Genomic DNA, 144179 nt, shown 5'->3' with positions numbered 1-144179 from the left:
GATGGTGCAGTAGAGATAAGGCCTCTCAGGGGTTATGAAAAATTGCTTAATATCAACGACAAAGCATGTCCCTCTGATATGAGATCTCTCATTTTGTTGCATGCTGACCTCCATTGATGAATGACATCTCTGACCTTTTCATTTTCCTTCTGCTTGAGGCCGCAGAGGTGACTGAGGATCAGGAGTGCCTCAGCATTGAATAAGAAGCGCTCAATAAACAAATTGACCACTTTGTCAAACCCTTCAGCACTATGGGGTTAATGTGCTCCAAATACCATTTTGCGGCGATATCCTCTAGACTGTGAGGAAAACAGAGGAATAAAGCTCGATTGTCCCTCCTGAACTTGAAACATTCTGCGAAGAAAAAAGCGAGATGTGCTTTTGGATCACCCGAACCATCAAATTTGATAAATTTTCTAGGGAGGTTATCAAGATTGTCATCCACATCCAATCCGTCATAGAAATCTTCACTTGTAAAGACTTTCTTGCCCTTGTCACGAGCTTGGAGGTCCTTGACCATCTTAACCACGTCTTTGAGTTGAGGTTGAGTAGGATCATCGACGAATTGATTCCTAGATCTGTAAGCTGACTCCTGTCCTTGGGTTGACCTTTCAAGTTTCTGTTGTATCTCACATTCCTCATCGGTACCACCCACTGACTCTGCTTCATCGAAAGTTTCCTCACGATGATTCTGCCTCTTTGGGATTTTCACATTCTTTTTAACTGTTCGGCCGCTACCCTTCTTCTTATTACGAATCTTTCCTAAACTGGTCTCTGTTTCTTCAGTCAGCATTTTCTTCATCATCTTCTGAAGTAACAGATACATCTGAGGGTCAATGTCACCGTTGCCCTATTGGCTTTTGTTTATAGCAGATCATGGAGAGGCCATTTCTTGCTCTGAGGTTGAAGAGTAATTGATATGCTGAACTGTTGCGGTTTTTCTGCCGGACTTTGTCTGAACCATATAAGAATGCAAGTACTTTCTGCAGGGCAAAACTGAGGGTTAGCTGCTGAAAATGGTTTTGAATAGGAAACATTTGCTAGATATCTGGTAGACAATTTGAAAGATGTCCCATTACTAGGAACTGAGTCATTGTTGGAGTCACGACAATTATGCTGCTATTCTTTGCAAAATAAACAACTGGAAATGCGTCTTGTTACCTAGGCGAGGTCATCAAACCATGATAGAATGAAAATAGAAGAAATTTTATTAAAGAAAACATGATTTAATAATAAACTTGACAGAGAGGAGGGAGACAAATAATTTTCCACCACTCTTGATAATCATTGGACACTCGAGGACCCGAGAAAAGAGTAAGATTGACAAAGGAATCCCAGCTATATCTGGCAGAATGGTATGCTCCGAACCACTGCGCTGATGCAAGATCGAACTCTAGCATGATCTCTGAAAGTAGGTGAGCTTTTACACGTTTCTGCTTCTGAGAAAACTGCCTGACGCAGCGCTCTGGATGGTAATATATGTAGAAGAATGAACCAAGTAGCCTGAACCGTTTGCCATACGCATAAATATATCTCGGAGGTGATTCCTGACGATCAAAGTAGTTCCACACGACCTCTTTCTCTTGGAGATTGTCAATCAAGAACCGATATTGTGCAACTGGAAGAAGCTTCTCGCCGTTATATCTGAATGAATTGGCTCTGGTTGGCACATGCCAAAGGAACCAGGACTGCAGGGCATAGGTACACTCCTCAACAAGAATTGATTCTCTAAGTGCGAAACGGGTTAACCCTCGATACAAAAAAGTGAGTGCGGCCATGGCTATGGAGAGGTGGCTAGTCTGTCGACTTCCCTACCTTCATAGAAGTTGAACTATCTTGATGTCCATATAATTTTGTCCATCTGAAAAGAGAGCCAATCCCACAGTGCATAGGACCATCGCATGCTGGATTCTCTCTTGAGCTGTTCGAGATAAGGAACTAACTTCCACAAATGCCCCATACATGTTCACATATTCACTTCCATTCTCCTCGATCAATGGCCAAGACTTATGTCTTGTCATGCGGGCTAAAGCGTCTCGAGGATCTAGACCCTTGACATTGATTAAGAACTGTTTTTCCAAGGGATGTCCTGGATGACCGGCTGGCTCGCGCAATCCCATAATTTCTGTAAACTCATCCATCAACAAAGTCATTTCTCCCCATGGGAATCAGAAAGTACAAGTGCACGGATTCAACCGCTTTGCTAGTACATATGGATTAAATTGTCATTGATTGTCTACTTTCCCATTGCGGATGCCAGTTCTAACCCACAATCGCTCAGATGGTCCAGAAACATACAAGAGAAGTTATTGAGTTATGAATAATACCACCGAAGAATGAATGATCTGGTGCTGAGAGTTCGATGTTCGGGAATACCTTGTCGCACCTTGTAGGAGATGTGACACTCAGAAAAGACCGAATCAAGTTGACCGGATGCCATCAGACTGGAGAACATGAAAAACTAGAATAAGACTTGGGAAAATACAAGGATTTTGAAAAAGATGCAGGCAGGATAAAAATAAAGCAGGAAATTCGAGATCCAGAAGAACAAAAGGATGAAAAATCACCTAGAGTTTTGAAGAAAATAGAGGAGAATTTGAAAAATCGTCCAGGGTTTTGAGAAAATACAAAGAAGAGTTTCATAAATTGAAAAATGAGGTACTTAAAAAATTGGAAAATAGGACAAAATAAGATGAAAAATAAATACATCACATCCTGCACAAACAATTATGCACATACAACATTCCCTAAGAAGCTGACTCTAAATGCATCAGTTTTGAAAGAGTTTTAGGACCCTAACCCTGACTCTAGGTTCAGATCTGTTGTGTCCAATCATGCTATGCCGATATAATCGAGCCGAGGCTCAATGTACGTGGCATAAGATCAATTTCTCTGATTCTAGGTTCATGTTTTCCAACATCCTTGAGCGCCTGTCGATATACGTTGGACTATGGTCCTTGTTATATGGCAGGGAGGTTTTAACCCAAATAGGTGGCCCAGTTGTGAGGCTTTGTCCCCAACTAAAATTCTTGAAGAAAACCCAGCAACGTGAAAACCGGGTAGTGATAGGTGGGGTGGTTTTTTGAAAAATAAGCACATGCAAGAAAATCAGAAGGCTCTAAAACCTAAAGAGATAGAGATTTTGAAAATTTTGAAGAAGCAAACATTGTTTTCATACAAATTCTAGATTAAGGAGTGTTGTATTAGACCTAGGTTTATGTGAGCATGAATAATTCTCCTCAATATGGTCCTACCAAACCATGCCTAGTCTACATGCAATCCATGGCAGCTGGGTTCAAGTCTAGGCTTCTAGGTTCACATGATAACAAAAAGTAAAAGCTGACATTCCATAGAACACAATTTTGACAATTTGAACTAAGTCAAGCACACAATTGATCAGGCAAAGACAGGTCCCATCACGATCGTCAAACCTGTTATCATCACAAAATTTTACTTTTGTAAGTCAAACTGACATTTGAAAAAGATTTTAAAAATAACTCACCTCCGTTTTTAAAATGCGAGACAATTTCAAGGAATGGGACTCGCTTGTCGGTACGAGGTTCAACCGTTCCTGACGCCTTTACCATGGATAATTGAACCAAGGATCAAAGTGTGCTTAGCTTTGCTCAACTTGTCTAAATCGTGTTCTATTTCCTAAATGCACAAAGAATCAGACATGTGCTATGCATTTTCTAAAAATGCAGACTGAAAACATGATGTTTGCTTTGAAAATTCTTGGAAAAGATAACACTTTGGAAATCGTGAGTCAGAGTTGGGAGACAGTTTATGAAGAAATGCAAGTGGTTTGTGAAAATTGATTTCTAAGAAATTTCAAATAGCTTTGGAAAAACTTGATTTCTCTGAATTCAAACTTTGAAATTAAAGATATTATGACTTGGAAAATCGTGATTTGAAGTTGAGAAATACTTGAAATACCATTTGAAAGCTCAGAGTTTTGAGAAAATCAATTTCTGAGTAAGACTTAGAAAATTTTGAGAAAATCGATTTCTTTGAACTAGAATTGAAATTTGCAATTTGAATGAATGAATATGGATTTGAAAGATAGTGTTTTGAAGAATTGAGAAAATCCTTTTGTATTTTTTGAGAAATGTAGTGCATTTTGAAGTTAGCCTAAGAGTGTAGGTTGAATGTGGCTAATACGAAGATCACAAATCTGGGCCTCATTCATATTCTGACTATAGCCATGAATACGAATTCCACCGAATTTATCAACTTCCTAAGAGCTTGTGCACGTGCCATTCATGTCAACCATGGTGAATTTGTAAAAATATGCATGAATTGGCAAGCATCAGATATTGACATTTACAGAATTAAACTATATGCAATGCATTATATTCTAAGCAGAAAATATAAATCTTATTCCAAATATTATATTTGATATTTACATTGAATTGAATAAAGGAAAATAAAGAAAAATCTTTTTCTTGAATGTTCTTGCAAAACTAGAAAAGCTTGTTATTGAAGACATGTCGGCTTTTCTAGATTTATCCAGCAATATCTAGAAATTGCTGGATTTATCTAGACATAAGCCTTTTTTTCATGATTTCCTGAGATAAACATAATGAAATATGAAATAAAATGGAAGAAATAATAAAGATAAAGAACTTTTAAATTTGGAATTTTGTGAAAAATGACAAAAATACCCTTGAAAACAAGACTATGGCCTTGAAATCAGGGTTTTCAGAAAGATATTTTGTAAAATACAAATTTTAAAATTTAAATGAGAATAAATCAAACACAAGATGATATGATATGATTGAAAATAAGAAAATCAACGTTAGGGATTTCGAAATTGAGGTCACATGACCAAATTACCTCTGATAGCAAGACTATGGCCGTGAAATCAGGGTTTTAAGAAAATATTTTGGTAAAAACTTGGGATTTATGGTTTAAATAAGGTCAAATAACAGATAAATTGAACATGAGGTGTCCTAGAATGATTCTAAATATGAAAAAACCCTAAAAACATGAATTTATACCCAAAAAATTAGAAATATCATGAAAATCATGATTTTGGCAGTGTTTCGGGATCCTACGGGCACCCTGGTTTGCAATTTAACTCATCCAAGCATAAAAAAAGATCCAAAATTCATAAAAATCGGTACTTGCACTTATTATTACCTTAAATTTAGATTGGAATCATAAAAAGATATTTTTTACATTGTTCCAATTCAAAAATTGCATTAAAATCCTAAAATATGCTATTTTTACCCGCGGGCACATGCTTGTCATGGTGTCAGACCCGAATCAGGGGTCAATTCACCATGGAAATCTATAAAATCTTATAAAGACATAAAAAAAAGATAAAAAAAAGAATCTCCTTTTTACAGATCGGAAAAATCATCTCTGGTTAGGTAGATATCATCCCGGCAATCTGTACTTGAATATAATGAATACAAAATAATCAAAATAGGCACTTTCGGTTTTAAATACAAAAAAAAAAAGAACAATACATCAAAAAATTCTGAGATTTTGGCAGTAAATCGTAGACATGTAAATAATGAACTTCTCTTTTTACAGATCATTAATCGGATCTCCAATTAGGGAGATACGATCAACACAAGTTGAATTAGGGTTTTAATAAATCATAACGAGTTCTAAAAAATGGATCTGACTTTCTGATAGAGACAAAATAATGAACAATGATATAAAAATACAATAAAATCACAATAAATAATAGGCATTAACATGAGACTGTTTCATTTTACGGATTGCAAATCAAACTTTGGATGAGAGAAATAATGCAATTCCAATTTACCTATGAATTTCAATAGTGATTTTAATGATTGGAAATCATGATTCGATCTTTTATTTTTCTGACAGAATTCTCTAATCCCAAAACCTCTAATTTTTTTACAGAGACCCAATAACATATTCATAAACCACATATAAAATTTTTAGCAAGTTTTAACAAAGATTTAAATACAGAACAACATGATTTCTACGATTCTAGAATCAAAATGCATGGAAATCTAAGAAACACTAAAGAAAATATGATTTAATAATTGAAAACAATAAAAATACCTAAACAGCAAAACAAAATTTATTTTACTGTTGAAACATATGCCATAAACAATAATATGACCAAAAAATAAACAAAACATAGGGAATCCATGGCTGAAATGACTTTTACCTTTGAAAACATGGATTTAATCCATTTAACCGATAAATCTCATGTTCCATTGGTTAAGAATATGAAAAGCAATAGTATAAACGATTCTAATAGATTAGAATCTCAAAAAACAGCACAAAACAAGGTTAGATCATCTTCTTTAGTCGACCTTGGGGTTCTTGGATGTGAATCCATGGTTAGAACCATGAAAGAGTGGGCGCCAATGGTGAAATCCATGTTTAAAACATGGAAAAACATTAACAAAAGCAAAAGATTTCATGGAAGTCTCACCTTGGAGCTGCAGCTGCAATGGAGGAAGGAGGAAGTGCGGGAGAGGAGAGAGAAGCTCCAAGATTCACCAAGGGGAAGAATAGGGGTCGACCCCCCTTGGGCTCTCTTTAAATAATTGTTTTTTTTAGGTTTTTTTCTAAAAGAAATGGACTTCTAAAGGAGGAGGCGATTTTGATATGTTATTACTATCCTACCCCTAACCCTAACTAACCTAATTAGCCTCTAATTAAACTCCTAACTAGACTAAAAGACTCCCCAATGTGGTGCCACTTAGCATTTTTTCATATTGGTTTTTTAAAACTTTAGTTTTAATACCTTTAAAAACAAATGGTTAAAGACCCTAAATAAAATGGATTTTCAAAATGGGTTTTGACTCCCCTAAACCTCTAAACTAAATAGGACACCGACTAACCCTAGTTTAACCCTGACCTTATCAGATGTGGCTCCACCCAGAGTGGGCCCCACTTGGAAAAAAAATGATCTTAAAGCTTGCAAATGAGAGGTTTTTCAAAAGATATTTAAAAATACACTTGGAATTGAAAGTCTTGAAATAGTACAGAGTTCTGACTAGGTCAGAACTTCTCCAGATATGGTGCCAACTGGGTGGGCCCCACATCAAAGTTTTGAAAAATTTGAAATAAAGACTGAAAATGGCTTTGAAAAGGGTTTAAAATCAACAGGTGAAGATCAAAGGTTTTGAAAACAGAGTTCTAAGCGAACTAAAACTCTGAATCAGAGTCTTGAACCAATTAGAACTCTGAGATTTTAGAATTTTGAAAGTCAAATGAAGAAGTTTTTGAAAGATTTTATTAGAACTGATAAAAACTAGTTGAAAAATGCAATCAGGGTTAGAGTCCTAACTCAATCGAAACTCCGAAATAGAGTCTTGAATCAACCAGGACTCTACAAAATGACCTGATTTTTGAAAAACAAATGGAAATAAATGAAAATGGAAGTGAAAACAAATTTCAGAATAGACTCCTAACTGGATTTGGACTCTTGGACAGAGTCCTGATCGAACTAAAACTCTAGATTTTTTTGGTATTTTCTGAAAAATAGATGAAAAAACTTGCGAAAACAGTGAAAATAATGACAAACAGTGAAATCAAAGTAGAGTTCTGATCTAACTGAGACTCTTGGGACAGGGTCCTAATTGAACTAGAACTCTTAGAATTTTGGATTTTCTGAGAAAACAAATGCGAGGATTTTGAAAAACAAGTGAAAATAAAATAGAATTGAAGTCTAGTTCAGAGTCCGGATCTGATTAGGACTCTGAAGAGGAGTCCTAATTTGACTAGAACTCTAAATTTTTATGGTTTTCTAAGAAGTAAATGGTGAGATTTAAACAAAGCTTTTGAAAACCAGTAAAAATGAAGTGAGAAAACAAACTTTGGATAGAGTCCTGATGCGATTAGGACTCTAGGACAGAGTCCTTATTCGATCAGGACTCTGAGATAAAATCTTAGAATTTTGAAATTTCATGATAAAGGTATAACAATTCTGATTTTTGAATAGATAAATAGAAAGATTTTTGAAAGATTCTCTCAAAATTGGAATCAGGGTTAGAGTCTTGATCTAACTGGGACTCTTTGAATAGAGTCCTGGTTCAACTAAAACTCTGAGTTTTGACTCATTTTGAAAGTTTTTTAAAACAAATTTGATTAAAAATAGGCAGAATACCAATGAAATATAGAGTCCGAGAAGGAGTCCTAATCTGGTTAGAACTCTAGAATTTTAGCTAAAATGGAAGATTTTGAAAGTCAAATGATTTTGAAAACAAGTGAAGAACATGAGTAATAGACGAAATCAAGATAGAGTCCTGATTCAATTAGAACTCTAAGCAAGAGTCTTAATTCGACTGGGACTCTAGAATTTTGGCAAAAAACAAAGGATTTTGATAAGTTTTCTCAAAAATAGGTAAAAAGGATAGTAAAAAATAGAGTTCTAATCCGACTAGGACTTTGAAAAAAGAGTCCTGATCCAACTAGGATTCTGGAAAAAGAGTCCTGATTGAACTGGGATTCTGAAATTTTGGTAAAAAATGACGAGAATGGGCAAGGAATATGACTACATCTGGTTTAAAAATAGAATGAAGTTTTGAAAAGATTCAAAAAGATGAAAATACAGAGTCCTGATTCAACTAGAACTCTGAAATTTTTGAGATTGTTGATAAATAAAGGAATCCAGATGCGACCCCACCTAACTCGGTCTCATCTAATAACTGAAATCGATTGAAATTGAGTTTTAAATGAATCCAGATTGTTTTTCGAGGAAAATGTTTCGAAACATAAGATTCTGGGGTTGGCAAATGGCAAAAATGTCGATTTAAAACCCAAAAATTGAAATTGATTTCGAAAGAAAGGTTTTTAAAACTTGAATCTGGATTTAATATTTTGAAAACGGGACTTCTGGATCTTGATAATAAGATGAAATGACATGTAATGCAATGAAATGATATGTTGAATGCATGCAATGATATGCAGTGATATATGAAATGTAAACACTGGATGTCGGTGAAAATTTGGGGTGTTTACACCTTTCCTTCTCTTCCTCATCCTGATTCTTCTTCCTTTGCCTTTCCTCTTCCTTCTTCATCATTTGCCTTTTCCTCTCCTTCTTCTCCTTCTTTTTCTTCAATTGCCTTTCCTTCTCTTCCTCCTTATCCTTATTCTTCCTTTACATTTCCCTCTCCTCATCCTCTTCCTTCTTCATTTGCCTTTTCTTCCTTTGTTTTTTTTTCTCTTCGTCATCCTTCTTCCTTAACTTTTCCTTCTTCTTCATCTTTAGTTCTTCCCCATCCTTCTTCCTTTTCTTTTCATTTTCAATATCTGATAGATTAGGCTCCGCTTTATAAAATTCAAACACTTTGTCCTTGTCTTTATCATTCTCAATCTTAATTATATTTTGGTACATTTCATAACGCTCATATATATCAGACTCGCAAGGGTTTTTTGTCTTACGAATTTTAGTCATTGCTAACCTACACAACACATAAATTTAACCACATCATTATATGTTACAACCGCCTCTCCAAGTATATATTATTATAAATTATCGCATTCGTTACACAATCACAAACATTACAAATCGTCACAATATTTGGCTTCATAAGTAAACATTATTGTAAGATTTAGCAAACTTAAGTACAAATCGAAGTAACTTCATAAATATATATCGCTACTACATTAAATGTATAAATCATTGCTGCTTCAAACATACAAATCACTACTGATTTAAATGTATAAATCGTTCATGCTTCAAACATACAAATCGTTGTAGAAATTGCACCCTTCATAAGTACATATTGTTGTAACGTTTGAGCTTCATAAGTAAACATCATTGTACGATTTAGCAAACTTAAGTATAAATTATGGTAACTTCATAAATCATAAATACACATCGCTACTGCTTCTAACATATAAATCGTTGCTGCATCGAACGTACAAATGACTACTGTATTAAATGTATAAATCATTGCTGCATTCAAACGTACAAATCATTGTAGAAATGTAGCATTTATAAGTACATATCGTTGTAATGTTTGGCCTTCATAAGAACAAATCATGCTAACTATTTTTCGACGCCCAAAAGGTGGATAGGTACAAATCGATTTGTTTCAGTATGAAAATAGGTGTTATTTAGCATGAATAGTACAACCAATTGTAAGATTTAACATTCAGATTTACAAATTGATTTGTTTACATAACAAAACCTTACACGAAACTCACCAAAACGACAGGAGTTTTGGTAATCCGATAGTAGAGGAGAAACACACAGAAGGTATATATTGTCGATGGTGGCAATGGTGCTCCCACTATGTAGACGACGACAAAGGTTGCTTCAGCGGCAGCAGATGACGACAAAGGGTGCTCCAACGACAAAGGGTGTTCCGACAGCAGCAAACGACGACAAAGAGTGTGTCGTCAAAAGGAGCTCCTTTTACAGCAGATGGTTCATCGTCAAAGGGTGATCCAACGATAGCATAGGAGTTTACTGCTTAGGATAAAAATGGAACGTTTGGACTTTAAAGAGTTAAGATCATCCTCCCTTTTTCTGGATGGAGGGCATTTTTGTCCTTTTTTTGAATCATCGTTTCATGGTGGAAATGGTGGGTAAGGGTACTTAAGTCTTTGCAACCTCACCAATGCTAAGTGATGCTGACACACACGGGGATACGAGCCCCACATGCTTATATACGTGGCGCTCATTCAAACCCTCGAACACGCACCTCGGGGGGGGAGGGGGGGAAGGAAGGGGGAACATATAACCTGCTTCAGATTTTTAGGAAAACTGAGAGTTGATACAAAGGCGTCCTCCCCTCCCCAGTCATATGTCGTTAGAGCTGATATAGAGGCGTCCTCCCCTACCCCTGTCGTTTGGTGTTGTACACGTCCCTCTCTCCTTGGAGACTTAGGTACCTGGTTTGCAGCATTTGGGCTGGGATCCCCATTGCCTACAGAGATTCAGAGGCACCCCACCTTTAAAAAGCACGATAGAGGGCTGTTGGAGTGATGAACAGTTTGTAGTGAACAGTTCACCCTTAGAGGGGGTTGAAGGAGACCCTCTTGCTGGCTTTGGTAGTCCTATTTGTAGTGAACAGTTCACCCTTAGAGGGGATGCAGGCCTACTTCTGAGACTAGTTTCTGCACGTCCAGATCTTACCACATACTGTAAGATTGGGGTTGTTCATGACAACAGGAAGTGCGCAAGTCATGCAGACTGCCCTTCGCCTAAAATTTAATGTGGTGCAAAACCCGCACCACCAGTCACCAGCCCTGCCTGTGGAGTTTTGGGCCCTACGAAAGAGCGTTTTCAGTACTTTGTAACCAAATCCAGACAGGTTCGGGTTTGATAAGGATAACGTTTATACGGTTGTGACTCCTACTGGTAATGGGATCTCAGAAACCAAATATGCAAAACACTTTTTGGATAACTCAAAAGAGGTTACAAGGCATCGGACTCAATCAGGAATAATATAGGCCAACTCCATATTTTTTATAGAGTTATCAAAAACGATAATCACAGACTTTTGTATTGTTATTTAGTTGTTCTGTTTTATTATCTAACTATGTAAGTCGATATTTTAGGATTGTGTATTCTCAAACATTGTAAAACTCTATTATGTCTATAAATATATACTTGGCGTCTCGGTGGATAAGAGAGGAAAATCCGAGTTTATCATCCTGTTCTTTTTCTCTTTCAGGGTTCATTCATCCCCCACTCTTTTTCAAAGAAAGGGGATTGAGTTGTGGCCTTGACCCCATTCACAACGAAAACCTTGAGAGGGATTCGTTTGATAAATCCAGCTACATCCACGAGAGAGAGCGCTCCGCTTCGCAACCAGGCCTGAAAAAGCTTTGAGAATTGAGAGCTCTCTGAAAAACTCCAAAGTTTAATTAATGCTAACGGGGATTTGTTTAGGTGCAGCATACCCCAGTCCTTCATGGCTTTACGTACGCTTGCAAGGTTTCAGTTGTTTACTCCCCTATGATACGAGGGCGAGATATTCCAAATTGGTTGGACCGCGTCCTCGATCGTCAGCTGGAAGGAATAGGTCAAAAGTTTCCTTCGGCAAAGCCTGCTATGTGATTCCTGCTTTCACAAAATGCTGTGGCTGTTTGATGAAGAAGAATGGGAATTGCAAAGAACTCCCCACTCCACATTTGTCCAGCACCATCCGGATGAAGGCAATTACCTCGTGAGGTTCCAGTGACTTACTGTCAACACAGTCTTTCAATATCCTTGCCAGGATCAGGATGGGGTGTATATCGAAAGAGCCTTCATCAGTTCTACGGTCCCAAATCTGTAGTCTGCTAGCCAGATGCTTCAAACACGCCTTGTTTACCATGCACTCACTCATGCTTCCAATGTGCCAAACAGTGCTCTGCTCGGCAATGGGAGCTCGCAGTTTCCTCTCCTCCTCATTCTCTCCTATCCAAAGGGACCTTCTCGTTGTTCCGTGGAATTAGGAGATCACATCCATGCATCCATACTTATATTTATGGAAAATGCAAGGTTATTCTTACAATACAGTGGTACACATTTTTTTTGTATGGATCTATCCACCAAATTGGAGATCTAACTGTACATATGAGTTTAGCATGGTTTATTAACTATGTTGAAGGATTTATAATGTCTAATAAACATCACAAAATCTTATTTTTTAGACATAGTTCATAGTTCATGAAAATAGTGATCTAGAAATGGCATAAAACATTATATTCCAGTGAACTTTAATACATGGAAATGGAAATAGTAAATAGAACATGTAAAACATTATCCAATGATTATATTTTGCATTTGGAGCTTAGATCTATATAAATCAAGACTACCGCTAAAGGTCACCAAAACACACAAAAAAAACAATCGGGCAGGCACACAAGGTGTCCGACTATTAGGCATTCATCAATACGCCCAATCATATATATATATATATATATATATATATATATATATATATATATATATATATATATATAGGTAAATATTGGCTACTATAAAGAACTAATGAATAGAAATCACTGTTTTCTTAAAAAAAATCAGTTTTTTGTAGATTAAAAGTTACTGATGTGATCTACATGGATTTTTAATAGACAACTTGTTTTGAATTATGTGATTATGACAAGTATAATTAGGTTTTTAAAGGAATCCAAAAATCAATGGCCCAAAATGTTTCAAAATTTTATAACCCAAAAGATCACATTTTTACATTAGAAAAGCATGATCCAAGGCTTGATCCTAAGTAAACAAACCATGTCGAACACATCTATGTGGTGATACCACTTGCACCTATAATTTCTAGATTATTAGTCTCTTACCTTCATTAGTAACAAATATTTTTTCCCTAGTGCAAAATGAAACATGCTAATAGATTTTTGGTATTTTTTTTTTTTAAATTTTGACCCCATAGATGTGTTCATCATGATTGATTTACTAGAAAATGAAAATTGGATCATGCATTTTGGATGGAAAAAATGGTATTTGATCCTTAAAAATTTATGAAAATTGTATGTCATTGATTTTGAAAACCTTAAAAAAACCTATTCATGCATTGGAATAAAAAACTCAAAGAAGTGATTCCTATGAAAACAATCATATAGATCACATCTGTACAGTCAGAATTTCGAAAAAACACCAAAAATCTAATAGCATGATTCATTTAGCAGCGTGCCTATTTTATAGGTTTTCATCTCTCTCTCTCTCTCTCTCTCTCTCTCTCTCTCTCTCTCTATATATATATATATATATATATATATATATATATATATATATATATATATACACACACACACACACACACAATTGGGCCTATTGATGGATGCTAAATCGTCGGACAAAGCATCAAACGCACTGGCGTATCCAATTGTTTTTTTTTGTGTTTCGGTGACCATTAGTGGCAGTCTTGACTGGAGAATGACGGAAAGAGTCCCGCACAATCTGTATGTTTATGAAGGTGCAGCTCAACTCATCTATAAGAGAATCCAAAAGTTTAGGACTCAATAATCTGCTCTGGGAATCGAGTCTATGGCCAAGTCTTCATTTTTTTCTCTCGTTTAGCAAGCAAGCTGGCTTAACTATGACTATATCATTAGATTCCACAAATTTCAAAACATATTGAACTAAGAAATGGCACCATTCGTTATAAATTCAAGAAATCTACTATTTATTTCAGAGGAACTATGCCATGTTTGGCCTATTCAATAAGCTGGCGTCTGTGATCTCTCTCTCATGGTGGACCGTTTTGTTGCCCTTTTCTAGGGCTTCGATTTTGCTCTGACTCTCTAACTCTGGCATAAACTCCATTTCTGGCGTCTCCTCTATCTGCATCTCTCTCTCTCTCTCTCTCTCTCTCTGCTTAAATACACAACTCCAACCCTAAATTTCAATCCTTTTCTTTTTGTGCCTTCTTTTGGATTTCAGTTTTTGATCAATCGATTTCATTATGGTCTTCTACATAGGATTTGTTAGGTTTCATTCTGGGTTTTGGAATGGTCTTATACGTAAGTATGAAACGCTAAATGGATAAGGTAATGTAATTCATTTCAGTTTGACAAGGGACTATTAACAGAGTTAAACTGAGTGCTCGGCTAAACTGAAGTCCTACAGATAATAACACAAAACAGACAGACCCAGCTTGATTCAACAAAGAAATAAAATTTCTTAAGCAGAACTTAAACACGTCGATTTTATGGAGAAATTTCAATCAAGCAACAGATTCAAATTGATTTATAATAAGAAACCAATTTGATTTAGTAGCCTTCAAAACAGGTTTCTAAACATAGGAAATTACTCTATTTTCAGCAGGTAAGAACAACAGAAACTAATCTATTTCAACAGGCTCAATTACAGAACTTAAACTGATCCAGCATGTTACACAGACAATTCAAACATAAAATTAATCTGTTTTCTTTCAAGCACATAACCATGATTATGCAGGGTTCTGATTTAACTCAAACAAAGTGTTGAAGATAAGCCTACGATCACGACGTGATCATGTTGGATGGTGCCAATTCCATATATGTCGCCAGATTCTGCATGATCACCCCTTCATTTGTTGCGCTAAAGCCATATCCCTTATCGGCTGATCTCCAACTATGTAGCAGGTTGTTATGATATTACTGATTATCAAGAATATCTGCCATCATTATCATTATCTTAGCTCCTTACGTGCTATGTAGGACAAAATGAGTCTATATCGCTCAACCACTAATGACATAGACATCATCAAGAAGCATGTTGAGGAAGACAAAGTGTTCAAGACCCTTGCCCGACTCAAACAAAACTATGACAACATGAAGAGCCAGATCCTCATGTTCAGGGAGTTACCTCAGTTTAATGAATTTTGCTCCATCATTCAACGTGAGAAAACTTGTCGAAAAGTCATGAGAGTCAATCCCAGGTTCTCTATCAAAAACCACAAGAAAGCTATTTTTTCTAGCAATTCTAGGGAGAGCTCGACCAACCCCATATTCGAACATGAAGAGAATGAGCACCCACGTGGCCGAGTGAGACCTTGTTGTAGTCATTGCAAAAAGCTTGGCCATGTAAAGGATAAATGTTGGGACCTTCATAGTCGCTCTAGAGAGCAAAATCCATACACCTAACTACAAGGGTTCAGAAGCGAGAACCACCATCAACGACCTCATACAACTCCTACAACAAATCAACAAAACCAAACTAGCAGCAATTCTTGAAGATCAAAAAAAGGAAGCTATAAGTAACATGTCCGTGCTAAGTTTCAAACCCATCAATTCCATGTAGGTCATTGACACTAATGCCACTGACCACATGACTGGCAAGGTCAATCTATTGACAAATCTCCGATTGGCCAACAAAGGCCCTATTAGCATCACTAACGGATCTTAGATCCCTGTCTAAAACATTGGTGATGTATCTCTCCTTAATGACTCAGGCCTCTCAGAAGCATTATATATTCCCTGTTTTCCTTCTATCCTCATGTCCGTTAGAAAAATACCAAAAAGTCATAACTATATTGCGATTTTTTCCTCTAAGCATGTAGTTTTTGAGGACCTAAACACAAAAAGGTGATTGGCAGAGGACACACAACAAATGGACTCTACTTTCTCAACGAGGAAAGCCATGCACACATTACTCACAAAACAACTGACATGGATAGAAAGTGGCACTCTAGACTCAGACATCCTTCTCACATCATCTTAAAAAGGATATTTCTCGACTTCCCAATATCTTAAAAGTCATGTGATGCATGTCAATACTCCAAACAAACCAGGATTCTCTTTTCTTTATTTGAAATAAAAAACAATGAGAATTTTTTCCATATTCATTCTAATGTATGAGGACTAGCCACCATTGAATCATACTCTGGCTTTATAACCTTCACTGATGATCGTTCACATGCCACCTATTTATATTTGCTCAAACACAATGATGAAGTCTTTAACACTTATATGGAATTCAAGAATATGGTTGAGTGACCCAATTCAGTGCCAAGATCAAAATCTTTTGTTCGAATAATAGAACGAAGTATGTCAACACCAAGTTTATCGAACACCTCACTAGTCGTGGCATCACCCACCAAACCAGTTGCATCAGCACACCCTAACAAAATGGTGTTGCCGAGGGCAAAAATAGAACTCTCTTGAACATAGCCAAGGCTTTCATGTTCCACATGAATGTCCTCAAGAGCTTCTTTGCAGATGCTATATCCATTGCCTGATATGTTTCCAACTGTCTACCCAGCCAAGTCATCAACTACATGATCCCCATGGAAATGATTAGGGGGAAAGAGTCCATCCCTGTCACACTTACAGGTTTTTGGGTGTAAGTGCTTTGTTCACCTACAACAGTGGCATAGGGACAAACTTGAAAGAAGGGTGACTAAGTAAATATTCCTGGGATACTCTTTCGCAAAGAACAGATACAAGTGCTATGACCCTTTGAAGAAGAGATTTTTCTTCTCCCGCGATGTTGAGTTCTTCGAAGAAGAGCCTTACTACCAAAACAAGGACTCACCCATGTTTGATGATGAACTCCAGGGAAGACCACCCATTGCATGTCACTACCCCAGTCTTATCTGCTATAGATGTCAGAGATGACTCCCTCATCAATACTGTTGATAATGCCTTATCCGAACATCCCAATGCTACCGAAGCCTCAACCAGTGCGGGCACGCAGATGCCTGTAGAGAGCCCTGCTAAGCAAGTTGTCATGCCACAAATATTTGGCAGAACCACAAAATATTCCAATAGATTGAGAGATTTTTATACCTACTTTTCCTCCAAATCCATCGATCACCCTATCGCGAGGCATATATCATTCAACAACTTCTCAAGTTCCTACCTCTCACACCTCTACAATATGTACTCCAATACCAAACCATCTACATTCAGTGAAGCCAATTCCCTAGAAGTATGGAGAGCTATCATGGACGAAGAACTTACAACCCTAAAAAAGAATGAGACATGGGAAGTAGTCCCCCTTCCTCTAGACAAAAGACAAGTGGGATGTTGATTGACTTATAAAATCAAATATCGTAGCGACGGAATGATAGAACGGTACAAGGTGAGACTTATCGCAAAAGGGTACACCCAGGTGGAGGGGACCGACTATCATGAGACATTTGCCTCAGTTGCCAAAATGAATTTCATCAGGATCCTTTTGTCAGTCGCTGCCAATCAAAGATGGCCTCAATATCAACTTGATGTCAAGAATGCTTTTTTATATGGAGACCTCTAGTAAGAAATATACATGGAACTACCTCTAGGGCAACCCAATATGGGCAACAAGAGCCTTGCTTGCCAACTAAAAAAAGCCTTGTACGGTCTCAAACAGTCATCCCGTGCATGGTTCGCCAAACTTAGTGATGGCCTCACACAGTTTGGTTTTCATAGAAGCTCATCCGAGTACTCCATGTTTAGCAAAAAGAGCACCACAAGCACAATCTTTATCCTCATCTACATGGATGATATCATTGTAATAGGGAATGACCCCAGGTTAATCAACAATGTGAAGGACCACCTACGTCAAAAATTTAAAATAAAAATCTGAAAAAACTTTGCTACTTTCTTGGTATAGAGGTCACCCAGTCTGATAAGAGAATATTCTTGTGTCAAAGAAAATATGCTATGAATTTACTCAAAGAAGCCGACATGCTGAAAATGAAGCCCATCAATACACTGATCAACCAAAACCACAAGGTGACCAAGAATGAGGGAGAACTCATACGTGACATCGACAACTTTCAAAGACTCGTTGGATGCCTAATCTACCTCACGATTATGAGACCCGACATTACATACGTGGTCAACCTCATCAGCCAATTCATGCATGAATCAAGGATCCCTCACCTGGTCATCGCCCACATGATCTTAAGATACATCAAGTCCTCTTCAAACAAATGAATCCTCATACATAGGTGTGGTCATACCAAAATTATAGGATATTCAGATGTCGATTGGGCAGGAGATCCAAATGACAGAAGGTCCACATCAGGGTACTGCACGTTCGTGGAAGAAAATTTAGTTACATGGAGAAGCAAAAAATAAAACATTATGGCCAGATCTAATGTGGAAGCCGAGTACAGGGCAATGGCCTCCGTATTCTGTGAGTTGATATGGATTAAAGCTCTCCTATGTGACATGGGTTTTTTGGACACTGAGCTCATAGAATTAAAGTGCGACAATCAAGCAACCATCCATATTAGGGCAAACCCAGTTTTTCATGAGTGGACAAAGCATATCGAAGTTGATTGTCATTCTGTGAGAGAGAAGATTCACGTAGGGACCATTTCCACCCCACACGTCAAGAGTGTCGATCAGTTGGCTGACATTCTCACCAAAGCCATCGGTAGTGATAAGCTTCAAGACATTGGAACCAAGTTAGGACTAGTCAACATCGAGTCCTGACTTGAGGGGGAGTGTTGAAGACAAGCCTACGACCATGACGTGATCACACCACATTATCATATCGTGATCCTTTGGAGTTGGACGGTGCCAATTCCACATATGTCACTAGATTCTGCATGATCGCCCCCTCATTTGTTGCGCTACAGCCGTATCCCTTATCAGCTCATCTCCAACTATGTAGCCAATTGTTATGATATTGTTGATTATCCTTATAAGAATATCAACCATCATTATCGTTACCCCCTCACACCTATATATATGTGGTGTGCTCTGATGCTGTAATCAACACAAGAATAATATTTTATCATATTCTCTCCCATGGATGTAGGCTTAATGTTGAACCATGTTATATTCTGTTTCTTTTCTCTTCCCTTTAATCCCTCTCATTTTATCACAAAGCCAGCATGAAACATAAAATTGAAGATCAATTTGAGTTCATAAAACTCAATCATAAAAATTTCAATACTAGATTCATTCAAATATTCTTTTCCATATGAGAATCGGGTACACGACTTTTGCACACACGTTACGGGGAAATAGAAAAAAAAAATAGGATTGAGACACAAAGGGAGAGTGAATCTAGATTCTTATCTCCCACAAAATCACTTGATGGCCAAACTGCGATCCCCACACCACATCATGCAAATCCTGTTAAGAATTTTGTATCGTCCAGACTACCGGTGGTCTGTATTAAAAATTTTGTATCGTCAAAACTAGGGGTTTGTATTATCTATCCAGAAGTTCTGTAGCATCTGAAGACTACCAATTTATTAAAAGTTTTGTAGCATCCGGAGACTATCGATTTATCAAGGCCTCATGCAAAGTCATTAGTCATATAGAATTCAAGATTAACGAGTAGTCTTGCATTGTATTTTTTGTTATAAATACCTTGTGTATGCTAAAGCCAATTGTATCAAGCATCAAGTTGTTCCATAATATCTATGGTTTCTCTATTTCTGCTTCTCTTCTTTTAGTGTGTCAAACTTCACATGGTATTAGAGTGACACCACTAAGGTTGAGATTTTGTTATCACATCAATGGCACATGAAGGAGGAAGTTCAAAGGATATGTCTTTTAGGACAGAATCAGGTCAGGATACTTCTAGTCCCTTCTTCATTCATTACTTTGATAATCCCAACAACGTCTTGGTTTCTCATTAGTTGATCGAAGATAACTATGGCACTCAGAGTAGAGCCATGATGATGACTCTTAGTGCTAAAAATAAACTTGGTTTTATTGATGATTCTATCACCAAACCTGGAGAAGGAATGGTTGATCACCCGTCTTGGTTTCACTGCAATAACATGATACTATCATGGATTCTAAATTCGGTAAGTAAGGATATTGCTGACAATGTTATTTATTCATCCACTGCCCACGAGGTGTGGAGAGATATACACGAAAGGTACACTCAAAGCCTGGCACCACAGATCTATTAGATCCAAAGTTCTATTTGTCACCTGCAACAAGAAACAATGTCAGTTTCTACTTATTTTACCAAAATAAAATCTTTATGAGATGGATTTAGTTCATATTCTCAAGTACCAACATGCAAATGTGGCTCAATAAAAATGTTTTCTGACCAAATACAAAGGAAAATGATTATTCAATTCTTGATGGGGTTTAATGATTCCTATAATGCTATTAGAGGACAAATCATCTTGCTTGAACCCTTGCCCAACGTGACTAAAGTATATGCACTGGTGTTCCAAGAAGAAAAACAACATGAAGCAAGGTTCACGATGTCGGTTAATGGTCAATCAAGTACGGCCTTAGCCATGCCATATAGTAATACCACCAGTCGTGAACCATCAAATGGGGTCAGACGAGAATTGGCAGCCCAATTTTAGAAATTCAGAAACAACTGTCAAAATCGACTCGTGTGTCGCCATTGCAATGGAGTTGGTTACTTCAAAGAAAAATGTTTCAAGCTGATAGGTTATCCTCCAAGCCATCAGCTTTATGACCCAAATTTTAAACCTAGCACTGTTGCAACGATCTTTAGGCTACTTCAACCGATAAACATAGCGTTACTGGTAAGGGTGATGGGTTAAGTAATGTTGCTTCCACATTCACTATAGAAGAGTATTATAAACTCTTGTCACTTATAAAAAACCAGTCCACATCGATCAACTTTGCAGGTATGACTTTTCCATTCACGGTTTCTTTTAATCAAGTATGGGTTATTGACTCTGGTGCCAGTCAACATATGGGAACCGAGTTCCTTGATTTTCATAATCTTGCTTTATATAATAAACTTGTTTCATTACCTAATGGTAAACATATTTGTGTGTCACATCAAGGTTTAATTTTTCTTCCCCAGTTTAGCATGAATCATGTTATTTGTATTTCTTTATTCAAAATGAATTTACTATAAGTAAGTCAATTGACTAAATCTCTAAATTGCTCAATAACTTTCTATCCTAATTCTTATGTTATTAAGTACATGAAATCAAAGATGATGATTGGACAAGGTGAAGAAAGAAATGGGTTGTACTTCCTACAACCAAACATTAATTTTCAAGCTTGCCTTACCACCGGAACCAATCATGAACTATGGCATAGACGATTCAGACATCCTTCATCTTCAAGAATGAAATTAGTAAAGTCACATTTAGATTTAGCTTTTGACCTTGATGATTCTTATTTTTGTGATACTTGTCATAAAGCCAAACAAACCAGATTGAAATTTTCCTTAAGTGAAATCAATACAGAAAGTGCTTTTGATATGATTCACTGTGATATATAGGGACCTTATTCGAAGTCCACCTTGTCCAGTGCACATTATTTTTTAAGTATGGTGGACGATTTTACCAGAACAACCTGGATTTTTTTATGAGGCACAAGTATGAAACTTTTACCCTTATAAAAGATTTTTTTAGCCATGTCAAGACACAATTTCGTAAACAAATCAAGGCCCTTTGTTTCGATAATGGGTCAGAATTTTTTTTGAATGAGATAAAAGTTTTTTTTCAAAAATAATGATGTAGTATATCAATATAATTGTGTTTACACTCCTCAATAAAACAATGTGATCTTATACATAATCCTCTTCACTATCGTCGTCTAGTTGGACGATTGATATATTTAAGTATCACACGACCAGACATACAATTCGCAGTACATGTTCTGAGTTGGTTCATGCAGCAACCTAAACTCTCATATTTTCAAGCTGCTCTTCGAGTGGTTCGATATTTGAAGTCACAACCCGGACAAGGTATATTATTGCAAAGCAATAATTCTCTTCATCTTACTGCGTTTTGTGACTTAGATTGGGCAGCCTCCCCTCAAACGCAACACTCTGTAATTGGGTATTGCATATTTTTGGGGCCTACTCCTATCTCTTAGAAAACAAAGAAATAAACCACGATTTCTTGTTCGTCGGCTGAATCAGAGTACCGTGCTATGGCAAATGCTATGTGTGAGGTTGTCTGGCTTAAATTATTGTTGAATGATTTATGTGTTGTGCACACACAACCAATCACTGTATTTTACTATAATCAAGCGGCCTTACATATTGCCGCAAATCCGGTATATCCTGAACACACCAAACATATTGACATTGATTGTCATGTGGTGTGCAAAAAGTTGGCTCAAGGCATTATTCAGACTTGCTATGTTCATAGTCAAAATCAAATAGCAGACCTTTTCACCAAGGCATTGGGGAAGGAAGCTTTTGTTCATCTTCTCAACAAACTAAGTGTGTGTAATCTCTATGCACCGGTTTGAGGGGGAGTGTTAAGAATTCTGTATCATCCAGACTACCGGTGGTCTATATTAAGAATTTTGTATCATCAAGAATTTTGTATCGTCAAAACTAGTGGTTTGTATTATCTATCAAGAAGTTCTGTAGCATCTGAAGACTACCGATTTATCAAGGCCTCGTGCAGAGTCATTAGTCGTATAGAATTTAAGATAAATGAGTAGTCTTGCTTTGTATTTTTTGTTATAAATACCTTGTGTATATGTTGAAGCCATGTTCAATAATATCTACGGTTTCTCTATTTCTTCCTCTCCTCTTAGTGTGTCGAACTTCACAGATTCCAACTTAGAGCTGGTCGATCCGATCGTTTTCTTGCTAGCCGTTCAACAAGGCAGCACAAGGAGGTTAGAAGAAATTGATGGTGAAGGTTTTCTCACTCACGACAACTCTCAAGGGGGTTTCATATTCAAATGAGAAGTTGTTCAACCACGTTTTGGTTGTTTGGGATTTTATGAAAGGGAAATGGAGGCACTTGTTGGGGAAGATGAAGGGTGGATAGACGTTGGAAAGGAAAGGAGACGGATGGAGAGCCATTTGGCAGCAACCCCAGCCAAAAAAAAGGTGAGTGGTGAAGGGTGGGCTGTGGGGTAAAGAGAAGGAAGGAGAGGAAACGGATTCGGCAAAAGAATAGGGAAAAGAGAGAGAGGGAACTGGGCCCTCTCTTCGAGCTCACCCCGATGCGCTGCATCAGTCTTGATTGTGTTCTTCCAAAGTATAGCTTATACTGCATATACCAACAAAACAAGCTAAGAATTTGAACACGGCTGCTTCAATCAATACCCAGAAGGCTTAAACCTGGTTCTGAAACTATGCTGTGATATTGAGTGTGGGTCAAAGTCTGATTGAACCTATCATAGATGTACGTACGTAGACTCTGCTATGAAAATGGACAACATCACCCAGACACGTAAACTACTAGCTTTTTACATTTTTAAATTGAAAACTTGTGGATCTTAATTGAAACTTGTGTGTGCATGCCCCGGGTCGGATATGACATTTTATAATCTGCTTCAAATCCATATACTGCTCAAACCTTGTGGTTCTGACCCAAATAGCTAGCAAAATTTAAAGGTTTTACTAGGTCAGTGTTTGTCGGACCCCGTTTTGAAATGGATCCAAAAAATTGACCCAGACCTGACCCAATTTTATATATTGATTCAGTTCTGATTATGCGACATGACAGAAATTGCAGACCTGTGTGGTTAACATATTTAGGTATAGAGGGATCTGGTATTAAACAGACTTGTTTTTTTAATTGAGTATAAAAGTTAGACCCAAACTTGATTCAGGTTTGCTTGTCACGAAAAGTGGCCGTTTCGGCAGAAACGCATCGATGTGCGTGCATTTCCGTGTGGTCCACAGTGACAAAACAAACTTAGAAAATGCAATCCACATGGAAAAGGGGGTCGTTTTCAATGCTGGACCCCCCTTTTCTGTGGAAATTGCATTCCCATGGGTGGGGGTCCGATTCTGTTTCCGCGAAAGAGGTGCCGCGGCTTCCTCTTTAGGAACATGCAAACGGACCCATAAGGTGCATTTGATTATCTTGAATCTCAAATCCAAGGTGATCCAAGGTCTTAGGATCTCTAATACATGGATCTCTTACGCTTCCTTCCCCCGGAACCACTCGGGCCAGAACTAGGGATGGCAGTGGACCGGGGTGGGGTCGGGGGACAAGGTCTCCACCCCCATCTTGTCTCAAAATCCGGACCTTCATCCCCACACAGGTTTGGATTTTAACCTCCATCCCTGCCTCCATTCCCGTTTCATGTCCTCCATCCCCTGTCCAGACGGGGCGAGGCGGGGTAGAGCCTCATTTCCTTTCGATCCATTGCCATCCCTAGCCAGAACTCATGTATTTTGGAGATAACAGGATTGAGGACCTGAAATCCTCTGTTTGCCAAACTAAGCTTCTGATGTGAGACTCATGCCAGATTTGACAGTTGGATATGAGATCTGAGGCAATTTAGGTTCCCCCTTAATTTCTCAATTCTAATCATATCATACTTATGGGGCCATCTCAATTGACATGTGAACCTTTATTGTAATCATCAACGATAGAATGAGACAAATTGATTATCATTTTGGCCCACCATATGTGTAAATGCCACCAGGTTCATGCGTCCAGCGTATGCATGGTGAAAGGTGTCAACACCTTTCATAATTGAATTCTTCCCACCAAAGATATAAAATTGATTCTAGCATGACAAATGGAAATAGAAAAAGGAAGGCACCCAATTAACTATGCAGATTGGACCGATCTGGTCTGATTAGCATATGAAGATGGATATTGTTTACGAAATTTCATACCAAACCAGGGTCCAACCAAAACTCCAATTAAGCTCTGAAAAATTTCAATGTGAAAAACATAAAAAAAAAAGCATTTTACCGAGTGTGGATCAAGTCTGGTTTACGAGGCATAACACCTTAGTGACTGCCCCACTGTGAAAAAAGGGATGCCCCCTATTAAAATGGGGGGCCAGTGTACTGTCCCACCCTAAAGTGTTCGGCCTTGAACACAGAACCATGCCATGGTTACGAGGTTCTACTATGCCTTGTCTGTTGTATGCTATTGCTTCTCTTGTGGTGGAATTTGGGACACTTTTGTGACCAAATCCTTGTACCTGTGATATTTGTGCTTTTGTTATAATGATATTATGTAGTTCTGTTCTTTCATTGGAGAGAGAGAGAGAGAGAGAGAGAGAGAGAGCTGAAAGTAATTCAACATTATCACTCATGAAGATCAACAAAATGTTGAACCCATGAACTGAACAAGAGCAAAAGCCAAAACAAATAAAGAAAGCAGAAGAGAAAAGAACATCAGACAGATAAAACGGGCTCACGCCGGAGCCGTTTGCCCAGATTGCGACAAAAGAGAGGGAGCGGAAGATCACTAAGATGCATGCACAAGATCGCATAAACATCTACCACGATTTTATGCACTAGGTTTTGAATGTTAATCGGAATTTGACGAAAATGAGCATCGTTTCGCGCCATCCAAACAAACCACCAAGAAGTAAGAAACCACGTCCACCAAATGAACCTCCACCTCTTGCTGCGCCTAATACAAATCGCTCACAAGATCAGATCTAGCGCAAAGGACTCCTCCTTAACAAACACTTTTGGATGCATCCAGGTCCTGGTAAAGAGATCCACAAATATTGGGCAAGACCAGAACAAGTGAAATGTAGATTCTTCTGCAGCTTGACAAAGCACGCATCAACTCGGGAGCTGAATGCCCCACTTCTTTAAATTACTGTGAGTTTGGATTTTATCGTGCAAAATTAACCAAGTCAGGACTCGAGAACGGGGAGAAGGACTCTTCGCCCAAAGCACATCCTCGGGCAACCAATCAGCCCCCGGGGGGAGCAACAATCTATAGACATTTTTTGTGAGGAACTCTCCGCTTGGCGCCAGCGCCCACTGCAACCACTGACCAAGATTTTCAAAGTCCTCAAAATGGTCTCTAAAGCAGGCTAAAGCACTCAACCATGATTTACGTAAGTGCAAGAGCGCCAAACGCCGGGTTTCCAGACGAACCGGGATAAGAACAGGAGCCCCATATTTAGCAAGAAGCAAACTAGCACAAGGGTTATCCGGTTGGTGGGCCAACCAACATTGCTTGGCGACAAGAACAATGCTTCTCAGTCTGGGCGCAAGAATGCCTAAACCAGCCATACGCCGAGGTAAGACCACCGAACGCCAACCAATCAAGTGACGCTTACCCTTGAGTTGACACCCAAACCATAGAAAACCTGCCAGCAAGCGTGTCAGCTCCTTCTCTACTCCCACAGGCATCACAAACATAGACATGAAAAATTCTGGAATAGTTGAAAGAACATGTCTGACTAAGGTTAGACAGCCAACGATGGAGAGATAAGACGACCGCCACGAAAGCAATTTGCGCTTCACTTTTTGAAGCGTCGGAGCCCAAGCAGTAGAAGAGACGTGCTTCACTTGTAACGACAAACCCATGTATATAATAGGCAAGTCAGAAATAGTGCAATTAAAAATTCTCTTTCCAGCTGCAAGCATATTGGCATTAACATTGAACATGGTAATAGAGCATTTGGTCTCATTTAGAGAAATCTCAGATAGGGAGAGAAAGAAGTGAATGATAAGTTTGAAATTGAACATTTGCACGACAAAAAAATGATCATATCATCAGCATAAGTAAGAATATGACCCTAGAAGTCGAAAACCTGCAAAGGATCAATGAAACACGATACAGCAGCCCGCTTAAGCAAGACCACAAAACCCTTAACAACTGCATTGAACAACAAAGGCGATAGGGGGCACCCTTGTCGCAAACCCCGCTCCAGCTTGAACCGGTCTCCTCTAACACCATTGATATTTAACATGGCCTGGGCATTTGAGACCAGCTCCCTCACCCAACCAGAAAGATATATATATATATATATATATATATATATATATATATATATATATATATATATATATATATATATATAGAGAGAGAGAGAGAGAGAGAGGCTTAATTCTCGACCCCATTAATAGGAAAATAACCAATTAGTTAAGTCCACATTCTAGGATGAATGAATCATTCTCCCGAGTTGCAGAGGACCTAGGGAGAAGGTGCTGATCCCTCCATCCCAAGTTGACTCCCATTGGGTTTGTGGTTGCCTTAACTAGTGGGCTCTATAAGAGCTTGGGTGATGGTGAGCCCACTCAGGGTTTACCTTGCAGGGTGTGGTTCCATTAAGTGACCAGTTCTTGGTGAGGGTTTCTCCTCATCAAAAAATATAATGAATGAAGAATTATAGGATAAAATTCAGAATCCATATGGGTATATTTGGATGGGAGTTACTCGACTATTGTCGGCATGAAACACCTCCCATATGTAATCATGCATTTTAATTTTTCGTACTACTCTCACATAGAGTTCGGTTACTTTGGCATGAGACGGGCTGGATATGATAGGGTCAGGTTCAGACCTTAGCAATAAGTGTCATATAAACATTAGAAATAGAGATCTGAAGTGTGTCTATTTAATTTTTTAGAATAATTTACAGAAAGCTGCTTAACTGATCAACCAATTATAAAAGCTGTATAAATTGCTCATAAGCTTAACGCGGGTTTTTGTAATTGTGGTGTAACCTAATTTTTTTAGACTAATTTATATGACCTTAGCAATACGTGTCATATAAACATTAGAAATCGAGATCTGAAGTGTCTCTATCTAATTTTTTAGACTAATTTACAAAAAACTGCTTAACTGATCAACCAATTATAATAGCTGTATAAATAGCTCATAAGCTAACGCGGGTTTTTGTAATTGTGGTGTAACAAAGTTTTGTATATCAAAATGCAGATTCAAATTGACACCGATTTTAACCCATTGCAGTGATAGTGACACATAACATCTTTGATGCAACTTTAACTCCACGAATATATTCAAAGAATTTTGTGAGGGAGGATCAGGTGCAATTTGATTGCACACTTAACAGATGCACTTGATCACCACCCATTTTTTAAATACAATCTGTCAGCTGTATGGCCCAAAGCAGATGGTGGGTGATTAGGTGCAGCAGTACACTTAAAGTGTACAATCACATTGCACCTGAACTATATTCCAGTTTTGCTGTCATGAAAAAATACACTACCACAAGGCAAAATTTCATTCATCTCCACAAACTGCAGCTGGCAACAAAGCATTTCCTGCAAATCACCCTGCAAATGCCTAGCCACATACTATATATGCATTCAAGGTTCCACACTATTCGACACTGCACGTTGAAATAATAATTTGATAGAAACTTGAGCATAGAAAAGAGGTTGACATGATAGAAAACATGGTGCGGACTGTGTGCCATGATTGTTGGACAATGTCATCATCATTGCTGTTGTCAAGCACTGTCTCATCTACATGGGGTCAGCAATGATTCCCTGGGATTTAGCAATTGTTCTTGATATGTAGTTGCAGCCTGTCATAAATCCTGCTTCTAATTCCACTTTTAGTGGATGTAGAAAGTGGTGTAATAGACAATGTACCATTTACCAACTTGTCCCATGGAACAGTTAAATGCTAGCCATGGGGTATCCTAGGTGTAGGATGCATGCATTTGGCACCCCTAATTAAGCAATAGTTGCTATCAAAACTACTGAAGACACTATAAGAGGATGGAAAACATGTTTTATGAGAAATGATTTTTGAAACAAAAAAGCTGCATTTCTGAAACGTTTGAAAAACACCAAAAATGTTGTGGAAAATGCATTTTCCATACTATGAGAAACATGTTTTCTATATTTGGGAAACGAGTTTCTTTTTTCGGGAAATGGGTTTCTCTTTTGTAGAATGCTGGTTTCTCGTGTTTGCTTTTCTTCAGTTTGTGATGTTATTAAGGTACATTTTCTTTATAGACATTTCTCATTTGTTTCCCTGTTGTTTTTCAATTAGTTCTCTTGTTCATTTTCCGATTCGTTTTACTGCTTATTTTCCTTTTCCCATTTTCACGTGTGCTTAAAAAACCAAGTTGTTTTCCGTATCTATTTTCCTTTTTAGAATCTTTTGGTTGCTATCCCCATTTCACACATTATGCAAATGGATACACTGAATGAGATGTATTGGTGCCTATTTCATTGTGGAATTTCAATGAACTTTATCATGTGGCTCTTGAGGAACGTGCCAAACTCATACAGTTAGGAGCCCAGCTTTGCATGTGCAGCTCCACCATTCTTACAGCTATCAATCAATGGTGATTTGGACAGTAGCACTGTTCGACCATGAATTAATGTGTTGTCCTTGTATATGTTCATGCATCTTGGGATTCTTAAACTGGTTTGGATCATTGTTAGCAAAACTCTGTATAGCCCAATATCAGGGCATTTTTAACATTTCAAATAGTTGAATTTGATTTTGATTTTGAGCATAAAATACAACTATATATAAAGATGTTAGCTTTCAAACGCCATAAACCATTGATCAAATGGATTTAAAAATTTGAAGTTATAAGGATTTTCCCACAGGGTGTTGAAATGGGTCCATGGTTTTTTACTCAAATCTGATACAAGTCCAATGGATTTGCACCGGTGCTAAGCACCGACAACCATCCCTTCAATCTGGACCCGATCTGGATCTAGATCTAATGGATATGCGCCTGTTCTAAGCAATGACGCTCATCCCCTGGGTCTGGACTCAATTTGGATCCATTGTTTACCTTAACTAGATCCAAATCTAACAGATCAACGTCAATACTGATCCATCCCTTGGGTTTGGACCCAATTTGAATCCATTTTTTACCTGATCCATATCCAGATTCAAAGGATCTATGCCAGTTCTCAACACTGGTGTATATCCCTTTGAATTTGGACAGGATCTGATCCAGATCCGAGTTAGATTTGCACCAGTGTTGAGCACTCGCACACACATACTTGTTGAAGAAGCTATATATTAGTCAACTTGGTGTGCCTATTATTTGGTGTGATATTTTGGTGGCAACATATTTAGTTGATAATCATGTTTTTCATGCTCGAACCAAGCACATAGAAAAAAATTATCATTTTATTAGAGAAAATGTTAACAATAATGCGCTATAGGTGAAATTTATTTCTTCGAAGGAGCATCTTGCAAATATTCTCACAAAACCTCTTCCATGACCACAATTTAATTCTATCAAAGACAAGCTCAAACCCGTAGATAAAGAGATGGGCTAGAGAGAGAGTATTAAGAAGGTTGCACATTTTGGATGTAATACCTAAAAAATTTTAAAGGTTTAATAAATTCTTTTATTTTGATGTGTGATTTTTGAAGTGAGCTTGAACCCCATCGAATTTGAATGATATTCGAGGTCCAAAAGCTTGATCAAAGTGAGATAAGGATTTGAATCCTCTGTTAGTTCTAGATATTGATCTAGATCCATGCTCAAATAATGAATGGATCCTTTAAACAAATATAGATATTATCCAAGTAGATATTTTTAATCAATATGGATATTTTTAGCAGATATGGATATTTATTAGTAACCATATTTTAGGGATATACTGGTAATTATTAAAAATATTTAGAGGTAAAATAGTATTTTTTTACCCCAAGGTATAATTAAGAAAATACTAAAAATATTGAAAGGAAAAATGGTAAAAATAGATGAGATTTATGAAATTAATAAATTAAATAAAAAAACTATCAAATTTAATGTTTTTGTTGCTTGTTTTACAAAACTAAATCCCCAAAACTAGGGGCTTGGGACTTGGTTTTGTAGGAGGCTCTCAAAAGAAAGATACCCAGGGGGTGTGGGACCCATTTGGGTAGGCTATAAATACCCCCCCACCCCACCTACTTTCTCTCTCACCTAAGTCACCTCTCTCCTTCTCTCTCTACCATTCTCTCTCCTCTATCTCTGCTTTTCCCTCTCTCTAAAAATCCCCAACCTCTCTCCAGAATTTTTAGATGTAGACCTAATTATTTTTAGTTCTAAATTGTAGAAATCCTATTAGGTCCCCTTTGTTACCTATGGTTTCAAAAAAATTAGGAGTTTTGGCAGTTCAAAATTTGCAATTAGACCTTGGCCAACAAAAGTTCTATCTGATTCAACAACTATTTTGAGGTAGCACTCTGAAAGTTCTGCCAAAAATTTGGTAAAAACAAGTATATACTCTTTCTTGAATCTTTAGGATCTCTTTTATGCATTACATTGCAGTAATTATGCCAAAAATTTGCTCTCATTATGCCCTCATATAGGGGAGGTTTTGTTAAAATCTTTGCAAACAATTTTAAAATTTTGAACTATTATTGGAGAGGTTCTGTTGATTTTTTTTAAATATTTTTTAAACTACTATAGTGGTGGTTCGGTCAAATTTTTAATAAATATTTTAGTAATTTTAAGCTGCTATAGAGGGAGTTCTGTCAAAAATTTCAGAAACCCCTTTAAGATATTAGAGCTATTACTGTTAAAAATTTTAGAAGGATTTTTAAATTTTTGAATTTTTATAGAGGAGATTTCCTGGAGTTTTGAATTGATACAGAGGAAGTTATGTCAAAATGATCTTTGGATTTTAGAATTAATATAAAGAAAGATCCTCGAAATTCTAAATTTATATAGATAAAGTTCTGTCAAAGTGATTATTAGAATTTCAAATTAATATAGGACATGTATGATTTAAAATTCAAAAGATTTATAAACATTATTGCTTAAAAATAAAGTAGGTATTATCCCAAAAATTTTGAAAAATTTAATTTGAAATAAGAATAGGCTTTGCCCAAATTTTTAGAAAACCTCAAATTTTTGGCATCCCAAAAATGAGGTAGATATCGCCTATCATTTTAGAATATCCCAAAATATAGAAAAAAATTCTCAGAATAATTGGTATGAATTATTCTGAATTTTTGAAATCATAAACAGTGAGGCAGAATAAAAAATATTGTCATGTTTGAGCTTAGAGAGCTCAAATTGAATTTAAATGAATAAATTCTATTTTTGAAAATTAAGTTTTGTATCGCATGATTTGGTTAAGATATGAGTGATAACTTATGACTTTGAAATTGTTTAGAGATCCATTCGTAATTAAATGATTGAAAATACATAATGTGATACGTTAAATTATGTAGATGTAAATGTTACATCATTCGTAAAAATTATTTATGAAAATCAAATGTGATTAAAAGATTTTAAATGAATATTATAATACAAAATGTTTCTAAAATGAAATAATGTTTTGTGATATGAATTCATGATATTTATGTTAAATTTTAATTTTGGGCAACTATTGCATATTGATGCAATTGAATAGCATGAAAAGTTTTATAGGTATTGACCCAAAAGAGTAAATTATTGTAAAAAAATGAACATGAAGCACAAAAGATGCTTTGTAATTTAAAATTATGCTAATTGTAGTGATTTCTACATATTGATGTATTTTGAATAAGCTTAAAAAGTTTTATGGATATTGCATAAATGATGCACTGAATTGTGTGGATGTGAATGTTGCATCTTTTATGATAGTCATTTTTTAAATGCACAATGTGATGCATAAATGTTTGAGAAGGTGAAATTATGCTTCATTTGTGAATCCATGCTATTTAAATTGTAAACATGTGGATTTTGAAAATGCATATTGATATATAAGGATTTTAAAAATGTATATTGATGCATGCTTATATTAACCCAAAAGTGCAACTAATTGTGATATTTGACCATGCTGCATTAATTAAAAAATGTAGCATGCATTGAGAGATTGTTCTTTATAAGATAAGAAAAGTTCTACTAAAATATTCAGAGCTTGTCACAAGAAAAGATTCTAGATGATTGAGTTGGTCAAATGTGAACTGACGTAAGCACCAATCTTGTGGGTTTCCAGTATTCGCTATCAGGGTGTTATATCCAAGAGCGAGTACTCCGATAGGAAAAAGGCTATTCATATGCAAATAGTCTTGGGAGTAGAGATGGCAGTGGACCGGGGGAAAGTGGGGCCCCGCCCCGCCTCGCCCCGTTTGGACCGGGGATGAAGGGTATGAAACGGGGATGGAGGCGGGGACGAAGGTTAAAATCCATCCCCGTCTGGGGGTGGAGGAGGGGATGGACGTGCACTTTTCCCCGCCCCGCCCCGTCCCCGCCATGATCCCCGCCTCATCCCCGCCCAACCCCGGCCCGACCACTTTTCCCCGCAATATCCCCACCTCGCCCCGCCTCATCCCCGTTTGAACCGGGGATGGAGGACATGAAACGGGGATGAAGGCGAAGGTGGAGGATAAAATCCATCCCCGTCAGGGAGGCGGGGCGGGGGTGGAGGATAAAATTTTGAGGCAGGGCGGGGGTGGAGACCTTGTCCCCCGCCCCGCCCCGCCCCACTGCCATCCCTACTTGGGAGGATATAAACCCAAGACTAGACAACCTGGAGTTTTTTAGTAGTCTCTATGAAGGATGATCCTCAACACCAGGTGGTCTGAACATTGAAAGGATAAATAAGATCATATCCCTCAACCACACGTAATTAAGGGAACAGACTCGACTGGCAGAGTTGGACAGTCCAACTATGTACATATGTATTAACAATGCACTATGATATTCCACTGGAGTGATTCCTTGATGATAGAATTACAGACACTTGATGCAGGCACAAGGACAAATATAAAAAAAATGAAATGTTTGAATATATATATCTTGGGAAGTGGAGGGTGATTGCTTGTAGTTTCGATCGAGTTAGTGGTGCCTCGATATATTTTATCAGGATGGTCATTTAATTTGTTTATGATGTTTACAAGCATGTCATTTAATTCAAAATCAATTTAAGATTGAAAGATAAGAATATAGTTCATACATATATGATAAAAAAGTAAATTTATAATTAATTGTTTGTTTAAATTGATTGTTGTATTTATTTGTTCTCTGATTTCTTTTTGCCAGTTATTCTCTTTCCTTTTCTTCTGATATTTCAATTATAAAGAATGTGAGATGTAAGCAGTTCTTTCTAATTGTTATATTATAAAAGATTATGAGATGCAAGCAATTCATTATGATCATTATAATTAGTTAGATGTGTTTTTGTTGACGAGATTGCGAATGAATGCATAGTTCAGTAATAATTATGAAATGATATACAAAAATAAAAATGAGAATATGTATAAATAAATGCTTAGTATATTGTGATTGTGAAAAGACTTAGAATTAAGATATGTCCAATTCATGTATGTGATGTTATCTATAAGAATTGGGACATAATTTGCCCATACTAGAGACCTGATAGAGGTCTACTAGTACATATTTTGAAATTAAGTTATGTCACTTGTTTTTATTATTTGAAGTCAAATGTGAGTATGCATTAATGAATGCATAGTTCGTTTCTAATTATGGGATGTTATATAATTGAGATGTATCTTATTGATGTGTGTTATTTGATGTCACATATGAGAGGTGTGACATATTTTTTTATGTAATTTTGTATATACTAGAAACCTGATAGAGGTCTACTACTATGTACTTTGACATTAAGTTGTTTCACTTGTTTTTTAATAATAAAAATTCAGGTTCACAAAAATGAACGGTCGGATGTTATAGTACATGAGGACTCAATTGATATTTTGGTATAGATTAGGTTAATTTGAATTGTCTTTAAGTCTTTGTGTTTTTGGCTTGTATAAACTCTGATATTCATTCAATTGAACGAAATGTTTTTGAAATGATTATTGTGGTTTACTTTTTAGTATGCGATGTGCTCGAAGATCAGAACAGTTTTCTATTTTTAAATAACTTTTGCTGTGTTGAAAAAAAATTTGGAAGTAAAAATTTAAAGTCTCTGAATCTTTGGGGTGTTACATTGGACACTTGACTTCTAGAAAACTTATTAATAAGGAAAAGGAAGTTCAAAACAATTCCTACCAAAGGACTCTAGTTGGCTTGACGTCGAAGAATCCTGAAGTTAGAAAGTCCTTGTGCTAAGAATTCTTATAAACTAGAAAGAGAATCCTTCTTAACGAAGGAGTATCCTATTTCTGAAATTGTACTTGAACCAACAAATCTGTGTCCTGCATTTTGATTGTGTCTGTGTTGAACCAAATTTTATTTATTTGAACTAGGGTTTCCCATTATTAACTAGAAAAGGAGTCAAGCTTGTAAAATATATTCTATTGTTCATATAGACTTTAGCTATATTCTAAATGTTCTTCCCCCATTTCATTATTGCGAATATGCCGATTCAGGCTGATTCGTATCGTATCTGCCTAAAGTCGATTTGCAACGAGATGATTCAACCTTCAGCAGATTTTTAGTATTTTAAAATTTCAGTTTTCTTTTTACAATGTTATATTATTTTAATAATCCTTTCTTATTAATGATTTTTTATATTGAAAAGGTAAAAATTGCAGATTCAGCTTGATTCGCTTCATAATCCGAATGAGCTGATTCTCTGAATCGTTTTGAAAATTGATTCAGGCCCAATACAGATACTGACAACATTGCTTCTTCCAGTAAAGAAATTAGGATCTGGAAGTGGAGCACGAATTACCAGCTTAAAAAGATCCGTCTTCTGAAAGTATAAATTTCTAACCTTTTCCTTCAATTCCTCTTTTTTTTGGAAGAACAATAATGAATTTGTATTAAAAATGGAAAGAATTTACATACAGAAAACCAATGAGTGATGAGATATCACGCATAGGAGAAACAGTAAGCATGAACCAGAGTAACATGCTCATTAACGGGCGACCTGATGACGGACAGCAAAATCCATTCCCGTTTTTTCAATTCCTATTTGAAGTCACTAAATTTTATGAATAAACGCAAGGGAGTTTGAACAATACAAACACCACATCAAATATTTCCAACAGTTTCGTTTATGCTGATGGTCATGAGCTTGAAAGACCCCACAGTCTGGGAAAATTAGATAGACAACTTAATTGTGCTTTTTGGTGTAATGTTTCAGTATGAACTCTGGCCTCACGTTGTATATGTGCTGGTTATCATTTTATTTGGATCAGTAACCAAATGATAAAAGTAACTTTAGCTTCAACATTATCATGTAACATTGTTCATCACTACAATGAATAACCACTACAATATCTCTCCCTCTTCCCCATCACACAACCGCAACACCCCCCGGGTGTTCCTCTACATGTGCGATTAACTGGCAGGTATGCTCTGTGTTGCTTCAATTTCCGTTACACCGTATGCACTTTAGTTCACTCTAAAGTGCCCACTAGAGAGACCTCAAACTCCCTCAAAAGAAGCCTTCCTTTCACAAAATGGACACCAAGAACTTGAATTTGTCATCCCTGCAGACATGCCATTGTGTTTGATTGAAAATCTAAGGGACATGTTCATTACATGATCTCTCTCTCTCGATATATATATATATATATATATATGGTAAATATTTACTGCAGTTGTTTATACATGCAATCTAGTAGAAATCATCATTTTTTCAACTTTGTAAATTTTTTTTGTGTGGATCTAACCTTGCAGATGTAACCTAGATAATTTGTTTAATTAGCAGAAAATAGGCTTTCTTTTTTGAAGAATAGCAGGAACTAGGTTTTGAATCGTGTGTTTAAAACATGTAAGCAGGTTTTTCAATGGCTTCCAAAATCAAAGGCCCACAATGTCAAAATTTCATGAACCAAAATATCATATTTTTATGTCGAGAAAATATGATCTAAGATGCATTTACTAGCAAACGGAACATGTTGAACACATCTATGATGTCAGACATTTGTTTGTACAATCTACTTGATAAATGTAAATTATTATTATTATTATTATTATTATTATTTGCAAAACCAACCTTGTAGATATGATCTATATGGCTCGTTTAGCGGGGATCAGCAGTCGGATTGCCTGATTCTGATGTGTGCGCAGGCATTTCCAGAAAGTCTAAAATCCATGACCATAAGCATACCAAAATCCCAACTCATTGGATCATGCTCTTTCTTGGAAGAAACACAACCCAAGGATTGATTCCAAACAAATTGACCATATTAAATACATCTAAGATGTCAGATTGAGTAAAATTATTCACAATCATGATTCTCAATTAGATTGTATATATATGCATATATTTATAGCAAATATATTCCCATATCCACACACACACACACACACACACACACACACATATATATATATATATATATATATATATATATATATATATATATATATATATATATATATATATATATATATATATATATATATATATATATATATATTCAACATTGTTGCAAAACAAAATCCAGCCAGTTTTCAGATCACAATATCCAGAATATGGTGAAGTTTTGTTGTCATTCTTCACATGCATATTTCTCACTCTGGCTACATTTTTTTTGATAGGCAGGTTGGTGGATAACCCACATGAGATTAGAAGCCAATACCCTTTAATTATAATAGTGCAATGCGACCTACACATCCAGCTATCTCATCCAACCCTTAGTTTATGCTTGTATAGCACAGAAAAGGTGACTTTTGTGCGTCAATGCAAATGCAGGTGGGAAAAGGTGCTCCTGGCTAAACACTACTGAAATCCTCATTAACTAACCTCCGGTTTCAATGAAAACAAGATAGATGGTAGGGGTCTTTGCGTTACGTTGAACATTAGCTCATAACATGAATATTTTCATAGGTTTTGGGCGTCGTTCATCTTGACAATGAATGCTAACAGTCCAAGGTTCCTTGGACTTGATCTGCTCTCATTTCATTTTATGCTGCTGCTTTTTTTTAAATGATAAACCGGAGAAAACCTTGTTTCCGTGCCAAGGGGTGTCCACTTGTTCTGTCTGAAGATTAGTTTCGAATTTTCCGATTACCTTTTGGTGTAACTAGCTTCAAAGAAAGCCCTCTCTCTCTCTCTCTCTCTCTCTCTCAAATTTGTTTGTGTATGTATGTATGGCCTGTTGAGCTGCCTGGCAAAAAATGCAGATAAAGCATTCTATATGCAGGCTTGTGCACACACACGCACACACAGTTACCTTGACAGTGCTGCATTGAGAAGAAATTGCAGAACTATTCGAGTGAAATTCGCTCTCTAAATCTCCTCCGCTATCAGTTTGTTGCCTTGTGCTCTTCATTCGAGAAGAAGAACCATCACTCTCCAACCCACGAACTCTCGCTCCCTCTTCATCACCCACACCTTGGTTACCACTGCTACGTGATTCATAACATTCATTACCAAATATGTTGTCATCATCAGCATGATGGCCATAAACATCACCAATAACACCATCATCTTCCCTGCCAGGATTGTGTATGTTCCTGTAGCCACCACTAGAAGCATCACTAGCCAAAGAACCATTGTCCTCATCATCAAAATAATCATGATCACCACCACCACCACCACCATCATCATCATCATCATTACCATCATCATGGTGGTCATCTGCATGCTCATGAAGGCCTAGAGACTCGCATAAGAGGCTGGTCCATCCGGACTCCTCACCACCTTCTTCATGTATGGTGGAAGGATCCATTAATGGTAGAGAACGAAGATATCCAATACTAAGATATCAGTTAAATAGAAAAAATGATTGCATGAGCCCAATCAATTCTCTGGATTTCTATTGGATGGGAATTCTGAATAAAGTTATTCATTTTCTGTCTTTAATTTGCCGAATAATATCTCAATCGGACTTTGTGATTTGGGGGATGAACGTGTGTGTCAGCTTCAATGTGTGGACAAGGGGGTCCCACGATCTGTCAAGGTCGCCGTGCTGTCCTCTGATGCAAAATAGCAAAACTGCCCAACGTGGTTGTGTGCTCGGGGCCAAACACTATATAAGTGTTGGTCCTTTTTAGGAGGAAGGCAGTACACTGGCCCCGTCTTTAATAAAGGGAGCGCCCTTTTTTTTAAAGGGGCCAGCCATTACGTGGCTCCCCCTAAAGTGTTCTGCCCCGGCCCATTGGGATGGCAGGTGAAGGCCTTGTCCGCCCCGATCCACTGCTATCCCTACCCCAAGGATCTGCTTCTTCTTAACAATTTATGCAACTATACATACCATAAGAAATCACATTATGCACATCTCTTTATTTTGGTCTGTAGTCACGACCAGGCTCTGGGATGTATCTCGGCAAACCCAAATCTTCAGATAATATAGGTTGTATTGAACCACTAAAGGGTTGCCCATGTGGCCAGAGGATGGTTGGGAAGGCATTAAGACGAAGACACCGAATCAAACCCCGCTGGGCGTTTCTATAGCTTTCGAAGGTAGACCACGTGGCACAGGGCGGTCATGAGCCCCCACCCAGGATTTGCCTCGTTGGAGGATTGGTCCATTAAGTGGCCCGGTTTTCAGCGAGGGTTCCTCGCCATCAGAAAAAAAAAAAATAGGTTGTATTGATGAATCTTGAGAAAATCTCAGCACTGGGTAATTTGAAAAATAAAAAAAATGACAGATATAAGAAAAGAATATTTTTAGATAATAAAGTTTTTGTAGAAATGTAAATAAAAGTTACAAAGATAACTGAAACAAAAAAATTATTCAAAATATAGAAGAGAAATATGAAAGTAAAAGTGACTGAGAATATCACGATCGAATTCAATTTTGTAAATCTCACGATATTTGAGCTTTTAAATAGGTTTCTCACTAAAAAGATTTATATAGGTAGTAGTTGTGAAATACTACCGATATTTGTGACTATGGTCACAAATATGGCTGATATTTTGATAATATTTTTCTTTTATTTGGTTTTCTTTTTAAAGAAAATAATTCATTAGAAGCATAAGAAATGAGCCTTACAGGTGACAAGAATAGAGAGAAATTAAAAAACAGAGAAGAATAAAGCAAAAACATAAAGCGACTACAAACTACCAATATGCTTTGATCCGACCCATTTCAAGTCTAACCCTGGCCACTTCAGATGCAGTCGTTCTCTTAATTCACCTTTAATTTTTCTGCTGAACCACACAGAGTGAACAATGTGAATCCTTGAAAGTTCTGTTATTTCTCTTAAGCCAAACACACCTCCAAAGGATGAGTAACCAACATCTCCACACAAATTTTCATCTACCACCTCTGACGATTAGCAGCTCAGCCACAAGCAGAACACAAAGTGATGAGACCTCATTTCAGGCCATGTGAAGGTCTTCCCACATGGCTGTATACGACTAAAGAACAGAGCAATCCTAAAAAAGGTGAAGAGTTGATTCTTCTGTCGCTACACAAAGACAACACCTTCCAGGAAATTGAATCCCCCTTCACTTCAGATTGGAGTATGTAGGAATTCTATATAATAAAATCAACCGTCCCGTGAAAGAAGCTCTGATGGGAAACCCATGGCCCCATAACGATTTCTTCGGCAACCAATTCATTAATGACGCACATAGTGACTTGTAGCAGGAACAAACCAAATTGATCACTCTCCAGAGGTTGTGAGAAATTATCCAAAATAATTGTAAGGGCATTTTTCTCTGTAACTGGTTCGACCATACGGTTCTCCATCGATGAATGAAATCCACTGCACCCTCATCTTTTTCTGCTTTTTGTCATAAAAAAGGTTTATAGTGGGGAGTGTTTCAATAATATATCTGAACCGATCAACAAATGCTGTGCCCAGTTCCTTAAAGGTCTTGATCTTTTATAGCAGGGTATCAACCTCCAAGCTGCGTGGAAGCCATCTTATCATGAACCTATCATTCTCAATGTATTTTGAGCATTCATTTATAAACACTCTCATATGAGAATAAACATTTTAGGTCCCGTTGAATTTGAAAAACTTTTTGGGTACCTCTACTAGCTCTTTTGCACCCTTTTGGTCTCTGGGAATTGAACTCCTTCTTGGCATCCTGGCTCTTGATTTTGAAAGTTGGTTGTTTGATTGAATTCTGCATTTCTATCATTTGATGGTTTTGTTCCAAGATTTTTACCAGTTCTGTCACTTCATGAATTTTCTTTTCTAAGACCTCGACCTTCTTTTCTTCTGCCTGCTCTCCTTCACTTTCATGAGAAGCTTCCTCTTTTCCTTTTTCAAATTTCTTCTCATCTTTTCTAGGAGGGTCTTCTTCTCTTCATTTCTTTTCTTTTCACATACCCTTCCCAAGGTTCTGGAGCGTTCTTTCCTCCTGAAACATACTCTTGCTCAGACTTAGAAGTAGTATCTGCATAACTGGTTTGTCTTCTAGAAATTTATTTTCTTCCATGGTTCTTCACCCTTTTCGGAACCTCATCCTCTTCTGAAGAGTAATCCTGTTATTTCTTTGTTTTCTTTGTTTTCCTTTTTTTCATACTCCCTTTTATATCTCAGGTATTTTTCCTCAGTTCTTTTTTAAAGGCAACAATCTTCATCTAAAGATAGGTCCCTTTATTTCTTCAACCTTCTTAGAATTTCTTGGTATTTTTCTTCCCGATCGGATTTTGAGTAATGCTTTTCTTTTCTCGGCTAGTATTCTTCCTCACTGCAGATGAATCCAAGTAAACCTTGTATTTCCTTGTCTTTCCTTTATAGGTGTCTTTTCTTGATGTAGCACTTATCCTCTCATAGTGCCTGGTGCCTCTCCTAGATCTGTCTTAGTTTCCTTGTGTTGGGTTGGGTACGGGGTCCGCCCATGATGGGCGAGATCCGAACCCGGCCCACCATTTAAGGAGGGGACGGTTTTGGAAACCGACTCTCCCCTTTTTTTTCTGAGTCTCTCTCTCTCATTTGAAAATACAAGAAAAAAAAAGAAAAACGTAAAAAAATAAGAAAAAGAGGGAAACAGAGTGAGAGAGAGGGGCTGTGCACGTTGGCTGTGAATGTGCACAGTGGAAGAAAGAAGAAGAAGACAGTGATATTAGTGAATCGGTGGGCATTTGGTCTGTGGATCATCGTCCTCTCCAAGTGAGAGCACGCATCCGTTGAGCAAAAGCGAGCATCAACGATCGGGGTTTTTCCGTTATTTTTGTTTCATCAAAAAAGTATGTAACAATTTCTTCATTGGTATCAGAGCATCGAGGTTATTTGATGCCGTTTTGCTTGCGGTTTGCTGTTTCATGGCCGGAATGGAAGACGTTCATTGTGGACGTTTGAAAATAGGGCATCATATAAAAAAAAAAAATTATTGACTGTGTTGGCATAGAACCGTCTGGTGTTGATGCCCGGACCTGAACAAGTTCTTTATTTAATTTGCCGGCCCCGCTGTAGAGCGACCGCGATGTTTGGTCGGCACTGGCCCTGCGGCTCGGATGGCGGTCTGGTCTCCAGCCAGGCGTTTTGCTTTCTGCAACTAGGTTGCAGATCTGGGCTGCAGCCAGCCCTATTGCGGAGCAGGCCTGACCATGGGCCAGACCATGCGGCATAGGCCGCAGGTCTGACCAGGTCATGCAGCGGTGCTGCTCGCATTTTTTACTCCCTGCCTGCGGCATAGGCCGCAAGCTCTGTCTAACCTGACTCAGCCCTGCGGCATTGGCCGTAGGCTCCCTTGTTTCCATCCTGCGGCATAGGCCGCCGATTTCTTGTTATTCAGCCTGACCCGATTCTGCAGCTTGAGCTACATGCTTGATTGCTCCCAGCCCTGCGGGTTCAAGCCAGTCTGTCCCTGCCTTGCGGCATAGGCCGCAGACCGAGTTCCTGGCACTGCGGCACAGTCTGCGGAAATTTAAATTTTTTTTTTTGCTGAATCTTAAAAGGGCCAGGGTTCATGTGGGTCGAGACATTTTAGCAAATGGTTGGAGCCACGGATGAGCCAGGCATTCATGAATTTATTTTATTATATAGTTTATTCATGAATGTGTATGAATATGATATAATCGTATTGATTATGAGATGTATTTTTTTAAGTACTTTGGAAGTACTTACTCTATGTGTTAATTTTTTTTAAACAGTCATAATGCAGTTTAGGTAAATATAATTATCTTAGGGAAAGTGGGAGATGATTGTGAACGTAGTGAGCTTTCGATTCCACGCCCTGTGAAAATTATATGTTATCTAATCGTGTGATTATGACTGCATATAGATGTGCTAATGATTAGATCATAACATGCTTGAATAACATTTTTTGTGCATTGTTTTACTCTTATCTAAAAGGACATGGCTGCACCAAGTAAATCAATAATGGACTTGGCACGAATTGAAAAACTGAATGGTGATAATTATGATATATGGCATAGAAAGATTCAGTTTACACTGGAGGAGGCTGAGGCCTTGGAGGCTCTCAACCATACTGTGGAACGACCTGAAATTGGTACTGGGGCACAATCTCGTAAGGATATGGAAACCTATTCGAAATGGAAGCGCATGAATACTGTTGCGCGTGTCACCATGCTATGTTCTATGCAGGATGACATCATGTGCCAATTTGAGCATTATAAGACTGCTCAACAGATGTGGATGGCCCTTAAAGATAAGTTTGGAGGAACATCAGCCACAAAACTAAGGAGGCTGACCATCAGGTTCGATTCATACAGAAAGTCCCCTCAGCACACTATGAGTCAGCATCTCAGGGAGATGGCAAACATGATTAGAGAACTCAATAGTGCAGGGCATACCCTTACAAATGAACAACAGGTCCAGGCTGTGATTCGCTCTCTGCCACACAGTTGGGAACATATGAAAATTAATATGACTCATAACGAAAGTATTAAGACTTTCGATGATATCGCCCGTCATGTAGAGCTGGAAAATGATCGCCTTGAAGTGACTCAACAATCTGGCATGAGGGCATATGTGGCAGAAAGTTCGAAAAAGCAAAAATCTTTTAAGAAGAAATTCTATGGACCAAGAAGGTTCAAGAAGGGTAATAAGAAGGGACAAGACAAAGAGCAAGAAAAGAAGCCTTATCAGCGCTCTGGGAAGCGTGGGAGCAAGAAAAATAAGGCAAATGCAAAATGCTTTAAGTGTGGCAATTTGGGTCACTATGCTCGTGAATGTCATGAGCAGGAGAAGGTATATTTTCTTATGACTCCTGTTTTTTGTGCAAATGTTTGTAGTTGTGCACTGATTATTGAATCTAATCCTATGTGGATTGTAGACTCAGGAGCCACTGATCATGTGACCAAAGACCGCACAAACTTCGTCGAATATAGGAAGATGCCATTTGGTTCGAAGTGGTTGTTCTTGGGGAATAACACTAGAACAGAAGTCAAAGGAATCAGGACTTGCAAATTGGATTTGCAAGGAAGACGATCTCTATTATTATATGATGTTTTGCATGTTCCAGAGATTCGACGAAATTTGATTTCAGTTTCTGCTTTGTCTATGTTAAACTATAAACTTGTGTTTGGGGATGTCAATGTTGACATCATTTGTGGACAAACTTTAGTTGCTTCTGGTTTCTTGATGAATGGTTTTTATGTGTTGGACACAGAACTTATTAATTTGAATGTTAATGATGAATGTTTTTCACTTGTTTCAACTGCTAATAATATGGATGTGGATGTATCTGTATGGCATGCTCGGCTTGGACATATAGGGCAAAAGAGAATGGATAGGCTCGCACGAGAGGGTCTTTTGGGATCTCATGCGAAGATTGAAATGCCTATATGTGAGCATTGTCTTGCTGGAAAAGCAACTTGATTACCTTTTGGAAAGGCAATTAGAGCAACCTAACCTCTTCAATTAATTCATTCAGATATATGTGGGCCAATGAATGTGGCAACGAGGCATGGAGCTTCATATTTCATCACTTTTATTGATGATTATACACGATTTAGCCATGTGTATTTAATTACGCATAAATCTGAAGTATTGGATTGCTTTAGATCTTTTATGAACATCGTAGAGAATCAACTTGATCGTAGGATCAAGGCTTTGAGAACAGATCGTGGACGTGAATATCTATCCGAACAATTCAAGTAATTGTGTGATGATAAAGGGATAGATAGACAATTAACTACTCCTCGAACTCCGCAACAAAATGGTGTTGCAGAAAGGAGGAATAGGACCCTCTTAGAGATGGTCAGGTCCATGATGGCGCAGACAAGTTTACCTATTTCTTTTTGGGGTGATTGCTTATTAACTGTCGTTCATGTATTAAATCGTGTACCATCTAAATCTATTTCTTCAACTCCCTATGAATTGTGGAAAGGCAGAAAGCCAGAATTGGCTTATCTCAGGCCCTGGGGGTCTGCTGCATATGTCCATAATCTTTCCCATCAATATGTAAAATTGGGTCCTAGGGGAAAGAAGTGTATCTTTATAAGATACTGTGAACATTCAAAAGGATATGTATTCTTAGGAGAGAATATTGATGGAAGTATTTCTGAAATAGATTCTAGAGATGTCACATTTATTGAAAGTGAATTTCCTAAAAGGGGAGAGATAGAGTGTCACTTCCAGTTCTATGAATTGGATGATGAAGATCAATCTAAAGAGATTGATCATCATGTTTTAGAAACACAAGAGGATGTGTCTATACCACTATTAGATAGTGGGAGTAACACTCAAGTGAATATTGATTTTGATGAAGATCTGACAACTCGAAAGAGTCTGAGGAAGAGAATTCCTCGTCGGAGATTCCAAATCGAAGGGGAAGCCTTTGTGGTTTTGCCCCAAGATGATAATATACCTAAGAGTGTTAGAGATGCTCTATCTTGTCCTAAAAGGAATGAATGGCACAAGGCAATGGAAGAGGAAATAAAATCCATGGCATCCAACGAGGTCTGGGATCTTGTTAATCTTCCAAAAGGAAGAAAACCTATTGGGAGCAAATGGGTTCTCAATATTAAAAGAAATGTTGATGGATCTATCGAGCGATATAAAGCTCGTTTGGTTGCTAAAGGATACACACAGATGGCAGGGATAGACTATGATGAAACATTCTCACCTGTGGTCAAATTGACCTCTATTCGCCTTTTGTTAGCCATAGTGTCACATATGGATTTAGAATTACATCAGATGGACGTTAAAACTGCATTCCTTAATGGAAAACTGGATGAAGAAATATATATGGAACAACCCGAGGGGTTTGTTACTGCTGGTTTTGAGCGCAAAGTGTGCAAGCTCAAATGATTCATTTATGGATTAAAGCAGTCATCCAGACAGTGGTATTTAAGGTTTCATGAAACTATCATGAGCAATAACTTTGCTATGATTGATGAGGACCACTGTGTTTATCTTAAGCGTCAAGGTCCAAAATTTGTGATTCTAACTCTATATGTGGATGATATTTTATTGGCTAGTAATCATTTGGAGTTTCTAAAAACCATTAAAGAATGGTTGTCCATTCATTTTGAAATGAAAGACATGGGTGAAGCATGCTTTATGCTGGGCATAGAGATAAAAAGAGATCGTTCAAAAAGACTTCTTTCTCTTTCACAAGAGTCATATATAAAGAAGGTCTTAGAACGATTTCATATGCAAGATTGTAAACCCATAGATACTCCTGTTGCAAAAGGGAATGATTTAAGTCTTAAGATGTGTCCAAAGGAATCTAAAGAAATAGAAACTATGTCCAAAGTCCCTTACTCCAGTGCAGTAGGCAGCCTTATGTACCTTATGATGTGCACCCGACCTGACATATGTTATGCAGTAGGGTTGGTGAGTAGATATCAAGTTAATCCAGGACAAGCCCATTGGAAGGTTGTCAAGAGGATTATGAGATATCTTAAAGGCACATCGGATTCAGTTCTTTGTTACCATGGTGGTAACATGCGTGTGGTAAGCTATACTGACGCAGATTGGGGTGGGGACCCTGATGAGCGTAAGTCTACGTCTGGCTATGTGTTCTTGATGAACAATGGTGCTATATCTTGGTGTAGCAAGAAGCAGACGTGTGTAGCCTTGTCCACAATGGAAGCTGAATTTGTTGCAGGATCGTTCGCAGTGCAGGAATGTGTTTGGTTAAGGAGATTCATCAAACATTTGGGACTCTCTTCTGAAGCAAAACTGCCAGTGACTTTATTCTGTGATATTCAAGCGGCAATTGCGTTTGCTAAGGATCCCAAGTTTCACAATAGAACCAAACATATTGATACGAGATGCAAGTATATGCGCGATATTGTATCTAAAGGCAAGGTTGCCTTGGCATATGTTAATACACAAGATATGGTGGCAGATCCCTTTACTAAGCCAATCTATGGGGATTCTTATGTTAAACATGTAAAATCTATGGGTATTTGTAAGATTTGATATGCTAATGTTATTCATATTTTCTATCTATGATCATTGTATAGCATGTTGCACATCTATATGAGTATGCTACCAGGTTTGAGATAAATCTTCTCACACGGATTTATCGCCTCAGACGCTGCTTGTGGGCGGGCTGAGATGAGATGTAACAAAATCCAGGATCGGATTTTGGGGATATTATATGATAATAACTCAAAAGAGTGGGAGTACAATGAGTTATGATATCCGCCATATATACATATATGAGATACATCGCCCTAACCGGGTTAGGATGAGGTCTTGTGTATATTTAACTATATGGAGAGACCGACCTTGATATCTAAATATCAAGGGTAACCTGGTTGACCAGATCTGAGGACTTGGATAGACATTGCATGGGAATGTGCATCCTGAAGGACTCAAGTTAGTTTCTCGGGGAGGAACTGAACTAGTAAAAAAATCTGTACGGCAAAGAATTTATGGTGTATGCATACACTCACTGGAATGAGAAAGTCTTGCCGTAATACGTGAGTCATACCACGTATGTCACACCATGACTATAAGTCGACCACAAAAGGAAATGAAGAATGATCCCTGCTTCTTCATTGTGTGAGTCCTTAATATATATATATATATATATTTTGATGTCCTTATTGACTTTTAACCTTATTTTAAGAAGAAAGATGAGTGTTGCTACTTTAGCATGTTGCTTAAGACCATGTATGATTCGGTCTAAAAGAACATGTCTGGGAAAGCAACTTATCTTGATTCAAAGAATAAGAGTTGGAAAGGAAGATCATTTGACATTTTTTTAGATTATGCCCATGTTAAAAGCTAGCTTATTTTACTGTATCCTGGGGATGTTTGGGTTTATGATGAAACATGTGGCATAATGGAAGGCCTTGACTAGCATAGCTTAGCACTATAATATGTGCAGAGGGATTCAGGATGCTAGAATATGAAAAATGTATTTGATCTAGGACACTGTGAGCTTCTTACTTGGCTTGTGCATGTATACCTTGTGTTATCTTATTGTTTACAGGTTTAGACTATTATGTTACACTAACCGGTACATAATATGTCTCCACTCTCTAAGCTCACGGGTCGCACATTCCATTTGCCAGTATGAATACCTGATGTTATTCACCATATGAACACGTTTGGTGTTCTTTCTTCTTAAATCTCTTCCCATCATGTGCGAGTGGGAGAATGTTGGGTTGGGTACCGGGTTCGCCCATGATGGGCGAGATCCGAACCCGGCCCACCATTTAAGGAGGGGACGGTTTTGGAAATCGACTCTCCCTTTTTTTTCTGAGTCTCTCTCTCTCTCATTTGAAAATACAAGAAAAAAAAAAGAAAAGCGTAAAAAAAGAAGAAAAAGAGGGAAACAGAGTGAGAGAGAGGGGCTGTGCACGTTGGCTGTGAATGTGCACAGTGGAAGAAAGAAGAAGAAGACAGTGATATTAGTGAATCGGTGGGCATTTGGTCTGTGGATCATCGTTCTCTCCAAGTGAGAGCACGCATCCGTTGAGCAAAAGCGAGCATCAACGATCGGGGTTTTTCCGTTATTTTTGTTTCATCAAAAAGGTATGTAACAATTTCTTCACCTTGCCTTTCTTTCTGAATGATTTCATTTTCCTAGTGTGGCGATCCTCATCATTAGAAGACTCATAGCATTTCTTGGATTTAATTTCCTTCGAGATTTTCTTTTCTTGGGGGATCCTTCCTCGTCACTGGTTTCCCCGTTCATTTCTATCATAATTTTCTCGTACTTTTCTATTTTCCTCACTAGATCCTCTTTCATGGGTTTACTTGGTTTCACCTTATTCTTTCTTTTTCACTCTCTTCTTCCTCATTTCCCAATATTATTTTCTCCCTTTGGTTCTCGCTTTTCTTGTTTTGAGTCACCTCCTTGGGTGCTTCATCCTTACTTTCTTGTTTCTCTTGATTAGTTGGACACTTCTTATCCTTTGGGGTACATTCTTGGATCTCATATCTCAATATCTTGGCCTTATAAGCCCTTGTGAGTACCCTATACGTGGTCAGGTCTTGCATATCTTCTTTCCTCTCAAACTCCTCATCCAAGTCATTCATAGCCTTCTTAGACCTACCCATGACTTAGGACATAATCAACGATAGAAACAAGATCACCTTGTACACAATTTTAAAAAATCTTTGGTATCCTAGAAAAAGGTAATTTCATATAAGGGCTATCATTCCAAGTTGTTCGTGATATATCTAAGCTAAAGGCTTTTGGTATGTGCGATAAGGGGCACTCTCAATCCATGAACACCTACTAATATACTCTAGCTAAGGGCTCTTGATATATGGTAGAGAGATCTTGTGATCCAAGAAGAGGGATAAGAGAGTTTGAAAACTTTTGCACATGTGAAAATAAGAGTGGCTCTAAATTCAAGAGGGAACAGAGGATAAAACAAGAGAGAGCATACATGAGGCAAACATTCTTATACATACAATTCTGTAAGATTGCTAGGGGTGAGAAATTCAATTCTTAAGATTTATATGTCAAGTATATCCCAAGACATGTGAGTGTGTGAGGCACTTAGAGTCAAGAATTCTTGAGAAAGAACTTTCTTGAAAAGATCTCAACAATGGAGGAGAGTGAGTCCCTTCACGATCGCCAAACAAAAATATGTTTATGGAAAAATTCACCAACGAGGTTCTAAAAATGTTTTAGAATGATTTTTTAGAAAAAAGATTTTATAACTTGCTTCCATTTAAAAGTGATGGGGTTCGCTATCTCAGTACGAGATCAAGTATTTCCTTCTCAAGAGCCAAGGGATTACTCGATCAATGTTGAGATCTTTATCACATAAAGTTGATTCTTGAGCTTTCTTTATCTTTTGATGGTGGTCCCACCCAAGCAAAACCCAATCAAGAAATGTGTGTTTGATTAGAAAGACCAAGATTTTCTCAAGAAAATAACTAATAAATGAAATAAATGACTAAAAGAGAGGGTGTAGAGAACTTACTCGAGTTTTCAGCAAAACCCTAGCATCTTTATGATTCAAGCAACACTTCAGTGTCCCATCCACAATCAAGATATAATTCTGACAGAGTTTCTTGTCTTGTACCGAGTGTTTTTTTATAGGAAAAGGGGCTTTCCTAAAAGAATTAATGATTCTTGGAATAAAGAGTCTGAGATCAAAGGATTTTTATAATAAAGATTTCAAAAAATATGAATCTTGGGTAAAAGTATCCAAAATGCATGGAAATAGTATAAAATTTAAGTAAAAGAATTGAAAAAAAGTGTAGGATTTACCTCAGGTCCCCCTCTCTAGATAACAAGGGTTGCGTAGGTTGGCCAGTACTTTTAGGAGAGAGAGAAAGAGAGATTTGGGAACCAAGGGAAATTTTCCCACTTAAGATCTCAAAAATCTCATAAATTTTGAAAATAGGAAAATTTCAAAGGAACTTTTTAGAAAATGAGACAACCAAAGGGACTAGAGAGCTCTTGGAAACTCTCTTGAATGCTTGGAGCGACTTAAGATGAGCATGATGGTTAGAGGTCTCCCCTTGCTTTCCAACTTTTGAAACAGACAAAATGGCCAAAAATAGGCCTTGCCAACACTGGGCCAGTTGACACAACATTGTTGTCAAGCCTTGGGCCTATTGAGGCATAATTTTTGATAGGCTATGGCCCTGTCAACATTGTTATGTTGACAAGTTATGGACCTATTGACACAACAATGTCGATATACCAAAGCCCTATTGACTTATGTCATCAAGGCCTGACTATCTTTAATGTTTTAGTTGTAATTCCCCACTCGGTTATCGAAACAATGAGCCTTACTTTCTAAAACCATTTTCTGATACTTGAACTTTGTTTCACTCATAACTTTACTTCAATGTCTGATAAAAGTAATTTTTGTTTGGTCAAAAAACTTAAAAACTCTAGTATTTGAAGAAAATATTTAGAGGATGTTCTTTTGGAAACCAAACATCACAAAATTTGAGTTTTGACCAAAATATGCTTCAAAATGTGCTTGCATGTTTATGGGGTTTTATGAAAAGGAGTTTTTCTCTCTTATAACTTGAAATGTGATTGGAATGATGACCAATCTTACATAAATGACTCCATGAAAGTATACTCTTTACATGCGAGGATACTTTGAGTTCACATTCAAAAGCTTCAAAGTGCAAACAAACAATCCCATTTCTGATAAGTCATCATAGTGACTCTGTAGTGTCAAGGCCAACATTTATGTTGGTTGGAAACCTAGAAAATTTTGGGTGTCAACACACTTGCAAAGGCAAGATGACATGGGTGCCATACACTAATGATCATGCATAATTTTTATGTGTAATTTTAAACATTTTTATGCATGATTATGTGTGATAAATGCTTAAAAATGCTTTGTTGCTAAGGGTTTCATTGTTTTTCATCAAATTATAATTTGAGCAAATTGATTCCTCTTTGAGTCTTTTTGTAAAATTAATTAAGTTTTTGAAAAATACTTTTAGAAAAATGGATTTGTTTAAAATATTAGAAAATTTTATGAACTCATTTTGAAAAGCTCTCTAAAAACCTAATTAAAAATTATAAATAGTGGGTTTTGAGAAAGAGGGGGGCATCTTCTATAATATCATGTATTTTCATACTTAGTTATTTTTTTTGTTTTTTTTAAATTTGGCTAAGTTTGGGAGAAAAATCGTTTGAACCTTAATTTTTAACATATGATTTTGAGTCTGTGTTTGGCACGGGTCTCATCGACAATGTCGAGACGAGCCACTCGAAGCGTAAGGAAGAGTTTTATTTTTTACCTTTAAATTCGAGCAAAATTCAGGTTATTTTTGGGCAAATTTTAGAATTTGATATTCATGTAATATGTCATTGGATGCGTCTCGAAATGCCGAGCGCAACGGTATATCACGTTTTCAAATCTGAGTTCTAAGTAGCTCAGAAATCATATTTTTTGAAAAAGGAGCAGTTTATCGGTTTGGATCCGGATTTGGATTAGACTAGATCCAATAGTTTTGATCCAAATTAATATGGTTCTAGACTCTATCCAAGACCCATATTAATCTGGATTTAGTCCAGTCCAAAATTCATTTGGATTTTAGAAGATGGATTTGGATCTTGGATCTAGATCCAAATCCATGCTCAACTGTTTTATAGCTTTAAATTCATTAAAAAAACTTAAATTTGGAGTTAGTTAAGGTTAAAAAGTCTCTCTAGTTAATTTGGCTATTTTTGGTAACTTCTAAATAATTATTAAATAATTAATTAATTTCATTTAATTCCTAATTTTATTTTAAAGTTGTTTAGGACTTCTTAAAAGGGTTCCTTATACATTCCTAGAGAGACTTAAGTAAGTTTAAGAAAGGACTTCAAAAAAATTGAAAACTTTGAAAAAGTCAAAATATAGAGTTTTGGAAATTTTTAAAAAAGAGAGTAAGAGAGAATCCTCCAAGGAGGAAACTCTCCTTCTCCAGCCCATTTAGAGAGGGCTAGAGAAGGGGGAGGGTATCACCTCTCTCTTGTCTATATAAAGTAAAAAAAAAAAAGAAGGAAAGAGAAAGAGAAAGAGAAAGGAAGAAATAGAGGAAAAGAGAAGAACGAGGAAGGAGAGGAGAAGGAGAGTTGCTTCAGCCCTTCACCCTTATTTTTTTTACTTTTTTATTCAAGGTATGGGTTTTCTCTCTTGAATCAAGTGAGAAATTGATATAGATTGGATTTATATGCAATAATTTGATGAAAATTCATGGAAAAAATGTTTATATCTATGTTTTTGCAAAAACACATGGAGGAGGATGCATGGATGTTCCTCTATGGTTGTACTCTTTTTTATTTTTCATTCTTTCATGCAATAAAAATTCTGTATATGCTAAAACAGAATTTTTATTGATAGTAGAAGTGCTTATTTAGAGGTTTCTTTTGATAGATATTGACTTTCATGGATGATATATATTATGGACGGTTATATGCATGTATTCATGTGGTAGAATGATTCATATGCATGCATTCATCACAAAAAGAAATCGTATAATGGTAAAATCTGAAAATACATGGAGTGTTGGTATGCTTATGCTTTTATACTATTGTTGAATGTGCATATTGCATGCATTTGAAGGCTCATGTTCATGTAGAATGCATATACAAGCATGTGAAAATCTGTATATGCTCATACTCTTTTTTTAAAATCTATATTTTGGAAGCTATGGATATATGTATATATTTGGACAAATCTGCCTTATGAGATGCGTGGATAGATCTGGGCTATTGTTTGTTTTGTCTATTTTTTCCAATTGAGACAAATCTGTCTATTTTGTATTTAGACAAACTTAAAAGAAGTTTCCTTTGTATGTAGTATCAAAATATTGAATATATATATATATATATATATATATATATATATATATATATATATATATATATATATAAACGAGTCGTTGTTGCTATTAGAAAGATCTGAATTTTTGTTCATGGGTATGCTTCAATGACTTAAGATATTTAAATTTACTATTCTGGATTTTGCCAATAGATCCTTTTCTTATCATAAGAATTTTATAGAAAGAGGTTGTACTTAAAGAGAACATAAGCTTCTATTTCTACCAATGCTCCACATTGAGAATGGAGACAACTAGCAACCATTAATCCCATATCATAGGGGTTAACATATATTAGTCGTATATTTGCATGCCAAGCCACTATTTGTGTGTGCAAGAGAGAGGAACATAAAAATACATAGAACTCTGTGTATATGAGTTTTATACATGTGAAGATTGGTTCACAAGCAACATTGAACCATTTTTCTTTTCTTGTAGCTTGCAAACATGTGCACTCACACACGTGTGTGTGTGTAATGAGATAGTCATCCCTAGTGCTATTGGAGAATCACCCTTGGCTGCAAATTATATCACCACCATCATCATCTCCTCTTATTGGCACTCATATGCAGAAGCATAATCAATATAACAATTCATATCAGTTAGTGTTTACCTAATTTTCCTTCATCTATAGGTAGCAAACTCTTTATCTATTCCAGCATCACTATATTGCTACTGTCCTAAGAAATTTGGCTAATGAAGTTTGTATCTGGAAGAGTAAAAGTTTTTTTTTCTAATTATCCAAGTGATGCTGACAACTTGTGTTCATCTCTTCACCTCCTTTTGCATATGGCATACCCATTACTATTAGCTTTTCTATTGACTTATGAAATAATGTTTTGTTTGAAGCATGGGGTGGTTTGGATAGACCTGACTCGACTTGGACATCACCCAAACAAGTGCTAGCAGGCCTGGTAGGCCCAACCGAGTAGGCTGGACTGGGTAGGTGGGTGCTTTTCAAGAAAAAAACTAAATATAAAAGTTTAAAATCCTTGATGGTTGTGATAGGTGGGTGGCTTGTCACACCCAGCTGATCGGATTCACCTGGGTTGAGTTTGAAACCCAACCAACGGGGTCGGCTAGGCTCAAGTGTCTTATTGCAAAAATAAAAATTTTGACACATGGTGGTTGCTTAAATCTGGAATTTTGATTTGAATATATATGTAAATTTCCAGATTTCGTTATGTGCATGTATACATGTTAAAAATGAAAACTTTTACATGTTTTTGACTTGTTGTGTCATGCTTAAGTATTATGCTATATGAAGTTGTATCAAGGGCTTGTGCATTTGATGTGTGTTTCGTATGTACATAAATGCATGAATGTTCACTTGCCCAAATTGAGGTGATTCGTGAATGAAAGCATGTTTGTGGAATGGTTGCATGAAAGCACATGAATAGTGAACTCATGTATATTGATGTTTTAATTCATGCATATTGTTATTCGACATATATGAGCATGCATCTTAAAAGCACGCTGACATCATTGCATTTATAGCATGATTGTTATGATTTTTGCATATGATAAATCGATGATTAAAATGGATCATCATAGTCCTGGTGAGTCTTGAGCTTGCATGCTTCTTCTTTACTTTTTCTTCATGCATCACAGAAATCACATTGATATTGTTTTTCTAGATTACATTGTTCTATGTTTTCCACAAGCTGGAATCCCATGATGAGCCTCGCATTTGAAAATATGAATTTGTAGTATTAATTTGTCATGCTAAATTACAAATTAATGAAATAACTATTAATAATAACATAAAGAAAAAGAACAATGTAATGTACTTTTTAAGATGTTTTGTCAGAAGTACGGGACTCTCGGAGTTGCGATTTTGGAGAAACTAATTGGATACAAATTAAAACTCTATGTGCATTGTTGTTGCCCATGAACCTGATGTTGAGGTTCTTTCTCCTGGTCACAATTTTAGGGAGTTTTCGCTACTTTGCCTGGGGGTGGTGTATAGACACAGTTGTTGTTTTGGTATACAAAAAAAAAATGGCACTTGTGGATGGGTGGTCCCTGGTATCCCGACATTAGATGAGTGGTTTAATATTCTGAAGGTTGTTTTCCTCGAAGGCTAAGTTTGGAACCCAGTAATAAAATACAACTTGTGTGTTAAGTTTCTCTGAGAACCCTATTTGGCCTCAAGAAATTTTACCCATTTGGTGTATCCGCGGGCAATGGTAATAAAAAGTGAAACTTAAATGTGTGTGCATCCTAATAGGAATACACGTGTGAAAGAGGACTTGATTAAAGATAATAATTTATTCATGCATATGCATTAAGTTCATGCATTTTTCTGCTATGCATTAGATCATGCATATTTACTTGTTTATCTACTTGTCCTGTATGATTAACTGCATGATACTCTATCTTGTTACATGTTGAATATCTTTAATGCTTATTTGAATTATGTTCTTATTGCAGTTGTATCCCTCTAAATTATTGCATGAATTTCATTTTGTACTCTTTATGCTTATTTATTTTATTAGAGAGACTTATACTCAAAATCTTGTTTGGTTTTGACACCCACATTTGTCTTATATCTTGCAGCCTTAGGTACCTAGTGAAAGGACATGGTTCTGGGAGAGCTATGAGTGCATCACGACTGCTGGACAGATCACTTAGGAACAGCGTGGCTTTACTCTTCCACTTACCCTTTTTTGCTTACTCTGATTTTCTATTAATTTGCACTTCTCTTGGGCTATTTAATTTGAATTAATAAAGTTGATTCAGCTTGAGTTTGGTTTGAAAGATGGGGTGTAAGATCTCTTGTGGTTGGTTGAATTATCCAGTTCGGAATGAAATTGTAAAGGCTCCACGTTTCTGAGAAGACTTCCGCAATTGATTTTAAAAAAAAAATGCATTTTTTCAGGGGTACGAGTTGGGGTCGTTACATCTTCCCCCTCTTGAGATCCATGCCCCCCCCCCCTCCCCCTTCTCTCTCCTCTACCTCTTCTCTCTCTCTTCTCTCTTCTCTCTTTATTCTCCAACCAACTCCTCTCCATTTTCTTTCTTCTTCTTCTCCTTTCTCTTCTTCTCTTTTTACCCTGTCGTCGCTGGTTTCTCGTATCCCCATCATCGGAGATGGTGGCATGCATGTGATTGCAATGGAAGACCGCTCTTTCTCTCAACCCTTTTGTCGGAAGTGACCACGAGGTACGTTTCTTCTCCCTCGTTTCTTTATTTTTACATATTTAGTTAGATTCAATTAGCTTCATTGAATGCATAACGTGTTTTTAGCATTGCATATAGCGTAGGCTGTCTTCTGCAACAGGATAGCGTAAAACTCATTTTAAGCATTGCATATTCCGTTTGTATATCATAGAGTGTGCTATTTAAATTTTTTATATACACGTTGTTGTCGTTTAATCTACACGAGAGCAGAATCAGATTTGTTATCACTAACAGATCTGGTCACTCTTTGGGTTGATGCTGAACTGATGTGATTGGATCCCGAACATGCCAAAATCGGTCCAGCAGTCATTCTAACTTGTATTGCGTAAGTTCTGCAGATCTGTGCATACCCAGGAATGTTTTTTTTTTTTTTGCCAAATCCATTGCCAAGATAGATTTGATCTTCTCCACAAACGCAGATCAATGTGCTTCTTAAATCACGCCTTTCATTGCTTTTGCTGATCATTGTGAATCACAGATCACGCACACGTGCATGATCTGCAGCATTCGCGTGATCAAAAGAAAGGGAGATTCAATTAAAACGTTGTCTCATGTGACTCTTAAAATCACGCAGAATAGTAAGCACGTTGTTTCAACGTAGATCTGATTTTTTTTTCTTCGATCGGATCTGCAAAAGCTTCAGTTAGCAGATACCAAAGCAAGCAGGTGGTTTTGAGTTTTATTGCTGGAACGTATTCAGTAAACTGCACAGATCAATGTTGCTCTCGTCTTTTTTAGATTTCAGCAAGAATGTATCCATTTCATTTGGTTTACATTAGAATTTTTTTTAGCGTTTTCATTAGTTAATCATCCATTGTCGTTGGTTTAGATTTGCATGCTTCTTTATGTAATTAGGTAGCTAGTCAAATTTAGCGTTTTGCAGCTTGGTTGTTAAATTAATATCTAATAGTTGATTAGTTAACAATGTTTTGATATTTGGTAGTTAGTTAATCAGAATCGTTAATTTGTTAATTAGTCATATTAGATTTATGTCAATCTTTTTCTTTCCTTATTGGTAATAGTTAGGATGAGACCACGTTTCTTTTTAGTTGCCTTGTTAATTCAATAATCCCTAGTCAGTTAGTTAATTTAGTTCACGTCTTTCTTGTTTATTTATAAGTAGTTTGTTTAATAGTGTTTAGTTTGTTTTCAATTAATTCATAGTTGTTATTTAGTTAGTTTGTTTTGCTATTTTGTCATTTAACACTTTAGTTGTTACATGTTAGTTCTTAGGTCGACACATGTTAGTGGTTTGTTTAAGTTTGTTAGAGTAGTTTTTTTTATTTTTCTTGATTAAATTATTAGATTTTAGTAGTGTTTCTTTTAGTGGTTCTATTCATTTTGTGATTTTTGTTTTGCAGGAAAGCGTTTAGATGTGTGGTGAGCCCTAAAACGAACCCCTAAAGAGCTCTTTGAGGTCCCAAAAAAGGTCATCTCAAAAGACCCTTCAGGCCCCTCAGAGCCCCTAAGGGAACCCTCAGAGATGAGCTAGCATGTAGAAGAAGAAATCAAGGGACAAGAAGCTCAAGCACTGAAGACTTTTTCTCTTTATTTTAGATTAAGAATTTTATATTTTTTATTAATTTGGGTCTGTAATAAAACCATTAAATTTTTTTTTAAGTCCGCAACAGAGGGAAATACTCATTCTTTTATTTTAGTTAATTAATTTTTATTTTCAAGGCAACAAAAGTAGTTTTGTGTGGGGTACAAAAGTACTTATCCCGTTCTCTGAGTTCGACCCAGACTTTACCACTAGTGTGAAGCCATTTTTTTTATTTGATGCACGATTTGCACAAAGATTTTTATTGAAAATATATCTCAAAAATACTCTATTGAAAAAGATGCATCAAATTTTTGGCACCGTTGCAGGGGAATAGCGCATTAAGAACTGAGCACCCATTTTGTTGCCTAGTTTGCATTATTTAGGATTGTTAGTTTCTTTCTTGTAGTGATTTAGGATTGTTAGTTTGCTTTCCGCATTAGGATTGTAGAACCATGTGCTTGTGAACCTAGAGACCATCTTACTTTTTCTGCAAGGACCACCTATTAGTCTATCTCTAGGAGGTGACTATGCATGATTGGTATCGTGCTCATAGTTTGCTTTATGCAAAAATACTTATTTTTCTGTTTTTCTTATTTTATTTTTGTATGCTTTCATAGTGTTGTTTGATCACGTTAGTGCGCTAATTAGTTATAAAATCAACCATTAGGATGGTTGTTACATCGGTCTACTCAGAGGTGTATGCAAGGGTGATGCTCGCTTGATCTCAAGCTTGTGGAGATGTTAGAGGACACTGAGTGCCTTTGTAGGAGAGGCTGCAGACCCGGCCCCATGGCTGAGGATCAACAATTGACCCATCCTCCCAGGGAGTACTTTATTCCCAATGTGTACACTCCCGCCTCCTATATCACGAGACATGATGTAGGAGCCGACCAATTTGAAATCAAGGTCAGTGTCATTCAAATGTTACACTCTTTTTATGGCCTTAGCAACGATGACTCCTACCGCCATCTCGATGAATTTCTCAAGATCTGCTTTATAGTGTGGATCAACAATTTTGGGGATGATGCATTAAGGTTAATGTTATTTCTTTTCTCCCTCAAAGACAAAGCCAAGCACTAGCTGAAGGCTCTAGATACGGTTCAGATTACCACTTGGGAACACATGCAAAGAGAGTTCCTCAAGAAATACTTTCTATTGGTAAGACGAACCAATATAAAAAAGTCATCACCAGCTTTTCATAAATTGAGGAAGAAATATTTTTTGAGATGTAGAAGAGGATAAAAGATCTTCTCTGAAAGTGTCCCCACCACCAGATGCCTCGTTGGCAACTGGTGCAATATTTTTATGATGGGCTGACAGAGAAGCATTGTCAAATGAATGATGCTGCCTGTGGGGGCACTTTCATGCTGAAGAGTGAGGATGAGGCATGGGCCCTATTTGAGACCTTGAGTGAGAATTCGATGCACCACGCTTCAGCCTTACGATTTGAGAGGGATACATCTGCCCCTGTTGGAGCCAAGAAGGCTGGTATCCTCGAATTAGGGATAAACCTTGAGTTGCATAACAAGGTCGACCTACTGATCTAGAAATTGGATCAGCTATTGTCGAATCCCTCTCCAGCCATGCAGGTGTGTGCATTGTGTGCTAGTCCAGCACACCATGTCTTTGATTGTTCCGCAATGCCACAATACCCTGAGTTTGTCTAAGAGCAAGCTCAGATGATACAAGGTTTTGCCAAGCTCGCACCCAACCCATTTTTCAACACCTATAATCTGGGTTGGCATAACCATCCAAATTTCTGGTGGAGAAATCCATAAGCCCAACCACCCATCCCTTCCCATAACCAACCCAGGCAAGGCAATTATGCGTTTGGTTTTCAGAGATGTAGATACCCTCCAGCCCAACCTTCCTATAGTCAGCCTTTGTCCCAGGAGCCTGCTTCCAGACAGTCCTTCGAGGGATGTTGCAGGTCTTCTCAGACCTCAAGGTGAACTTGAGTTCCCACACACAGTCCATTGTGAAACTTGAGACGCAGATGGGACAACTCACTGAGGCGCTTAGCAGGCGAAGCGAGGGGGCGTTACCTAGTTAGCCATTGGTTAATCCTAGAGGTAAGGAGCCGATGCATAGCCTGCACATGACAGATGCTCATCAAGAGCAGGCTCAAGCACTTATAACCCTTAGGAGCGGGAAGCAATATAGATCGAGGGAGGCTGCAGAAGAAAGTGAGAGACCTAGTGAAAAGCAGTCAATCCCTATTATCATACCTCAGGAAAGCGAGAAGGCTTCCCCATCTGAGCCTTCCAAGTTCTATATCCCCAAAGCCCCCTTTCTTGAGGCGTTAGAGAGACTGAAATCATTCGACAAGCATAGAGTGAACATGCAGAAGATTCTTGAGATATTCAAACACGTTCAGATAAACCTCCCCTTGCTAGATGTCATCCAGCAAGTCCCTGCATATGCAAGGTTTCTAAAGGAACTTTGTACGTATAAGAGAAAGTTGAGGTCCCATGTGTCGAAGAAGATCTATCTTACTGAGCAGGTGAGTGCGATGTTACAACACTAAACCCCACTAAAACTCAAGGACCCAGGGACTCCCATTATTTTGTATGTCATAGGAGACATCATTGTTGAGCGTACCTTGCTCGACCTTGGGAAAGTGTGAATATCTTGTCAACTTTCTTTTATGATAAGTTCAGACTAAAGGAGATGAAACTGACACCTATGACCCTGCAGTTGGCAGACATATCGATCAAGGTCCCACGAGAGATTCTTGAAGATGTTCTGGTCAAGGTGGAAGACTTATACTTCCATGTTGACTTTATCATCTTGGATATGGAGAGAGTGGATGATATGAGGCAGACCCCCATCATTTTAGGTCGCCTTTTTTTGGCCACCGCCAATACATGCATCAATTGATGCACAGGTGCAATAGACATTTCATTCAGCAACAGGAAGATGAGGTTGAACATTTTTTATACCGTGATGGGCCCTGCGAGCAATAAGGCTTCTTTCGAGGTCGATCTCATCCAAGACCTGGTAGAAGCGGATCATGTTTGGACGTTGAGTGATCCACCTCAGAAAGAGGATGATGAATCACTCGAGGGAGATTGTCTTGGATTGATTGACAGGCGGTCAAGTGAGCTGAATTGGACTTGGCACTTCAAACCACTCTCTGATTTGGCAGATAAGCCTGCCCGACCTTCCATTGAGAGTCTGCCCGAACTTGAATTAAAGCCCTTACTGGCTTCACTTAAGTATGCCTTTCTAGGCAAAGATCAGACTCTTCCCATCATTATTTATATAGACCTAATTGACACTCAAGAGTGTCAGCTTCTGCAAGTTTTGCAAGAGCATGAATAGGCGATTGGGTCCGTGGTTGATCTGAAGGGATAGATTCCTCTTTCTGCATGCATCAGATCATCATGGATGAGAGTGCTAAGCCCTCAAGAAAGATGCAGAGGAGGTTAAATCTCCATATGAAGGAGGTGGTGAAGAAGGAAGTAGTTAAGTGGTTGAACTTAGGGATCATCTATCCCATCTCCGATAGTCAGTGGGTGAGCCTCACCCAGGTTGTTCCCAAAAAGTTTTGGCTTACCGTTACAGTCAATGAGAAAAGAGAAAGCATCCCCATGAGGACTACTACGGGGTGACGAGTGTGCATTAATTATAGGAAGTTGAACAATGCAACACAGAAGGATCACTTTCTGTTGCCATTCGTCAACCAGATTTTGGAGAGACTCATAGGCCAGCATTATTTCTGCTTCCTGGATGTTATTCGGAATATAATCAGGTGGTCGTTCACCCTAAGGACCAGGAGAAGACAACATTCACCTGTTCATATGGCACCTTTGCATTTAGCAGAATGTCGTTTGGGCTCTGTAATGCCCCGGCAACATTTCAGCGGTGCATGATGGCGATCTTTTTTCATATGGTGGATGACGTCTTTGAGATTTTCATGGATGACTTTTCGATTTATGGCTCTTCATTTGACGATTGTCTCCAAAAGTTATCAAGAGTGGTGAAGCATTATATGGAGACAAATCTTGTGTTTAGCTAGGAGAAGAGTCATTTTATGGTATAACAAGAGATTGTTTTTAGACATATTGTGTTCAAGAAAGGGATTGAGGTTGATAAGGCCAAAGTAGAGTTGATTGCCAAATTATCTCCATTGACCTCAGTATGGCAGGTACGTTCATTCTTAGGGCATGCAGGTTTCTATCGGTGATTCATCAAGGATTTTAGCAAGATTTCTAGACCGTTATGCAACCTACTCTCTAAAGATCTACCGTTTTGTTTTGATGATGCATGTTTGAAAGCATTTCTATTTTTGAAGGAGGCCCTGACCACAACTCCCATCCTTCGTTCCTCCGATTGGTTAGTGTCGTTCGAGATCATGTGCGACGCTTTCAATTATGCGGTCGGAGCCATTCTAGGCCAGAAGATCGAACAAAAGTCTCATGTTATTTATTACGCTAGCAGGACCCTTTCCGAAGCTCAGATGAACTATACGACTACTGAGAAAGAATTGTTAGCTGTAGTATTTGCCCTTGAGAAGTTTTGTTCATATTTATTGGGCTTCAAGGTCATTGTTTACTTGAACGTATTTAGTAAACTGCACATATTAATGTTGCTCTCATCTTTTTTAGATTTCAGCAAGAGTGTATTCATTTCATTTGTTTTATATTAGAATTTTTTTTAGTGTTTTCATTAGTTAATCATCCATTGTCGTTGGTTTAGATTTTTATGCTTCTTTATATAATTAGGTAGCTAGTCAAATTTAACATTTTGCAGCCAGGTTGTTAAATTAATATCTAATAGTTGATTAGTTAAGAGTGTTTTGATATTTGGTAGTTAGTTAATCAGAATCATTAATTTGTTAATTAGTCAGATTAGATTTATGTCAATCTTTTTCTTTTCTTATTGGTAATAGTTAGGCTGAGTCCACATCTCTTTTTAGATGCCTTGTTAATTCAATAATCCCTAGTTAGTTAGTTAGTTAGTTAATTTAGTTCATGTCTTTCTTGTTTATTTATAAGTAGTTTGTTTAATAATGTTTAGTTTATTTTCAATTAATTCATAGTTGTTATTTAGTTAGTTTGTTTTGCTATTTTGTTATTTAGCACTTCAGTTGTTACATGTTAGTTCTTAGGTTGGCACATATTAGTGATTTGTTAAAGTTTGTTAGAATAGTTTCTTGATTTTTCTTGATTAAATTATTAGATTTTAGTAGTGTTTCTTTTCGTGGTTCTGCTCATTTTGTGATTTTTGTTTTGCAGGGAAGCGTTTAGACATGAGGTGAGCCCTAAAATGATTCCCCTCAAAGCCCTCTGATGTCACAAAAAGGTCCCCTCAAAAGGCCCTTCAGGCCCCTCAGAGCCTCTTAGGGAACCCTCAGAGATCAACTAGCAGGTAGAAGAAGAAATCAAGGGACAAGAAGCTCAAGCACTAAAGATTTTTCCTCTTTATTTTAGATTAAGAATTTTATATTTTTTATTAATTTGGGTATGTAATAAAACTATTATTTTTTTTTTTGTAAGTCTTCCGCATAGGGAAGCACTCATTCTTTTATTTTAGTTAATTAATTTTTATTTTCAAGGCAACAAAAGTAGTTATGTGTGGGATACAAAAGTACTTATCTCGTTCCTTGAGTTCGACCCAGACTTCACCACAAGTGTGAACTGGTTTTATGATTTGATGCACAGTTTGTACAAAGGTTTTTATTGAAAATATATCTCAAAAATACTTTATTGAAAAAGATGCATCAACTAACTTGAATGGACTCGCATTGGTAAGGTATGAATGGTGGTATGGTATGCAAGCAATTCATCATGCAGTTTCTCTTGTTATCATGATTTGTTTTAACAATTCTCTAAATGATATAAATGATAGTTTTGTTGGTGGCATCAACCTGACCATTACATTGGCAGAATAGGGAGTCAAGAAATATTGAGTTATGACAAACTTCTTGCACATCTTTTGTGACGCCCAAAATTTTGCAGTCTTTTTTTTAAATGATATTGAAAACAGTGAAAGGAAACTTGGTTTTAGAAAATTGAATCAAGAGAAAATATTCTCAACACTGAACTAACTCAAGAGTTTAAACCCAACTAAGTTTTTTCTTTCATTCATAAGAGAATTCATTTATATATAGTTTAGTTACAAAATATCAAAATTCATAACTGATGTCCTTTTGAAGAAATTATAGTTTTGAAAAGAATTTTAAATGAAAGCAATGTGACAACCAGACATCAAATAATAAAAACTGGTTCTCACTAGTGGTAGAGACAGGGTCAAACTCAGGGAACAGAAATACTTTGTATTCAAACACGCAACTAAACTACTCTTTATTGCCAAAATGAAAATGTACGAGAAAAGTATATCTAATTAACTATTACAACAAATGAATACCCTACACAGAGGGCTTAAAATGGTTTTTATTACAAACCAAAAAATTGAATTAAATTCCTAAATTCTAAAAGAAAAGCAAAAGTCTTCTATGCTTGTGCCTCTGTGTCACTTGTTCGCTTATGCTCTACTCCGTGCTATCCTGCACAATTCAAAAGAACACGAGCAACACAAGAGAATAATAGAAACTACACTATGCAAAATATACTAATTAAATGCTAAAAACAATGAAAGATAATATGAAAGAAATCTAAATGACAAAGTTGAATGAAATCTAAATGACAAGTAAAACTATATTAAACATATAATGTGAATGTATGCAAGCTAATTATTAACTATATAAACCTAATGACAATTCACTAAGTAATTCTAAGAACTAAATGTAATATCAAAAACAACTAATTAATCAATTGCAACTAAGTGAATCTAATGATATAGCATTGAGTAAATTGATTTACTTAACTAAATGAAATCATGATTACGCTGACAATTACTCACCTAACTAATAGCTAATCAACTTAAGTAACTAAACAACATTTATTATCTAACAAATTAACTTGACTTAACAACTATCAATTATTTAACTAACAACTAACAATTACCTAACTAATAATTACTTAACTAGCAACTAAGCTACCAATTACACATTACTTAACTGCTTCAAACAAAAATTTTCTACTAATCACAAACAATTTGATAAACTAATAGCTAACTACTCACTTAACTAATAGCCAACTAATTATTCAATTAATTAACAGTAAAAATTGCAGTGAGAATCAACAGTTAAAAACAGTAAAAAATTTAGTGAAAATCAGTTAACTCAGCAATGAAACTCAGTGAAAATCGCAGTTAACTCAGCAAGCATACTCTGAATTTCAAGCATCCACATCGTAGTGAAAATCGGATTCTCAAATTGCAAGCATCTGCCAGAATTTCAAAACAATAGAATTGTCCACCGAAATATCAAACAGCAGCCGGAGTTCAAATACACAGCGCTCAGAAATCTAGACACTTCGCTGGAATTCAATGACAATTACATTCAGAAATTTGTAACATCTACTGGAAATTACATTAATCATTGATTAAAAACACAACAATCGGACATCAGAACTCAAAAAAACTGAGATTAATTCAGGAAACCACGGTGTTTGGATGATCTCGATGATCCGATGACACAAACAAAAAAATTGAATCTGATGATCAAAGTACCGCCGGATTCTGATTATCAGATTCAAATAGTTCTTCAATCAATGCTTCAAACAGAGATCATCAGGTGAGAATCTCTCCAGATCTTCGACGATTTTTATGATATTGAAAACACGATAATCAGAAAAAAAAATAGGATTAGAAATGATACAAATATCCGATCAATTGAAATCAGACATTCAATTGATCGGATTCTGTCATACTCTTTCAACTGCAATCCAATAATCGATCTGATAAAAATCAAACTCTGTTGCTGGAACATTCAGAATCACTTGACAAAAAGGATCAATAATTGATCAAATGATCGATTAATCTTCAGATACTGCTGATACTTTGCAAGAAACAAATTAAAACTATTATAAACTAAGACCTATGATGTAATATATGCTAATGCAATGACTGTAATGAATCATTGATTAAGCTACAGAAATTTAAATGCAAATAACACTATGCATGTTATGTAATGTAATGCTACAAAAAATCAACACAAACACACGCTGGATTTGAGAAAAGAAGAAAGGATAGAAGAAGAGAAGAAGATGAAGATGAAGAAGAGAAGAAGAGTACTTGTGCCTTGGTTGAGAAAAGAGATTGACCTCCACGCTTGCTGCTGCCAGGCTGAGTGTCTTCACCGGAAAGAAGGAAGAGGAAAGATGAGAGAAAGAGGGAGAAGGAGAAGAAGAAGAGGAAGAAGTGGAGAGGAAGAGAAAGAAGAGAGGGCAAACAAGCAATTCGTGAAAGGCCCTTTTCTCAAACCCTACATATGGGATTTAAAGAAAAAATTGTTTCATGAGAGTCCTATTCATTTCTGAAAATTCCATTTAAAACCTCTCCTACAAAAAGTTATTTATAAAACACCTCATTTTTACTATGTTTTGAAAAAAAATCTAAACTAACTCTATTTTAACTCTATTTTTTTTAAACTAAAACTACTATATTAATGACAATCACTAACTAAATTGTAAAATAAAACTAATTTTCAAGCATTTTCTATTTTTTAATCATTTTAACACATTTACTCGAAACTAGCATAAAATTAGGTTTTTAATACGCTTTCTCATGAAATCATGCATATTTTAATATAAAATAAACCCTAAAATATATGCATGATCAATAACATGTGAAAGTTCCAAAATACACAAGTCCCAAGATTAGATGAGTCCATGATCCAGCTCCAGAGATACTTGATCAAAGCATCTATCACCACCACAACACGCCTACCTGTGGGTACCTAAAATGGAAAAGAAGGGGTGAGACCAACTACTGTCTCAGTAAGAAACTTGACCTCCCATCTCGGGATAGCAAACACGGCTAGGTCTACAAGCAAATTGACCTATCAAGGATTCATAATACAACTACAAGTCATACTCATGTCTCTATGCAGGATTTGACTGAACACATCATCAACTCAAGAGAAAGCATCAATAATAGGTCACACCGACCAAGACATGCTTAATCCTAGATGCATGCACATATATTAATTATTTTCTTTATTTAAGTTCATCTTTTGTTTTCTATATTACGCAAATGCAATTGACTTTGTTTCAATATTAATTATTATTTCCATGAGGGCACCACCACATTAGGCCACTATAGGCAAAGCGGTCTACATGGGGGTATTTTTAAACACTAATACTTTACATCTTTTATTAACCCCAAGAGCACACGGTTACACTGACGCCAAGGTCCATAATACTTCGTCAAGACATTCATTTTTTCGAACAAAGTCATAGTACACTACTGCTAGCAGACGTAGTATGAACCTCCTGCTCACAAGAGTCCTGTCCTCTAAGCCACTGTGGTTGGGGATAGGTCCACCCTCAGTGACCAAGATGGGGCCCATAACAACATGGCACCATCGCTGAGAAGGAGTCTATCATCAACAAAGCATCTCATGGATTTGGTGAAAACTCACTCACTAGACAAGTACAAAGTCACTCAAGGTGATAGCTTACTCCATCTTTCAAGGTGTAACCACACATCTCTCTCTAACTTATTATACTTTATTTTTTTAGTTTATGTGCATTAATGTAATTTATCTAGGTATCAACACCAGTACGTTGGGTCTTTGCTCAACAAGTTATATAACTTTGTTTTTTAAGTAATATGATCTATTGGTGCAAAACCTTTATTCCATGCATGAGGTCACATTCATACCTTGATTGGAATCATGTCATGCATTCATCTATGTATTGCTCATCCATAATACATAACCAATATTGTGCCCACAACAGCACCACAATCGCTTATTGTCATTCTTGCCAATATGAGAAAAAGAAGATCATGCATGCTTAAACCATGCAATGCTACACTTGCATTGACATAACATAAACCTTTCATTAAATATACTGAAAAGAAAAAAACATGAATCACATTCATATGCATCATCTTATGAATGCATACTTGCAAACTTGTGCATCTCAGCACAAACAAGGTCCTCCTTGAACCATCAAACACATATCAATGCATCAATCTCACAAATACAACACACACACACAAGTCACCCAACTTGTTTCCGAGATCATTCACTTGAATCTAGGGATTAACAACCTTTACCTAAGCTCAAAAGATCAAAACATCAAAATCTGGAATACAAGAGTCGACTCTCCTTAATACATGAGTTGACCTTTAGGCCAAACAGGACTTAAACCATACACAGAAGTTGACACTCCTGGTTCAGGAGTCGATTGGGGTAAAATAGCTCATAACCTACTCACAGAAGTTGACTTTTTGGTTCAAGAGTCAAATCTTTCATTACAGGGGTCGACTCTCTGTTTGCAGGAGTCAACTTTGCAGGGAATGGGGGTCGACTCTTTCTTAAAAGAGTCAGCTTATCTAAGACAAGGGTCGACTCTTTTGAAAATGAGTCCACTTTCTTAAACAAGGGTCAAATCTCTTGAAAAGGAGACGCTTCATAATGAGTCAACTCTTTTTTTAAAAATAGGTGTCGACCCCCAGGAAGCAGGGGTCGGCCCTTGGGTCTTTCCCAACCTTTGCAAAACAGCAGAGGTCGACTCCTACTATTTGCATATTCGAGCAGCTCAGTGAAAACCTCAGATATGTGCTACGAAACTCCACCAAAGGGTGGTCTACTCCATCAAACACCATTTCAATATGCTAGGGATCAAAATGAATAACTGCAACATTCATTGTTCATAAAAATCCCAAACTTGAAACAAATTTAAGTAATCATATCATGAATATGAACTTAGGCTACTCAAGGTAGAATATATGTATATTTTAATTTAAGATTCATCTCTAACAAGTCTTAAACACAAATTTTATTCTCAAAACAATACATATCATTTTTATTGTAAATTTTACCCAAAAAACCAAAACATCAACACATTTGGAAGCATGTAAATCCAAGCAACATGCTAAATCATCTATTCTTTACATGGAATCTGTTGCACATACAGTTTTTGAAAATATTTTTCTTTAAAACATGATTTTCCTCATAAACTGACAATCTAGATTTCAAAGAAACATATTAAAAAATAGTCAACGTGATCAAATAGAATTTTAGTTCATGTATCAGGTACAAAAATTATATTTTTAAACCCTTTTATAATAAGGAAGAACTAAAGGAATGTCAACTCCTTTAACAGGTGCAAAAGATACGAATGAATGGATTTTCAATTTACATAATCAGGAACAAAAATTAGATATTTAATACACTTTTATAACAACAAAGAACTACAAAATTTCAAATTGTTTAACAGTTACAAAAGTCAAAAATATAAACATTCTTGCAATAAAAAACAAATACAGATTTGCATACACTCAATTTTCAATAGCAACAAAAACATATTTTGTTCTTAAAGCTTAACTTGAGCAAAGAAACAAGTAAAAGCACATGGTTCAGTTGAAAAATTTATGAAAAACATGAATGTTGATCGAAAGAACAACAAACACTGGTTCAACCAACTTATGCACGATTGTTCTGGGTTGGTTCCACCAAATCCTAAGTATAACAATCCAAAAACACACAACCATATATCGTATGCATTACTTATCCCACTAAGAAGTCGACTCTCCTAATCACAAGAGTCGACTCGCCTGAGAGGAGTCAACCCTCGGGCTAAACAACACTATAAAAAAACATGTAGGAATCGACTCTTTGGTTCCAGGGTCTACTCTTTGACCAAAGGAGTCAACGCACAATCAAAATGAGTCGACTCTCAAGGTGCAAGAGTCAACTCTTACACAAAAGGAATCGACTCTCTCATTACATGAGTTGACTCTCTGTCTCTCAACAACACTAGACAGAGCACAAGAAAAAGAAGTTAAACATTGTTCTGCAGGAGTCGACCCTTGGGCCAACCATAACATGAAAATGCATAGGAGTCGAACACTAGGGCATTTTTAGTTTGGTTCACTTTCAAAACTCTAAAAAACTTGAGGTTTGAAGCCTCCAATTCAAATAAAACTCAACCCCAATACATATAGGGGTGTTTCAAATCAATATGCACATCCACAATCATATGTATTGCCAACAATCAGATTTTTTCAACACATTTGAGCATTCTAGGCATGATTCATCACAAAACCTCAACACAAACATGTAATCCTAGAATGATCACTACCTACGAGAAGAGAAATTGAGCATGTACCTTGAATCACTATTTCTGACAAGAATTGTACCACAGAAACGTACAACATGAATTTCCAATGTTCTATACATAGCTCCCACACACAAACTCGAACTCTCAGCTAAAACACATGCACTAGGGAGTCGACTACACCAAATTAAACAACGCCCAAGCATGGACTGGGGTACCACCATGCGACGTTTTGGCTATAGCAAACCTTCAGCAAGGGTGCAACTCACCACGAGATAGTGGTGAAACATGTCGATTGCCCAATTTCAGTTTTTAGAGGGTTTCTATATTGTCATACATGGAATTTTTAATTGGTCTTTGTGAGAATTTACAAGAGGTAGGGGTTCTCCAACCTTGTGTGAATGTAGAAAAACAAAGCATGCTTAATTGTAGGTTAGAAAGTAGATCTACATATATTTATAGTTAATTATTGTGTAGGATTTAGGAGTTTTCCCTAATTTGAATTCTACATGCATGTTAGAGTATTGTATCATGTTTATATGAATCTTAATTGCATATTAGAATATTAATTCATGCAATTTATAGTTAATTTTTATGTAGAAATTAGGGTTTTTTCCTAATTTGAATGTTACATGCATGTTAAAGTGTTGTATCATGTTTATATGAATCTATTAAAATGTTAATTCATGCAATTTATAGTCAATTGTTGTGTAGGAATTAAGGGTTTTTTCTAATTTGAATGATACGTGCATGTTAGATTGTTGTATCATGTTTATATAAATATTAATTGTTTATTAAAATGTTAATTCATACAATTTATATCTAATTTAGGGTTTTTCCGAATTTGAATGTTAAATGCATGTTAGAGTGTTATATTATATTTATATAAATTTTAATTGCATATTAGAATGCTAATTCATTCAATATGTAGTTAATTCTTGTGTAGGAATTAAAGGTTTTCCCTAATTTGAATGCTACAAGCATGTTAGAGTGTTGTGTCATGTTTATATGAGTTTTAATTTCGTATTAGAATGTTAATACATGTAATTTATAGTTAATTCTTATGTTAAAATTATGGGTTTTCCTTAATAATATACATGTTAGAGTGTTGTATTATATTTATGCAAGATTTTTAATTTATATAAATTATTTATGCAATTGAAAATCTAAAAAATGTTAATTTCGTAAACGAAATTTATTTAAGGAGGGTAGAATGTAACACCTGCAAATTTTGTTTTAACTTTTAAATTCAAGTAAAATTTAAGTGAAATTCAGGTTAAATTCAGGCAAAATTGAACTAGACTCTAGTTAGGTATGTTACGAGCCATAAATCTTGTAGGATATCAGATTTGGTGATTTTGGTTATATGTTGGTTCAAAAAATACAATTTTTAAAATTGATCGGCCTCTATTTTGGGTTTTTTAACTTGGATAAGGTTTAGAATCTGGTTATTTAAAATTGATCTGACTGTATTTTGGATCCAACCCAATTAAATTGAATATAATCCATGACATTTGGATCTAATTAGGGATGGATTGCATTGGATATAACTCTGGATATTTAGATCCAATCTCACTGGATTGGACCTATGAAGTGGGATGCTTCGAACAACGTCATTATTATTTCAATAGAAATTTTAGTTGATCGATAGCTCACCTATTAAATCAGAGTCAACATTGACGTTACATTTTAAGGGCATCAAAATCGACTATCTATATGCCCAAATTGGTGTTGATTTGAGCATTTTATCATCGATCAAAGTTCATGCCTAATTGTAGGTTAAAAATCAACATTTTTCAGCATTGACTAAATTTTTTTGTTGATCTGTGTATGTACGATTAAATCTAAGACCACCACAATGATCTACATTTTGAGAGCTATCGAATCAACTATTTAAATATTAAATTTTGCTGAGTTTTGGGGTTTATATGCCTTCCGAAAGGTTACCATGTCACTGGAGTCCAAGCCAAGGTAAGAAGACCCTATATTTCTTTTCTAGCTTAGTTAATTTCTAAATTTAATAAGTTAAAACTCATTATTTATTTATTTATTTTATTAATAAAGAAAATTAATATATATTAACCTCTTATAATAGAGATGAGACTCATGCCTGAGCCCATCTATAAATAGAGGTCCTCCTGAGAAGGGATAACAAGGTTAGTTCTCTCTCCCAATTGAAGTGTATCTCTTTCTCTCTTCTTCCTCACATCTCCTTCTTCCTCCCACCCATTAAGGTAGTCTAAACCTACATTAGAGACCTGCAAGTACCTTAGTGAAGGTCTAATCCAACCCGAAATGAGATGTGTGCGGAGGAAAAAGCAACGATATTGTTGCAGAAGTGTATTTTCAGTAAAGAATCTCTACTTTCATGGTGTTTGATTTTGGTATGCATTAGCATACCATTTTTTTTATGTAGGGCTTGGATCTGCATGTAATCTATGCCTATAACATCTATGATTATTAGATCTATATGAAAAAGATTTTCGAAAACCCAAAACAGTGTTTTGGAATATCAGTTTTGAAAAAATGATTTGGAAAAGGCTAGTTTCAAAACACTAAAAAGCAAAAATCATGTGAATAGTTAGATTTGTATTTTATTGGAGTGTTTAGCATATATAATGAATATAGAAGAATTTTTTTAGTGTTTCTCTATAGATCTTGATGCTGTAAATTTGTCTCTTGCATAGATCTTGGTTAAAAATATGCGAAAATCATTTTGAACAAGGTTTTGCCAAAAATGTTTTAGGGTTTTGATGTTTTATAATAAAGAAAGTTAATATGATCATATGTGGTAGATTAGTACATGTCTAGCATGATTAAACAATATTTTATTGCATAAATAAACCATAATTCCATATTGTTTTTATGTTTCTTATGATTCTTGCATAAATAAAATTGTATTTGAGATATTTCACGAAGGTTTTATGATTTTTGGATTATGGATGTTAATGTTTTAGCAAGATTAACATAAATATGATCAAAGATGTGTTGTATGATGTTGTAAATGTGTTTAGAGTATCTAAAAATTGTAATTGCATGAGTTTCACCATGATTCTTGTTCTTGCTTAATAGATCTTGTATGAGTTTAAATCTTGGTTATTCTGTCATCATTTTTTTGTTTCGACCAGTTTTGGAAAATAATCGATATATCTATAAAAATGAGGTTAATAAATAAAACAAAAAATAAAAAAGTGTTCTACACATCCAGGACTTGAATTTATAATCTTGTTTCATCCTTTTGGTTCTGTTTTAAGGTCGAAACATTCATTGAAACATAGCATAGGTTTTCTGTCCCGTCAACAGAATTGTTCCGACTGAAGATCTTGAAAGCTCTAAAACCATAATCACGATTGATCAAAATAAATTATAAAAAAATTGAGTTAAAGAGAACATGTATAACAAGATTTTATAAAAAGGATTTTGTCAAAAGAGTTTTCTGGAAAACTTGAGAAATTCCTCAAGCCAGAATAAATTTTGGTAGTTGACAAGATTTGTCTAATATTTTTTCTGAATAGGGTTCAATCCTAGAATTTCCTTGATTTTATTATAAAGAATTTTGTCATTCTGTTTTTTGGACTATGTTCCTAAAATGATAGGGCAATCTCATTAAAATTTTGAGAGTTAAAAAAGTTTTTTTGATTTTTGGTGGGCTTTCCAAAATTGGGATAACAGGAATCCAAACTGCAGAGTATGGGAAGTGTTAATACTGAGTTGTATTTTACTTTATGCAACATGTTTATTGATGCTTAAATGGGATATTAGACAGAGATGCATGCTATCTGAATATATTTAATTATTGATTAAATTAGGCATACATAAATATCAATGATTAGCCTACATTGACTGTATAAATATATAATGATTGCATTATTGTATTGATTTTATGGTAGAGACTAATCACAAACATGCATACAGTTTCATGAATATTATTGCATATGAACCCTAAATGTGGTTGCATGTTTGCATTAGAACAATTAACAAAAGAGTTAATTAAAAAATCTAATCTTATGGCTTATTGAGAGAGTAAGCTTGGTACTAATGGTTCTGTGAAATATTAGCTTAGCATGAAAGGTTGCTTTTGTCCGCCATTTATAGGACCTGTAACTGGAGAAACTACCATGATTTGTCCGTAGTATGGTAGGTAAGACTCGTGAGAAAAATCTGATATATCGGGTTGCAGGAATTGAAAACTCTCTATATAAAATTATATTCTCTCTCCGGAGTAGTCATAGTTGGGGCGTCATGTAGGTTAATAAGACACAATTGTTTAAAAATACAAACTTGAGTCATACCTCCATCTAGGAGAGCCTATGTTGCACCCACAGACAGATATTGGCAAGTGAAATAAGATTATGAATTGTATATAGATAGAACATGGTACGCATCATTTAAGCAAGAAAATAATAATTGAAGATAAAAACTTATTGATGCATGAAGGACTCACATCACTGGAGTGGTATGCTCATGCATTTTATAAATGTTCATTCATGTGTATAAATTATTGTATTTATGCAAATCTTAGCATGAATGAATATGCATTACATTGACTTATTATTTTGTTATTTAATATGATTTTATGTTTATTGTCTACTAAGATATGTGTTACATGATTGATATACGAGGTTATGTTTTAATGTATTATGATATTGTGCATTTATGTATGTTATATCCTATAAAGCTTTTACGAGTTTGACCCATTTTATAGGGTTTTAGGCAGATTATGATATGCAACTACGAAGCAGAAGTTGAATGCTTAGGAGACGTCGAGATATATTCTTTTTCTTTCTTGGAGATAGTTTTGAAAAAATAATTATTGCTATCAAAATACTTTGATATGTATTTTAAATTATTGAAACTAAATCAAATCTTAATGTTATTCATATTTTAATTCAATTATGATGATTGATTGTATTGTAACCCGCCTATAATGTTTAACCCAAAGAAAAAAAGTTGTTTCCACCATTTAAAAAAAAAAAAGTTTTCTGTAAAATTTTTGGGTTAAAATTTTGGGTCATTACATCCCTTCTATGCAATCTTAGGAGATCTATGCATCATTTGCACTTTTGGTAACAAATTCTTTGGTTCCCAGACTTTTAAGATTTATTTTGAATCATTTGAATTCGTTATTTGGTCACCCTAATTCAACTTCCGAAAGTCTGGCCATCTTTTACTTAAAACCCCTCCTCATAGACAGATCTTTCTGAGAAAAGTTGGAGACCACAAACTCGCCCCAAGGTTCTAGGGATCGTACCCAATTCTGAAGCAGATCAGGAAGGTGACCTAGAGACTCCAGCTTTCACCTGAGGCACAAGTACATCTGGTGTTTCACATTTCCCACCTCAAGCCCTATGTGGGAAGCCCTCAAGAGAAGACAGTTGCCCTACTTGATATGGAAAACTTGTTCTAGCCCATCCCCCGTTATGTTTTGGAAAAACGATGGTGCTGCATCAACAGGAGGATCACTCCTGAGGTCCTAATCTAGTGGAGTGAGTCTGGACCCACAGACGCCACTTGGGAGATTGGGGATCAACTTCTGGAGCATTATCCAGAGTTTTAGCGTATAAAGTTGATTTGAAGCGAGTGTGATGGATAGCATCTCGCCCCGGATAACATAGGTGATTTGGATATGGACATCACTCTCGTCTCTCCCCTATCCCTCCCATGCCTTCCCCTTCTCCTTCCTTCCCATCTCTCACGTGAACCCCCTAACTTGCCTATCTCTTCACCTCCATTGCCACCACCAACCACCACCTTTGATTCATAGACAGCGACCCCGCACGGGTACCTATCAAATCATCCCCACGTGGAACCAGTTTTGACATCTATATCTGCTTGTTTTTTGGGATTGATTTGCAAATCTGATTTATGCATTGAGGGTCAATAAATATTTCTGATCTTGATGAGCAGGGGCGTCAATCTTATGTTTATAACCCCAAACTGTGTCAAGTTGATCCATCCTAAATTTGTTTGACGTTTTGAATTGATTCTATTTGGACTGTTGGTGCTTGGTTAATACGGGTTGCTTTCGATTTTATACATGTATTCTATTGTTGGAAGAAACAGGGGACCAGTCACGAATGAATTCGTGTGGAACCAAATCAGATCGTACCCCATTTGCGTGTCACGATGGACGCTGACCAACTGTTCGGTAAAACGTCCCAAAGAACCATTTTAGAATTTTTAGCAACTAGATTTAGCTAGGTTGTGTGAGCAACTATTTGCTGTTCTTCGATATTGGTCTGAACCTAAAAAAAAAGCCCACTAGGTTCCCCTTCGAGTAGTCCTAAACCTATTACGCAGGTCTCCGGTTGAGCACGTAGAATCCACTCACCATCTTTTTCATCCACTCACCATCTTTTTCCAGTCATGAAAGAGACCCGACAACTGTTCAGTCATTTTTGCTCGGTCTTCTCGGAAAAAAAGAATTGATCTGCAGGGCCTCAAATGGTGGTAAGATGGCTGGAATGAACCCCTCCAAACCAGTCTCCATTGTGACGCGTTTTCGTGACTCTTCGGGCCCATTTTAACAACATACTAAAATTTGTTGAACAATTAGTCCCTCGGTGTCCGGCCTTGTAGGCATCTGCCACTGGAGGCCCCAGCCATGGTGGTCGGCAGGCCAAGTGAGGTGTACTCGGGTTCTTTGTCATGGCCCCCATGAGCTTCGGTATAAGGTGGGTCCGGCTGGATGGGGCCCAAGTCAATCACTAGTGTTGAGGCGGGACCCAGATTATTCTTAGCAGGATCCACATCCTCCCAACCAATGTTATTAGTATTGGTGCGTATCGGCCGAATTTGAGAGGGCCTCAAAATTGTCCTCCCCAAAAGAGTTGCATTGGATACAAGTAACGAACCTCAAATCCAGACCAAACCCGCTCCATAGACCCGAAATATCAGGGGTCATCACACGATAAGGGGAGAGGGTGGTGTATGTTCCCCCCCGATGATTCACTGAATCCCACGTCTGTGTTCGGGGCTTTGAATGAGCACCACGTATATAAGCACATGGGGCTCGTATTCCCGTGTATGTTGACATAACTTTGCATCGGACTCTGGTGTTGTTGCAAAGACTTAAGTACCCTTTCTTGCTATTCTTCTTATAAAGTGATGGTTTGAGAAAATGATAAAAATGCCCTTCATTCAAAAAAGAAAAAACAAACGGTTCAAAAAAAAGACAAACATGTCCTCCATCCAGAAAGTCGATGATGATGTTGACTCTTAAAAGTCTTCTTTTTTCTCCGTTCAAAAAAAGGACAAACATGTCCTCCATCCAGAAAGTCGAGGATGATGTTGACTCTTCAAAGTCTTCTTCTTCTTTCTCCGTAAAACACTGTAAAACCCCCTCTTTCTCTCTAGAGAAGAAATCAAGGGAGGCAAAGAGTTCTCCCTGGAGAAGGTCATGAACATTAACCCTCGCACTCTCTCTCCCTTCTCTCTCTACTTCTGTGCACATCCAACAGACGATCCTACATTGCTCCATCAAACACCGACTGACCTGCACACTGACTGTAGCATTGTTCAACTTGAAGAGTTGATATAGATAGGAGAATACAAAGATGTTTCTCGGATTCATTGGAACCTGTTATTTCTTTTTCAATGTGCAGTTGACTCTTATCATTTTCAGATGCTTTTTAGATTGTACTTTCAATTCTGGTGTATTTTAAATCTATTTATTTGTATGTAATCGGAGCTCATTTCGATCTGAATTTTTTACTGCAACTTTATTCATATGTCTTCATGCTCTCCACAGAAAATCAGATCATTCTGAGTTTGTTTGACCCACTTTAAAAATCGAGGTTCAGAACCTGTTATTTTGCACCGTCAGGATTTTAGCAGAATCAGGACCAACTTGCGGGAGTGATTTCTCCCCAACCAGAGATGATCTTTTCGATCCGTAAAAAGGGTTGCTTTCTAAATTGAATCTAGTTTGTTCATACCAAAATTCAGCGATTTCTATGGTGTTTTCATACCAGTTTTGGGTCAAAAACCATAACTCTGTCACCTTGTGTCATTTTAATGGCTCAGATTTTGATCCATTTTGTCAGAATTTTATTTCCCTAATGAGAGATCATTTTTCAATTTCATAAAACGGGTTCTCTCCGTTTATATGTCTAGTTCATCTCTGTAAATTTTCAGAATTTTTCATGATTAATTGTTATTTTATTTTGATTTAATAAAATGTTCTGTTGTATTTTCAGAACCCTGTATCCATATTTTGTAAATGTTCTGATTTTGGCCCCCATATCATGACTGTTGTAGCCCTCCTTCAACAAATCGCTATTTGATTGACAATATTCTTCAGCAAATCGTTGTTATGATTTTTTGGGGTCTCTAATGTGTCCCCACTACGATTTGTAGTGTTTTCGGGTCTCCAACGACCCCTACAATGATTTATATTGTTGTCCGGTCTTTTAACAACGATTTATAGTATTTTTGGGTCTCCAACGACCCCTACAACGATTTATAGTGTTGTCCGGTCTTTTAACTACGATTTGTAGTATTTTTGGGTCTCCAACGACCCCTACAACGATTTATAATATTGTCCGGTCTTTTAACTACGATTTATAGTATTTTCGGGTCTCCAACGACCCCTACAACGATTTATACTGTTGTCCAGTCTTTTAACTATGATTTATAGTGTTTTTGGGTCTCTAACGAGACCCACAGTGATTTATTGTGTTGTTGGATCTCGCTATAGCGATTTGTAGTGTTTTTCGCTAAACACTACAGCGATTTGCGATACAAATCGTTGTATATCGCTACCAAAATTAGAACCAACTTGTCAGGGCCATATCTCCCTAACCAGAGATTGGATTTCAAATACGTAAAAAATGGTGTCTTTGTTATAAAGTCTAGTTTATTCTTGTAAATTTTCAGCGATTTATATGGTCATTTGATACTCCATTTGGATAAAAAACCAGACCCCTGTTAGTTTGTCTTATTTGAATGACACAGTTTTTAGTTCATTTTGTAAGAGTTATATCTCCCTAACGGGAGATCATTTTCCAAATTCGTAAAAAAGGTTTTCTTCCTCTATGTGTCTAGTTTATATCTGGAAAATTTCATAACTTTCTATGCTCATTTGATATTTAAAACCTGTTAAAAACTGAGACTAGTTAAAGAATTTTAAATTCTGTAACAGGTTCATTTCCTGTTTGAAAACAATGATTTCTCGAAGTTGCCAATTTCAAACCAAAATCGATTTTTCAATTCTGTAAATTGGGTTGGTTTCTTGATTGAGTTAAGCAACTTCTTCCTTAAATTTGGGAGAAATCAGGTCGGTTTATCCTCTGCAACATCTAGTTTACTGAAACCTGTCTGTTAAAATCCAATTTTCTGTTTCTGAAATTAATGCTGTGATGTTTTGATTATAACTCTAGTTTCAGAAATGATTTTGATATTTTGTAAAAAGGGAGTGCTTCCTTGCTGAGCTGTGAGTCCATGAATTCATTTTAAGCTAAACTTCGGTTGTTTAAGACTCCCATCTATCTAAAAATGATCTTTCAAATGCTTTCACAAAATCATGCATCATATATGTTTATTTTGTTTAATTTTCTTTATCTCTGAGGCATGAAAGGCTAATTTTGGATGTATTCGTCAATTTTTCAATAATTGAGGAAAAATCCATAAAGACCTATACTTATTTCTAAAAATTGCTGAAAATTGACAAGAATAAACTAGACTCAATAAGAAAGACACCGCTTTTTACGGATTTGAAATCCGATCTCCCGTTAGGGAGATACGCCCCGACAAGTTGGTCTTGATTCAAATAGCGATTTACGCGTGATGGCTATAGCGATTAACCATCGTTCGAGAAAATGACAAAAATATCTTTCATTCAAGAGTTCCAAAACTTCGGTTCGAGAAACGGACAAAAAAGTTCTCCATCCAGAAAGTTTGATGTTAACTATTTAAAGTGGAGACGTTCCCTATTCATTAAACTCCTGCGCCATCTGCTGTAACAGTAGCTCCCATTATCAACCCAAACTTTGCCTTCATCTCCAGTCAAGTTTTCCGCCTTATTTTTTATCTTGTTTTACAACACATTGTCGCCTTCTCGTGCCTGCCTTGTGTTACAAAACATTCTTGTGTCTTCTCTTCATTTTTGCTGTCGTTAGGCATCATGGAAGAAAGCAATGATGTACAAACATTCGAACAAGTGCCATTAAGGCAGCGTGAGTAGCTTTTCATCTCATCATGCTATCGATGAAGAAGGCATGTAGTCTGGTGTGCCATTAAGGCATTGTTTGGTTATTGCAGGTAGATCATGTTCTTACGATGGTTGGAAACTTATCGATATTTGTAAGACGCTGGGACCTGTTGACAAGAATGCTTGTTTACAAATGCTGGGAAGGGCCTCTACCCCATCAGATATCCTACATTAACTCATTATATGCATTGTATCGATCTGTTTGCTATTATGCTCAATTTCTTTCTTATCGATTTGTAATTTATTATGCGATATATTTATCGACCTTTTAGATAGTATGGTTTTGATTGTCGAGTTGTAAGTTATTATGCTGAACTGCTGTATCGATTTTCAATATCTTACAAATCGATATGTATATCGATTTGTAAGATATTATATGTTATATAATATGTATTTCTAAGATATTTGTACACAGACTTTGAAAACGTGTGCTTGCAGAAACACATCATTACTTGCATATGGGGGGGGGTGATTTTCACAGGCATGTCGCTGCTCTCTCAGCGACTTCGATTGGACTCGCTTTTGAGCCTAGTGGATGTAATGAGAGCGTTATCGTCAACACACATGTACGACATGTGTATTACAATTGGCATGGTAAGCGAAAACTCGATGCTTAGTATAAGCAAACATCAAACCGCACTTGCTTTGATACTGTTATTCATTAAATCGTTGCTTTGACTTGCTTAACCTTATCGGTATCCGTTGTTATATGCATCTTGACTAAATCGTAGTAAACATATACGCTTGCTAACGCAAATTGATATATTGCTTACAAAACATTCTACTATCTTCTCTTCTTTTTCGTTGCTGGTAGGCATTATGGAAGAAATCAATGATTCACAAACATTCCAACCAGTGTCATTAAGGCAGCGTGAGTAGCTTTTCATCTCATCATGCTATCGATAAAAAAGGCATGTCGTCTGGTGTGCCATTAAGGCATTGTTTGGTTATTGCAGGTAGATCATGTTCTTACGATGGTTGGAAACTTATCGATATTTGTAAGACACTGGGACCTGTTGACAAGAATGCTTGTTTACAAATGCTAGGAAGGGCCTCTACCCCATCAGGTATCCTACATTAACTCATTATATGCATTGTATCTCAAACCTCTATTTTAGTAACATACTTCTGTTTTTTTGAGATACATTTTTGTTAGTTAATATCGATTTGTTTGCTATGTTGATGCAAACACAAATTGATATATTGCTTAAAACATTGTTGAGCTTATCATCAGGTTGTAATAAAGATGATGTAGCTCAATTAATCGAAAGATCTGGAGAATTGAATATCTATACTATTGACGCAACCGAAGAATTGAACATCTGCACTAATGATGCACATAAAAAGAAGGGTGCAGTCATTAGACCCACTCTTGACTTGAATGCTCCAGTAGAAGAAATGCAATTCAATAATGAGGTAGACTACCATGACAGTACACATAATAAAAGTGTAGGCACCGAGAATGTACATGGAAGTACACTTGACTTGAATGTTACAGTAGAAGAAATGCAAGTCAATAATGAGGCAGATTTTGATGTTAGTACACACAATAAAAGCGTCGGAACTGGGAATGTACATGGAATTACACTTGACTCTGTTCCTATAGAAGGAATGTAGTTTAATAATGAGGAAGCTGCATATAAATTTTATAATGATTATGCCTTAAAAGTTGGCTTCAGTGTGAGAAGGTTTTTCTGGTCAAAAAATGCACAGGGTGTCGTGGTTAGAAAGACATATGTTTGTTCCAAGTAAGGTTGGAAGAAATCAATGGGAAATCCAACAAGAAGCATGCCAGAATCAAGATGTGAATGTCAAGCGAGAATGGTTTTGAGAAGACATCCGAATGGGAAATTTGTCGTGCGTACTTTAATCAGTGATCATAATCATGAGTTATCTGCATCATGTATGACTCCTATGCTAAGGTCACATCGTAAAGTAACTGTAGCGCATGCTGCAATGGCTGAAATAGCTGATAGCACCGGCATTGCACCAAGGAAGACATACAATTTGTTTACTCGCATGGATGGTCGTCGCAAAAATGTGTCATTCACACCTTTGGATCTAAGAAACCACTTGAGAAGGAAGATGACAGAAAACATGAAGAACGGAGAAATATGTTCTTTGGTTCATTACTTATAGAATAAATCAAGCAATGAACATGGTTTCTTTAGTGCAATGCAAGTGGACGAAGATGGATATGCTGTGAATATGTTTTGGGCAGATTCAAAGTCAAGAGTAAATTATGAATGCTTCAATGATGTGCTTGTGTTTGATACTACAATAAAGATTAATACTAAACAGTGGTCATTTGTGCAGTTTGTTGGAGTGAACCATCACGCACAGAGTTGTATATTAGGCAGGGCGTTTTTGTATGACCAAATCAAGGAAAGCTTTGAGTGGTTGTTCAGAGTATTTACACAGGCAATGAACGGGAAGCATCCTGAAATTATACTTACAGATGGTGATCACGCAATTGCTGTTGCAGTGCTTCATGTGTGGCCAGATGCACATCATCGCCTATGTTTGTGGCATATCTTTCAAAATGCAGAAAGGAACATAGGACACATATTTAATCAAAATACAGAGTTTGACAAAAAGTTTACAAGGTGTGTACTTCATAGCGTAGATGAGGTCACCTTTAAGTCAGATTGGGAGCAAATGATTAAGACATATGACCTTATTGACTGTCTGTGGTTACAAAATTTATATGCAGAAAAAGAGAAGTGGGCATTGGCATATGGAAGACAATACTTTTGTGCAGGTATGATAAGCACACAAAGAGCTGAATCTATGCATGCCACGCTGACGAAGACCCTGTATTCATGTTTAACAATGTTTCGTTTCATGGAACAATATGATTTATTTGTAGACGGTCTAAGACAGAGTGAGCTTGAACAAGACGTGAAATGCTTCAATACACGACCTCTAACTCTTGGCATGAAAATATTGATGTGACCTGCAACTCTGTATACACTGACTGTATTTGAATGGATCAAGAAAGAGGTGTTACATGTCATGAATTGCAAAATAGAAGGACTCGTGCAAACCGAGAATATGCACAAATACCATATTTTATGGTAGGGCAAAAACCATCACGAAAGGCAAGAAACACATGTCACGTACAATGTTGATAACGGAAGAGTTGAATGTTCGTGCAAAATGTATGAATTCAAAGGTATTCTATGATGTCATGCATTAAAGGCACTCAATCAAGAGAAGATACAAGAAATACCTGAGTCTTACGTAATGCGAAGATGGAAGAGACGCGCAAAGATTGAAATGCTCGTTATGGACAATGCGAGTAAATCTGGTGTTGACCAAAAGTGCCACATAGCCTCTCGTTACCAACAACTATGTAGGTCATTCATGCATGTTGCTGATTTGGCATCGAGAAGTGAAGAATGCTATGTATCTGTGAGAAAAGCTGCAATGGAGTTACTTGAAAACGTGGAGTCAATTCACCTTAAGTCCGTTGCAGCGAATGAATACCAGCCGAAGATAATGGGATCGAACAGCGTAGGTGAAAATCATGTTTCGCTTGACACTCCCGAGAAGTTACGCCGAAGCGTAAACATTATCTTCAACAAGTCAGTAGTGAACATTGTTGATTATGATGGACATATTCATGAAGCGCAGAGTATCAAAAGAAAACCTGCCTCTGATCGCAGTCGTCGGAGGTCAAAGGGTGCACTAGAATTGGTTGACAAGAAAAGAACTAAGAAACAACCAACCTGTAATAAAAAACAACAAAGCCCTTCGAATGAACAGGTATGTAAGACATTATATTGCTTCCCATTACGTGAAGCTTGTCAATATCTAACTCGTGTAATGTCCAACATGCAGCAATACCCTACAGAAGTACCAGAAAACGTTGAAACCTCCATTCCTCCCGACCAGATTTCCGGCAAGGATCGCTTCAGTTTTACAAGTCTATTGGTATGTAATCAATGTGGTGAGGAGGTATGTATTTCTTGTGAAACTTAATGCAGTGTCTTATATTTTCTCTATCATGACAGGCTCTGATGCATTCGACAGATGGGTATGGGACGCAGGAATCTCGTGTGGGCTATTAGTGTAGTTGTCATGCCTCTTTGCATGACCCGATTTCAACATTGTCGAATTTGTTACGAGTTTATAGTGATTTGCCATCGACGACTTACGGTCCGTGCTTGTGTTTTTGCTTAAATCGATAAATAACATATTGTGGCTTCTACTAGAAGTCGATTCATGACATCGCTGAATGGTGATTTGTGGTTATCGTTGAATAGCGATCTGTGTCATCGCAGCATAGTGATGTGTGGGTATTGTTCGAATGTCAATCTAAGCGGGCTGAGAAAGGTTGTTCAAGTAAGTTTTTATGGGGCATTGATCAAGGTTGCGATTCATTTTATGATCTGAGTAAGCTATCACCACGCAAATGAAATCTTACTTAGATCATAGAATGAAACACAACCTTGATCAATGCCCAAAAAAAACTTACTTGAACAACCCTTCGCATCCCGCTTAGAGTGACAGTCGAATAATACCCCCAAATCATTATGATGCGGTGCCAAATATCGCTATTCGACGATAACCAAGAAATCGTCATTAAGTGATGTCATGAATCGACTTTCAGCAGAAGCCACAAATGGCTATTTATCGATTAAAGCAAAAATACAAGCACGGATCGCAAGTCGTCGATGATAAATCACTATAAACTCGTAACAAATCCGACGATGTTGAAATCGGGTCATGCAAAGAGGCATGACAACTAAACTAATAGCCCACATGAGATTCCTATCCAGCTGACAGCACAATCGCTTTCCCGCGATAACCACAACTGAATATGCAGCGATTACGAAGCCTACTTACGCAGCTCCAAGCGATTGCGAGAAATCGAACCTCATATTTCAACGGCGTCATTCCTAGACGAAGAAAGATCAACCATGGAACAAAGAAGGAATTCCGGTCAATTTACCAACGTTAGTTGGTAAAGCTATGATTGTAAATAAAAGGCGTCAATTCAACTTCTTCTGCAGCAATTCTTTCGTGTTCCCAACACCTCTAATTGTTATCTTGTGAAAACTTTTAGCCATATGTTGTAAATAAAAGGCTAATCAATGTGTCGTTTCTCTTCCTCACTTCATTTCTTAATTGTTAAGTAAACCTCTTCGTCTGTTACAGGATGAGCTTTGTTCACTTTAACAGTGGAAGTGCAAGTGTGAGTGGTACTCCACAATTTCTCACAATCGCTTTGGAGTTCTTAACTTGGGATCGTTCAGATCCCTCTGGTTTTTATCAACAAACGTTCATTATCGCTTTATACTAGTATCATTTAACACCGCAATTCGGTGTTGACTAACACCGCTACGTGCTACCGCGATGTAGGCCGTGAACAATAATTTAACGAGTTCTGACATCGTAAATGACATAAGTGAATAGCAATCAGAGAAGATTGATGCGACGAAATCGCTACTGATGATCATAAGTAAATTGTAAGTAAATTGCAATCGCGCAATAGGATGTCGGCCAGCCAAAATCGGTACGATATTGTTCTCTGTCATAAATCGCTCATTTGCCAGGATTTCAATTCATGAGGTCAACAACGCAAACGGCAATGGCTTGTCCCTTTGTAAACGTTGTAAGTCAACAAGGATTTGCAGTGTTAAATGATACCAGTATAAAGCGACAATAAACGTTGTTAAAAAACCGACAACGACTAAGATATGTGGCATGAATATATCGTTGTATCCATGTTTGATAATCAATTGAGTAATCGTCAAAGATTATTCATACCTGGAAAATGGGTTTGTTCGAGTTGGGTCAATCTCCCATTCAACCATTGTTATAATATGAAGTCGAAACGATAGTTTTTTAATTATTTAAAACCCAATCATTTAAGTTGCGGGTTGTCTTCGATAAAGGGCTGTATTCCAAATGACGGTTTTTAATTATTTAAAACAAATTCATTTAATTAACGGGTTGTTTTCGAAAAAGGGTGGCATGGGAAAAGACGTATTTTGTATTATTTAAAACGCAATCATTTAATTTGCGGGCATTTATCGAGCAAGGGCGGCATGTGAAATGATGTATTATTAATTATTTAAAACGCAATCATCTAGTTTGTGGGCGGTTTTCGAAAAAGGGTGGCATGTTAAAGGACGTTTCCTTTATATTTGACTGACGACGTCGATTCCGTATCTGCATTGCAAAGGCGGCATCGATATCTTCGTCTAGGCATGGCGCCGAAGAAGAGGACTATGGAAGCAATATGACCAGGCATGGCACCGAAGAAGAGGACGATGGGAGCAGTACGACTAGGCATGGAGCCAAAGGAGAGGACGATGGGAGCAGTACGACCAGTCATGGCGCCAAAGGAGAGAACGATGGGAGCAATACGACCAGCCGACGAAGAAGACAACCACTCTCACAGTACTAGCGTTAGTGCTTAAGACGTATAATTTTGCCTTTTCATGTCGTATTTCGTCTTTTGTTGTTTACTGTAGAAAATAATTTCAATGTCGAATTCTGAATACTACGCTCATGGTGCACTCAGTGCAACATCCACAGATAAGGGTGGGCGGCAACTCCCTAAGGAGGTCCTAGATTACATCGAGGAGATGCAAGATGAATTTGCAGACGGAAACACTATCAGTAATTTTGTATGTACGCAACCACTATCATTTACTAGGTCTTCGGTTTGTATGTTCTCAAGTTTGTAAATTTTTGCAACCAGACAATGTGTGATTTTGTCAATTATATTCAAAGCAACGCAACGAGCAATGCAGTACGCATCATCACCCCTTATTTCATGGTATGTCTGGTCTGCCTTTGTTTTAATTGCTTTTATGACTTACTCACTTTTCTTGGTTAAACCTTACTATTACGTGCAACAGATGTACGTCCGGTGAAAGCCATACACCAGTGGATTCGCAGATGCACTACATTGTTGAAACAACGGTGAAGAGTTCTTAGACTTTGCGAATTTTGATAAGGTAAGTTAACAAACCTCTTCTCCAAGTTTTAGTCGTTACATCCCCATCAGGATCTGTCTATGGAATTATAAATTATTGTATCGATTCGCAGATTTTACTTCCTACGCTGTGGCAAAATCCAGAACATTGGGTCTTATACGAGATGAATTTTGTGGAAAAACAACTATGGTGCTACAACTCATTGGACTTCCACAGTGGTGTAGAACGTGACGCTATGCATTTGGTAAGCTTCTGCCCATAGGTGAAGCATAGCTATTTGTGGTGGATCGGACTATACTATATTTTTCCTTTATCACAGGCAGGATTCCTGAAGGATTATTTAGGTGTCGACATTGCCGAGTGGATGTTGCTCTGTGCTGACGATACTCCTGTATAAACTAATGGGTTCGATTGTGGCATATTCGTAATGAAGCACATTGAAGCAATATACAAATGAGAAGAAGTTGTTTTCATCGCTGTATGAACTTTGCATCCGCTGTTATTGGGGATTCCTGTTATATATTGGTTTCACATTATATATTTTTGTTGCAGAAAGATATACCGGATTTACGCGAGGAAATATGTGGAAATTTGATTGAGTTTAAAATAGAACGGGAGACAAAATTTGTAATGTGAAACCTATCGATTGCTCTCTCTGTACAACCTAACGAACTCCGCCATCACCGTTCTCGCCCAACTACGGCTGTGCAGTCACAACATGGTGAGGAGCAGTCGGCGGAGGTGGAGTTGGCTGACGTGGAGTTGTTGGCGGTATAGTCGCAGACACTTAATTTGCGGTCGTCAGCGGTGGCAAGGGACGCGGTCGCCGCGCCGAGGGTGACCATCAGGAGCTCCACCGCATCCTTTTCCTCTCGCGAGGAGGAGGTTTCAGAGGAGCGGTCATTTCGGTGAAGGGGGTTCATCTAACCCGGTTCCGTTGACGGGGGTTCATCTTCCGGTAGGCAAATTTTGTAGGACTACAAATATTGTAAATCTGTCTCTGTTGAAATATAATTTGAACATTACAACACACTCTTGTAAATCGTTGTACTGCTACATCTACGAAAACTAAATCATATAGAGACATAGTTTTGTGTTGTATGCGCTTAACCAATCCTGGTAATGCTGGTCTTCGGTAATTTAAAATATTGTACAGCGAAAGATATTTTGTTGTTGTTCCGAAATCGTTGTATAGCTCGCATTCCGTGAACGAAAAGTGTGGAAATGGATTACCGCGATTCCTAGTAACAAAGGCACATAATGTTCGCTCTGAACAAAGTTGTGGTTTTATATAAGACCAAAAAATATTTCTACAATAAAACCCACCCGCTACGTGCTACCGTGATTTGAATTACCAGGTCCCATCGCATTGATTAGTTTTGAGAATAGCTCTCTGACATGCCATTGTTCAAATTCATTAATGCGGAGGGTATTTTATGTGAGATTTGCTCTTTGTTTATTAAAACTGTCGTATTAATTTGAAAACTGACGGAGGGTGATAGGGCATTTCATTAATATTTGAATGACACATCGCACAGGTTAAGGATGTGTTCCATTTTGCTTCGCGAATAAGGAACCGACAAACCGACAATTCCTGCAAAAGCGACTTGTTCTTAAATCGAGTGTATAGGCGCTTCGACGCGGTTGTTGTATCCATGTAGACTTTTTTCATATGTATGCAATATCATAATTAAAATAAATAGCCGTTTAAAATTAAAAAAAATTACAAATTCTTACACAACATTTCATGGTAGTAGTAGTGAAGCTGACGTTAGACCACCATTTCTGAACAGCAAACTCGTCTTATCGCTGTATACTATTTGTAATTACGAAAGCGACATTTTTGGCTCTTGTTCACCGCATTCATCTCGAGTCTCTTCTGCGATTTTCATTCTGTGCGTGTCAGCAATAAGGCGATGTTTACACATCAAACATTTCATAACGATGTTGACTATTATCATTTCGAACATTACAAGGCTTCGTTCATTGCATAGATCGCTATTTAATTCTGCGACTGTCAATCATGCGTGTTGGGCACCGCTGGTCGCTGCCTTTTACATCCTCGTGGCGGCTCTGCTAGTTTCGCCTCCGCAATTAGGAAGGACGTCAATATTTGGCAGAGTTCTTCAAGGAATCCAGGTATATCAACCTGCAAAAACAAATTGTAATGTGAAACCAATAGACATGCATTTAATCACTAATAACATAGGACAAGAAATGGCATACAACGTCAAAACAGGGTTCTGCACCATTGTATATCGCTTCAATGTACTTTATTACAAATACGCCGCAATCAACGCCATTATCTTGTAATGGAGCATGGTATGCCGTGCGATAGATCCACTCACTAACATCGACTCCCAAAATGGCTTTGACGAAACCGATCTGAGAATAATGCGACCCAAAGTAAATTCATGACCCCAGTACATGACACGATACTCATATAGATGGAATCTTACGAGATGGGAAATGTCTAGCCGTAAACCACTGTCAACTTCCAAAGAATTGTAACACCAAAGTTGTTTTTCGTGTAAATCCATCACGTATAAGACCCAATGCTTTTCTGATTACCAGAGTGTAGGAATCAATATCTGCAAATGGATCGAAAAAATGTTGTTAGCACTGTCATGCTGTAACCTTGCATTCTAGGTTTGTTTGCTTACCTTTTCACTTGACAAAAGGTCTCTGCAATGATTACCGTTAACCCAATAAGGTAAACAAATGGCGTATGGTCTTTAAATCCACTGGAATATGGCAAACGGCGTAAGATCGTCTGTATACCGAAACATTGCTAACAATAACGTTAACATACAAATCAATTGGACTTAATCAATAACCAAAAGCAACGTAAAATACAACCGATATACCATGAAATACGGGCTGACGATGCTTATAGTCTGGCTTGGTGCGTTGCTTTTAATATAACTGACAAAATCGGATATAGTCTGTTTGAAGCAAATATGGTGTTGTTAACGCACGTACACATGGCTTACGTATATAGACAACTCCTACTAGTTTCATACGAACAAAATTATTGATCATATTGCATTCCGACAATTCATTGCGCATTCGTTTGATGTCCTCCATGAGTGATTGACTAAGTTTTCGCCCAACTTCATCAGTGGATGTTCTACTGAAATGAATATGGACATTGCAATGAATGATATGAAAATTACATTACATAGTACACAACACAAATCGCAAATAACGGCTTGAAAGAGACGGATTTTGTTGAAAATGGAGACGATGTGAAGACAATATACGCATGATTCGCCATTGTTGGTCGTGTAGTTGTCTTCGTTTGCCTCACCGACCACAATTTTCTACGTTCGGGGGGGGGGGAGTCCAGGTTTATGAAGGAACCGTCGGTTTGATTATTGCTGGTTCACGAAGTAGAAGATAATCACACCGTCGAGTACTTGTGCGACTATTTATGACCCAAAAGATCTATTGTTTAACCAACATGATCAATGAATAATGTACGACAAATCCAAAATTTATGGCCATCGGTTGGAATTGCGTAATTCGACTACATATTCGCTGCATAGCGAGTTGTGGTTATCGCAGAAAGCAATTTGTGTTGTAATACTCGGCCTTTGTAAACGGTGTTAGTCAACACTGAATTACAGTGTTAAACGATACTAGTATAAAGCAATAATGAACGCTTGTTGATAAAAACCAGAGGGCTGAACGATCCCACGTTAAGAAATCCAAAGCGATTGTGAGAAATTGTGGAGTACCACTCACACTTGCACTTCCACTGTTAAAGCGAACAAAGCTCACCCTGTAACAGACGAAGAGGTTTACTTACCAATTAAGAAATGAAGTGAGGAAGAGAAACGACACATTGATTAGCCTTTTATTTACAACATATGGCTAAAAGTTTTCACAAGATAACAATTGAAGGTGTTGGGAACACGAAAGAATGGTTGCAGAAGAAGTTGAATCGACGCCTTTTATTTACAATCATAACTTTACCAACTAACGTTGGTAAATTGACCGGAATTCCTTCTTTGTTCCATGGTTGATCTTTCTTCATCCAGGAATGGCAACGTTGAAATGTAAGGTTCGATTAGTGCTTATCACTTGGAGCTACGTAAGTAGACTTCGTAATCGCTGCATAGCCAGTTGTGGTTATCGCAGAAAAGCGATTGTGCTGTCAGCTGGACAGGAATCTCGTGTGGGCTATTAGTTTAGTTGTCATGCCTCTTTGCATGACCCGATTTCAACATTGTCGGATTTGTTACGAGTTTATAGTGATTTGTCATCGACGACTTGCGGTCCGTGCTTGTATTTTTGCTTAAATCGATAAATAGCGATTTGTGACTTCTGCTGGAAGTCGATTCATGACATCACTTAATGGCGATTTTTTGGTTATCGTCGAATAGCGATATTTGACATCGCAGCATAATGATTTGGGGGTATTGTTCGACTGTCACTCTAAGCGGGATGCGAAGGGTTGTTCAAGTAAGTTTTTTTTGGGCATTGATCAAGGTTGTGTTTCATTTTATGATCTAAGTAAGATTTTATTTGCGTGGTGATAGCTTACGTCTTTTCCCATGCCGCCCTTTTTCAAAAAAAACCCACTAATTAAATGATTTTGTTTTAAATAATTAAAAACCGTCATTTCGAATACCGCCGTTTATCGAAGACAACCCGCAACTTAAATGATTGGGTTTTAAATAATTAAAAAAATCATCGTTTTGACTTCATATTATAACAATGGTTGAATGGGAGATTGACCCGACCTGAACAAACCCGTTTTCCAGGTATGAATAATCTTTGATGATTACTCAATTGATTATCAAACATGGATACAACGATATATTCATGCCAAATATCGTAGCCGTTGTCGGTTTTTTAACAACGTTCATTGTCGCTTTATACTAGTATCATTTAACACCGCAAATCCTTGTTGACTTACAACATTTACAAAGGGACAAGTCATTGTCGTTTCCGTTGTTGACCTCATGAATTGAAATTCTCGCAAATGAGTGATTTCTGACAGAGAACAATATCGTACGATTTTGGCTAGCCGGCATCCTATTGCGCGATTGCAATTTACTTACAGTTTACTTATGATCATCAATAGCGATTTCGTCGCATCAATCTTCTCTGATCGCTATTCACTAATGTCATTTACGATGTCAGAACTCATTAAATTATTGTTCATGGCCTACATCGCAAATCCTTATTGCGATGTATTTTCGAAGGGGAGACAAATACAACGATTGTTGGGCATAAATGCTCTATCATAACGATGGCGACCTTATTCAATTCAATGCCACGCATTCTGAACAACAGACATCTATTTTCGATTAAAATTTATTTATTTACGAGATCCACAGACGAAACGTGTCTGTTACATGTAATAATAAAGAATTAAACAATAAAAGAATGTCAAGTTACGACAATTAATTATACAATTACAATAAATAGCTATCGTGATAAAAAAGAATGCCCAGGGTTTATTACTAGGCACTTGACGAATCAGATGAAATATCATACACTTGTCTCTCTGTTTTTATTGGTGGACCCTCTATCCTGGGTGTTCTCTGGGTTGCGTGCATCTTACTAAAAAAGCTGGTCATCATCTCCACAACTGAGTTCAATTGTATCCCCATATTGCTAACTTCTGTCCTTAATTTCTTATTCTCTCTCTTCATAAGATCGAACCTTGCGGCAGAGACAATGTGCTTTTTTGTAACAATTGTTCGCTCCTCATCGCGCTTTGTTGCTGAGGGAATCGTTGTTGTAACAGAAGAGAGACGACGTTTTGGTTGTAGAAGCTGGGCTGCAACATGAGAGGGGGAAGTTGGGATGCATGGGTTCCCAATTTTATCAATCGACAGATTTCAGCGCATTGGTTTCCAATAGCGTTCGAAACAGAATGGATCAAATTGTCGTCCGTTAGAATCATACGATACGGCAGGGACACCACCCGAGTTCCAAATGAATAATTCATCTCTGTAGAGTTCGCGCCAATTCACGTTCCTGCACCCACCACTATTCAACTTCCTTCTCACTTCCAAAGGCATATTTGGGATGGACTGCCCTAAGCCAGATTGTAGGAGAACTCGACTACCATGCTGCAACTCGGCTTTATAATTGCAAAACAGCCACAAATTGCGGTCAGACAATCTAGCAGCCTCTGCAACAAGGTATTGGTCATCGGCCTCCCCATCTTCATAAGGTCTCCAAAAAACCTATACATTGCTAATTCTTTTTAATAACGAGTGACAAATATATTACAATTTACTTAAGCATGATATGGCGACAACAATATGTACTACGGAAAACATTCCTGCAACGATGATTACTTAAGAATGCTAAACATTACAACGATTTATAATACTCAATGATAAGTAAACAATTTTAGAACGTTTACCTCATTCAGTTGCAGCCCATCTAAAATGGACTTAGCATTATGCACTGTGACATTTATTCTAACCCACCGACTGATCTTTGGAAAACCACAACTCGCAGGGGCAGCACGTGGACGCAATGGGATAATATGTTCCCACGCCCAAGCCTAACAAAAATAATATTATTAGTAACACTATAACCTTCAATGAAATTAGTCTACAATTACGAACTATGCAATCAACAAATACCTGAACAAATGGCCAAAATCCCCCAACGGTTTTCGTACCATTACTCGCACAGTAGAGTTGATTGTACAAGTGTGCGAGCATAGCGGCACCCCAGGCATAGTTGTCGACTTCGTCTAAGTCTGCTAGGTACTGCAGCCACATGGAACTTATTCTCGAACCAGAACAATCGGAAAATAATGTAAGAGCAAAAAAATAAAGAAGGAAGTCGCGCAACTCTTGGTCAGCTGTTTCAGATGCACAAGTAGCGGAGCGACCTTCCCATTTATTACGGATAAATGACATTTTCATTGATGTGGACTTCATTCCACCATAAATACATTGACTCCATTCGTCTATCGACATTCCCAAAAGGGCCGTGTATTCTTCCCTTGCGTTATAGTTTGAATGTCGTAATAGGACAACACTGTCATCGCACTTAAGGCCAGTGATCCTCGCCACATCTTCTAGAGTCATGGTCATCTCAAAAGAATCAAACTGGAATATGTTAGTCTTATCATTCCACTTATTTACCAGGTGGGTCATGATATTCCAGCAAGTTTCAAAATATTTCTGGTCCAAAAGGGCACCAAAGTGCATATTTCGTAATCGGTTCTTCTGATATGCACCCAGCTGACCATACCATGACAGAACTATAGACCATTGACACCGGCCTCCGAGCTTTTCACCTGCTGCTCTACTTCTCCTGTGACCTCCCTGTAACAAAAAATAACATATTATTCATATCAATTGTCAATTAGTTTCATTTGTACTTATAAATACTATTCTACTAACCGCTATAAATAATATTGGTTGCACACAGACTATCGCAGTAATCGCTATAGATATTAATACCTAACACAGTAATCGCTGTACCAAAATCGCTAAACATATTATTAAATCTTCAAAGACAGGCCGAATTTATTTACCTTGGTCATTCTTTTCTTCTGTTTTCCCTCCAACCTAGGCCTTTATGGTGGGTCCACTGCCTCCAACTGCCTTTTCCTTTCCTTCACTACCGGCTCCACCATCGCCTTCCTTTCTCTCTCCTTTTTCTTGTCCTTCTTCTCCTTCATTGTTCTCTCCTTCCTTTTCTCGAGCTCCTTCTTCTTCCTTTCCTCGTTCTCCTTCTCCTTCCTTATTCTCTCCTTCCTTTTCTCGTGCTCCCTCTCATTCCTTTCTTCGTCCTCCATCTCCTTCATTTCTCTCTGCTTTCGCTCCTCCTCCCTCTCCTTCCTTTCTCTTTGCTTTCTCTCCTCCTCCTTCTCCTTCCTTTCTCTCGCCTTTCTCGCCTCCTCCTTCTCCTTCATTTCTCTCTCTTTCCTTTCATCGTCCTCCTTCTCCTTCCTTTCTCTCTCCTTCTGCGCCTTCTTCTTCCTTTCTCTCTCCTTTTTCGCCTCCACATTCCTTTCTCTCTCCTTTTTCTCGTCCTCCTCCTTCTGTCGCCTTTCTTTCTCTTCCTTTTCTTCCTCCTCCAAATAGTGTTTCCTTCTTTCCAGCACTTTCTCCTCCTACTTCTTCCTTTCTCTTTTCTTTTCTTCCTCCTCCTCCTTCTCCTTCCGCCGCCTTTCTTCCTCCTCCTCCTTCTTCTTCTGTCGCCTTTCTTCCTCCCCCTCCTTCTTCTTCCGCCGCCTTTCTTCCTCCTGCCGCCTTTCTTCCACCTGCTTCTTCCTTTCACTTTCCTTTTCTTCCTCCTCCTCCTTCTCCTTCCATCGCCGCCTTTCTTCCTCCTCCTCCTTCTCCTTCCGCCGTCTTTCTTTTGACTGCCGCCTTACTTCCACCTGCTTCTTTCTTTCTCTTTCCTTTTGTTCCTCCTCCTCCTTCTCCTTCCGCCGCCTTTCTTCCTCCTCCTCCTTCTTCTTCCACCGCCTTTCTTCCTCATGCCGCCTTTCTTCCATCTGCTTCTTTCTTTCACTTTCCTTTTCTTCCTCCTCCTTATCCTTCTGTCGCCTTTCTTCCTCCTCCTCCTTCTCCTTCTGCCGTCTTTCTTCCAACTGTCGCCTTTCTTCCGCCTGCCGCCTTACTTCCACCTGCTTCTTCCTTTCTCTTTCCTTCTGTTCCTCCTCCTCCTTCTCCTTCTCCTTCTGCCGCCTTTCTTCCTCTTCCAAGTCTTGTTTCCTTCTTTCCTGCACTTCTTCCTCCTGCTTCTTCATTTCTCTTTCCTTTTGTTCATCCTCCTCCTTCTCCTTTCGTTGTGTTTCCTTCTTCTCCTCATCCTCCTTCTCCTTCCGTTGCACTTCCTCCTTATTCATTTGCCTTTGTCTCTCCTCCGCCTCCTTCAGTAGTTTTGCCTTGTTTCGCATTGCTTTATTGTCCAAGATCCAGTTATCCATTACCGCCCTTGACTCAGTCTGTACCTTGTTAAAATACCTTTCCCAATCCTCCGCACTCTTTTTTTCCCTTTCCCTCTGCTCTGCCATCTTCCTCCGCCTTCTCTTTTCATTCTCCTCCGTATTTCTTTGCTTTGCCTTCTCTTCGTCATCCTTCTTTTGCATCTTTCGTTCTTCAGCATTCTTCCTTTAGTTCGCAGCCTTGATATCTGATGGATAATCCTCTGCATAATACAATTCCAACACTTTTTCCCTGTCTTTATCGTTCTCAATCTTAAGTATATTTTGGTATCTTTAAAAAACCTTGGATAGATGGGACTGGCGGATCACTTCTCTAATGCACAAACCATAGAACAACAGTGCATCTCTTCTCTAATGAGGCGCCGACATTGCTAACCTGCACAACAAATTAAATGATCATCATGATTATAAATCGTCACAATATTTGGGTTCATAAGTACACATCTTTGTAAGATTTCTCAAACTTACAAGTCGTTGTATAAGAAGAAACCTACAGATTGAATAACGAAACCTTACACGAAACTCACCGAAAAGATAGGATTTTGGATATTCCAACTGTAGAGTAAGCAACAGTAACAACTAATACGCAACAGAAGGTGGCAACGATGCTGCGACTGCGCGTAAGACGGAAACGGATGCTCTGGAACAAAGGAAAGGATGCTCCGTTGTACACAGATGAAAGCAAAGAATGCTCTGGTAGAGTTTTCTGCTTTGGGCGAGAATGGATTGTTTTGAACTATTTAAATCCTACAACATACAACTTGCTGCATACGCAAACTTTGCGGAACGTTTTGGCGCGATAACGATGAAGGGCATTTTTGTCATTTTAACGAACTGCCGATTCAGTTTTCTAGATAGAGGGCATTTATGTCCGTTCAAGGAAGAGAAAGACAATGGCGGTAAAGGGTACTTAAGTCTTTGCGACGGCACCACATTACGATGCAATATGATGCGGACACACATGGGGATACATGCCGGTCTGCATCTTATACGTGGCGCTCTTTGGGAACACCCGAACATGAGATGGAGTACCGGCCCTGTTCGGGGGGGGGAACATATAATCTGCTTCGCGATAAGGGGGAGTCGGCTCAAAAACGTCTCCTACAAAGAAAAGAAGCCCCACTAAAACTGCACCTTTTTGAAGCAGTTTGGTCGGCCAGAGATTGTCGGTCGCCGGAGATAGGACGGTCGGACTGGCTTCTCCGCCAAACTCTTGGATGAGCACCCGCCATCTCCCACGACCTTGACCTCAGCAAGACTGACGCAGGAGCCCTGAAGCAGATTTTCTTTTTTTTTATCATGTTGAAATTGGGTTTTAAACACGATAATGGCATAATATAAGTATAGAAAAATGCAATATCTTTCAAAACATACGCAATAATATTTGTGACTAAATTATGCACCGAACGATACATAACCTTTTTTTTTAGGCTGTTAGAAAATCTAGAGACCACTAGGTGTCACAGGACATTTTCTTCTTTTCTCCCTAGGGATGGTAGTGGACCAGGGAAATGGGGGTCCTGCCTCGCCTGGCCCTATTTGGACTGGGGATGGAGGACATGAAACGGGGATGGATGTTAAAATCAAAAACCCGTGCAGGGATGGAGGCGGGATGGACTTACGCTTCCCTCCACCCCGCCCCCCTCCCCCTTAGTAAAATGCTAAAGTACTTTTTAGGATGGCAGTAGACCGAGGAAAAATGGGGCCCCGCCCCGCCAAAGGAATGAAACGGGGATGAAGGTGGGGGATGGAGGTTAAAATCAAAACCCATGCCAGGATGGAAGGCAGAATTTTGAGACTGAGCAGAGGTGGAGACCTTATTCCCCGGTCCACTGCCATCCCTATGAATCCTCCCTACAGTAATCATTGTGTTGACTATAGATCTTCCAAAAGGGCCATATTTGATGGCTGCTCCGTGACTCGTGCAATTTTCTAGACTAATGCAATTTGTTCCACACAAAACTTGTGCACAATAAAATTGATTGATTAAAATGTTGTACAAATTCTAAAGAAAGTATGAGAAAATGTTTTACAAATTCTAAAGAAGTAATGAGAAAATGATGCACAAATTCTAGATAAACTATGGTTACTGTCACTTTATCAACTCGTTGCTTTAACAAAGAGACCAAAATGAAATTATAACTTTTGCGAGTGATTGGCTCCTACTACTAGCTTATAAAATTCAGACGGTCTTAATTTTTTCAATATTTTTTTATTCTTAGTTCTTTTTTTGGTACATGACTAACGGATGTGATCTACATGGTTTATTTTTTTAGGAATGTGCTCTTCAACCATCTGATTATAATATACGAAGTAGGCTTTTATAAGCCTTCAAATTTTAATAGCCTGAAATTTTTATTTAAGTTCAAAGCATATAAAATTGCATTTTTTCATGAAAAAAGCACAATCCAGCAGCCGATTTCTTGCAAATCAAGATAATTTATAGAAGTTAGTATTGTCCACTCATCTTTACAATTGCACGTTGAACATGCAATCAACGTGATAGCAACACCAATGCACCGCTAGGGATGGCAGTGGACCGGGGCAGGGGCAGGGCGGAGGACAAGGTCTCCACCCCCGCCCCATCTCAAAATCTCCTCCATCTTTGCACGGGTTTTGATTTTAACCTCCAACCCTGCATTCATTCCCGTTTCATGCCCTCATTCCTCGGTCTAAACGGGGTGAGGCCGGGCAGGGCGGGGCGGGGTGAGGCGGGCATTGGGGATGGGGTGGGCAGGGGAAAGCGTAAGTCCATCCCCGCCTCCATCCCCGCACGGGTTTTGATTTTAACCTTCATCCCCGTTTCATGTCCTTCATCCCCGATCCAAACCGGATGAGGTGGGGCAGAGCCCGTTTTCCCCCGATCCACTGCCATCCCTATGCACCGCACAGGTTGGTGGTGCCACTGGGTGTCACCCAAACATTTATTAGAAGAAATTAAGAGGAAAGTGTGATAACCAATAATACAAAAAAAGAAAGGAACATGGAACTGTAGCAATTCAGTGGACATTATCATATCAAATGTAAAGCACATGAGCAGTAGTTTTTTTTTATAATAAGTAGCAAAGGCAACCCACTTTCCCTTTTAGCAGACAATTCCTCAACACACACCCTTAAAAAAACAAGCAATTTGCTCATCATCTCGACATCCAGCCTATTCTCTTTGCCGAGTCGCCACAGCATATCCGAAGGCGCGCATTAAGGGGGCATTTGAATCCTTGTCCGCGGGCTGCACCGATCACTGACCCACGCAAATGCGAGACACACAGATGCTATTTTGGTGTGTCCCATGAACGTGAAAACAACGTCCTCCGCGGTTCCATGCCCTCCACAGAACAGAGGCAGATGGACCAGAAAGGACAATAAAAAAAGAAATTTTTATGGCACAAGAACAGGGCAGGACAGTGTGTCCGCGGATGCTCCGTGCTGTCCTGTCCACAAGCATCCGCGATTCAAATGCACCCTAAGATACCCAAGTAGTAGTCCTAGATAGTCTTCTAGAATCTTGTTATATAGTACATTCTACTAGCCTGGTACTACTGCAAGCTTTGTGCACATCATATATAGTTACCCAAAGCTTCTTAAAACCTTGAAAACTTCCTTCTCGGTAAGCTCACTGTAGAAGCACAAAACTGCACGCTTCTTCACATTTTTAAAGTTTTATAATAATTATTAAAAAAATATACAAATTTTGCTTCTCCAATATGAAAATGAATTCACCCACGAGGGCTCTCATCATGTTGTAGGGGCAACTCGTGAATGTCACCAAGTTGACTGGATGTAAAAGTTCTAAACACATGGGTGCATGCATGCCCCTTGTTGCATGTCCAAAGCTGGGTATACTCCCTGTTGGACAAGGGGGATACAGAGTTTGCACCAATGCATTCATTAAGAGACTCGGTATTCCCCTGATTGTCTAAAAAAAAAAGTAACAATTCAAATTCTAAGGGAATTACTGCTACTTTTTTCAACCTGGTTAGAATCTCATTGTTGCTTCAAACAAAGTTCAAAATGAAGTTAGAATCTGTATTTGCTGACAAAGGACAGTAATCATAATCTTTACGACCGAACATGCACATGCAATCAACATGACAGCCATCACCAATAAAACGAGGGAGGATAAGGTGCAATGTGATTGCACACTTTCAGTGTGCTGCTTCTTCTAACCACCTACTATCTTTGAGAGCTATGGGGCCCAACAGCAGATGGTGCATGCAGCAGTGCAATCACATTGCACCTGATCTCTGTTCAAAAATTGTCACTGGCTGTATCTGTCAAGGCATTAACATGAGAAATGAAGAGAAAAGAGTGAGACAACTAATAAACAATATGAAAGTGGCAGCGGCTAGTGGAGGACATTATGATATCAAAATGTTGACACACTTTAGGAGGTGTTTTTTGAATAAATAACAAAGCAACCCACTTTCCAACATGCTTCAATTATGTAATACAGCTTTACCTAACCTTTAATATGACAATTTCTTACCAGACATACTTTGAGAAAACAGACTATCGATCGGTCATCACCAACCTATCCCCCTTGGCGAGTCGCCGCGCGCTCATGCAAAAGCACATAAAAATAAGCAAATTCCAGTGCTCGATACGTCAACCTTTTAAAAGCTTTTTCAGTACATGCTGGTAGCCTAGTACTAGTGCATGACTTGCCCGCCATAGTTACAGAAAGTTTCTTAAAACCTTGGAAGCTCGCTTCACATGCATATGAAACTACACACCTCCTTCCTGCTTTTAGGTTCTTACAGAAACTTGCCTCCAAAAAGCACAAAATTCACCTCTTTCAACATGAAAAATAATTTTCTTGTGTTAGAAATGCCTTTTCCAAGTTAAAATAGTAAAACTTTTTTTATAAAATTTGTGTTTTTATTATAAAATTTACATATATAATGAATATTTTGATAAAAGATTTAGAATTATTTAAAAATACAGATTTTAACTATACTTTTTATGTATTTCTTACTTATTTATATATGTTGTTTCTTGTTTCCCCTTTATGCATGCTTTCTGGATGGTTCTTTTTTTTGGTATTTAATTTATATGGAGAAACCACCCCCAAGAATAGAGACCTAGTCTCGCTGGCTATCTGTTTTATTTACGGTCGCTGTCCTGTCAGTGTAAGACTCTATGGGCTTATCCTTGCCCCAGAGAGACACCACTCTGTCGCTTGCGCAAGGAATGTGACACCCATGAGATTTGAACCTAGACCACCTGCCTAATGGCCTAGGCTCCATCCCACTAAGCCAAACCCCTGGATGGTTCGCTGTCATATTCATGCTACATACATTATTTATGATACCTGCTTCTGACTCGGATGACCAAAGCAGGCACGCAAGAGCGCACACACACAAATTAGAGACTCATTAATGGTGGTGTTGGATGGAGGGACATTTATATTTGCATGAATGATGCCTTTCCTTGATTCTGGACATGTGGATGCAATCAGGGACATCCTTACGCACAAAGCCATGAAAAATGGAGTGCTTCTCATCAGTTCACTATAAAGGGATATTAGAAATAGCAATAATCACTATACATTAGCAATAATAATGATAGTAATATCAAAGGTGGTTTCATGATAATTCCATTGTTTTAGTTAGTGGCCCGGTACCATCATTATTGAACTTGATTTTTCTGTTTAGGTGGTGAAAAGCAAAAGGTTACAAACTTTGCAATTTGTATGTTCGTGGAAGGTAAGACTGCATTTAGTTGGACAAGGTTAGTTTAACATCCTCTAAGTCAATAATTAATCTTCTTTTCTTACATTGTTTTGATAAGCAAACCATGGAATATCGATGGCTGTATTTTGACCTGAGAGGCCTTGATTAGGATGGTCAATGGTGAATCAAATTGGAAAAACTATTAGCTCAAATGCTAATGAATATTTGAATATCTTAAAAAAAATGCCGCCAAATATTGGATATCTTCCGAATTATTCCTTGCATTCTGCCTATCTTTTAGCAGTCTAAGATGTTTGGTCATATAATTATAGGAACCGAGAGGACCAAAATCTATATATCAAAGGGAATGGGAAGTGTTTTTTTCTTGAAAGGTAAAAATTCCAGAAATTAGAAATGAAATATGGATTAGCTGACGAGCAAAAAGGAGAAACTCATTCGGTTTTCGAGGCAAGATTTCAAATCCAAATTGGGTTTGATGAAATATTTTCATTTCCTTTTTTATAGAAAAAATATTTTTTCATTTCGAAAATGCGAAGAAAAATCCTTTTGAAAACCGGGAATGAGGTATGCATTATTTTAATTTGTTTGGTTCGGAAGTAAAGTGTAATTGAACCGGCAACCGGAGCATACGATCATGTTCATGCGTGTTCAATATCGAGATTCCAAAGGAAAGAAAGGACGGTAGATGATAATGAGACTGCACCTGATCTGCTCTCATGTATCGCCTAGCAGGGTGGTAAAATGAGAGATTTCCCAACTAATTAACAAGCCACAAGAAGTCTGCACACCAGCCATGCTCTAGCTGAGCCTGGGCTGTACGAGCTCAGTTTGTTTCAAAAACATGTTTGTGTTCGACTCTAGGTAAGCCATCTTTTGTTTTGAAGGTCGATTTAGAAAAAGCTTTCGATTCATTAGATTGGACTTTTCTATTATGTTGCTTACAATGCATGGGTTTTGAGAAAAAAATGGAAAAATTAGATTGGACTGCTTCATGCCGTTTCAATAGTAGTTTCTGTGAAAAGGGAGAGCCTTTTAAACCTAAGAGGCTGTTGCTACAAGGTGATTATCTCTCACCTTAATTTGCTTTTTATTTTGGCTATGAAAGTGTTGTCGGTTTTGCTAAAATCAGCCATTAAAGGTGGCATTTTTCACGGTTGTCACATCTCAAATAGCATTAACATGTCTCACATGATATTTTGGTGTTTGGAGAAGCCTCGAAAAAAACCAAATAGTTTTATAGACCATCCTAAGATGCTTCGTGGAGATTTCGGGGTTGCATGTTAATCAAGGTTGTTAAATGCGATAAGGTGAAGCGAGGCGTTGAGCCTGCGCTTCGCCTCTACGCCTCAGTACCTGAGGCGTATGCCTCTCACAACTGGACTGGAAGTGAAGCGGTGGGAGGGGAGGCAGTAGGAGAAGGACCACGCGCCCAGCTGGTACGGAAGCGAGGGGGGGGCGCGTCCGGTGGTCGGAGAAGACTGAGCAGCCAACGACGAAGTTCGCCACCGGGGAACTGTGATGAGGGGCAATTTGTGCATCAAGGCAACACCTCAGTACCTTGAGGGTGTGCCTCGCCTCTGAGGCGTACGCTTCAGGTACTGAGGCGCCTCTCACAACACTGATGTTAATAATGGAGCTAAGAGTCAAGTGGTGTTCTTAAATGACTCTTAGGGGTTGATGCAAGCAAGGCAGCTAATATTTTTAATGTCAATCGAGTTCTTTTCTGTTTGATTACTTGGGTCTCCTGCTTCACTTGAGATCCACTTGTGAATTGCATTGGTGTAAGGTGAAAGATCATATTCTCGCTATGGTTCAATCATGTGCTTTCCAGGTTCTATATCTAGAGCTGGCCGTATTAAGTTGTTACGTTATACTATATTCACAATGGTAAATCACTTTATGCATATTTTCATCATTCCAAGGAGAGTGAAAAAAGAGGCTTGATAAAAAAAATGAAAATTTTATTTGGCATAGGAATGCGGAAAGTAGCTCTAGATCGTTGGTGCGTTAAGTGGTAAGTCATTACCCAACGACTTGAGGTTGGTGGTCTAGGTATACACAACTTAAGTAGTTTCAACACGGCTTTAGTTTCAAAATAGTTATGGGTGATTTGTAAAAGAGAAAATATGATTTCCACTATTTTTTCGAAAAAAATATGACTTGCAAGATTGGCCATGGAATTGGGCAGAATCTCACAGGGGGGTGGTGGTGTTCGATTTCTTTTGCTATTAGGAGGTGGTTCTCGAAAATGGGTGCAGCACTCTTCTTTGGCACAATGTTTGGTGGGGTGAGCAGCCTTTGAGCAAGGCATACCCTATCTTGTACGTTGTTGTGCACAAGCAATATGGAAGGGTGTGTGAGTTTTGGTCTCATTCTTCCAATGAATAGGAAATCGTCTTGCGGTGGTATCCTTTAGATGATGCTTTCTCTCAATCGATGCTTCTTATGTCTGCTTTGGAATCACTGTCATCACTGAGGTAATCTGGTAGTTAGCTTCCTTGATACTGATAGTTTATGTGGATTTGTTTCCGGGTTTAAGCTTGAGAGCAACTCACTCCTATCAAATTGTAACTGATATCTATGAGGTGCTTCTTTTTGGGATCACTGGCCAAAAACCACCTCATTCACTAGGGAGTTCTTTGGTGTAAAACTCCCATTTGTCCATCATGGAGTACACCCAACTTTGGCCTCATGGGTTTCGAACTCACAACGTCCCTTCAGCTTAGAGACATTCACGAATCACCTCTACCCGATGAGGTCACAAAATGACTATTAGGAGATTAATGATAATTCATGTGAGGTTTATGATGAAGAGGATGAGGGGAAGGAGGAGAATTGACAGAAAAACCATCATACAGGTTCACCAACTTGGTAATTGTTGATGATGGTGATGTTGCTTATGATAATGATAATGATGATGGTGGTGATTATAACGGCACATGTGATTGACAAATCAAATTTGTCATACTTGGATTACTTCTCAGTGATTTACATCATGGCCGAAAACTTTACTAAAACATCAAAAAAATAGAAAGAAAACGAAAATTCTGACTACCAAAAATATTATTAGGCAATCTCAACCCCTACTGACACTCAGGCTTTTCCTCATGGCTCTCTACGCAAGAGCTGAGCTTGGCTATGAAAGTTGGAGTCTGGTCTCCGGCCATGATCACCACTATCTTCGGCTCCATATCGATGGTAATGCTTATCGGCATCGGCAGTTTCTCGCTCGAATCATCGCCAGAGTCTTCGTCGGAATCCTTCCTATGTGTGCACACCAACATGATCAAGGCAAAGGCAATTAGACAGAGAACAGCAGCAAGGCCACCAAACAGATAAGGGATGGGAGAGTTCCATGCTATGCCACCAGCACTGCCGTGACTGCTCACAGGCCTCATCCTCTCTCTCTCTCTCTCTCTCTCTCTCTCTCTCTCTCTCTCTCTCGTGCTCACAGACAAAGAACAGCAGCATGTCTCTATTTATAGAAGGAAATTTATTTTCCAAGAAAATGATTAATATAACTAAATCATGTTGATGGGAAAAATAACCAACATGTCCATACCAACTTTGAAATAGCAAAAGTGCTCCTCAAGAATCTATAATGACTTGAGATGACTTTCATGTCCTTCATTACTAGGGAGACAACTTTTTGTGCATGTTTTGGAAGCCTCTGTTTATACTTTACTGAAATGAAGTATTATTCTTCAATCATGCTACATCTAACATGTAAATGACCAGCATAGCCCTGCTTTTTATAGAGAGATACAAAGAATTTACTAAGAAGCAACCCCTTTTAAGTGTGCCGATATTGAAACTGTTTATTTAATTTATAAGAACTTTTAGAAATACCAGTAGTATACCAATTCTAATTGTTGGGGATCATAAAAAAACCAAATGAACAAAGATTGAGGTGTTTAAGCTTGACTCATAGGCCTAGTGGAGCTTGACCCCATCATGAGACTGAGCTAAACGAGCCAGGTTCATGTTGGCTCATTTATAAAAAGATGCATTCTTCCATAGCTGAAAGTAATAGGATTTGAACTCTAGACCTGTTAAGTCGAGTTTAAGCTAAACTAGTTTATAAAAAAGAAATATAGCATTTCAAAGTAATAACTCTAAACCTATTTCTCACAAGCCAAACTGTTCGATCATTCGACACTATATGATGTTAAACATATCTAAAATATATTTGTTACTACAAGTATATAGCCTAAACACTTGCTGTTCATTTTCTGCTCACTAAACCAATTTTATGATTTGAATAACCTCTTTACTACTGTTATCTAGAAGGGGAGACATTTTGTGCTTATTACAGGGGAAATCGTATCATTGGTGTGGAGAATTTCCTTTACTTTTCCCTCTTTATGATATAGTTATTCTTTGGTTCTTTTACATTGATTACCAAAAGGCTGCATTGTTAGCTAAATTGTATGGTTGATATTCCAAAACCTAAATTATTATTTCCAAGATGCTCTCAAAATGACAAAAATGTGTAAATCTTATCGTGATTAAGCTTTAAGGTGGATTGATTATTGTATAACAAGTAGGGAGATATTCAAAAGAAGAGGGAAAGAGCTGGGTATTTTAGCCTGACATACTAATTTATTACAGTTAAGAATGATAAAGCAAGTAAAGGAAAAAAGAAGAATAAGGTCACCAATTTCCATAGTGGTTGTTCACTTATCCATTACTGGGGCCCACGTTTGTGGAAAGGTTGCCGTGTGACCCTCAGGCGCTATTCATTTTATATAAGGGGCTAAATTAGGGATGGCAGTGGGGCGGGGGACAAGGTCTCCACCCCCGCCCGGCCTCAAGATTAGAACCTCCATCCCTGGCGGGGATGGATTTTAACCTCCACCCGGCCTGCCTTCATCCCCGTTTCATGTCCTCCATCCCCGGTTCAAACGGGAATGAGGCGGGCCGGGGCAGGGATATTGTGGGGAAAAGTGATGGGGACGGGTCGGGGCGGGGATGAGGCGGGGATCGGGGCGGGAACGGGGCGGGGCGAGAAAAAGTGTATGTCCATCCCCGCCTCCATCCCCGAACGGGAATGGATTTTAACCTTCGTCCCCGCCTCCATCCCCATTTCATACCCTTCATCCCCGGTCCAAACGGGGCGAGGCAGGGCGGGGCCCCGCTTTCCCCTGGTCCACTGCCATCCCTAGGCTAAACTAGGGGTGCCAATGGGTCGGGTTTGGTTCGAACTTAGGTGAAACCAGATCCAAACCTGATTTGAGATTATGGTATTGGGTCTGGAACCGGGTCTAATCAAACCCACCATAAGAGAAATAATACCCGAATCCTATAAGGATTACATGAACCAAACCCGGACCATACCCAATAAAATAATATGTTTTATTATTTTTACATTGAAAATTTATGGATCTTAATTGGAACTATGGTCGGGCCCAGGTATGAAATTTCACAAACCATAACCGGATCCATATATTAATCGGACTCTTTATGTCTGACCTAGATTCTAATTGGGCCTTCTTTTTTTATCACCAAACCCTTACCCTATAGGATTTGGTACGGGTCCAGGTCAAACCAGACCCATTGACACCCCTAGGCTAAATGACAAATTTCCCTTAAATTTTAAGCTCTTGTTGGTATTAGGTTTCATGATCAAAGTACTCTTACCGTTTTCAAAAATAAATAAGTAAAAGCTAGAGACTAGACAGATTAAAGATGTTGATATCAGGTAATTGGTAAAGAAAAATTGGACTTAGCTAGAGGAATAAATAAGCCTGATTAAGTTGAAAAGACTTACCAAGACCTCCACTGCATTGGAAACCATAGTCCATGGCAATCTTGTAATCCTAATAATACTCATAAGAACTACTTTTGTAAGTTCATATATTATTAAGGGTATGTTTGGGCGTCAAATGAAATTTGACCAAGTTCGTGAACCTAGTGTTCCTAGCTGTGAAAAACAATAGAAACCATGAATTTAGTAGCCACTCACATGATGCCAAACACATGACAACTTGAAATGGCCAAGGCAAACAACTAATATGGCTACAAACATGAAGGATATGGGAGGATCACGCTTGACCTGATTCTTGATCTGTTTTCTTAGTAGTGGATCCAGTTCCAGGTCCACGTAAAATTTAATCTCACGATAATTTAAGTCCCATATCAGGTCGTGATATATGGACTTCTGTTGTACAGGATCCGATTGAAAATGTGCAAAACCTTTTGTAGTTTAAGCGAAAAACGATAAAACAGGTCAGATTAGGCCCGAATTATGATCCAGATATAACCATATTTACTTATCTGGTTCCAATCTTGATCCAAATAGACACAACTATGTCTGTTCTGGATCCAACCCATATTCAGATATATTATCCAGATCCAATAATCTGACTCGGATCTAGATCCGACTTCGACCCGTTTGGATCCCTAGTTTATCAGTAAACTCCAAGGACAAAGTACCAAAGAGAGTTGCATGTTCTGCCAATTGAGTAGAGTACTTTTTTCTATAGGCATTATAGAACTCTACCTAGACCTTTTATTGCCACAAGCTTTATGCCAATGTAAGTAATGATTCCTCTAGAATTTCAAGATTTCTGTTGGCTATTATTTAGGAAGTTTTTGTAACTTATGATAGGTATCATGGGGGGCATATTCTTAGCATCCATTTCTAGTGCTCCTTCAAAGGTGGCTCTTATTAAACAGGTTGATCAATTCTATACTGTTTGCACTATGGGAAGCATATATATATATATATATATGATCTTCAAGTGGGAAGAAATCATTCCAATTTGAAGTCACATTGGTCACCTTCTCCAAGAGTATATTGGCCAGATCATTCAGAGTATGGATACCATACTATTATTGAATTTTCATGAAGGTATACTGTTGAGAAGTGCATCATGGCAAGCCTGAAAAAAAATATAATGTGGCAATAATGGAGCCTTCATGAACGTTAGTGTATATAAGAAAGTAGTGAATTGTGCCACATAACATACCAACAAATTTTTTTCTTCTTTAGAAGAAAATATTACCAAAATGCACACCTAGAAAAGTTTAATTCATACTTATGAAATTGATGTGACATAATAATTTGTTCCCTGTGGCTAATAAGCATCCAAATGTGTGTAACTTTGTATCATTAAGTCCAAATGTAGTAGTTTTCATTTCACTAATGTGAACATAATTGGTTTCTTTTCTCCAGTAAGCATCCATGTTTGTGGATTTCTTTCGTTAAGTTCGAATGTAGTGGTTAGGATGGCACCGGACCCGGGGGAAACAAGGATCCATTCGAACCTGTTTCATTTGGGGCGGGGATGGAGGACATGAAACAGTGATGGAGGTGAAAATCAAAAGCCATGCGGTGACAAAGGCGGGGATGGATTTACTCTTGCCCACTACCCGCCCCGTCCCATCTCTGTTAATGAAATTATTAATATGCCCTTATTATACTATAAAATGAGAATTAAATCTTATATATATTTTTAACCATAAGTTCCTACTTCATAACCCTAAAAATGAGTCCCCTTTCTCTCTTCTTTCCTTCCTCTCCTTCTAACGGCTCTAAAGAATGACCCTTTAAATCTTATATAAATGGAGAGATCGGGACCTGTCTGAACTCACCCCATTTGGGGCGAAGATGGAAGACATAAAATAAGAAATAAACCGGGGATGGAGGTGAAAATCAAAACCCGCCACGAGGATGGACCATGGATGCAGGGAAAATTTTTGAGATGGGGCAGAGGTGGCCATCCCTTATAGTAGTTTTCATTTCACTATGTACCAATTGTGGTTGTACATCTCATTATAAAAAAAAGGCTTACATTTTTTTTTTTAATTTATAACCCAAAGAAACGGCACCCGGCATGAAGATCTGGTCATGCTGGCTCAGCCTGCCATACCCACTAGGATTATCGTACCAGCATCATAAAACTCTGAGGCTAGGACCCCTTGCCACTGTGGCCTATGCTACGCATTGGCTTGCGTAAAGGAGCGACGCCCATGAGAATTGAACCTTGACGGACCGTCTGTCAGCCAAGGCCCCCACCCCACTAAGCCACCCTCCCTTGGGGCAAAAAAAAAAAAAGGCTTACTTACTTTGATGTTTTGGAGTGGCAGATCTTGTTCAGAATCAGGAAGACTTACACGAAAGATAATGGGGGAATTAATACCCAAGAAACAAAAATTAGATGAATATATACTCTCATTATTTTAAATTGCCTAATACATAGAAAATGAGAAATTTTCAAAAAGACACCAAACCTTTTGGTCTAATTCATATGCCCACCAAAAGTTTGGGAGTTTGCAATTTCCCGACAAAGTTTCTACGAGGGTTAATCAAATACCAACAAATTAAATTACCTCATAAATTCTGCTATTTATTTATGAAAATGACCATGCTACCCATACACTTTTCTAAAATGAGAGGGCCTTGGTTTTAGGAAACTTTTCTAACCTTCCTTTAATGCACCACTCATAACTTCTTCTCTCTCTCTCTCTCTTTCTCTCTCTCTCTCTCAACTTATATCCAATCCATACTCAGATCCAAAAATACACATTTCCATATGAAAAATATTAGGTTTCACCAATCCCATACAACTGAATAATTAGGTATATATATATATATATATATATATATATATATATATATATATATATATATATATATATATATATATATATATCCGTGACTTTTTATGATATATGAGTTGGATTTGAATCCAAATCCATACTCCTTTTTAATAATACCAATGATAGGGCTGTCAACGCATTGGACTAAGGCCAAGTTGAAGTTGGCATTGATCCATTGAGATAAACAATAACTGAATGGGTTTGGGTTTGGGTTTGGGTTTGGGTTTGGTTTAAAAAATAAAGATCCCATACCCAAATTGATTTCATTTTTCAATTATCAAACCCTATCATATTTATTCAAAGGGAATGAGTCAGTGGCAGGTTCTGTTGCGTTAAATTTCATTTAACTAATGCAGATGTATTACTTCCTATCTATATTAATTAGGAAGTTGTTGATAGCCTATTGGTATGTGCGTTTTGCCTTTCAAAACAAAAGTCTGGGTTCAAGTCCCATTGAATTCTTTTTAATGCTAGTTATAATCATAGTTGCAAAAGTTAAAAACGGCAAAATATCGGCAGGAAAAAAACTCTGGAGATTTTGAAACTTTTCATAAATCTCACTTTTTTTGGGCAAAATCTCGGGAATAAAAAATAAATTTTATAAGAAATTATAAATAAAATATATTTAAAAATAAAAATCTTGAGGTTTTTCACGATAAATATCTTTTAAAAATATAAATATCACGATATTTGTCACGGTTTGGAAATCTCGCGAGAAATTGCTGTTTTAAACTTTCAGTCAATTTCAGGCGATATTTGTCAAGGTTGTAATGGCAAAAAGATATTTTTACAGAGCCCTATTTGGACTTCTAGTTCTACATGCGCCTCAACTATTGCAAGGGTAAAATAGTAACTTTGAAACATGGGTTAGTGTTAACCCACAAACAACTCAACCTCAGTTTATATGATTGGGCACATTTGATTAACAACAACAAAACTATGGTGGAAAATTGCAAACTCCCAAGCTTTTGGTGTGCATATGAATTGGTCCCAAAAGTTTGTTGGAATTTAAAAATTTCCCTAAAAAAAAAATAGCAATGATATGCTAAGGGAGTGTATCTATTGTTATGAAAGGCAAAGTTATTGGTCCTTTAGGTCTTTTACATGGTTTGACTTCATGTTAAATATTTCATTTGAAGATATGCAAAATTGTGAAGTTCATGTAGAAATTTTGAAGGAGCATATGCCACAAGCGTTCCCTTCCACCACTATGGCTTTTTTGATATATCATTCTATATATTAAGTCATCCAAGATATATTGGCATGGCATGATAGTAATATCCATGAAAAGAAATCAAGATATTCCCTGGTATTCAACTGCCCAAATCTGCAAAACGCTTTTAAAAAAGAGGGTAATCTATATATAGGTAAACCAGAGTATGATCATAGTGACAAATATCACGAGAATTATGAAAATCTTGCAATAATATCATGAGAAACTGTCTGAAAGTTTAAAATGGCAATTTTTCGTGAGATTTTCAAAACATCGTGAGATTTATTAAAAAAACATAAATACCATGATTTAAATGCGCTATTTATGTTTTAAATGGCTATTTATAGTGAAAAACCCATGTGTTTTTATTTTTAAATATTTTTTATTAATATTTTCTTATAAAATTATTTTTTATATATTTTTATTTGTTTTTTATTGCAGAGATTTTGCCAAAAAATGCAAGATTTATGAAAAAAATTCAATTTTTCATGAGTTTTTGAAAAACAAAAATGTTTGTCACTATGCGTATGATCATAAATTTATGATTAGATGCCTCAGGCTTTATACATTTGAAGAAAATGACTCAATTTGTGAGAATTTGCTCTGATGACCGCCTGCGTTACTTTTACCCTTAGACAATTTACTTGTTATCCCTTAACTGCATACTCTCTCTCTCTCTCTCTCTCTCTCTCTCTCCTGATATTGAAAAGCATCAATCTTGTATGGAATGCCTGTCCGTATCACTAAAATGATGCTCTAGTGGTACGGAAATGATCTTGAATAGGGTCGTCAACTGTCGGGTTTGGAGGTGGAACCAGATTTTGGTGTATGATATCAGATCAGGACTCAGGTTTAAGCGGGTCTACTATAAGAAAAACTATAACCAGACTCGATAAGAAAGTACATGAATCAAACCTGGACCATACACAGTAAAATAATATTTTTTATCATTTTTACATGAAAATTTTTGGGTCTTAATCGGAACTTGGGTCGGGCCCGGGTCTGGTATAAAATTTCACAAACTATACTTGGGTCCATGTATTAATAGGACCTTTGAGTCTGGACCTAGGTCTTAATCGAGTCTTCCTATTTGTCACCATACCAAGACCCTATAGGGTTTAGTCCAGGTCGGGTCCGAGTAAACCCAACCCGTTGACATCCTTAGTCTTATGTGGTGGATAATGAAAAATTCACCATTGCTAGTGATTTTCAATATCACCTGATCTTAACCCGTATGTGTATGTGGATAGACGTGAGCAAAGCGCAATGCACTGTGGTTATCCCTTTGGCAACCAAATGCTTAGGTCTACACATACCAATTTATCAAAAAAACTCACAAAACTTCTTGTTTTCTTTTCGTTTATTACAGAAAAAAAAACAATGCTGGGTCTGCAGTCCTGTCAGCAGGGACGGACCCAGAAACTTTTATTGGGGATCCAAACATAAACAAGATATTTTATTTTTCTTGGGCAGGGCTAGAAAATTTTTGACCTATGTTGGGAGCAGCCAGGTAAGGGCTCCAATGAAAGTTTTAAATTCTTGCAGGGTGGGGTGGGGAGCGCTCTGCCCCCAAGTCCTAATGTAGGTCCGTCTCTGCTTGTCAGGCTAAAAAGTCCTACCGAGCCATGGTCACCACGCTCGATAACATCAACCCTAAGCCAAACCCTCTCGTCCAGGCAGCCTGCTGCTTTAGCCTGGTAGCAATAAACATGCACCCCTTGTATCAAAACTCGAAACATTCTTGAGCTTGGATACGCGACGCCACCCAGCTAACAAGGTGTGTGGAGCCCCTATATCCACAAAACTGCTATCTTTATTCTCCCAAAAGCCACCATCTTATTTTCTCAACAAATTGTTTAAAATGTCATTTTTAGTGTTTGTTAGAGTTTTTTGGTTTTTTATGACAATGGAAAACTCTTATTGAGAACCGAATCACGTAATGGGCCTGCCTCCCTATAAGGTAAAACCTTGTGTCCAACCGACCAGTTGGTGCACTTTACCTTGTGTTGGGATGTTGCAAGTTTGAATCCCTACGGTATAGTTGTATAACTAGTAAGGATCTGCCTAACCCCAGCCTTAATAAAGCAATAGCACAGCTCTGATCCGCCAGCAAGATTCGATCCTATGCCTTCAGCTTAACACAGGATCTTGTTGACCACATGAGTAACCACCGCAAGGTTAACTAGAAGAGTAAAAATATATATGCTTTTTGTTGTGACAAGGGAGGCATCATTTCAAGCAACACGAGCTCAGCAGTTATTGAGTTTTATAAAAATGACTTTTAAAATAATATTTTTAATAAAAAAAGGTGTGAAAGTCAAACACCAAATAATAAAAACCGGTTCGGACGAGTGATGAAGTTTGGGTCGATCTCAGAGAACGGAAAATACTTGGTATTCAAACACACAATCTAAACTACTCTTTATTGCAAAAAAAAAATATAATTAATTAAATAAATTACTAAGAGAGTACTGCCCTACTCAGAAGGCTTAAACAAATAATTAAATAGCTTATTACAGACCCAATTAATAAATAAATAAAACCTTAATTTAAAAAAAAGAAAAGCAAAAGTGTTTTCAGTGCTTGAGTCTTCTTGTCCCTTCTTGATTTATTTGTTTCCCTTTATCCTTCCCTTCGTGTACTTTTTAGGTACTTAGGTTGAACACTTTTGTATGATTTACTAAAGAGCTCCTTGAGGGCACTTCTGAGGGCCTGAGGGAACCTCAGAAGGCACTTTGATAGCACAAAAAGGGCTTTATCGCACGTTCAACGCTTCCCTGTAAAACACAAAAACACAGTAGACAAAGAAATCTACGCAAAAATCAAATGCAAATATGCAGAAAAATCACATAAACATCAACTAATTATCATGAACTAAACTATAGACATGAACTAATCAAATAACAAACTAATCATGAAATAAACAAAACGTGATCAGTGTTAGCTAACTACAATCTAACTTACAAACTACTTAATATTAATCTAAGAAATAGAACGTACACTGAACTTGGTTATTTAACACTCTACCCAAATTCAACCACTAAAATAATTGCTCGGTGGCTAACTTAAAAAAAAAAGGCTAAATGTAAAACCACTCAAGGATGATAACAGAAACCTGGTCAATCAATATAATATAAATACTTAAGTCTATTGAATGCACTAAACAAGGACAAGTTGAATATGATTTCTAATGGGAAATAGACGTGAATAACAAAGAAATTACTAATTGACTCTATTCAATGGAAAAAAAAACTCTAATCTAACTTAAGAATCTATGAATCAATTAGACTAATGAAAACAAATACTAAAACAATCACGTCGAATGAAGCAGAACTGAACACGGTTGCAAAAAGTATATCACTACAAGAAAAACGTTAATTAGCGAAGGAAATTTGTGAAAAAATAATCCATCGCAATTTTGTGACGTATTAGCGAGAGAAAATTAGTCGTCCCTAAATTTGGAATTAGTTATGAAATTTGCGACAAAAATATTTTGTCTCAAAATTCGTCGTTGATTAGTGACGAAAACATTTTGTCTCAAGCTCCATCGCAACTTTGCGATGAATGAGCGACATAATTTTTTCGTCGCTAAATAGTGATGGATTTTGAGACAGATTATTTTTGTCGCTAATCCATCGCTATTTTTTGATGTAAAATGATGCAGCTAGAGCATGAAATTAACTTTGCTCTCTCTCTCTCTCTCTCTCCCCTCTTCTATCGACCGTCATTGCGCTGCTCGCTATCTCCACCCCCGCTCTCCGGCAACCCACTGACAGCTCCCTTCGAAAACCTCGCCAACCACCTCCCTCTGGCCTCCCTTCATCATTCCCCCTTTGTCGCCCCCTTTCACTACAAGAAAATTGTGGATTAGCGACGGATATTTGCGACGGATTTTTTTCGCCGCAAATGTGCGACAGATTAGCGAAAGAAAACTATCCATCACTAACATTTAAAATATTTGCAAAATTAGCGACTAAAATATCTCTCTCGTAATTCCGTCGCTAATGAGCGATGAATTAGTGACAGAATTTTTCCGTCGCCAAACACTACAATAAAAATGCTAATTAGCGACAAAATTAGCGAGGGAATTATTCCCTCGCTAATTTCATCGCTAATTTTCGATTTAAACCGTCCCATCTAAGGGCCGGAGGTTGAGAGGGCATCGGAGAGCGTGCATGAGAGTGCACCGGTTCGGAGGTGCACTCTCCTGCGTTGTGCAGAACACCCTGCAATGGTGAGCCGGGATGAAAAAGTAGGAAACCAGATCGGGAGGGTGCTGGACATCGCACCGAAGAATGCGCTAGAGAGCATGCCAGAGAGCATGTCGGTTCTGTGCAAAAGACCCCACAGTGGCGGGCCAGGCTGCTCGGATGTAACGCATGTATGGTGCAGTACAAGTTCGGTCTATTGCTGTCGGAATACCGCCCGGTAGGGAGCACTTTTTTTTTAATTTTTTTTTAAAATTTAGTGACGGATATTATCCGTCGCTAATTTAAAATAGCGATGGACTTGCGATGGATATTATTCTCCGCTAATTTAAAATAGTGTTGTACTCATGACTGATCATGTATGTCGCTAATATATTGCAATTTAGCGACGGAAGTAGCGCCGAATAAGTTCTATTGCTAATTAGCGACCAGGATTATGCGATGGATGCTATACATCGTTAATCCATCACCAATTTGTCACTAAACTGTTTAGCGATGGATTAGCGATGGATAGCGTCTGTCGCTAATCCACATTTTCCTTGTAGTGTTTCCCTCGGTTGAGTCGTTTCTCCCGCTCACCGTATTTTGGCCACCCAACGTCGATGACCCCCACTACGCGTCTGGCCCACCCTCTTTGCCTCGCCGGCAACCCCACCTCCCTCTCTGCCCTTGTCCCTCTTCGCCCTCTCTCCTCTCTCATTCGACCTCCAACCTCTGGCCAACAACCGTCGAAGCCCCCCCCCCCCCCATACACACACACACACACACCACCACCACCACCTGCGACCCTCGCCAACCTCCTCTTCTTCCTCCCCCTCTCTCTCTCCAATTGCGCCTCCCCTCTCACTGCCGCCCTCATCTCTCTTTGCCCTCTCTCTTCTCATGTCCGACCTCCAGCCTCTGGCCGGTAGTTGTCGGAGTCCCCCCCCCCCCCCCCCTACGACCCTCGTCGACCTCCTCTTCTTCCTCCCCCTCTCATCTTCCTCCCTCTCTGGCTGCCTCGTCGTGCCTTTAAAAAGGCACAGAGGGCTGAACCCTCTCTGCCTTCCTCCTCTCTCTCCCCGACTGCGCCTCCCCTCTCACTGCCACCCTCATCCCTATTTTCTTTCTATCCTCTCTCGTCCGACCTCCAGCCTCCGACTGGCAACCATTGGAGTCTCCCCCCACCCCACCCCACCCCCACCTGCAACCCTCACTGACCTCCTATTCTTCCTCCTTCTCTGGTAGCCTTGATCGCTCTCTTCTCCCCTGACCCACGCAGGTGACCTTGTCGTCGGTCATCCTCCTATTCCGGTAGCCTCGCTCCATAGCCGACCTGCTGCCAGCTCCCCTTTGTCGGTGAGTCTGCAGGTATACTGCCTCTCTCTCTGTCAGGTGGTGGTGGGGCACATGTTGTCTCTTGATGAGTTATTGCACCTGACGTATATAAATGTGCATTACAGGTGCATAATAGAGCAAAATGCGTGATGCTTAATAGGGGTGGCAAAATCTGACACGACCCGCCAACCTGCTTCTTAGGCGGGTTTGGGTTTGGCTTAAATGTATTCGTGTCGTAAACGGGTCAACCTGCCTAACCCGTTTATTAAACAGGTCAGGTTCGTGTTAGGGGTATGCCAACCCGGTTGACCCGTTTAATAAATGGGTTAGGCGGGCGGGTCAATCCGTTTACCCAAACCCGACCCGCCAACTCGTTTACCCATTTACTCAAACCTGACCCGCCAACCCGTTTACCCGACCGGACCGGTTTATTAAACGGGTTAACCGTGTCATGTCGGGTTACCCGTTTAATAAATGAGTCGGGTTCGTGTTTGCCACAGTCGACCCGTTTAATGAATGGGTCGGGTTCATGTTGAGGTATGCTGAACCGGCAACCTGTCGACCCGACATGCCAACCCGACCAGATTGCCACCCCTAATGCTTAATGCTAAGCATCACATGCGACTTAAAATGCCATGCAAAAAGAAACAAAAAAAATGCAAATGTAAAAGCATGCAAATCGGGTAAATACCCGTGGTGAGTAAGTAATGCAAGTGCATCACATGTTATTTACTTTCTTGGATGCAACACTTTTCAGCTCACACACTCACTTAGTTGTGGATCTCTAGGACTGTTTTGCTGAAGTTTGGAGATCATGTTGAGTATGATTTGAATGTATGAGAATAGAAGTGCTCTTATTTTTGTAATTCGGATTTCATACTAGTCATGGTAGTAGTTAGCGGGATATTGGATTATGTTTGTTGCAGGTATATGTTTGACATTGTTGTGATATGAATGATTGAATTTATTACAATGTTTGACATGACTATCCATGCTTGCATGAAGTTATTTTCGATTTGATTATGCATTCCTTGTAAAATTGTATCATAAAAATGTGTTTAAATTGTGTATCATGTTTTTGAATGTGATTTCATCTTTCTAAATATCTTTGTGATATATATATATATATATATATAATCATTATATCCACCAACAATGCATGATAAATTTGATATTTTTCAAATCGACGCATTATTATGATTCTATTTTAACTAGTGAAGATAATGTATGTAACATTATAGGATATAATGGCTACAAACCGTGATTGAATGTATCGTAACATAGTTGATAATGAGGTGTTGTTTGAATATATGGATGGTGTTGACAGTTTTATTAAATTTGCAATGACAAGTGTTAGTACAGTAGATCTCAGCGGTCAGATCAGGTATTCTTGCACGATGTGTAAGAACAATCGATTTGTAGAACCTCATGGTATTAAACATCACCTATAAAGGAAAGGTTTTGTGAGTGGTTATCATAATTGGATGCTTTATGGTGAAGAATTTTAGAACAATTTTGACGCACGGGTAAATGTGGTACACGATAATCTATATGTGGATTTGATCTTTGATGTTTCAGAACCAGAACTGGGTTCTGCTATGGATCATAGTGATGTACCAACTGGGGTAGAAGAAGAAGCAACAAATGATGCAGCTAGTAGATTTTATGACTTACTTAGAAATGTTGATGAGCCATTGTGGAATGGTTGGGAGAGTCACACTATCTTGTCTGCAGTTCTTCAACTACTGAATTTGAAGTCATAGTATAATTTGAGTCAATCATGTTTTGACCGTCTGTGTTCTATTGTGAAGACTATGTTGCCCAAAGATGAGAAATTCTCACAAAATTTCTGCCATGCGAAAGTTATGGTCAACGCTCTAGGTATGGAGTATCAAAAGATAGATGTTTGTCCAAATCATTGTATGTTGTATTTCAAAAATCAAGAAAATAGCAGATCGTTTCCATCATGTGGGCATCCTCGGTTCAAGCCAAAGACAAGAGGCAATGCTAGCATGAGGTCAAAAGAAATGTCATACAAGTCACTCTACTACTTCTCTCTCACTCCAAGATTGCAACTATAGTATATATCTTCGAGGACAGCTAAATACATGAGATGGCATGCAAATAAAATTCGACATGATGAAGAGAAGATCATGCATCATGTTGATGCCAAAGCTTGGAAGTACTTTGATTGTACTCATCAGACCTTCGCAATGGAAGTGAGAAATGTTAGGCTCGATTTATGTACAGATGAATTTAATCCATTTGAGGGTAGATCAACCCCATACTCATGTTGGCCAGTATTTGTCACCCCGTGCAACCTTCCTCCAAGCTTGTGTATGAAGCATCAAAATCTTTTCTTGTCTTTATTGATCTCTGATCTTACCTCTCTGGGCTAAAATCTTGATGTATATTTATGGTCATTAATTAATGAACTGAAAATATTGTAGGATGACGGTGTTCTCACGTACAATGCTCACAAAAAACAAAAATTTAATATGAAGGTTGTTATATAGACAATTAGTGACTTTCCTACATTTTGTATGTTATCTGATTAGAGCACACATGGGAGGTTGGCATGTCCGTACTGCATGGAGGATACCAAATCTTTTAGATTGACGCATGGAAGGAAGCCGTATTGTTTTGACTGTCACCATCGATTTCTACCCAACGACCATCCATTTTGATGACAAAGAATGCATTTCGAGCAGGCACAACTGAAATAGAAGGTCCACCTACACAATTATCTAGCATAGAGATTTTAAGATGATTGTGATACTTTTCATATGGACTGACAGATGCCCATAGTCTGATGCCCTTCCTTGGATTTGGGAAGGATCACAATTAGACAAAGAAATCTATATTTTGGGAACTGCCATATTAGCCGACCTTATTGATATGACATAATTTGGATGTGATGCATGTGGAGAAAAATGTGTTTGATAATGTGTTCAATACGGTAATGAATGTCAAAGGAAAAATGACTGCAAACTGTGTATGGATTTAAAATTAATATATAAAAGACCAGAATTGGAACTCCAAGAGTACAATGGTAAAGCACTAAAACCAAAGGCAAGGTACGTGATTGGACCAGATCAAGTAAAGCAGGTATCTTAGTGGTTGAGACAGTTGGGATTTCCAAATGGATACGTATCTAACATTGCTTAGGCTGTGAAGATGGACGAGAGACAATTATATGGGTTGAAGAACCATGATTGTTATGTCATTATACAATGGTTGATTCCCCTAGCATTCAATGATATGTTAGATAAACCTATATAAAGGGTAATATCCGAGTTGAGTAGATTTTTTAGAATATTGTGTGCATCAGAAGTTGTAGTAACTGAGGTAAAGAATCTCGAGGATTTTGTCATCACTACTATTTGTCAGCTAGAGAAGATATTTCTGCCAACATTTTTCGATGTTATAGAACATGTGATCATACATTTGTCATATGAACTTAGTGTTGGTGGTCCTGTGCAATATCGGTGGATGTACCCATTTGAAAGGTATATTTTTATTTATACTTTTCTCTCTGATGCTATTGAGAATTTATTGTATTACGAGATATATATTGTTGATAGATGCATGTTTGACCTCAAAAAAAAGGTTCAAAATAAAGCAAGAGTGAAGGGTTCAATTTGTGAGGCATACACTTTAGAAGAGATTTCAAATTTCTCATCTATGTACTTTGAACCTCACATTCCAACACGTTACACTTTTCCACCTCGTAATGATGATAGAAAACAAGTTATTATGGCTGACAAACTATGGATATTTAAACCACTTGGGCATGCCTTTGGCAATTGCCGTCAAGACTCTTTAAAGATCGAGAGCAAGACGCAGCACAAATCTATATCCTTTTTAATTGCCCAGCGATCGACCCCTATATCGACTAAGTATACTTAATATGTAACACTAAGTTCTCTATATGCGTATATGGTTTGGTAATATAAATATTTATTAAGTGCAAACGATTTGATCTGGAGTTGCGAAGATAACTTCTACATCTTACTGATTCAGAAGTACAGAAAGAATGTGAAAATAAATTTGGGGCATAGTTCAAAGAGTTGGTAAGGACGATGACATGCATTATTTTCGTGTAAACAATAATATGTTACTTAATTGGTCATGATTACAATTATTGTTTATGCTTGTAGGTCCGCCATGGTGATGTTAATGATCAAGGAATATGTGATTTACAAAATAGTCCGACCAAAGTTGTGTAATGTTACAACAGGTATATCATAAATGGTTATCGATTTTATACAAAAGACTACGGTGTAAATAAGTCAACGATGAATAGTGGCATGTGTGTCAAGGGTAGCAGTTACGGTGAAAATGAACTTGACTACTACGGTGTTATTAAAGAAATAATGGAGTTGACTTACTTAGGCATAAATAACACAATAACTTTATTCAAGTGTCATTTGTTTGATCCCACAACAACAAGAGTCGACAAAGTCTCAGGCATTGTAGAGGTGAATCATAAATCAAGGTATGAAACATATGAATCATTCATATTAGTATCCCAAGCTCAACAGGTTTATTATACTTTATATCTAAATACAAGGAAGTCAAATAGAAATGAATGGTGGGGGGTTTGCAAGGTGATGTCTAAACTATACCCCGAGTATGATCAGTTACAGAAAGACAAGATTGTTGAAGAGGGTGATTACTATCAATCAGATAATATGTATGACTTCTCTTATGATCACAATGTCACACATGGTTTGCATGTCACATCTTCATTGTCTGATGACACACGTATGGAAAAATGTGATCCAAATGATATACCAAATGGATGGACGCCTAATGAAGAAGAAGACGAAGAGGAGGAGGAGGAAGAAGAAGAAGAAGAATATGAAAGTCAAATAAGTGATGATAAAGCATACTCGAGCTAGTAAAATACATCTTATAATACATACCACATCACTTTCTTATATGTTTTTATGTTTATATTTCGGAGACCATGTTAGTCATGATTGTAGTTAGCAGGATATTGGAGTGTGTTTGCTGCAAGTACATGTTTTACATTATTGTGATTTGAATGTATTGCCATGTTTGATGTGACTGTATGCATGTTTGCATGAAGATATTTTAGATTTGATTATATATTCATGTTCATGGAATTGTATATCATGTTACATTTCATGCATACTTAGCATGTACATGCATAGTTCATGCATAGTTTTAAAATTGATTCCTGTAGGACCTTTAAATCTTTACATTTCATGTATATGTCATGTTCATGCTAAGATCAAGAGTTATGTAACTGATCCAAATAATATTTTTATTTGTTAGAATATGGTTCGTGGAGGTCACAGTGGTCGAGCACCCATTGGTCAAGGACCAAGTTGAGGTCGTGGGACATCATTAGGTAGATGTCTTTGTGTTATATTTAAATATAGGAATTCATTATGTTTTTGCTTATATGTTGATATAAAAATTGTTACTTGTTAATCGTCTTTATAGGATCCCAGCTCAGTGATAGTCAGTCTCAGCCTTCGTCTTCACATAATGCTTCAATAGGTATATCTATTAAATAATTATATAGTTGATTAGTTTATATGTGCATTGTGTGAATTTTTGACTCAATGTGTTGTAGATGATGTTTTGCATGCACATGACTCACATCAGCTACTCATATAGATCACAAGACAACGTCGGATGCAGGGTCTTCTCAGTCTCACACACGATGACTCATTCAAGTAGTATATATCGATAGTCAACCGTAAGTATTGCATATCACTTGTCCAATACTTATCTTATAAATAGTGTATATCAATAGTCGGTTGTTAATATATACCAATTCATGTGCAACACGAGGTTCGAGCCACAAGAAGTAATACAAGAAATTAGGAAGTCACAAGTTCAGTATCTACTAGGACTGGTCACTCAATGGAAAGAGTACCCGAAGGAGGTGTTGGAAAGCTAATGTGTTTCATATTTATTTTTTTATTATAGTCATGTGCACTAACTTTCTGAAATTATTTATAGGGTTTGAATCGCTTCACAACTTCGAAAGAAGAGCTAGATGCGAGGCTAGTGTGATAGAAGGTGGCTGCCAGTCGATTTGTCTATATATTGCCCAATATGAAGACTACAACAATAAAAGTAGTTGTTGGAATAGATGATTCACTACAGTAGAAGGGTCATGTTCCTTCTACTATCAGGATAGATTATTGGGATGCAATATGCGACAAGTGGGTGAGCCATGAATTTAAAAACTGCTCAGCAAAGGCTGCACAAAACTGAGCAAAGATGCTCATTGTCCATCTACACACAGGTAGTTCTAGAACTTTTGGGAGCCAACAGAAGAAAATGGTAATTCATCAATATATATATATAGTGTCAAATTTATAAGTATTTATGCATACTTTCTAATTTATTTTTTGATCATTTAACCTTGTAGGAATCCAAAAAAGGAGGCATTGTACCTTACAAGAATGTGTTTGTTAAAACACATAAACGTAAGAGCACGAGAGAGTTCGTATCAGAGAAGATAAAAGTGACAACGATATGTATTTATTGTATTAATAAATATTGTAATATACAAGTTACCATAAATTACATTATCATAAATATTGTAATTCTTAATTTTTAATTCATACTAGAATCATTACTTTGTAGGAGTCATACGAGCAACAGATGGTAGAGCGATACGACGATGACTCCGCTCAGCATCCGCCTTTTGATCCTGCAGCATGGGTGACTACAACCGGTGAACCCAAAAAGGGTCGTGTGTTCGGGTTTGGGAGTAACATGAACACCATACCAGTCGTTGCCTCTTGCAGCCAAGGCTCTCAGAGTTCTCCCACCAGCATCAACTCCCATCATCTGATTAACCTTGTTGTTTCTTAAGATGGTGTTTGCCAGCTTCTTTAGGATATAATGTGTGACTTTTTACATGAATTCATTCTCAACCTTGTCCATAATGAGTTGTGTAACTTTTTTTGGGACAGGGGCACTTCGTCTGCATTCAACATGAGCTCTAGTGCCCGTCAGGTATAAAGTTTCATGTCATTTGTTTCATGTCGTTAGATTTCAAGTTAGTATATGCATGATTGAATACATATATGAATGATTGAATCACTATGAATTTTTATTGCTAGCATTAGAACACATATTAGCATGCTTTCATCACTATGAATGTTTTTTGACTGCCTTACAACACATATGCATGATTGAATTAATATGAAAGTTTTTTGACAACCTTAGAATACATATAAGCATGATTTCATCACTATGAAAGTTTTTTTACTGCCTTATAACACATAATTGCATCATTGAACTACTATGAAAGTTTTTTGACAACCTTAGAACACATATAAGCATGATTTTATCACTGAGTGTTTTTTTAGTGTCTTATAACACATATATGCATGATTGAATTACTATGAAATTTTTTTGACAACCTTAGAACACATATAAGCATGATTTCATCACTATGAATGTTTTTTGAGTGCCTTATAACACATATATGCATGATTGAATTACTATGAAAGTTTTTTGACAACCTTAGAACACATATAAGCATGATTTTATCACTATGAGTGTTTTTTTAGTGCCTTATAACACATATATGCATGATTGAATTACTATGAATTTTTTTTTACAACCTTAGAACACATATAAGCATGATTTCATCACTATGAATGTTTTTTGAGTGCCTTATAACACATATATGCATGATTGAATTACTATGAAAGTTTGTTGACAACCTTAGAACATATATAAGCATCATTTCATCACTATGAAAGTTTTTTTACTGCTTTATAATACATATATGCATGATTGAATTATTATGAAAGTTTTTTGACAACCTTAGAATACATATAAGCATGATTTCATCACTATAAATGTCTTTTGAGTGCCTTATAACACATATATGCATGATTGAATTACTATGAAAGTTTTTTGACAACCTTATAACACATATAAGCATGATTTCATCACTATGAAAGGTTTTTGACTGCCTTATAACATATATATGCATGATTGTGATACATAACACATTTATTTGACAGCCTTATAAACCATATATGCATGCTTGAATCACTATGACATTTTTTTGACAACCTTAGAACACATATTTGGATTATTGAATCACTATGAATTTTTGTTGTCAGCCTTAGAACACATATTTGAATTCTGTTAATGTCCTTCACTTTATTGCTAGTCTATGTGTCATTCAACCATGTTATTTTGATTGCATTAGATTAGGTGCATTGCATATAATTTATTGCATTATATTTTGTTTATCAATACTAAAATTTTGGTTCTCTTATAGGACGCTGAAAATGATCAGCATAGAGGGGTTGATGGAGGCATGGATGAAAAGGTTGATCGAGATAATGAAGAGGATGATGCTTCGAATCTTGGTGATAATTAGATTCATGTGTTGAATTTGTTTCACGTACTTGTTGTTTCAAACGAAACTCTTTGTACATGTTCACTTGTAACTAATTAGAACTTGGCGAGGATTATAGTGGGTTGTTAAATTTGTTTCACTTATAACTTGTGTTAAATTTGTTTCACTTGCTTTGTATATTTATTTTTTATGTGTACTTTATTTTTTATACACAGGTTATATAAATTGTATAACAAGAAATTTTTTTTTCTCAATATTTATATTTCAAATAATTTTTTTAAAATTTTGCGACGGATTAGCGACGATTATTATCTATCTCAAAAACTAAATCAATCGATGTTTTGCGACGGAATGTAATTCATAGTGAATCCATCGATAAATTGGTGACAAAATTTAGCGACGAAAATGTATCCATCGTTAAATTTTAGCAACGGATTATCGACGAATATATATCTGTCACAAAACTAAATCAGTCCTTATTTAGCGATGGATTCACGACAGATCATGATATTCGCTAATCCATCGTGAATTAGTGATGAAAGTAGAGACAGATCAGTTATGTCGCTAATTAGCGACCAGGAAATTTTGACGGACGCTATCCATCGCCAAGCCAACTTTAAAGGGATTAGCGACTAATTTGCAATGGATTATCATCGAATAGCGTCTGTCGCTAATCCACAAAATTCTTGTAAATGATAAAACTAATCTAAAAAAAATGTTTACAAAATAATTAACTTTGGTGAAATAAACTAATGAACTAACATAGATGAAATCAATTAGTCAACTAACCTAAAAAAACCATTAATAAATAAACTACAGCAAACGTCAATCTGAATAACTAATTCAACTATGTGCTACCAAACAACAAAAAACCTTTAAACTATGACACTCTAAATAATGTTTACCATGCTGAAGTAAACTAACATACTGTTGATGAATGCAAGTATAAATTAAATCACTAACTAAGGGATGGATCAGCTAAAATCTAAACTCACTAAAATAAAGGAAAATAAGAATTATTCACCTAGCTATATCTTGCAGCCTACATATAACGTTGATTGAAAACCGATTAATAAAAAAACTAAAATATTGTTGTGATACTAAATAACAAAAGACATTTAGGTCTTGTCTAGATACAAAACACTAAAATAAGAATGCGTAAAAATACTAAGCTATCAACTCTTGATTAATGTTTGCTGCCAACACAAAAAAAATAGTCATTCATTAACATCAATCACGCTGGTGCGGGATTGACCTTACTGAGTTGCACTATGAACACCCAATGTGCATGTGTGTGACTAATTCAGTAATATTGGCAAACTGAATTGCAGCTTGCAAGAAAGATTCTGGGTTGCAACACGCCTCGACTATAGAGTGAGCTTCACGTCAAGACGATCAATGGCCAAATCTGTCGATAATGGCAGATCTGGTCCTTATCTCACACCAACGGGACAACAATATGATATGCTCAAAATAAATATATTTTACTCTATCCTATGCTAAAATGATAAACTAATCTATGCTATACGCAATAAAATCATATTTAATCTATGTTATAAAAGTACTTAAACCTAACTTTATGCAAAAATGAAGGGTTGAGAAGAGAAAGTGGTCAATCCAGTTGCATCCACATTGCCCTGACAAAGAAGAAGAAGTTTTTGATGACGAAAAGGTTTGAAGCTTGAAGAAAAAGGGGGAAAAAAGAAGTAGGGGAGAACAAGGAAAGAAAGAAATTGGCAAAAGAGCGAGAGAATAAGGGAGAGAGAGAAGAGGGAGGCAAGAAGGAAGGGGCAAGAGGGCTGCTGAAAAAACGTGCTTCCAGCCCTCAATAATTCTATTTATAGTCCCCATTAGGTTAAAAATTAGCTTTTTAAAAAAGATACGATAAATTTTTAATAATTCCAAAAAGGTCTCTTCTTGAAAAATGAGTTTTTCAAAAGAAGTTTTTCCTAAAACTAATTAGAGACAATTAATGAAGTCCTAATCTAATCTAAATTATGAATTAGAAAGGTTCTATCTAATAAAAATACCGAAACACATAGGGCCGAATCGAAAAATATAGTTTTTCTCGAAAAATGAGTTTCAAAGCAAATTCTTGAAAACAACTATAAAGATGGGTTTTTAATATGATTTTATCATGGATAATGTATAAATAAAGATGAAAAAAATACAAATATGTATGCATGATCAAATACCCCCATGCTTATCGTTTGCTAGTCCTCAAGTAAACTGAAGCAAAAAATAAAAATATTAAACTCATCACAAACAAAAAAACTAACTCATTTTCGTAGGAATCACAGTTGCATTTAGCATATACAACAAGCTCTTTCAACCCCTGGGTTACCTCAGTGGACGAGTAAGGTCTCGTGAGGGTTTGCAATGATGCTACCCACAAACATCTTTATCAATGTATGCATAAAAATTTCAATTTTAAAAATTATTAGGCAGTCAAGGAGTTTGTTTTTACAAATATTTCATGTCATTACATTATCAAAACATAATTAGATTTTTTTACCTGCCACCACAGAAAAAAACCTTTTCTCTCACTTTTCTAAATAACATAATCATTTATGCTTTATTCTCAGAAAATCAAATATATACATGTTATTATTTACTTATTCTCACTTATATGTTTTCTGCACAGGTTTTTTCAATAATTACTTCTAAGCAGTGAACTCTTTTTCTTGATTTTCAATTTTTCACCCAGTTTTTCTTTCTTTTTTTTCCTTTTATTGAGCATTGTATCAAATTTCTAGTTTTTGTGACCCGTGTAACGAGCTTTGGGTCAGTGACTCCCAGGCCAGACGACCTTAGGGCATCAGATACAAAGTATCCCTCGAACTTAATTGCTCGAGTCACTAGACCTTAAATTTTTTATAGTTTACGTATAGTATGCTTCTTTGTCATGTGCAATGTCCATGTAACGGGCTTTCGGGTCGGTGACTCCCAAACCAGATAGCTTTAAAGCACAAGGTGTAAACACCCCTCAGGCTCTACTTGCTCGAACAAAATAAGCCACAGATATTAATGTAGACAAAGAAGTGATTTCTTTCGTTATCTTTTTTGATATGGGAATCAAACACTTCAACTTGTGTCTGAGCCCAGCTACTAGGGAGTACGAAGAGATCAAAACAACTAAATGTATGCTCTTTTCACTTTTTGAGCTCATGAATGCAATGTTGTTTATTTACTTAGTTTTAAAAAAAAAAATTATGCATATGCATACTTCTGATTCAAAATAAACTCTAACATGCATCTATCGCCATGTCATTGAAATCCATATAAATAGCCATATTTTTCTAAATCAGTGTCGAAAAAAACTTGTGTGGGGCTTAAAATTCCTCTAAAAACATTAGTTTTTGCAAAACAGTCATATAAGTTCAAACTCGTTCCTTAAAAGCCCAATTTTTTTATGAGTTTTCATCAATGTGCAAGTTGAAGACAAAAAAAAATGGGTGTGCAAACTACACCATCCCCCATGCTTGAATGACACTGTCCTCAGTGGCACTCCCCCATGCTTGTATCAAACTAAGTGAATGCACATGAGAACAAATATAATTGGGAGAAAAGAGTATAGGTCAACTGCTTCACACTATGGAACCTCACCAGATATGGCATGTGAATGGCTTTGCATAGGTTCCACCTGTCTCAATGTTATGCAACTCAAAAAAAAATATACAAAAATTACAAAGCATACATGATCTATTATTCATGCTAACAAAAGAAAAGATTATCTAAAAACAGAAAAACTACTAAAGCTACTACTGGTACATCACAAATATTTGATGTCTCCCATAAAGCGCTAAGTTTTACGTCCTCAGCCAGACGGATCTCTGGAGATGTGAAGTCATGATCAATCAGGGACTCTCAGAAAAATCATGTCATCTGTGACATTGTGCACTATGTTTCCTCCAACTCTACCCCTATGCACCCTACGATGACTCTCTAAACTAGAAGGACAAAGTTTAGTCTTTCTGTGGAGATTATTCTCAAATGGTGGAGAGTCAAGAACCGAACATCTATCAATTTTAGAACCAGCAGGCAAGGGGGGTTGATGTGAACCTGCTTGAACATGTCAAGCATTTCGGGCATGCGCACCCCCTGCTTGCAAAAATCAATTGGTTTTTCTAAGGCCTGAGGAAAAGGGGATCGAGGAATATACAAATAAGGCATAGGTTGTGGGCCCTGCCCGTTCTCCTTTGGCCTGGTAGAGGAGATCGACTGGTCAGTGGGTATGACAGTGGGCTCGTCAATCGATTCCTAAGTAGGGTGGAATGTCTTTCCGCTCTAAAGGAACATAACAGAGTTGACCTGCTCATGGTGGGACTCTGTGGGGTGCAGGCTGCGATACATAGGTTCCTTACCTTTCGGGTTGATGATAGACTGACTCGAGAGGCTTCTCTCGCTTCGCCTGCTCAAAGCCTCAACCAACTGTCTCATTTGTGTCTCTAGCTTCGCTATTGACTACGTGTGGGAACAGAGAGTGGCATTAATGTCAGAAAATGCCTCTAACAACTTCCCTGAAAAGATGAGCTCGATGTGGGCTCCTGAGGAGAAGGCAAGCTAAACGCAAGTTGGGCCGGTGGCAATATGGGATACAAGTAACCTTGTGGAAGGTTACCATGTTTGTGTTGTGTCTCAAAGGGCAGATGGGGAGGATCGCGTAGATCTCTCCATGCAAAGTTGGAATGATTTCGCCATCTCGGGTTATAGGTGGGTGCATAAGGATCGTGCACCGGTCTGACAAAACCTTAAGCAACATTCACTTGCTCCTGAACGAATTCAGGATAGAGTGGTGCTGTCGGACACTCATAAACAAAGTGTGTAGGGCTAGCGCATATAGCTCACACACTTTTTCTACTGGATTTAGCGAAGCTGGGTTAACTAGTAATTGATCTACTTTCCTAGTCAACTGGTCTGCTTTGAATTGCAAATCATGCCCAGGCCCAACTTCATAAATCCCTCATTTCTTAGGACCACTAGAAATAAGTGTGGTTCTATCAAGCCGCGAGGACAGGGCATGATGCATGACATTTTCGCTCAACATTTTGAATAGGGCTCATGCCTCAACCTCGCTCTTGAGCATGAATGTAGCCCCACATGAAGAATCAACCATTTGCATGACCTTCTCGGTCAGGCCATCGTAAAAGTATTATACCAGTTGCCAACGGGGCACCTGGTGGTAGGGACACTTATAGAGAAGATCTTTTATCCTCTCCTAGGTCTCGTGAAACTGTTCTCCCTCAATATGAGAGAAACTAGTGATGGCTTTTCGATATTGGTCCATCTTACCAATTGAAAAATATTTCTTGAGGAACTCTCTTTGCCTGTGTTTTCAAGTGGTAATCTGAACTGTATCGAAAGCCTTCAACTAATGCCTGGCTTTGTCCTTGAGGGAGAACGGGAACAACATCAACCTCAACGCGTCATCCTCAAAATTGTTGATCTGCACCGTAGAGCAGATCTTGAGGAATTCGTCGAGATGACGGTAGGGGTCTTTCGTTGTTTAGGCCATAGAAAGATGAAAGCATTTGGATTATATTGACCTTAATTTCAAATTATAGTGGTCCTACATTGGGTCTCGCGATGCAAGAAACCGAAGTGTAAGCATTGGAAGTGAAGTACTTCCTAAGAGGATGGGTCAACTATTGATCTTGGGCCATGGGGCCGGATCGACGGGCTCTTCTAATAAGGGACTAGGGGTCCTCAACTAACTCAACAAGCTTGGGGTCAAGCGAGCGTCTCCCGTGCATGCACCAGAGGGTAGACCAATGCAGCAATTGTCCTAAGACACTGGTTTTCTACCTACCTAACGCGCTACGTAGCCAAACCACAACAAACCACAAGCGGGCAAAAAAAAAAAAAAACTGGAAAACAGTAAATAAACAAGCACCATGCAATTGCACTCAGCAGATATTTTACAGAAAATGAAATCTATGAGCACGGTACCAATCGTGTGCAGTCACCTCTAAGGGTATCCTAGTAGGTGGGCTATGCAGGAAAAGTAAGCTGGTCTCTATGGTGTACAAGCACATGGTTCTAAACCTAAAAACAGAAAGCAAACTAGCAATCCTAAATAATGAATAGGGAAAGTAAACTAAACAATCCTAATTAAAGAATCAAATGTAACTAACAACCTAATTACACGTGAACATATAATGGCAATAAATTGAATACTTGTATTACTTGTCGTTCTCTAACAACGGCAACAAAAATTTGGTGTGAGTTTTATGAAAATGGGTTTTAAAACAATATTTTTAATAAAAATAGGTGTGAAAGCCAGACACCAAATAATAAAAACTGGCTTGCATGAGTGATGGAGTTTGGGTCAATCTCAGAGAACGGGAAATACTTTGTATTCAAATACACAATCTAAACTACTCTTTATTGCAAAAAAAAACAATTAATTAAATAAATTACTAAGAGAGTGATGCCCTACTTAGAGGGCTTAAACAAATAATCAAATGGCTTATTACAGACCCAATTAATAAATAAATAAAACCATAATCTAAAAAAAAGAAAAGCAAAAGTGTCTTCAGTGCTTGAGTCTTCTTGTTCCTTCTTGATTGATTTGCTTCCCTTTATCCTTCCCTCCGTGTACCTTTTAGGTACTTAGGTTGAACACTTTTGTATGGTTTACTAAAGGGCTCTCTGAGGAGACTTATGAGGGCCTGAGGGGACCTCATAGGGCACTTTAAAGACAAAAAAAGGTCTCTACCGCACGTCCAATGCTTTCCTGCAAAACACAAAAACACAGTAGACAAAGAAATCTACGTAAAAATCAAATGCAAATATACAAAAAAATCACATAAACATAAACTAATTATCATGAACTAAACTATAGACATGAACTAATCAAATAACAAACTAATCATGAAATAAATAAAATGTGATCAGTGTTAGCTAACTACAATCTAACTCACAAACTACTTAATATTAATCCAAGAAAGAGAACGTACATTAAACTTGGTTATTTAACACTCTACCTAAATTCAACCACTAAAATAATTGCTCGGTGGCTAACTTAAAAAAAAATGGCTGAATGTAAAACCACTCAAGGATGATAACATAAACGCATGCCCGTTCCTCAGAATGTGTGGGGCACTCCTCAAATCTTCTACAGACTTGCAAACACGCCTTAGGTACTAACCCAACCTTTGCTAAATCCCTACCTATTTTTCAGAGATGAAGGACCAAAATTGCACCCAACTGATTCAGTAAAATGCATAGTTGTCCTGTTCGAATGCACCAACCTCTCTCATGACCCTGTCTGTTATCCCTGACCCATAGAATGTATATCAAACCCTTATACATGTCCCTAGGTTACTCTAGAACGCTTGGACCAGGTCCTATCAGTTCTTGACCGAATATCTAATTGAACTGCTTACCAAACTCAAACTGCACCTACTAGATTAGTTGTTTGACCATATTTCTCACTGATTCACCATAACCACAACCATGAGAAACCTCAAACCTCTTTCTTATCATGTCAATTAGGATTCTGCACCCTCGACACATGACCTGCAAGTCCCATTACCAAGAAACTACAAGTTTGATCCTCTTGAGGCTGTTGGGTTCAAACTACAATATTCATTTGTTGCAAATTCAGACATATATTTCAGTGCTTCCTCTGAACCATCTATATCAGAAACTTTGAAGGGGTTTACTAGGTTGGTATCATAGCAAACTTAATCAAATAGGGCAGACACAGTCCTCTCATATTGACATGACTGAAGAGATTTGCAATATTGTCAAACAAGCTCACGCGATTATCAAACAAGCTCACGTGATTGTCAAAGAAACACATGCAGAACCTTTTTGGCAACGTCAGGCAAGTGTAGAGCAAGACAACTGCTTGCAGTGCACTAAACGGGCTATTTCAAACCTTGAGGATCACATGGAGGCCATTCCGCTCAACACTCCAAGGCATGCAGACAACCAGGGCAGCACTTTCGTCGATAGGTGCATGGAGGACTTGAATGACTCGATTCTTGGGGAGTCATCATTCGGCATGCATGTGGTGATGTTCTTCCCTTTTTCAGTGAAAATGTGAATGAGTGGATATTCAAACTCAAGCACTTCTTCACTTGTCATAATGTGATACAAGAAGCACGAGTTATCGAAGCATTCACCAACCTTGAGGGTGGCGCCCTTCGATGGAACGAATGGTTAGACGTCATACATGGGAAGCCCTCTTGGGTTGATTTTATTGAGCATATTATGTAAATGTTCGAGCCCACAATGCTAGTCAATCACCATATAAAGCTCAGAAATCTCAAGCAAAGGGGTAGCTTAGACAAGCACTAAGTGAAGTTCAAGATTTTGTACACACTTTTGCCCTAAGTCGACGAAGCAACTTTGCTTGAGTCATATGTTAGCGGGCTATGTGAGGACATTTGTGTAGAGGTCCTAGCTGCAGCCGCGAGGAGTCTTGAAGAAGCCTATAGGGTGGCCAAGCTTCATGACGAGAAAAAAGAGAGGCTCCAAGTAATGCGGAGGCCGAATCGGCCTATTGATACTCGCGACTGATCTTCAAGTGGTCAATGCAAGCCTAGTTAATCCAAGGAAGTGATGTTAGCCCCTAAGGTAGATGATGTCTTCTTTTAAATTGTTGTAATTTTGAAAAGATTTTTATATGTAAAACATGTGAAAACCAGACATCAAATAATAAAAACCGGTTCTCACTAGTGGATGAGACCGGGTCGAACTCAGGGAACGGGAATATTTCGTATTCAAACACACAAATCTAAACTATTTCTTTATTGCTGAATTATTAAATGGAAAATGTTCGAGAAAAGTAAAAACAACTATCTATTACAATAAATGAATACCCTTCGCAGAGGGCGTAAAGTGCAATATTTACAAACCCAATCAAATTCCTAATTCTAAACTAAAAAGTAAAAAGAAGCTTCTACTCTTGCACTTCCAGTGTCATGTAATCGCTTCGACTCCACTCCTGCGCTATCCTGCACAAATCCAAAGAACACGAGCAGTACACGAGAAACATGTAGAAACTATACTAAAAAATATATACTAACTAAATGCTAAGAATACGAAAGAAATCATTAAAGAAATCTAAATGACAATTTTAAATGCAAATGATTTTTTTTTATTAAATCTAGCTAACTAATTGCAAAGTAATTAACAACGCTGATTATCTTACTTAACTAACAACTATTTTTAATATCAAAGAATCAGTTAATCAATCAACTAAGTAACCTAATATCAAAACATTAAGTAATCTAAGTACTAAGTAATATCTAAAAACAAAATCAGCTAAGCATTATCATCCGATAATTCGATATCTCAAACTGGATCCGGATATCCAATTAATTGGTCCAGTACCACGTCACTCTTGCCGGAAAAAAACAGATAACAAAAAGATAATTCTGATAGATTGAAATTGTTCAAAATATCTGATCAACTGAAAAATTCAGTTGTCCATCCAGAAACCACATTGTCAATCATATGAAATCAAAAGTGTGGATTCAAGATATTAGGCAATTGATCAAACAGGACTCAAACAATTGCGCAATCAATACCAGAGATCAGTCGATTAACATTCAGGCATTATTTCAATTACCGGTAATCAGATGAGCAACCAGAAATTACTACGACACTTCAATCAGACTAAATCCAGTCAATCAAGCAATACTCAAGCAGTTCTAGCTTCAGAGATCAATCTAGAATCATACAATTAATTTCCAAAACTCCTTTGATTGATGATAAGATAGTTACTCATTGGAAAACAATAAAGGCATGGCAATGGAAATTAAAACAGATACCCGATCAAATTTTCACAGCAGTAGGTAAAATGAGTGCCGACAGATCAAGAGGGCTCAGTCAGGAGAATACAAGATTCATAGTTTTCACAGTAAATGTGAAGGGGATTTGGCTGAAGCAGAGGATTTCGGTCAGCTACAAAGATCTTCACGATTCCTGATCGGTGCCAGAAATCAAATTTACTTTGCTTTGAACACCATAATTGCTGGATTCTCAGTCATGGATCAGAACTCCAATCAATATCAAGGCTCAGTAGAACAAGTGATCACGTTGTTTCTTCACCAAAGCAAACAATAATCCACTGATCAAATTATTACCAGAATCTCATCAGATTCTCCAGATCATCGCCGAAACAAATATTTATCATCGCCGGAACAAATGTTTATCAATCCTATGCAACCGATAATCAATTGACTTCAATTACAAATCTAGCTTTCAGACACAAATGTTTTCAACAAAAACTAGCCTCTGTAGCTGGAAAAATATACAATTGATTGATACGAGAAAACTATGATAATCGATCAGATGATCGATTAATCTCCACACAGATTTGCCGAAAAAAAAATCAATACTCGATCATTCGATCCGATTTCACCATTTCATCTTCTGATAATGTTGATGCTGAGCATAAAACTAAAATGCAAATGCAAAATCAAGGACAAACTGAAATTTAGAATCAAACGACAATTACTCTAACAGAATCCTTTTTTTTCTATTTTTGATTTTAACCAATCGACTACTGTAATTAACAATGGAGTGGAAAAAGGGATTTAGGAAAAGAAGATTGGGAAGAGAGAAGAAGATGCAGAGGAAGAAGAAAAGGAGAAGAAAACTTACCGTGAACCGGAGGGGTTAGAAGAGAAGTGATCCCCTCCCGTACACCATTGTCGGACTGAAGAAGCCTCCACCGGAGAAGAGAAGAGAGAAATAGGGAGAAAGAGAAGAAGAAGGGAAGAATGAGGTGGAGGGGAAGGATTAGGAGAGAAGGCTCTGGCGCACAAGGGGGAGACGGTTTGATTTTTGCCCCTTTTTGGTTTTTAACAGCAGCCGATTTGTTATAATTTTTCAAAAATTATGAAAAACTGTTTTAATGAAATTTCTTATTTGCTAAAAAACTCAAAACTACACTAAACTACTCTATTCTAATTTTATTTAAAAACTAACCTACTACATTAAAGCCAAAAACTAAAATATGCCTAAAAATATAAAAATAAAGTTATTTTTCATACATTTTCTATTTTGAAATTATTTTAACTCATTTAATGAAAACTAGCATAAATTTGGGTTTTAAAAGCATTTTTTCATAAAATCATGCATATTTTAATGTTAATTCACCTTGGAATATATGCATGATCAAATACCCCTATGCTTATGTTTTGCTAGTCCTCGAGCAAACTAAAAAAAATACAGGAAATCAAAACTATCAACTAACTCACTTTCGTAGGAATCACGGTTGCATTTAGCTCATGCAACAAACCCTTTAAACCCCGCGGTTACCCCAGTGGGCGAGTAAGGTCTCGTGAGGGTTTGCAGTGATGTTACCCACAAACATCTCTGTCATGTATGCATAATATTACACATCCTCATAAGCAGTAGGTAATTAAAGACTTTGTTTGCACAAATATTTCATGTTACAAAAAAAATCAAAACATAATTAGATTCTTTTATATACCACCACAGAAAAAGAATTTCTTTCACTTTTCTAAATATCACAATTATTTATGTTTTATTCTTAAAAAATCCAATGAAAACAAGTTATTATTTACTTATCCTCACTCATATGTTTTCTACACAGATTTTCTCAATCACACTTCTAAGCACTGAATTTTTTTCTTTCTTTTTAAGCTCTTTTTTTTCTCTTTTTGTTTTCTTTTCACACTTTTTCTTTTTGCTCATTCATTCTTCTCTTATAGCTTGCGTGTGGTCTGCTTTTATGCCTTGTGCAATGTCAATATCTTCTATACTTTTTCAATGCATACCAAAAGATATCAACTAAGACATAAAAGTGACTTCCTTCATTCACCTTTATAACTTGAGAGTCAAACACTTCAACTTGTATCTGTTCTCAGCTACTTAGGATCACGAAGTTTTTCACTATCCTTTTCGAAATGGAATCCAAAAGTTTCAACTTACATCTAAGTCCCATCTACTAAGGATTGTGGAATTATCCAAACAACCTAACGCATGCTTCTTTTTTTCTCTCTTGAGCTCTCTTTTTTACGCTTTTGTTCATTTGCTTAGTTTTTCAAAAATAGAACTGTGTATATTCATATTTGCGATTCAAAATAAATTCTAACATGTATCTATCATCATTTCTTCAAAATCCACATAAACAACCATAATTTTTAGATCCATGTCAGAAAAAAATTTCGTGGGGCTTAAAAAAATCCTCTAAAAACATCAGATTTAAAATAACATTCATATAAGTTCAAACTCTTTCTTTAAAAATCTACTTTTCATGAGAGATGTGTAAACATGTGCAAGAACGTGAACAGAAATATCAAGGTGTGCAAACTACACCCTCTCCCATGCTTGAATGACATTGTCCCAGTGACACTCCCACATGCTTATATGAAACTAATTGAATGCACATGAGAGGAAATAAATGAAGGAAAAGAGTAGAATAACCTGACATGAATTAAAAATGCATGTTCTATGAATGTAATGAATGCAATGTATACATGACAAAACATAAAACTCATGAATGAAACAAAAAAAACATGAAAAACTCATGAACAAAACGAAAAAGGAAAACAAAATAAAATCTATAAATTCTAATCAAATCTAATAATATACAAGATATGGGTTGCCTCCCATAAAGCGCTAAGTTTCACGTTCCCAGCCAGACAGATCCTTGGAAAAACCTTCATCGTCCATGAGATCAATGGACATGAAGTCAGGCTCAATCAGGCTCTCTATGAAAAATAGTGTCATATGTGACACTGCGCACTGTGTTCCCATCCTGTCTCCCTCTAAATGGCTCAAAGTGCCCGATCCAACTCAAATCACCTATATGATTCTCAAGTAATTCTAGGTGATCATCTTCTAGTGATTCCTTATCCTCCTCAAGGGGTGGATCACTCAATAACCAAGCATATTCTGCTTCTACAAGGTCTTGAATGACATCAACCTCGAAAGAAGCCTCTGTAAACACCCCAAATTTTCACTCACCTTCTTGACATCGCCCTCAATTGGCACATTTCAGTTCTCCAGAAGCAATGAAGGGCAAAATGGTCACTTTTCGAGATTAAACCTTGCAGAAAGTCCAAAATTTCATTCTTGAGCCTCAAAATTTCCATATTTAGGTTCAGAGACATCTTCAAATTGCAAAATTTCAAAATCATCTTTCTAGACAAAAAGTTAGAATTTTCAAGTTCAAGCTCAGAGTGACATTTCATAGAACATGTCTGTGCATAGCATTGCATCATTTCACTGCATAGAATATCAGTTTGAGATCCAGAACTCCTGATTTTCAAAATTGTCCATCCAGATTTGATTTTTAAACTTTTTCAAATTGATTTTTAAAACCCTGGGATTTCAAAATTGCCAATCTTTCCCATTTTACCCCCAGGACTTTGAATTACAAAAATTTTCTCAAGAAAACAATCTGGATGTTTGGATATTGATTTTAAAGATTTTATCTCAAAACTTTTTGCAAAAGATTTTAAATCTCTTTACAAATTTTGTTTTTACATTTATCCATATTTTTTGCCCTGAAAACCCAATTTTTCCAAATTCTTGAAAAACAAATAAAGTTTTATCTCGCATCTTCAAATAAATGGAGCGGGACCCGCCTTTGAACTAGCATCATACTCAGACCCTTAGGTAAGTTGTTTATTCTCAAGCGGGGCCCACCTGGAGTTCATACCAATTTGCAAAATTGTCTTTTTCATTTCTCAATACTTATTTATTTATTTACTTATTTTTTATTTTTATTTTTTTATTTTTAAAAGTTAGTGGGCACACACACATGTGGCACCCTAATTGAAAATAAAAGACTTTCAAAAACAAAACAAAACTTTATTTTCAAAAGGATTTTAAAAGTGGGTTGAGGTGGCATTTCCATAAAAGCCTCTCATTTTTTTTATTTCTTTTTATTTGTTTAAATAAAATTTTTTTTTTAGAAAGAGGCAGCCTTAAATGGCACAGCCGAATTTCCCTAAAGCAATAGATTTGACTTTGCCTAAAACTTAGGGAAATAAAAACCAAAATTTGAAAAAAAAGGGAATGCGCCTCTCTTGAAACGGCCATTTCAAATTTAAAAAAAAAAAAATGAGGTAACGGAACCTCATAAATGAAAGGGGCTGCGTTTTCTTTTTCAAAGGGGATTCAAAATTCTTTAAGAAGGGGAGAGGTAGCCGATGGAAAGGGGGGGGAGCTTTTGGGGTTTGAGACAGGAGGGGATTCATCAAAAGGGGCTAGCCGATTGAGGCTGAAGAAGGGGGAGAGCCAATTGACTGTTTTCTTTTGTTTTGCAGGTGTTTTCTGCTGAGCGTGGAGCCTTTCCATCTTCAAAAGTTGCTGCCCATCTCCATTTCACCCCAGCTGCTTGCCATCATCCTTCAGCCGTAGGTCATCCAACAGGAAGCTTCCACCTCCAACAACTGCTATTTCCTCTTTGTCAAGTTGCAGATCTTTACATACCAGCCCAGCCACCAAGCATTTCAATGGCTGCCATCCTTCTTCAGCCCAGCATAAGCCCCAGCACCAGAGGCTGCCATACACCACCAGTTGCAGGAAACTCCAGCCAGCATCTGCCTTCAGCCCAGCCGTAGCAGAGGACATCCAGCGTGTTTCTCACAATCTTCAGCCCAGCAACAAGCCACGCAGTGCTTCTACCCTTTTTTTCTTCAGTCCAGCAGAGGAAAGCCATCATTTTTTTTTTTTCATCTACCTCCAGCACAGCCACAGGGGATCTAGCAGGTCCTGTGCAGGGAGCTGGAGTACAACGTACTGCTATTATTGCTGAAGTTGAAGGAGCCGAGGTTGTTGCATAGCAAGAAAGTAGCCCACTTACTCAGGAAGTCTGGCATTTTATTATCTCATTTTGTGTTTCTGTCATGACTTTTAGGATTGATTCTCTTAAACATAATCATGCACAGTGGGACTTCCTCAGACATGCACATATGGATTATGATATATCATTTGTGAGAGTCAACTAATGGCTCCTGAATTATGTTTTTAATAGCTTGAGAGGAATTGGCCAAGATATTCCAATACCTCATCATTTTACATAATCAAGGAGTGTTTCCCTCCCGAAATTCATCAGGCAATAAGCCATGTATGGTGAAGTGCCTGCCCCACAAGTTTTCCTATTGTAAAGAAGTAATAATATCATTGTTAGTTGCAGAGGAGGCTATCTCCATTCAGCACAACAGATGAAAAGCCCATGACCAACTTTCGTGCAATTCTTGCAGAATTTGAATCACATACCAGCTTGAAGATTAATCTAAACAATATTTATAGTGTATATGCCATAGCATTTTCTTCTTCCCACAGCAATTTCCTTACATTTATGTCAACATTGCTGTGTATGTATATCATTTGTAGTTTATCACTATAGCAATATACTTTAGTTTTCCATATTATTGACTGTGTTATTGGTAAATCCTGTCACTTTTTGTTGCACAAACCCAGCACCATTCATAGCCACCATTTACAATAGTACCTTTTGTCCATACTCATTCTCCTTTCTGCAAGTGTGCAGTCTTGATATTTGGCCATATTCATGAATGGATATCTCTATATCCAATCATGATCTCCCAACCATCTTTGGCGTGCTTCATTATGGATATATAGGGAAGCTCCATACCTATTTTTACTGGAAATTGCATTATAATTTGAGAAATATGGTTGTGTAAAATTGCCTACAGAAACTGTATATACCTGTAATTTCTGGTTTTGCCCATTATATGTAATTTCCATTAGTATTTACATATTTTCTCATTAGATGCATATATATATATATATATATCTATATACATATGTATATCTATTGTATATCTACCTATATGTATACGTATATATGTATATATGTATATATATATATATGTATATATATATATATATGTATATATATATATATATACTTATATATATATATATATCCCTTCATGTGTACTTGTTATTGCATATATTTTTCTTTTCTCTTACTTTTGTAAATATATCTTCATTGTCATATATCATTCATCATAAATTCAAGTATTTTTATATCTATATGTATATCTTTGTTGTATATAGTATATATATGTCCATTTCCTTGGTTATTTTGTACTAACTCTCATTTTGCAGGAAAATCTAGAAGATGCAGATTCCTTGGCTCCATTTCAATTTTCTTTTACTTTATGTTATGCAATGTAACAATCCAATGTAAACCTTGGAATAAGATTTACTTTTACTGCTTAGATTAGGCCGCATCTCATATAGTTTGATTTCAGTAATATCCTGATTCTATATATCTCAAATTTCCAAATTCACCGTGGATGAACACGAATGGCACGTGCACCAACTCTTAGAGAGTTGATGAACTCGGTGGAGTCCATATTTACGGCCCTAGTCGGAATATGGACGAGACCCAGATCCATCATCTCTCTACCAGTCACATTAAGCCTACACTCTTAGGCTATCTTGAAAATGCACCTCATATTTCCAATATTTTCAAAATATTGTGAATTAACTCAAATAAACCCTGAGTATATTCATGGCCACAGTCAGAATATAGGAAGGATTTACTTTGGCTTAATCCACATTTTTCCAATAAAATTTTCAGAAATCTTTTCAAAAGTGCATTCATTCATTCATATCATCTGCATCATTTGTTTTTCTCATGATTTTCTCAAAAGATTTTCACTTCAGGGAATCAATTTTCTCAAGAAACTATGATGATATTCGGAGTTGGATTTTCCAAATCAAAGTTTTCCTATGATTTTCCTTGAAAATGTTATTTTCTTAAGATTCTTTTAAAAAAGGAATTTTTCATCTTTCTCAAGAACCCAAGCTGATTTTCCAACATTTCAAAAGACAAGATTCTCAGGAATTCAACTTCCTAAGTTTTGAATTTCTTTCTCCAAAGAATTTTCTATAAATTTTCTATCATTTCCTTGAGAAAATTCTCAAAGTCCGAGTTATCCCGACAAATGCTTTCCTTTTCAAATGATCATCTTTTCTCAGGAATTCTTCCCATTTTCCTGAGATACTCATTTCTTCATAGTTTTCCAAGTTTTATAAATTTTCTCAAAATTTTCCTGAGATTCTCATTTTCCAAGTCTTTATAAATTTTCTTAAAACTTTCCTGAGATTCTCATTTTTGCTAGTCTTTCTAATCTTTCTCAACATTGTCCTGAGATTCTCAATTTTCTAAGTCTTTATAAACTTTCTCAAAATTTTCCCGAGATTCTCATTTAAACTTTCTCAGGATTCTCACTTCTTCAAAATTTTCTAAGTCTTTATAAACTTTCCCGAGATTTCAAACCTTCTTCGTCTGAGTTTTTCTGAGAGATTGATTTCCATCTTTTTCCTGAGAAATGCTTTTCAACTCCAAATGTTTTCTAAGCATACATCATATTTTCCAACTTGCATTTTTGCATAGCACATGCCTGAATTCTCTGTGCATTTAGGATAGAACACGATTTCGGTAATTTCGCTAAGTCAAGCATAATTTTGGTCCTTGGTTCGATTACCCCTGTTAAAGGCGGCAGGAACGGTCGAACCTCGTACCGACAGGTCGAGCCCCATCCCATGGATTTTCCCGCAATTTTCAAACGGAGGCGAGTATTTCAAAACAATTTCCAAAATCCGGTCAAGTTTGAATCGCAAAAGCATTTCTTTCTCTCTTCCGCAAGGAAGGGAAGACGGAAAAAATTTTGCGACGATAACAGGTTTGGCGACCGTGATGGGACATGTCATTGTCTGACTAAAATTGTGCTTGACTTAGTTCAATTATCGAAATTATGTTCACAAAATGTCAGCTCTTTACTTTTGCTATCATGTGAGCCTAGGAGCCTAGATTTTGACCTAGCTGACATTGACTGCATATAGACTAGGCATGGTTTGGTAGGACCAGATTGAGGAGAAATTTTCATGCTCACGTAGACTTAGGTCTAAACACAATTCTCCTCAATTTAGGATCTGAATGCAAACAATGTATGCTTCTTCAAAGATTTTCAAAAAGTCTATCTCTCTCTAGGACTTAGAGCCCTCTATTTCTTGCATGTGATCATTTTTTCAAATCTCCATTACCTATCATTACCCGGTCTTCACGTTGCTGGGCTCTCTTCCAGAACCATAGTTCGGGACAGAGCCTCACAACTGGGCCAATGATTTGGGTTAACACCCCCCTACCACGTACCGCGGGCCACAGTCCGAAGTATATCGGTAGGCGCTCAAGGATGTTGGAAAACCTTACCTTAGAACCGGAGTTGAAACTCTATGCCACGTACCTCGGATTTCGATTTGGGTATATCGGCATAACTGGATTGGACAAAGATGATCTGAACTTAGAGTTAGGATTAAGGTCCTACAGCTGTTTTCAAAATGATGCATCTAGAGTCAGCCTTTTAGGGAGTGCTGTATGCGCATAAATGTTTGTGCAGGATGAGATTGTATGTATGATTTCCTCAATTCTTTATGTTTCCCAATG

This window comes from Nuphar pumila, chromosome 13 (genome assembly GCF_984573655.1).
Source record: "Nuphar pumila chromosome 13, dmNupPumi1.hap1.1, whole genome shotgun sequence".
In the NCBI taxonomy this organism is placed as follows: Eukaryota; Viridiplantae; Streptophyta; class Magnoliopsida; order Nymphaeales; family Nymphaeaceae; genus Nuphar; species Nuphar pumila.
Note: the sequence above shows the minus strand (reverse complement) of the source record.